Consider the following 121,093-nt stretch of genomic DNA (forward strand, 5'->3'; position numbering starts at 1 on the left):
ACAACTTTGCTATACTGTTTGCGAATGTTCATTCGAACTATGATTTTAGGAAACACAGACTTGTTAAACTATGCTGATATCGACAGAAATTGCAACCATAGTTGGCTAACAATGCTTTTGGGAAACACTTAAACAATGCTTGGGAACCAATGCTTTTGGGAAACCCATTTATTTTCTGTCTCTATGAAGACTCTCCTTCTGAAAAGAACAATATGCTCTAATTGTTCTGCTGGACCAGTGTGTAGTGATTGATTGGTTGGCTGGACCAGTGTTTAGTGAGTGTGTAGTGATTGATTGGTTGGCTGGACCAGTGTGTTGTGATTGGTTGGTTGGCTGGCCAGTGTGTTGTGATTGGTCGACACCCCTTACCATAATCGCAAGTTTCAATACGCTACTAACCCAACTCAACCTGGCCTTGCCCCAATTTTTGTTTTTGCCTTGGGCAGAAATTATTTAAATGAGGAATAATGTGACTTGTGTTCCTGGAAGAAATCTCATGACTAAAATCGAGGCGTTTCAGGGAGTTCAGAAACAGTGCTTACAGACATAAAGAATAACTCCCTCTGGATTAACTTTGTGCTTTGTAATTTTGCAGACCTTTTTAATGCTCAAACAACAACATTACACACTAAAGAAGGTAAAAATGTAAAAAAGTATAATAGGTCCTCTTCTATGCTGATAATATAATTTGCACTGAAAAAAAATGATGTCAGACTTTTGAGCCCCACTGTTTCTGTATCTGGGAAAAAAAAGCTTTAGTTAGTAACATTGCAAACCATTGATTCCCTCTTTGATTTCCAATTTCTGTAGCTTGCACCTCACCAAAGATTTCTCACTTTCGTGCTTTAACACAATCTCACTCCAATACACTATCCCTTAAAGGGATAGTTCACCCAAAAATTTAAATTCTGTCATTAATTACTCAGCCTCATGTTGTTCCAAACCCGTAAAACCTTCGTTCATCTTCAGAACACAAATGAAGATCTTTTTGATGAAATCTGAGAGCTTTCTGTCCCTCCATTGACAGAAACGTCATTGCAACTTTCAAGGCCCAGAAAGGTAGCAAAAACGTTGTTAAAATAGTCCATGTAACTACAGTGGTTCAACCTTAATATTATGAAGCAACAAGAAAACTTTTTGTGCAAAAAATCCCCCCAAATAACGACATTATTACGACATTACTAACGAAACAGTGTAAACAGTGCAGCGCTTCTGGGTTCTACGTAAGAACGTAGGCTCACTATTGGCAGATGCTGGTCATGTGTGTGATGCTGGCCAATAATGAGCTGCCCTTCTGACATAGAACCCAGAAGCGCTGCACTGTTTAAGCCCAATTTATACTTCTGCGTCGAACTAACGCCGTAACTACGTCGTAGGCAGTGCGTAGCGCGCGTACCCTTCGGCGTACCCTGACGTGCACCTCTCCAAAAGCGTAGGTCCGACGTAGGTCCGACGCAGAAGTATAAATCAGCCTTTACACTACGTCAACAGCGTAGGAAAATGACATGGAAGAGAAGAGATTGTTGAATAAAATCAACAATTGTGTTTGCGCACAAAAAGTATTCTCATTGCTTCATAAGTTTAAGGTTGAACCCCTGTAGTTGCATGGAATATTTTAACAAAGTTTTTACTACCTTTCTGGGCCTTGAAAATTGTAATGACGTTGCTCTCAATGGAGGAACAGAAAGCTCAGATTTCATCAAAAATATCTTCACTTGTGTTTGGAAGATGTACGGTCTTACGGGTTTGGAACAACATGAGGGTGAGTAATTAATTACAGAATTTTTATTTTTTTGTGAACTAACCCTTTAAGTATTTAAAGGCCTATCCTGCTGCTCTTTTATGCCTACACCTCAGTAGATTGTACATGTTCAACTTTGAAACTTTGTATTGCTCCACTTATGTTATTGTCTCCTTAAGAATTGCTTATTGCAGCTTTCCTTATTTGTAAAAAGGTCTACCAAATGAATAAATGTTACAGTACTCACTTTTTAAAATGCATGCATACATCCTTAATTAGGTCATAAAACAACAATTAAAATGGATTGTTACGACCCTGGAACCTGATTGGTCAATACAGCATTTTAGCAGTGCTAAAATATACACAGACATAACATTAAACTGCAATATAAAAGCAATAGGCACTTTAGGCTGTGTTTTGTTGTGGATATAGTCACAGCTAAAAGGTTTACAGGCCTATGCTGTGCATTTATTGCAAAGTTAAAAATACATAATGAATAGGAATGTAAAGATCGGAAAAACAAATTTAAAAAGTCAGTAAGCTAGATTTGCATTGTGGTTTAAAGAAAAAAAGTTTATAACTTAACATAAGGGCAAAATAATAATATAATCTAAACATCACAATTATATACAATCATAATAATGTATAATAATAAATATTATTATACAATACCATAATTGTATAAAAGAAAGAAAGAAATGCAGCATTTTCCAATATTAAATGTGTAACTCATCAGAAAAATATGTGCTGGGCAAAACAGCAGGTGGACATTTTTCAGGGCTTGAAAAAATGAGAATCTGAGCAGGTGCTGCTCTTATAAAAAGATAATTTCAACATTATTTATGCTCCTTCTAAGTGAAACGGTTCATTTGATGCAGCAGACGGCAAATTTAAAATCCATAAGAGAACTGAGATGAGCCATGTGAATTTTAAAAGGTTTGTGGTCACTCACAGTAGCACTTTTTGTCTGATAATTTGCATGGTAAGAGCATGTGCACCAGAATCCAGCTTTGTATTCATGAGACCACATACTCATAAATCAAAGCCCCAAGAATGCTCTGATGTAGAGGTTCTTTTGTTCATTCTTTTTTGTTGTTGCCTGAAGTCCTTCAATCATTTCAATCACCTTCTCTGCACTGAAGCACTCTATTTTTAAAGTCCTGCAGACGTTCACTGGCTATTGCCTCCCGCAGCGCTTTGAAAAAGCCTAGGTAATGTGCCATGTTGTGCAGCATGAGTAAAACACCACCAAGCAGCTCGTTGGTCACCAGTAAATGATGAACATATGCTCTCATGTGCTTTTTACAGCAGTAGCAGCCACAGCCCTCCACAAGTGGGCGGAAATCATCTTGATACCTGAAAGTCAAACACAGAGTTATGGAGCTAATTTTCACACTAGGAATCTGCATGTTTAGGGATTTTAAAGGGTACAATTTTTTTAAGGACAAATCTGCAATAATAAAAAAAAAGTTTTATAAGGCAGTGTTGAAAAATCCTTTTGTTTAATATCCTTCATCACTCCTTTGACCAATAATGTGATCTGACTCTAGTGATAGTAGTAATATTATGGAAATACCCTCAGAAGTGAGAATGAATTACTGACATATAAAATGCATTAATCCTCATATACAAGCTGAGGAGATTCAGATCATGAAAGATGTGAAAAAGCATTAGTAGCCTCATCTGTATGAGGGGTGAAAGAGTATGTCCTTGTCTCTCTTCACACACACGCACCTTTTATCTTTGAGGTTCATTTCAAAAGGCGTCATATTTTTATCTCCATTTCCATTCAGCTTCTTGACAGCAGGCATCTCTCCATTGAGTTCCAGCACTGGGTCAAACATGTACACATGATTAAACATTCATCACAAGGCAAAACCCATTACATGGGGTACATACCCATTATACATTTCATGACCAGATAATGAAAGTGGTGCATTTTTCACATCTAGTGTGTACATGACAAGGAAATTTTGGTAGTCTAAAGGCAGTGGCGTTTCTATTAAAAGAACACCAGGTCTCTTTCACTAAAATTGCATGGATAATATGCATTTAAATGCACAAGAGCACATTTTCTTACTATTTTATTGTTTACATGTATAATGAAATATTTATTATGAAAATCTCCAATAAAATATTTTAACATCTTTATAAGGCCACCCAGAATAGTTTCAGTTGTTCCTATATTTTTGGGTAAATTAAGAATTCATTTTAGTATGAAAGATTAATCATGATTTGTTCTTGAAAACATTTGTGCCGATTTCACGCACAAATTTGTGCATATGGATGGTTAGTGAATTAAAGATTGCAGTTCTAGTGAAAAATAATAAATAAATAGAAAATATATATTTTTTAACAATATAATAAAATAATATTATAGATTACATCATCATGAAATCACCATGAAATTAAAATGAACAATTATTTTTTTAAATGGAATATTGCAGTATTTATAATAAATTATTTATTTGTGCACATAATATTGTTTTTAAATCATGTGCCCTCCAAATCTTTCATCAAAATAAGTTTCCCTTTTTCTTGCAGCGACATCTCTTCTCTGATGACGCGTTTACAGGTGCGAAGACGGGACAACCTGTCACTTACATGATATCACAGAAATACTAAACCACAATCATCCAATCAATTTCCTTTTCAAAACAAAATCAAGTCTGTCCCGCTCCTCCTTTTTTCTTGTTCGAGAAGTCGTTTCACTCGGATATGTCACTCAATAGGGAATAAAAGACTAATTGCAACTTCTGTTTCATGACTACTTCTAAAAAAAAAAAATCTTACAGCATATCTAAAGCCATATGGCTACAGTCATGTGATCTCAACATGGCAGCCTCCATAAGGCCCCATGTTTTTAATAGGCTATTAAAATGACCAGAATGTCCATTTATTTAACCATAAGATTTAAACATTTTTCAGAAGTACTATAGTGCAACTAAAATTACTGACTGCACATTTAATTGTATACAATCATAGATGCCTTTTATATTCTATGAACAAATAAAATAATTCAAAATTTGCATAAAATATGTACAGTGATGTAGACGCAAAAAAATTACTTGGAGCATGACGAAGAGAAACCGGTAAAAAGAGAAGAAAATAAGGGAGTAAAGACACATGAGAGAGAAAGAAGAGAGCTGTAGAGAGGGTGTGAAAGACAAGAACGCTGTGGATTAAAATTTGTGACCTGCAGTGACAGGAGGTGGCAGGTCAGGGTGAAGTTATGGACAGTCCCCCTGCAGAGCTCTCTAATTGGCTGAGAGGATATTTCTTTCTTCCCTCTGCAAGTGCCTGTCCTGAACTCTATTACCATCCTAACACATCGATTAGCTTCTTCTTAGAACAGACTGCTGCACACCTAACAGCCCAAATCAATTATTTATGCCCTATAGTGAATTTTTTATGTCTCTTTATGTGATCCAGTTACTTGAAGATGCACACTTGCATTGCAGTTCTCACAGAATATGCTTTTAAAAGTAAAAAAGCAACACCAAATTGTGAGAAACCATCATAAGGTTTGACTTCATACAGTGAAGGCTTGACTCCTGCTGAAAGTGAAGATGGCAAGACGGATTCCCAGGGCTCCGGTTCTGTTATAAACGTGCCAATTATTTAATTTGACTGGGGCCTGAACAAACACACTCTCTCTTGAAGACTTTATTCACTTAACTCAAACTTAATTATCTGAAACAGCTTGCAGAAGCACAGCTCCACTTCCACCAAGCCATACTGTGAAAAACAGCCTCACATGCAGCTCATAGTTCCTGCTTACACCAATCTGGTAGCAAACACTTGAAATATGACTTTATGCATTTATATTATTGTGCTAAACGGCTTGTTTATATCGCAAGATGAATCTGAACCAGTCTTCTCTTAAAATTAAAGTTTCAGTGTTAAAATACTTTCTATTATAGCAGTTTAATATGACATACAAAGGCAAAATGCAATAACTATGGCAATGTTGAAACTGGAAAATGCTATAAAATTTTGATTGATTTATTATCAATTTCAATGTTCTCTACTACACAGAAGCTGTTTAACCCTTTAAAGCCTGACATTTAAATAGTCAGAAAATGGAACAGTTTATTGAACCTTTAGACCAAAAAAAATAAAATAATAATAAATAGTTTTGCATGCGTTTTTTGAAAAGTGTAATTTTTGATAGATCAGGCTTTTATGGCTCACTGTATGATACAGTGAGAATATAGATCTCATACTCGAGGATGAAATAACACATTTTTTCAGGCCCAAACTATATGCAATTTGGTGCAGTTGTTGACATTTAAATGGAAAAAATGTAAGATGAAGTTGCTTCAATCCTGTAAGTGTTCATCTTGAAATATTACTAACAACATAAAAGTTATATTATTACGCTTAGTTTATAAAAAAAACACTATATATTCCCCATCAAAAAGAAACATGTACAAAAACCTGAAGGTGTTTGTAAAAACCTTTTTTTTTATTATACTAAAAAGGCTTTCTACCTAAAAAAGTATAAACTACCAATCAGATGCCAGTAGGCATGTAATAGATTATGTAAAACAGGTCTTTCATCAAAATTTTGATCATGGTGATAATTTAGAGGCCCTAGAAATGTGTGTATCATCTATGATACAGTAGGCTTTACAGGGTTAAGAAAGTGTAGGAAGCCTGTAATATCTTTTGAATAGTGTAACTATGGGCTTCTGCACACCTGTAGGAGCTGATGTACCTGCCGTCTCCGGGTCGGGATCAAAGGTGTAGTCGAAGGAGAGCGCGCAACCCCGCTCTGTCACCTGGAAGGGGAAGAAGCTCTCAAACAGGTCGACTCCTGCTTCAGCACAGCTGATGACCTCATCAGGACGGCCAATCCCCAACACCAACCTAAAATAAATGGCAAAACTTTTTTTCAGGCTTAAATACAATATATCAGTCAAATCAGTTTTTTGCCTTGATGGGAGTTATTATTAATAAAAGGTTAAATATAAATGTTACTTAAAGGTCATAGTTGACTCTGCATGTTAAGCTAAGATAGGAAAAGGTATTTAAACATTGAATAAATTACACACTTCAGAAGTAACACATAATTCTAAAGCTTTGTATCTCACACTTTGGATCTTTCCATTGGTTAGTGAACACGTTTCTCAGTGTTCCTCAGAAAGACAGATTATAGTAATAAATCAAAGCCAAGTTCAGCCCAGGGTAAATCATTAAGTATTAATACAAAACATAAAGGTTCAACAGAGATCCAAAAGCTATCTCATAAATGCATAGAAAGACTCATGGAGTGAGATAAACTCGAATTGGGTTATTGTTTAATTTGGCAGTTTGGATAGTTGAAACAAATGAGGACCACAAGCACATCTACAAAAAACAAAAAGACAATTACATGTTTGGGGTCAGTTATTTTTTAACTTTTTGCTTTTGAAAGAAGTCTCTTAAATTCATCAAGGCTTCATTTATTTGATCAAAAATACAGTAATATTGTGAAATGTGCAGTTTAATATTTATTTTTGTGTGCACACACATACATACATATATATATATATATATACACAAATATATATAACAGCATATAAACTGCAGCACAGAAACAACTTGTCCTGCTCTAAATCTAAATTATGTATTCTGTCCTCCAGCATTTGTGCCTCACAACCTTCTCCAGCTCCAGTTATTTGTGACCTGAGATACACCCAAGGGAAATGTCGGTTTCTAACAAGACTGTAAAGCCCAGTGGGAAGCAGCCCTCTTAAGACCCCGGTGAGTTCAAGGACACTTCCAGATCCACACTCCTTTACTTCCTGTCATTGTCTTGCTGTTTCTGTGTGATTCTGTAACCTCTCAGTCAGTCTCCAAGAGAGGGAGATCAGAGAAATCAATCATTACAACACTAGGAATTTAAGATTGAAGTTTCTTCCTGAACCATTTCTAACCCTAGAACTTCCATCTCTCCAAAATGGATAAGGTGTTTGCTATGGGCTCCTGGTGGGATGGAGTGAAGCTATGGCTGCTGAGAATCAAGGTGCATAATCAGAGAATGATAAGATGGGGATGATTTATCCTCTCAATCTCCAACTGAAGAAATGTCTGAGCCCGTGAGGCAGAAATTTAAATAGACTCCTTTTTTACCTGGGTTTTTCTTGGGGAAGTTCTGCAGATGTCGCTCTAATCAGCTGAGCCCTCACATCCTGGTCCATGGCAGCAGAATGAAATCCATCCAGTACAAACCCGCCCACAGGACGCTTGGCAGTCTCTCGTGCCGACCGGAGCCTCTCTTCCATAATGTCTCCACCCTCCACAACCCCAAATATCTCTGCCCGTTTTAATTCCTGTGGACAAAGACAGTCAGTTTGCAAATAGTTTATATTTTAGTTTTATTATAGTTTCATTAATTAGCTTTCTTTTAATTTTTAGTTATGGTCATTTCAGTTTACTTTTTAGTCATTTCGTTATGTGCTTTTGTCATTTTATTAGTTTTTTTAATACTGCTATTTAGGTTTAACTTATTCTTTATTTTATTACACATTTAGTCTTTACATTTTTATTCATTTCTAGTTAACAATTTTAGTGCTTCAACAAACTTATTTCAGTTTATTTCCAAGGCAGCATTTCTAATCTTTGTGTAATTTTTCAACAATTACATTTTTATTTCAGCTTCATTTTAATTAACGGAAATGTCTTTAATTTATTATTATATAATTTATATACTGTATATACATACACACACAAGCATATAATAATAAAATATGATATAATAAAATGTATACATGTACATCCTTACTTTTTTACTTTCCACAACATACTAAAGCGATTTAGACGAACCATGAACTCCAAATAATAAGAAAATTTTATATATATATATAAAATATAAATTTTGTATACATATATATTATTATTTTTTATGTAATAAAATGACAATGCATGTTATTGCAAGGCCATTTAGACTAACATTGACCCTAAAATGGAGTTTCCCACAATTGTGTGCCACATTTGGAATGTAAAATCAGATTTAAAATCATTTTGTAAAGTTTCTCTTGTCTGACTTTATTCTGTGGTTCTCTTTGAAACACTAAAGTTGAGAAGTATAGAATAAGACCGATGTGGCATTTGCCAGTTTCATTTCATTCAAATGTATACTGCAGTCACTGACAGGTATTCAGAACTCAGTCTGTGTTTTGTGTACTGACCTGTAATTTCTGGTGCAACACCAGACATTCATCCAGATGGGCCAGAGTCCTGTCCACTGCTTTACGGACTCTCTTGCGAGAAGTATTGGCCTGCCAGGTCTCTCCGTCCGCCATGCTCTGATAGCAGTCCGGCTGAATAGCTGCCTGAATCGCCATGAACCGATCCGTCGTCAGCTCTATCCTTCCACCGCTGCCCCACACCGACACTGTCTGTTAAATCACAAACAAACCATTAAATCCCTGACAATTAACAATAAAGGGATGGCATAGCTTTAGAGGTCACAAAAGCTCCCTCTCTAAGCCAAAATGGAGCAGTTGATAACCAATTACATTTGACTGAATCGCCCTTTTAGACTATTTGTAATGATTTAATGGAATTTTAGTCCATCTCATTGACAAAAGAGTTTGAAAACAATCATTCGACATAGTTCTCTAACCTTGTTGGTGACGTGACCGGCAGGGCTGGTATTAGCAGAATCATGCAGAGAGCTGAAAAGCACAGTATCATGAAGACCTGCGTAAGAAAATCACGTCAGAGTAATAGCAGATCAGATGTCTATTGTAACCAGCACAACTCGAGAAACTACTTCTAATCAAAACAGATGGCATGCATCTAAAACGTTTCAACAGAAGTTTCAAAGACTGCAATCTCAAAGATATAAATAGTGTCAACCCACAACATATGACGAACTGCAAAATACACTTTTGTTATTCATCCATCTAAATCCTCAGAAGTGATTGACTGCATGAGAACAGTCCAATGCAATCAGGCAGAACACTTGTTCATTTTGGCAACACTGTTTACTGGCGAAATAAACAACCAAGAGCTCAACTCATTATTCTGAAGATATAAAAATGCATTCATATGGAGATTAGGACAAATTGGGGCAAAAGTGTACATTTGCAGAACTTGTACAAACTAATTACCAAATGTAGATAAGGTGAACGTCCACATGAAGGAAATGAACATGAGGAGGAATCTAAATTCGGTGGTACTGTGTGGAAATGATGGAGGTGAACTTTGGGGACCAACATCATCATGTACACCAATTTTCTTTTTGTAATTATCCAAATGGAGCACTTGCAGCCGTCCTCAAGTCACCCTTTGAAATGTCTTCACGGTCACACATCTTAATATTGTGAACACAATTACCTTTCTCATTTCTGGATGGATTGCAGAAGGCAGTGACTGAAACAGTGCCCTTCTTTTCGTTACGGTTGCAAAATGAAAACTGAAAACTAATTTTTCAAAAATGCGAAATGGTATGCAACCAAGCATGAATGTATAATTATTTCTAAATAGTCACTTTGTTGTCAGTGAGAGGAAGAGAATCTGAAAACATGCCTTCAGAACTAAAAAAATACGACAACACACTGGAAATTTTTATTTGGTAGAAAGCTAAAAGAATATTAAAACAAAAACAATTTGATTTTATATTTATTTTATTTTATTATACAATGACTTGAATAATAGAAAAAAGGTGTAATTTCTGGATCACTAATGGCACCGAATGGAATTGCAATCTGTTGGAGCAATAGATGTGTGCTTAAAGCTTATTTTTGCAATATTGCTATATATTGTGCTGAAATTACACATTTCACCTTCAAGAGGAATTCAACCATAACTCTACCTCTAGTACTGTAGGTAAAAGAGATATAATTGAATAAAATCTTTTTGTATAAAGTCTTTAGTCGCCATTAAAAGAAGTTGTTATAATTTTTTCTTCCCTATTGGGACGTGAAATGGCTTCTCAAACTAGAAAAAAATGTAGGGTGAGACTTAGTTTTGTCCATTGGGAATTGGTTGGATTGTTGATGTTTGCTTTTGCTGTGATGTCATGTGAGTGACATGTTGTCCAGTCCTCTTTGACTTTTCAATGATCTTGAACAAACTTTCTAAAGAGACAGTATAGGTGCTTCTCAATCAGAAGGCTGCGTCCTAGTAAGGCTGCATAACTCAGCTGTCACATCATTAAGCTCTGTCAAAGTACTTCTTAATTTAAAAGATCCTTTGAAGGCAGTCTTCACTTCGCATCCTTCATCCGGCCTGTTTTGAAAGATGCATCAAGCGTATCCTTTGCATCCTCCAATCACCCACAATCCTTTGCACACATTCACAAAAAAGAACTAGGAGAAAATTAAGCTTGTCCAATTTCACTACGTAATGCAAGACAAAAAAAGGATTTTGGAGATAAAAGGCATCACATTTTCTTTTGTTGTAAATTAATCACATAATGCTAAACTGTGCGCACTGTAAACCACTGGGAGACCACAGAGGATTGTCATTACCAGTACTACATTAACAGAAAAGTTTTTAATATAAAGTATTTTGTTCAAATTATAATTTTTATAGTATTTTTGTGTCGTGACAGTGAGGGCAGAAACATATGTGACAAATGCTATGCACACACTTAATAGACAGTTGAATGTTGAGGAAGACTCTAGACTACGAGCCTCAGAAGGACCAGACTAGGAAGAACGTCGGCTCACTAGGATGCAGCCTTCCGTCTGGGAAGCACCTAATGATTCTTGAGTAGAATATGCAATGCCATTTTTCTCAATTGCAGTTGTTAGACCCACTTGAATTTTGTAATTTGAAATATGCCATCTTTGGTATGGGACCACAAATGATTTCATTTCAGTCAATCGCCTGAGCTGTAAATGCCATGTGACTATTCGCTTTAAAACCACAGGAAAATTATGTTGACAACAGTGGCTGATGGCACCACAAGAGCCCCAAACTATTTAGTAGAAAAACTATCTTCAGTTAAAGGGGTGGTTGATTATGATTTCACTTTTCTAACTTTAGTTAGTGTGTAATGTTGCTCTTTACGCATAAACAACATCGACAAAGTTACGATGCTTAAAGTAAAAAAAATTGCTTTTTAAGGACTACAACAAACGGCTGTTAGGGACTACAAGACATTCCTCCCGGGTTAGTGACATCACAAACCCTAAAATGTACATAATTTTAATTTACCCCACCTCCCGGGAACGCGATTTATAGATTATCATGACAGATGAGGCTAATCAATGACAAGATGATAACTACACATAAGCTACATAAATTGCATCAACTAACCATTCAGAAATGTTGTCTGCATGTTGTCACTTCTTCTTGAGTCTCTCCATCTTTGTCTGACTCAAGTTTGAACATAAAACGCTAAAGGTTTTTGAAGTTTTCAGTGCATGTCTGTGTGAGTGCAAGCTGTTGTAGCTCCGCCCTCTGTACCGGGAGCAGCAGCTCATTTGCATTTAAAAGGACACACAAAACTACGTGTTTTTGCTCACCCTGAAAAAGTGACAATTTTAACATTCTATATAAAAATAGCTGTGGGTTATTTTGAGCTAAAACTTCACATATACACGGAGGCTTATTTTACATCTTGTGAGAAGGGCATTATAGCACCCCTTTAAAAAAGGCGACAGGAAAGATAAGTCTATTTCACACTTCAAGGGGCCATTAAAAAAAAAACTCAGCTATCTGTACTTATAATGAAATATTAGTAATACATATGTTGCTTAGTGTTGTGATTGTTTATTTTATATACACACGTAGCAGGTTTTAATGGCCATCAAGGTAAGAAGACGCTTTTAGAACCAGATGGCCATCAGGAAATAAAAGAGCCAAGATAAAGCAACCAAACATTGATCCCTTGGTACACTTACCTTTTAATTGTTAAGTTTAAAGAAAGACATTATGAATGGTGCCAGCACAAGCTGAGATATTATTACAGCCACACTAACCTATGGAAGCTGGTTTCCACCACAGAAAAAAAAGTAAAGATAACTGAGACTTTTTAATCTAAAAATTCAGATTTTTTTTCTCACAATACTGAGTTTACATCTCACAATTACAAAAAAAGTCAGAATTGCAACTACTAGTAATTACTACTTGCAATTACCAGTTACAAGGTAAGAATTGCGACAAGCCCAAATTGTGAGATATAAACTTGCAATTGTGAGAAAAAAGTAAATTGTCAGATAAAAAGTCACAATTACCTTTTTTTTTTATTATGTGGCGGAAACAAGCTTCCATACAACCTACCATCTTTTAAACTAAGAAAAAAGCAAGTAACAAAAAGTTTGTAAAAGAGTGAACTTCTAACCTGCAAACTTTCTGACACCCTCTTTGAATTCCTCCAGAACCTCTTGGTGCTCTGCACTGAAAAAGAAAAATTTCAGAGAACAAATCACAGTTTCAGTGTGAAAAATATTTGCAGAACTTAAAGGGAGACTCTTCCATATAGCTATTTAACAATAATATTTATTTTATATTATACATATTATATTTTATATATAATATATTATATTATGCTTTTAGAAACTCAAGGTCACTTTACAGATGACATGAAAAAAAATCATTACTCTCATACTTCCATCCACTATGAAGATTCAAGATTTCACAACATCAAATGTTGTGAACCGAACCCAGATCTGTCAGCAAAATATGCCATATTTCAGACCGACATGTTTAGCTTAAAAGTAAACTATTTGTCAAATATTTAGTGAATCCCTGACCCTGAATGTATAACTACAATCTTACAAGCTATCCACAGACACTTGTGTGACTGAAGGCAGGTCTCTTAAAGTGTGTAAGGTGTCCTGGGTCAGATGGGGAACAGTTGCACAGCGAGTGTACAGGAGACAGCCGGGCAACTCTAGCGAGTGCTGCCCTGATTTTCCTAATCCTGTCAAAAACCCCAAGCGGCATCCCTGTACCACTCGTGACAGTTCCAGTTTCATCCCACTTGTGGAGCTGTAGCTTCCTAATGTGAAGGTATGTCAGATCTAAAGAGAGAGGAAATTACAGCTCGTTACCTGCAGAAACAATAGGTTCATCCTCCTTATTTTCCAGAGGTATAACGTTACAGTGCTTGATATGCAAATATGAGTAAAATATATTAGACATTATTGTCTAGTTTTCATACTTGAATGTAATTTCCAATATAAATGTAAGCAAGTTGACAACACAGCTAGCACAGTACGCCGTGACAACTTGATATAATTAAATACAAAAAATGTCATATGCGACAATACATAAAACGTTGTAACATGCTCTCAAGCTTACCTATTTGCTCTTAGCTGTGTTTCAGAAAAAGCAGGACATGTGAGGACTTCAAGTCGCAGAAATATTTCGTAGCGCTTTGACTTGCGTCTCATATTTACGACGTCATAACATTTGTACAGCACAGAGCTGTTCATTTGATTTTGATTTTTATACATATGACTGCATTATTCGATGGGTAATTTATTTAATGCAATTTAATTATTTAATCATAAGCCAAGTGAGCTTGTAAAACAGAACGCATTTAGATCAGGGTTATTATAGTAAACTGATATTTAACTAAAAACTCAAATTAAAATTACAACCATAAAAAAAACATTTATTGAAAGCAAACGTTAACTTAATGAAATTAAATTAAATTAGCTACAGTGGCCAAGGCAACTTTTTCATTTAACTTGATGTACTAGAATAACTAAAGTTGAACTAAAATTAATAAAAACTATATAGACATTAAAAAATGTCACAAAAACACACAACAAAATTACTAAGTTTTTTTCTTAAAGTAAAGAGAGTTAAAAATAAAAAAAATATTTCAAAATATAAACTATTATTGTGGACTTTTAAGTAGCTTAATTTATTGCTATGTTGTTTTTATAAATAATAAAATTGTACTTGTCATATATAAAAAGATGAAGATGAACTTGTTTAAACACGATATTTATCTGGCCATAGTTGCTTAGTTGGGTCTGATAACAGACGTAACAACTGTCTCCATGGTTTCAAAGTAGACGCTTCAGTCCTCATCAGCTCTTTTTGGGATAAGTAGTTCTTTTTAGGTACCAACTCATGCTACGTCACTTTGCGCAAACTACAAATCCCACAATTCCATTGCTGTGTGAAAAGTTTCTCGCTGAAGTACATGATTGTTTTGATGAAGCTAAATTTTGAATAACCATACTGTAAATTGCTACTTTATATACTTTGCAAACATGTTATAAAATATATTATATTATTTTACAATCCAAACGCATGCCCATGTACGTAAAGAACCATGGCTCTCAGACCGGATATTTTTCGTTGGAAAACAACAAAGACTAAAACAACAGCAGGCAGTAATAAGGCGAGTAAAAAAAATGTTTCCTCTTTGCTCACACAGTTCTTCACACTTTTTAGTAGTGTTTCCCTTTATACAATATTCAGCCAGAGGTATTAATCTAAATAAATCTCACACTCGGATTATCTTTGGTCATGCACATTGGTCATTAGTAATTAATTAATCCATTTGTAGCTCAGCAGAAGGATTTAGCTCAAATGTGCAATGCGAACCCCTTTAGGTCAATCCGCAATAGAGCCAGTTTAAGGTGAGACGCCATATTATTATTCAGGGATTAACGTTAGATGTGTGAGGCCAATGTAACAAAATATTCCATTTATGTCAACTTCAGGCATTATGAACCCCTTTTGGTTCAATGCTTATGATACATTATGATGACTCCGTCTATTTTGAATTGAAACAATGGTCATAGCTGGATTCATATTTTATATTGCAGGTGCAGCTGAATGAGAATGACATTCAACAGTGGGTGAAGGTACATTTCAATCATTTAAATATGTAATGCAGAAAATTAATGTGTATGTATGCCATCCCTTGTGAAAAAGAAGTGTTCTTGATTATATTGAATGTGTACTTGCATATAATCTAATATGAATGAAAATCACATAAAGGGATAGTTCACCCAAAAATAAAAATCCTGTCATCATTTACTCACCCTCGAGTTGTTTCAAACCTGTATGAGTTTCTTTCTTCTGCTGAACACAAAATAAGATATTTTGAAGAATGTCGGTAACCAACAGTTACCGGTACCCATTGACTTTCATAGTATGAAAAAACCCCACTATGGAAGTCAATGGCTATCATCAACTGTTTGGTTACCGACATTCTTCATAATATATTCTTTTGTGTTCAACAGAAGAAAGAAATTCATACAGGTTCGGAACAACTTAAAGGGTGAGTAAATTAGGACAGAACTATCCCTTTAAGTGTACTTAAAATTGCAATGTCATGGCTATGTTTCTTAATGTACCCAAATACACTTTAAAAAGCTGCCCTCCGTAATATTTTTGTTTCAATTGCAATTAACATTCCGAAAGTGTCAGAAAGCATCGAATTTAAATTGCCCTTAAGTATATTATTTTAAAGTAGGCATGAAACGTAAGTTGCAATAGTTATTTCGTCCCTATTGTGATGCATATCTGAGTGAAATGACTTCTCGAACTAGAAAAATGTAGAGCTGGACTTGATTTTGTAAATCAGGAATTGATTGGATCATTGTCATTTGCTATTGTTGTGATCTCATGATGCCGCTATCATACCAGTAAACACATCATCAGAGAAGAGATGTTTCTGCAAAATTATCTTAACTTATACTATAAGAATTATAGTATATGATTTCTGTAATAATTACTCTTTTTTTATGGTAATGTGTACTTCTTTTTCACAAGATATGCAGTGTCTGTGTTTATGTATATTGTAATTAAAACCTTTGTTGTATTCTCATTCTCCTCAGAGGGTGGAGATGGCTTCAGAGTTCGCTGTAGCTGAGGTGTTTTCCATGAAGAAACCACGTGGTGGTAAAAACTGTATGGCGCTGCAGAGCGTAGAACAACTACAGGATCATGATGATGCGTACAGCGAAGGTAGTCTTTAACTTATTCATAATATTCAGCACTTCATGCATATTCCGATTTTTTAAATCAGAATCACTGACATGTCCTCATTCTTGTTTTCCACAGCTCATTCCATTCTAAGTGAATGGATGAACCAGAAGTTACGTCTGGAGCTTGAAATGGATGATGACGAGGAGGAAGAGGAGATGAGTTCCAGTAAAAAGGATGATTCAAAATCCAAACAACTTGTTAAGATTGCACAGCCTAGTTATAATAACTTTGATGGTACAAATTAACAGCCTCGTTTTACTTGAAGTTTACCTTAAAGATCTAATGAAATCTAAACCAATGATATTTTAGTATTATTTATTTACTTTAAAAATTTGAATTGGCTTTTTTTCCCCCAGAAATTTTGTTAGGTCCTTTTGTTTTGTTTTATTTATATATATATATGTAATTCATTTTTATTAATTTTTTTTAACATTTCTAATTTCGTTTAAATTTTTTTGGGTTTAAGTTTTTCATCTAACATTTGTATTTTATATTAGCTTTATTTCAATTACAGAAACAGTTTTTTAATAGTTAATAATAATTCAATACTAAACTGGAGTTTCTCTTTTGTTTTTTAGACATGTACTTTCACCTAGCGCAGGAAGAGGACAACTCTGTAGTGCACAATTTCCTCCAGGACCTGATGGACACAGAGGTGTTGGACTTTGGAATAATGGAGAACCTCAAAGTAGACTCTGACCTGAGTAAGAAGAAGTGGAGGAACCCTAGCATCACTATGGAGGTACGTCACAAGCAGGTAAAGGAGAGCCGCATGCGCAGAGATGCAGAGCGTGACAAACTGCGTAAAGAGAAGGAAGTGCTAAAGGAGGTGCGAGAGGAAGCCTGGCAACTGGAACAGGAGAAGCAGAGAAAGAAGAGACAACAGGCACGCAGACAGGAAGAACTGATACAGCAGGAGATGATTCGCTTGCGCAGAGAGATGGAGGAAAAGAGGAGTGTGGAGCAGCTTGCACGAAACATGTACAACAATCACAAATGTATTTGGACACTCTAACCACCATTAAAAATGTATGAATGTCAACATTTCAAACAAAGTGAAATCTGCAAACAAATCTGAACGCTTTCTCAATAGCTTGCCAATAGCTCAATAGCTGAACGCTTTTCTCCCAATAAACAGATAACCAGACACCAACAAGAACAAAAAACAAAACAGACTCCTAATGTTACACAGCGTCTGATCAAAGGACCATGGGGCTTTGGGGCACAAATGTCCCACTATATCCATTGCAGTTGTTATATTATATATGCATGATTATTTAATGATTATTTCCTCATTTGAGGTTTTAGGACAAGACCGTTGGTGATCTGGAAGGATCTGGATGTACATTTAAGGAGAATAAATATCTATATTTCTCACTGCTTGGGGCGCCTTGGAATCTGAAGCTAACCAGAAAGAGTCTAAATACATTTTTTTAAATTTTAAATGCAGTATTATAATTTAAAACCTAACAAAATCTTTTGATGTTTTTTGAGTTTTGAAGAGTGTGTTTGTCCTTTTTTTGCATAAATGTCACTTGGTTTGATATTTTCTTGTTTAATGAAATGACATGAATACATTTTTAAGTGTCCAGATACTTTTTGGGGCCACTGTATATCATTTTCCAATTGAAATGCCATTTAAATTTTTGAAGAGATGATTGCATGACATTTTTATTTCAATCTTACACAGGGAGAGGGAAAAGCTTCAGAAACAAAGGGTCCCTGAGTGCTCTGTCATTTCAAAATGTCATAATTCTGCACAGAAGAAACAGAACAAAGACCTTCAACTTAAGCTGAAGAACCTGGAAGCCAAAGTTCACCTTCTCAATTTGCAGGTTAGAAGATATTAGTTTAATTATATTGTATGCAATGAACACTTATGTTTTTTGGGTAGTACTTTATTTTACAGCCCTATTCCACATGGACATACTATCTACTTATTATAGTAATTATAATAACTAGGTACTAACCCTGAACCTAACCTTAACCCATGTAGTTACCTTATATTGCCTACTACTTTCTAAGTACACTGTAAGTGCAAGTACTGGACTGTAAAATACAGTTTTTTGACTGGTTGCATATGTTTTAGTGCATGCACAGGCATTTTACGGCATGGTACTCTGTGATAATGGAGAGGAGGGTGCGCATGGGCAAGGCAGCGGCGCTTTGTGATTGGAGGAGGCAGCTGAGGGCGTGGCGGGCATGGCGGGCTCTTGTTTGGGCCAGAAGAGAGGAAAAAGAGGCTGCAAGGACTGAAGAAGAGCTGAGACAGGAGCACAGGCAGGAGAACCCAATTAATAAAAGCCTGTCATTTAGGGCTTGATAAACATTTGCAAGAAAAGCGATAGCTCTTTAACCAAATGATTAGACTAAAAGAGCATGCTAATTGCTTAATTAAAAATGTTAATTAAAAGCTTTCATTCATCTTGGCAACCTTGGCAGTCGGACTGGTTTTAAGTCATATCTGTCATTCCCACAGGCGCTGTCAGCAGGCGGTGGAGAGTGACCGCAGGAGGCTTTTGAGGCGCTGCCTCAGTGATTGGCTTGTGTGGTGTCAGGTAGAATGTCATCGCAAGGAGCTTCTCCGACAACAAGAAGAAACTCGATGTAAAATGGCTGCCTTAATCAGTGCGGCTGCTTCTGGGAAATTAGGGGCGGAAAAATCTCCACCAATTACCAATCCACCTGAAACACTCTGTCTTACAGAACACATCAGTCATCAGGTAAGGATATATACTTGAATTTTTTTTATTCTGATGAAAGTATTCCACAAACTCTCTTCATCCCACCACAGGAAGTGCCAGCAGCTCCAGAAAGCAGTTCACCCACTGCACAAGCCACTAAAAGCACTGTGCGTTCAGAGGCCCCGCCCACCCAAGCATGGCAGGTAACGCGACGTCATGCCGCTCTCTCATCGGCTGAGCTGCGACGGGCCCTTCGGGGGCAACAGCAGAAGACCACCCGGAGTGGAAGTGCAGAGCTTAGCGGAGGACAGATCAAACACGCCCATGTGGCCCTGCAGCAAACCGTAGCAGAGCAGAGGCGCCTTCTGAAAGAGCAACAGGAGCATATTCTGCATCTGCAAGAGAGACAGAACATTCTGGAACTGAAACACGATGCAGAGAAATCAGCACTGTTAGCAACAGGTCCTCCTGAAGCTATAAGCACATGCTGTCCACCTAAACCCAACACAAAGACTGCAAGAAGTACAGAAAAACCAAGGTACCCTCATATGTGTGGCATATTCCCAAAATCAAAAGAATTGTTTTTTATTATTATAATTTTATAATTTATATATTTTTTTATTTATTAAATTAAATAATAATTTACAATTAAAAATATTACTATTTTGTGCAATTACAATAATAATTTACAAATGTATGTTAAAATTTAATATATATTTAGTATATTTATGTAAAAAGATATTATTACATATAATACACTACCGTTTAATTGGTTGGGGTCAGTAAGATTTAAAAAAAGAAATGATTACTTTTATTCAGCAAGGACACATTAAATTAATCAAAAGTAACAGTAAATACTTTTATAATGTTACAAAAAAAATATTTTTGTATATAAAAAATAGTTCTTTTGAACTTTCTATTCACCAAATAATCCTTAAAAAAAAGTTTGTAACAGTTTCCACAAAAATATTAAGCAGCACATCTGTTTTCAACATTGATAATAATAAGAAATGTTTCTTGAGCTGCAAATCAAAATATTAGAGTGATTTCTGAAAGATCATGTGACACTGAAGACTGGAGTAATGATGCTGAAAATTCAGCTTTACCATCACAGGAATAAATGAGTAATAAGTTATTTTCAATTATAATTACATTTCACAATATTAGTGTTTTCACTGTATTTGTGTTTAAATAAATCAACATAAAAAAAACTCTATAACTATAACTGTAGTGAGTTGTATACAATTGAATTTATCATATTTATTGTAAAGTATTTATTTTTATTTATTACTTTGATGACAATTAGATTTTTCTTTTTTTTCTTCTATTTTACATTACAGTAGGATATTGGTGAATGTTGTTTAAATGTGCTTAACTGACATGAAAATAATGCTATAATGTCCAACAATCTCTAAAAGGTGCAGTAAGCGATTTCTGGTAAAAGCTGCTGATATTTAAAATCACCAAAACAAACGTGCCCCTAACCCCAAAGTATCGTACCCCTATCCTGATGCCTCTGCCCCCACATTCATGTACATGCTATGCCACACAGGCAACGACTATGGCGGAATCTGCTGTGCCTGCTAGCTGAGGGCATGATGTCATCAATAATTAAAAGCAATTTGTCTAACTATGATAATTCAGATCGAATGTCTTAATTGTTATTTAGCTCCACTACTCCTTCGATGGCAAAGTTATCCTTTCCATCCCAAAAAACAAACAGTTTTCATGAACAGCTCCCTACATAACACGATAGTCCAAGTAACAAATATATTACGAAATGTACAAGATTAAGGGTTTATAATGATCACAAAAGGTGAACTAAAAGAAAATCATATGTTAGGAATATGTTATCTCACTTTTCGTACACACTTTGGCAGCCGATGCTTAAAAATGGGCAGTGGAGGAGGTTTAGACGTTCCAGGCTTATAATAATAATTATGCAAATGAGCAAACAAGCAGAGATGACACACAAGTTTATTCAAGCAAAAGACAGCTTATCTTAGTTCTGTAAAACACATCAAAACTAATATTACTCACGTATCGAGAAGAAATAAAGCAACCTCTGTGTTCGTTTTTAGGCATTCACGCACCTTAAGGTCTCTCCAGCGCTGGAACGCTTCTCTGATATTAAAGGTGCAATAGGTGATTCTTTACAGAAACATTGGTTAAAAGTCTCCTCATATCCTGATAGCAATCACTGTGTTAAGCGGTTTAAATGTATTTTTTTGATTGGCTACAAGTGTGTTTTGGTGCTCGGTCCGATTCACTTTTTTTGCGTTTTTCAAAAATCGCTTACTGCACCTTTAAAATAGGTTTTATTTTTTTTTATTTTTTTTTGGGAGATTAATTATTTGCATGGAGAGGACAGAATAAATATACTGTTAGAAATCCACCTTAGGCACCAGAGTGGATCAGAATTTAATATTTGCTTATTTCAAGTGCTTCATGTAATCCCGCTAGATTTTCCCAAAGGGTCACTTCCCACTGCTGTTCTATCCGTGTGTGTGTGTGTGTGTGTGTGTGTGTGTGTGTGTGTGTGTGTGTGTGTGTGTGTGTGTGTGTGTGTGTGTGTGTGTGTGTGTGTGTGTGTGTGTGTGTGTGTGTGTGTGTGTGTGCGGGAGACAGAATGTTTGTTAGTCACAATTTAACAAAGATATTCATGCTCCTTACAATTTCAGAACAAAGAGTGCCTCTGGGGAAAATGCCAGCAGCCACACAGAGCAAAAATCATCTCTGCGTCGTTCAGCACTTCCCCATCCTACAGTACAAGGTCAGTCGGACACATACACAATCTAGCAGTTGGAAAAACTGGCACTATGGTGGTTCCAAGCAGGGAATAATAATTTCATGGCCATGCCCTAGATTTAAACACTCTGATGCTGAATGCACTGAATACAGATGCACATAATCGCTATACACTCATAATCCACTATGCAAGCCCAGAACAATACCAAAACCGCATCATACCTCTTCCATGTGTTAAACCTCAAATTTCATTGTTTTTGAACGCAAAGTCATATTTGTTCGTTAATCAGGGTTGTTTGAGAATCTGAGTGGGTTGGCGCACATGTCTGCGTATCTCAGCGGGAGGTTGTTAACAGCCCCCACAACTCAACGTTCTGCTGAGTAAAAGCCCCTATCGACTCATCTCACATTTATGATATTATTTATCAATCTCTGAGGCTAACTGTCGTGGCCTTGGCACAACAAGATGACCAATGAGATTTTTCTCACACTGAAAAACTGACAAGTTATTGTCCTGCTCAGGGGTGCGTTTCCCAAAAGTATCGTTAGACAAATATGGTTGCAAGTTCCATTGACAACGGTTCCAATGTTCCTCGGCAAACGCAAGGCCTTATATTCCAAACCCAGACTTTTGTACATGGTAATTGTTACCAATTACCATGTTCCACCTACTATACTTAAATTCATTTAAAACATTTTTTTTTTATAAATGACAAAAAATTTATAAGAAAAGCCCATTTTGTTGAGTAGACTATTTTGTAAGTTTCTCATTCTGGTGAACTTCACATTGGTGAGCTTGTATCTTCAAAACGGATATACTCCCGTAGAGGGGGGTAATTTCCCCCCCCATATTTTAACATTTTTGTCAATTTTGTTGGCATTTTTGCTTCAAGCCCTGGTTAATATCTGATTCTGGTTGCAATACGACTTGAGACACTAGAAATGCAAGTGAGATTTTGAGCAAAGTCGGTTGGCGTGACATGGAATACTGCCTTGAATACAAATGCAAGCAACACAAACAAACTTGTACCAAAGAACCATAAGATCAGAATAACATACTGCAGAACTTCAGTGACCCTTTAATCTCGCCCTTAACTGATGTCTCTGTCACCCCGCAACTCTGTCTCTCACCCTCCTTTTTTACGTTTCTTTCAGCCATGGAGGAACGAGCACGCCAGCGTGCCGAGCGCAGGAGAGAGATTGAGGAGCAGAGGAGGCAGAAGGAGGAGGAGAAACTGGTAAGACTTGCTTCTCTTGAAGTATGGAAATAAGTGTGTGTGTATGTGATGACACAAACCTCTCTTTTTTTGTTCTTTAGGCTCAAATGAAGGCAGCTGAGGAGGAAAGGCTCAGAGCTGAGGAAGAAGAGAAACAAAAGGATGTAGAGAGGAAGAAGGAAGAGAAAAGGCAGCAGAGGAAGGTCTGTGGCGAAACACATTATCATGGATTTATAGGCTTAACATAATTAGATTATGTTATTATTAATGGCGATTATTTAAATGGTAGCTGCACTGTATGTGTTGCGTACATGAGTGATACCTCAAATCTTGCGGCTTGTTAAGGAGAGGTGCATTTTCACTGTTCTGCAGGTAAATAACTGTAATTCAGCTCGTCCAGGTGATTTTCAGCTTTTAGGGATGATGGAATTGGTGAAAAATATCCCAAATCTAGGAACCAGAATACCAGTGTGCAACCAACCGGAACACCCTAGCAACTGATTAGAGTATGCAAAAAAACATTCAGAATAACTTAGCCACATTCAACATAGCCAACGAGTTTTACATAAGCAAGGGCATCTAGAAAATGTAAACAAAAATGTATATCTAATTTATTCATCATGTTTATGCACACAGCTTTTTAGTTTATTCGTTTTAAGGAGCCGTGTCTGTGTTTATGTGAACTTAGAAGGAGCTTGAGAAGCAGAAGAGAGCAGAATGGGAACAGGAACTGTCAAAGCGGGCGGCCGAGCACTACCTCAGAACCCTGTTACTGCACCGAGGCCTGGCACCATGGAAACTCCTGCTGGAGCAAAGCCATGTCAACACACAGGTCAGCGGTGCTGCAGACACACACACACACATTCATACCCTACAGTAACAATGCAGGCCATTCGCCTGCTTTTTAGACAGATACTCACACACTCAATTATTCATCCAAAGAGATATGGCCGCTCACACACAGACAGGAAGACCAGCTGTTACATTGCATTAACTCTTGGTCCATTCCCCAAATTTTAATGATGTTTACAGTATACTGTTGCGTTTCCACCTGGCTAACCACCTGTTTTCAAAATAAATGAACAGAGCGGATATCTGAGATGCAGGATGGAGCGACTGAGAGGGAGAGATTGACGAGGAAGGACACAGAGAGAGAAACAGATGACGGAATGGCTTTGAATTCAGAATTTGCATTGTTGTTTAGATATTGATCCACATCCACGAGAGCAGAAACCTCAAGGTCCAATTAGTTGCATGTGCCTCTATCTTTATAGTTCTCACAGGAAGTCAGCAGGGAAAGTTTGCGATCCATAGAAACCACGGGAGTGCATGAGATGACATTGTTAATTAAAGCTGGCAGTTATTTATGTTCGGGTGCTTTTGGCTTTTCGGTGTCCTCCAGAGAGCGGTGGATCATTACACTCAGGCTCTGCAGAGAAGCTGCTTCGGCTCTTGGCGGCAGTGTGTGGATGAAGCCAACGCAGAGAGAGAGGCCAGTGCCAACCAGCTGTATCACCGGATCCTGCTTCAGAGGGCCGTGGGGAGCTGGACAAGGGTAAAATATCACACACACGCATTACCTGTCAATGAATAGAAAAGATTCAGATTTTAAGACAGCCTAATTTGGAATAGCCACAGGGTGTGTTTTATCGACTTATAAATAAATAATTCAGTTAATTTATAATAAATATGTATTATTTATCCATTATTTTGATATTAATATTAGTTTTTTTAAACATTCTTATCAATTTATTATAAATACATTCATTTATTAATAACTCATAAATGTATTCATTCACTATTTTAATATATATAAATATTTATACATAAATGTGCATTTTATATAATAAATTAAACAATTTTTGAGGCATATTATAAATAAATTTGGTACAAAGTGCCACAAATTGTCTTATCTTATAACTTAATTAAAATGTTTATTTATTCATAATAAATTAAATACATATTTATTGTTTATTCATTTTTATATTATTTTTATATTCGTATTTATTTGTTAGTTTAGTCTTAAAAAGACAAGCATTTATTTATTTATAATAAATTCAATTAAAAATGCGACTTATTTTTTTTATAATAGCCAAAAAGTGTATTATCAACTTGTTATAAATATATTTATCATAAATTAAATAAATATTTATTTATTAATTTTAATATGAATATTTGTTTTTGTTGTAAATATATATATATATATATATATATATATATATAGATATTTCTTTATAAATTCTTTATATTGTATTATTTGTAATAAAGGAAATTAAAATTAATGAAATTAATACATTAGATTTTTTTAATGTACTATATTTAGTATCTTTAGATTTTCTGGAGAAATTATCACCAAAACTCACCACCAGGGACTTGCCATGTCGTTACAAATGTTTTCTGGGTGGTTTCTTACTGGTCCAAGCCAAAAGAGCTCACCGCATATTTATGTGCCTAAGTTTAATATTTAGGGTTAGTAATATTAATAAACCCCTATCCTTAAGTATGAGCAATTTTCTGCCTTTGATTTCAATACTTACCAGTTAAAAGATCTGCGCTGTATACTGGAAGCACGAGCCGAGCGGTTCCACAGGATACACACCCAGAGGAAGGCGTTCACGGCACTGCTAGATCACGCTACAGAAGAGCGAATAACAGCCTGGGACAATGAGCAGCGGGCAGAGGACCACAACAGCAGGTCTTTACCTCTTATTAGTGTGAATGTGACAGTTTTCTGCACCATAAGGTCAAATCTAAAGATGAACTTGTGTAGTTATAAAAGTTTGCTCTGACTTTGGTTCTCTGGGCTTTGTAGGAGGGCTGTCAAGAAGTATTTTGCTAGCTGGAGGCGTCTTCCTGTTGTCTTGTGGGAGGAGAAAGAAAGAGAGGCACGCAGAGATCAACTCAGACGTAAAGTCTCGGAGATTTTGCCTGACTTCCGCGCCTCCCCTATTGATTCCCTGTGGCGTTCCGTAAATCCTCTTTAACCAGCACACAGGCTGCAACTTCCAAGCTTTACATCACATCATTAAATGACATCTGCAGCTTGATGAGCCACCGTGATTAATCTTTTAAACTTGTTTATTTTTCCATGGAACAGTTTAATTGAACAACTTTAAGAATGAAATGCATTACATTATAAAACCGTCTCACATGAGACAAATAAACATCCGGATTTTGAATGGCTTCTTTGTCCGCTTCTGTGCTTAGAAGGCATTTAATGGAAGAAAACGAACTTTGATTCGAAAACACTGCAATGTAGCTGGATGGTAAGCAGCATAGATTTATCAATTGAAGCACATGAAAAGGACACACACATACACACGAACACAGAGAGAGAGAGAGACCCCTAACAACAAACATGAAGCTGAACATAAAACATTCATACTGAGATGACAGTTTTAAAGCTGTGTGATGTCTGGATATAGATTCATTGTTGCAACAATTCTGATGTCCCAGGCACTAAATGTTGGACATTGAATGTGCATTCACATAATGGAGTTAAGAGATCAAATATTAGACAGTACAATCCATAATTGATCCAACTAGCAGTGAATGCAAACCAGAAATGCATATTTGTGGTAACACTTCACAATAAGGTCTCATTTGTTAACATTAGTTAATGCATTAGCTAACATGAATTAACAATAAGCAATTTTTTACAGCATTTATTCATCTTTGTTAATAAAAATAAATTTGTTTACTCTTCATGCTAGTTCACAGTGCATTAATTAATGCTAACAGATCATTTTTATTATAAAATTGTATTAGTAAATGTTGAAATTAACATTAACAAATGAAACCTTATTGCAAAAACTAAATACAAATGCAAGTTTCAAATGGTTCCTTCTGAGTGAAATTACTAAAAAGAATTTGGATTTAAAAAATTACATTAAAAAAAGTATTTAAGGAGAACTTCACATAATATCTGTAATGTCAAGTCATGTGTAAACACCACCCACCGCAAATCATCTCCACGCCTGAGTAATGAAGCACTCCATACTGAATTACAAGAGTAGAGATGTATTATACTACAACACTGCCATCTACTGATCCACAACATTCACCTCACTCTTAATGAGACCTTGACCACGACGTTTTAAGCCATAAAACTGACTCTGGAATGGATGTTGAAGGCATTAAGTAGCACAACATTATACTTCACTGTAATATATGAGTGATAATTCACTTTAAAGACAGACACTTCCATCAGCAGACACTGCCAGTTTAATTTCTACACCAGATCTGATGGTTTAGGGTTTGACAGCTCTGAAGCCGTGCTCATGGTTAAAAATTCAGTCCAGTTACTACAGAAACCTCGGGAGTAGATGCCGGTGTCGACGACCAGACCCCAGAGATGTCTGCGACCGGTCTTCTCTCTCAGAGCCAGACGTGCCTCACGTTCGGTCACATTGAAGCTGACGTTGATGAGCTGTAAGATCAGCAGGTGCAGCAAACCTCCCGTCACAATACTGCTGTACCAGGCACAGGTGAAACACAGAGCAGAACTGACCAACAGAAAGACATGCAAACGGGTTGATTATTAACATGTTACATTATTAATACATTAAATACTAAATGCTGCTATAAACAGTCATTTTAAAGCTGTGAACTTGAAGAACAAAACTTAGTCACCATGTAATCAAAATCTTGTTTTTTTTATGGAATATTGCAGTATTATACATGATTTATCCATGCACAGATTGCACACTTTTTTTTTTTTTAAAGTCATGCGCCCTCATTATCTCCTCTGATGGCGTGTTTACTGGCGCGAGGGCGGGACAACCTGTCTTTTCTCCATTAATGATAACTTATAATAAATCTTAAAAGACAGATTGTTGTGAGCTACGAGATTGTTAATCAATGGTATTAGCTTCTGTTGAAGCCATCAGCCCATAATTTGTAGTTTGATAGTTTTTAATATGAATAATGTTGTGATTCATCTCGTTGCTGGTTGGGTTTGGTTCATGGAACCAAAAGTTAAATAAAATTACAGCTAAATAGAAACTAAATAAAAAATAATAATAAAAACTGAAATTTAAAAAAAGAAAATATAAAATAAAGCCAATTAATATATAATAATACCATAATAGTATATTTAAAGAAAATAGTAAAATAACACTGCAGCCCAGAACTTCTTGTTTTATGAATAGTATAATTTGGGAAAAACTAACTGTTTGTGTGAAAAATGGCAGGTGATGTTTGGGAAGGCCAGATTTTGGTTCTCTTAACCCTCAATGATTCTGCGAAACACTGATATGGTGCATTTGGAGCACTTTACACAAACAGAAAGGCAACAAAATTAAATATAGTATTTTAAAGTGACTTTCTAGAAAAGAAAATCATCTTTTTTCATGAATAACTAATGCACTGAAAGGAATTGAGGTGGTGAATAGAAAGGTTTATATAGCAGAAGTATTTGTGTGTTTTGTTGTTGAATCCACACCTGTACTGCTTGTAGACGTCAGGACAGTAGAGCAGTGCCGTCATCACACTCTGATGGGGACACACGCTTCGAAGAACCAAACTGATCCCGTACAGCGACGTCAGCAGAAAGAAAACAAGCATCAGAAGGAAACTGGGGTGATTGGCCTGTCCCACACAGCTGTTGATCCTACCACAAAAACAAAATGACCAACAAGACACCGAACTGAGACCTGGAGATTCATTTACACATATCAGTTACACAGAATAAGAAGGTGGCGAGGGTGAGATCAACTCACCGTCTCCTTTACACATATGTTTACATGAAGAACAAGATATTTTACAGGACACAAAAAAAACCTGATCGACTCGACAAGGAACACAGAAACATTTTAGAACACTAGAGGGGTAATAGGCAAACAAGACACACCTGGGAATGATCACAGGACTAATCAACTAGAAGAACTACAAAAGGACTACGAAAAAGACACACAGGACAGGGAACAGGAATAGAACCATGTCAAATGCAAACTAGTCCAATAAACAAAGCACAAGAAACACAAAGCCAGGTAATGCATAACAATTTCTCAAAATTCTGGTGATGCTAATGTATACATTTTTATGACAAAAAAAATCAAGAGTATTAGATAGGCTTGACAAATATTGCATGAAAATGTACCATATTTTAGCAACATTAACTTTTTTGCATTGTGACATTATTTTCATGTGAAATGAAATTAAAATATTTTCAAAAATTCTTATTACATTTAAAATTTCTAATTATAAAACTATAAATTATAAAAATTATAATTATATTTGATGAATTGCAAAAACATTTTTTAAATTAAATGTAAAATAAAACGTATATTATATGTACACATACATTACAATCAGCATAAATTAAAGGCAGAAGCCAGTTTTATAAATACAAATAAAAGTAATTAAATTGCTAAATGTTTTAATGAAATTAAATTAAATGTACAAATTACTAAATAATGTACAATAATGAGAACTTGGGGAGAAAATGTTTTTAATTTTATGTTTGTTTAAAACATTATTATGACATTATTTTCATGTCAAATTAAATAAAAATATTCTCATATATCTCAAATTATAAAACTTTCATTCATTAGACATTTTTTTATAATTATATTTGATGACTTGCAAAAAAATTGCTAAAATAAAATGTATATTATATGTACACATACATTGCAATCAGTATAAATTAAAGCCAGTATTATAAATATAAATTAAATAAATATACACAAATTAAATTACAATATTTTTTTATTAAATGTACAAATTGCTAAATACTTTAAATAATATATCTATTTTTTTCAGGGTTTTTTTGTTGCAAAATTAGATCTTTTTCATGCTACAATAATGAGAACTTGGGGAGAAAGTGTGTTTAATTTTATGTTTGTGTTTAAAATAATTTAATGCAAAAAAAAAAATACAAATGATGCTATCACAGGCTTTATTTTCTTTATGCTTAGTTTTGTCTTTTGCATGAAATATGACCCAAACATTTTACCTGCAGATGAAATTTACCCAGATAATAATAACTAAGACCCTCTTGAATAAGGAACCCACCAGACACAGTGGTGGTCCAGACGCAGGATGCAGACTCCACAGATCCTGCAGTGTCCGGCTCTCGGGGGACGCACCACTTTGCATACTGTACACCAGTTCCTCCTCTGAACACTTTCCTGTGCTGTCCCAGATTCATCAGTTGGTTCAGGATGACCGGCGTGATTGGTTATCACCACCTGGTGCTGTTCTCCGTTTAGATAGGCAGCATCTACATCAGGTGGTGGTTTGTGATAGGTCACTGTACTATGAGTGTCAGATGGACAAGGCCTGACGTAGCCCGGCCCCCTCTTGGTGATTATGAGAGATATGACCGTAAGAGCAACACCTGCCGTAACAGCGCACAACTGAAGATGATTCACATCACCGTGAGGGACAACTTCGGTGATGAAGAGGTAGAACATGTAGAAGAGGGAGAAGAGGGCGAGACTGAGGAAGAATAAAGTGCGTCCTTTCTTTCGGTGAGTAAAGTAGTAGTACCAAATGACCATGATGGGAATTGCTGTTAGCACTACAATACCCAGCAGGTAGTGCAAAGCTGCAATGTGCAAAAAAACAGGAAGGAGAATAAGAGGAGGGATCAACGATAGATCAACTTGCTGGGCACCAGATATCCAGGGCACCCGCAGACGATCACTGATCGTGGCGACTACTCGAGACAGAGAGCCTGGATTTTGTGACTCCTTCTTCATCCATCTGGAAAATAAAATATTCTATCATATTCTTCATTTAACACATTTGACTATATTTAAAGGGATCGTTCACACAAAAATGAAAATTCTGTTAATTTTCATCATTTATTCACCCTCATGTCGTTCCAAACCTGACTTTCGTTCATCTTCGTAACAAAAGTTTACTTTTTTTTATGAAATCTGAGGGGGTTTCTTTCCCTCCATTGACAGCTACGCAACTACCACTTTGATGCTTCAAAAAGTAAAAGAGATAATGAAACTAATACATATGAATTGAGCGGTTTAGTCCAATGTTCGGAAAGTTCTGTCTGTAATATATATCATAAAATCTGTCCAATCAGGTTGTGACCGTATCCTTATTCCTTTTGTTTAGATCTGATGTTGAAAAATTACACTGTGAACGCTAAGCAAACCAGGTACATTTTCTTTTTAATTATAACAAGAGAAGCAAACTACAAGTGTGAACAGACCCCAAGTAGTAATCTATGAATCCAAAGTGCCATTTTAGTGGCCCCTCGCTCACCTGTCACAAGCCTCATCCAAATCCTCACAGTCACAGCAACATGCTGCCATGTGACTGCGCCCGCCATGGCGATCAATGTACTCACAACAGCACAGAGGATCATCCTGATCTAGTCTTCGACGGGATCTCTTCGTCATGACGTCAACTTAGAAAACCTAGGTGAGTGCAGGTATCATTCCTGTGAGGGAAGCAAATTTAAATTTAAGATCTCATGTCTCGATTTATTAGACTTAATTTCCACATGCTTTTATCCATAGCGAAATTCAGGTACAATGCATAAAAGATAGGCCCTTTCAATTGATCTCTTCATGCATTCACTAGGGATCGAACCAGGATCGAACCCATGACCATGTAGCCGCCTAACTCTACATACATACATACAGACGTAGGCTACATGCATAAATACACATACATACATTATGTAATATTTTTTTTAAATATTAAAAAAGATGCATACACATACAGAAAGAAAGAAAGTTTTGGCAGTACAATTTGAATATATTTTTAATATAAGCACATTTAATTAACAAATTTTTACGCGCAGGTTACAACACTGGAAAGTTCGTCGGATGTAAATCGATGGTGTTCTGATAAACGACACACTGGCCGTCTAGAACACGTCAAACAACAAAAGTATTCACTATACGTAAATAAACTAATAGGGACACAACGTCACCAAACGTAGCATGTGGCATGCGATGTTTCGTACTTACAGCACCAAACAATCATATTGTAGACGTAGTTCCTTTCGGAAGTGCTGTCAGTATGAGCGTCAGCTGTAGTCTCATTCTCGGTATCGGAACGTTCTAGTCTGTTTACCACTCTCCTTCATATGTGAACTCACAGAGTCTACGAGCAGCTGCACAAAAAACACTAAAGCAGCAACGAGTATAGAAGAAGTTCTTCTATACTCTTTGAAAGCAGTCAAATATACGAAGAGCACCAGGAAGTAGCGTTGCATACACAGCAACCGCGAACAGACAGCACGCGCTGTGTGTGTGTGTGTGTCGAATAGACTGTCTTTATCTTCCTGACGTCAGTGCAAACTTTTCATTTCCTTTTCAAAATACAAATGTTGAAATAGAGAATCGTTCTGTGGGCTATTAGCAAGACAATCTTTTGTTAAATGCCTCTCTCTTTATATATATATAATATATATATATTTTTTCATTGACAGAATATGTACGCCACGTGACGTCAGAGGACATCTGCACATTCGCAGTCTTTTAAAACACCAAGAAAGCTAGTTTTCTGTAATTTAATTAAGTACACATGAAATAAAACAAACTATAAATTAATTTAAAATGTAAATGCACACTATTTTGGGCATGTTGTCACAGCCTATGGAGTAATACAGCATCTGTTTAAAGGCACGGTTTTGATATGAAGTCATAATGTAATGTGATATTTGATGTTAGTAACAAGATCATAAAAAAGCTATTTTTTTATTTTTATTAAATCAATAAAATTTAAACTTCACAAATTGAACATATTAATTTTATTCATAAATAGTTTCAGAAGAAATGACTTAATATATGCTGAGAAAAAAATAGACATCTATACACATCCACCTGTTTTTCTGTTAAAGTTTGGAATGCTTGAGTATTACCACACAATTTTTTTATTTTCCCAAGTAAACATTTACATGAATGCTTCAAAAATTTATTTTAGAGACAATACAGTCCCTAAAAGCTGATGAACAAAAGTGGTATTTAAAGACGTGTAAACAATTTAAGTAAAACATCACTCATCATTTACAGTAAATGTCAGATTTTATCTTCTCCATATGAACCTGTACTGTAAGACATTATTAAAATCCTGATGAGCATTCAGAACTTCAAACATTCTACAATTTTAATATGCACAATCATTTGTCAGTGGTGATCCCTGCATTAATAATGTTTTAAGGTGCAATCATTTACAAATTCTTAGAGGTATCTAAAGACAAGAGCATTGTCTAAATCAAGACAAAAAACCTGGAACTGGAGGCAACGGGCCTGCATTGCCCCCTCCATAATCAAAATGAAGGACATGTGCAACTGCACTGAATCCATATTCATTATGTAATATGTACATATCCATATCCAATACATTATCTGAGAATTAAGGCTTTTGTTGTAGTTCAGAAAAGATGGACATCAAATTAGCATCCGGCAGATCAGAACATGATCATGAGAACCCTTTGTGTTTAAACCAGCTACATTGCTTTTACCTTCACTTCAGCAATATCAACTCTGAAGAATAAGCAAAAGACAGTCGCTTTTCTCCTACAGCTTCAAGTTCAAGTTAGCAAATTCAAGAGGAAACTCGCAAGATTTAGTGTGCTAGTGCGAAGATTCCATCCAAGACAAAAACTTTGACAATTAAAAAAAACATCCAACCACAACAAAAAAAGCCCAGAGAGATGATGAACATGACTACGAGTCTGCCCTGGGGTGACTAGCCCTATGGCAACACTCCTCAGCGAGGACAGGTCTTATGGGAAGAATGTGTTGTCAGGTCGCCAAACCCAATGCTATTTCTAAAGCTGAGAGGAGGATCTGTTGTAGACCTGAAAGTTCTGCTGAAGCACCATTAGAGAACTGCGTAGCTGTGAAGAAGGAAGCAGCAGAAATATAAATAAATTACAAAATAGACCTCTTAGCCAAAAGAGATGACATATGTAATGTAACCCCTTAATGTGGCAATAGTTTTGACTAACACCATAAGATCGACATTTCTGGTCAAGAACTGCCAAATTACAGTTTGTTTTGCATTTACATGTCATTGAAGGATGGGATTAATAAGAGACAGTATGGCACCCAAACATACTTGTTCAAGAAGGTTAATGGAGTCCTGCAGTACTGCTCTCAGTAGATGTACTTCCTCTCGATTTCTGTGTGGCACACCCTGTCTGGGCCCTAGGTCAGGTGACAAACTACATAAAAACAAGTTAGTAAGTCAATTTTGTTCATAAAAATGTACCAAAAACAAAATACAATGTCTTTTGAAGAGCCTTTACCTAGACACTACTCTCTCCTTCATTCTGTGCCTGGCGTTCAGATACATACGATGAGCGACATCTTCCATGGCCCAAAGTTTAAAGAACAGCCCCAAGTTCAGAACCACCAGCACTAAAAGTCTGAAAGGCAAAACAATGTCACATTCATAAGCACATTAAGTATTGGTCTCGTTTATAATTCTAAATGACCATGGTTGAAATTAATAGTCTTTCTTCCATGTTTCACACCGCAGATGTAAGCCGTGCATATTTATTTTGGAAACCATATTAACAGGTTACAGAATTCTCAGATTCTCTATTTTTCTATTTCTGAACTAAGTAGATAATGTATAATATATAATTGTATAGTATATAATCTTGAACAATATATACTAATGTAGTGATGCAATTTTTTTTAGACAATATATCAGATACACAGTGAAAGTTTCTGGAGTTTTGGGTTTCGAACAAACACTTTCTATTCATTAAATCTGACTGAATCTAGATCGTTTAAGCTGTTTATCAAGTTAAAGTTCTGTTCCATGTAGATTTTTCAACATTTAGGTGTAAATGTGGTCCTTTTCAAGTTTTTAATAACACTCAATAGGCAAATTCTAATAGCCCGTTAAGGATTTGAGATTGTTATTAAAGAAAAACTGTAGTTACATAGTAATGTTTTGTAGCTCTGTTACACAGCAGAAACACTGTTAGTGTCAGCTCTAAATCCCAAAGCATACCTTTCTTTCCACATATGTAAGTTGTACGCATAGCCTTTCACAGGTGGTCCACAAAAAAGGCAAACAATTATTAATTTTTTTCTTTAACTACCTTGTGAAATGATGGCTCTGTAGCACTGTTGACATCATGTGGACAAACTAATTAGTGCAAAAGAATCAATGCACGTGTGCGTTTAGAAAAATCAAACTGCGCATGTACAGAATACTCTAATGATACGAAATTTGTGTCATGCACACAGTACACGAACCCTAGCATACGCGTAAAAACGGCTTAATCTTACACTGCTTATGTATGAGGTGTGAAACAGGCCTTAGAGTAAATGAAGCCTTACATTAAGCTCATCATAATTACAATTGAAGTGATGTTCCATCTGTGTGGTGTGTTCTTTATGTCCATGGCACCTATAATGTAAAATGCAATGCAAACAGAATTGTTTTAAGTCTAAAACACAATATATTCATGTTTGCTTGAATATAAAAAAAGCATGGACCACCAAATAAGCACATCTGATTAGTATGAGTATCTGTTTCTAGGGTTTATCAGTATTTTATCGCCAGTAGCAGAGATTTTGGATTCAGATATTAAAAAAAAAATAAGATCAACATATTTATACCCATGGTGCCGCCTCTTTGCTGATCGGAGTCTGCGCTGTACTGCTTCCCCGGCTTCATGTGTTCCTGTAGGGTGCGACTGTAGGTTCTTCGCCTCCTGCGCAAACCACTCGTCATACCAGCATCTCCGCTTCCTTGAGTCAACTCTGCCTCCTCTTCAAGCAGCTCTGCCTCTGGGATGTGCATTGTGAGGTGAAGATCATTGTAATTGCATTATATGCAATATATGCTGCTAATAGTCCTCCCAAGACACTCGGAGCAAGTCACTAATGTTCATTACTCATTTGATTCCCTAATCCAACATCCCATGGAACAGAAGCTATTAGCCAGCTTTCTTTTCCCAGTCGATAAAAAAATATTGTGCAGTCTGCGGTTCTGCTCACTTTAATTAATCTACAGAAGTTTTGGAGCCATTATTTTGTGCCAAGCATTTTATATGCCCTTCTGTTTTGATTTGTTCAGCAGTGGAGAACACTGGCACTGACTTTACAGACTGGAGCACTATGAAGAAGTCTTATTTTAGTATCATGAGATACTATTATAGTTTCTATTCATATTCTGAATTTGATTTTATTTGTAAATTTTCACTTATATTTTAATTTTGTTGTATGCTTTTGTCATAATTATTATTTTTTTTTTTTTTACTGCTTCATAAAATAACTTAAGTTAACATTTATTTCAAGTAACAAATGTGTTTTTATGGTTTTAGTTTTATTCTATATATTACTATAATAGTCCTGCTATGAAGTGAAACAAGAAACAATTATATATAGTTTTAATTTAGTAATATAGTTTGAAATTTTTGTGACAGTAGGAAACTGTTTCGAACCACATTTTTGAGACTGTACACTGCAGTTTTAAGGATACTCAGCCATGGGTTTGTCTTAAAGCATATTGAAAACACCACATGGACATATAAAGAATAATAAAAGCTTGGTTTTCGATAGATTTTTTCAAAGAGGTAAAATAGAGTGTTAAGGGGAGTTAAAAAAAATCATTATACTAACCAAGATGTCTAAAGTAGTCTTCAAGGCCACTCCAGGAGTTTTTGGTGATAAAGGATTTAACAAGACCCCAGGGCTGCTTTTTATATTTGACATCAGTGTAAATCCTGAACAGAGAGAGATCACGAGTTCAATTATTTACTAAATGGGTCTCACATCAAGAGATTTCAGTGCCATAGTCAAAACGAAAGAGGTTAGACACACAGATATTAAGACCAGCTCACCTGAGTCTGCACTTGTGCTTGGAGTTACGGATGATACAGTAGCGATTCTGAGTGTAGAAGTAGTCATGATAAGGGACATCATGTGTGTAGACCTCTGCATCTATCATGTAGTATTGACCCTCTCGTGACTCTTTATAAAGTGTCTAGAATGCACAGAAATCAGAAAATATTCAATATACACAGAGGCTGCATTCACACAGCAGCACAATACAGCTGAATTGCTAAATATGGTTCTGTTCATTCATACACTGTTTAGTACGGTCAGAAACAAAATATCTCTTTTAAATTTTGGATAAAGTGATCCTTAAATATTTATGACTTGCAAATAAATATATTTCCAAGTATAAAAATTAAATATTTAAAGTCACCTGTATGTCTAAGTCTATATTTACTAGTACTATCTGTCACCATGTTTACATTCATTGTATGAATGTAGTCATAGGCCAGTCACCATTATTGCTAATAAAACCTTATTTTGATTATTCAATCTAATTGACTGCATCGACTTTAAAGTGCAATCAACTCAGTCACAATTAGATCAAATAATTGTAATTACGGTCATTTTCTTATAAATGTTAAAAATACAATCTAACCAAAAACCTGTCTATTGCCTAATTAACTGTCTTACAGAAAACAGAACTGTAGTTATATACTTTGTCATTATTCTATGCGTCACAGATCAAGAGCTGAAAACTCTTTGCAGTGGAAATGGCACTGGCAAACTACTCTCGTTTTAGGTTGAAAAAACTGACAAAGCAGCAAACACAACTAACTTGGAAGTGGCGGTTTGTCAGATTTACAAGATTAAAGTGGAAGTGACAGATGCTAAGATCACAAAAAATAATCAAAGGAACCATAACCCCTCAGAACTTGACAACCACAGCTCCTTCCTGCCATCCATGTCTAAATATAAATGTGGCATAACCAAATACTGCACGTTAACTGATAGAGCAACCAAAGAAATGCAGCCTTTCAATAAGGTTGTAAAACCGTTTTTAATATGCGTTTGACCCCAAACCGGTCACTTTTGAGGCTCCTGTGTAGGAAGTAAATAGTGGTGCAGCTCACTAGGTTTTGTAACAGAGTCATACAGTGGCGAATCTAACCTGGTTCTCTGTGGCAGTGGAGAACTTTCCGACAAGGGGGTTAGAAATAGTGATGGTGTATTTCAAAGTCCTTTTCTTACCGCCAGAGGCCTCCCTTTGCCAAGAGGTAGAGCTTGAACCTGTCGGGCAATATGCTTTTTTTACTATAAACAGTATGCCAAAACAATATGTGCAAAATCCATTGTTTGTTATCATTACAGGTGCACTATGCAGGATTTATAGACTCGTACAAAAATAATGCCTCTCAATCATTACTTATGGCCCCCTAGAAATGTGTGGTGCTTGTATCTATAGAGGCAATGCCCTGTGCCTACATTTTCATATTTTCTTCTTGACCTGCTGTGCTCAGGACGTTTCTGGGCTGCAACCTTTGGCCAGTGGGTGTGTAGCCCTAACTAATAACGTTCTGCAGAGCAAGTGAGGGCGGCACTGTATCATCTGTGTCTAAAGCTCGGGAGGTTCTGTTAAGTTGTCGTGTCTCAACCCAAAAACAGTTCCTTAATGTTGCTACTGACTTATTGACTACTATCTGTAACTTGACAGATTACTAGGCATTGTAATTAAATTGTGATTACATGCAATTAATGTTTATTAGCGAGCTAGCAAACTACAGCCAGTTATCTAACTAAGCATAAATGTTCTTTCATATAATACAGAAAAATAGATGCTATTAATGCACGATGATAAGCACAATAATTGAAAAAAATATTTGCAAAATAGCTCATCACTCATTTTCCTGCTGGTAGTTTCTGGAGTCAGTTGGGCAGCATGTGCAACTGATATTAGGGGACAGGGCTTGCGCTTTTGAGAGGCCAAGTGTGAATGTTGTGTTTACCAACAGTAATTGAAAATCCTGCAGAGTGCACTTTTAACTAATACTAAAACCATTAAAAATTGTTTTGGTAACTGAAATAAAAAACATACATAAATATTAGTTTCAAAATAAACTTAGAGATTATAAAAGCACATAACAAAACTACTAAAATGTAAACTAAATTTAAAACGAAGTACCTGTGATCTTCCTGACATCCATAAACCTCCGCATGAAACTAGAATCGGAGAAAAGCAGGTCAAACATCTTTTCAGCACTGATGTGAAAGACCCGGTTCACATACAGCCTTCCCGAAGACACAGTCTCACATTCTTCCACTACAAGAAATCAATATTGATGTAAACAAAAATGCATCAACACAGCCATTGATTGAGAAACAGGCAACATACATACTCATCTCACCCTCCTCCAGGCTGTCAGATCTGCTGTTATCAGAGAGCTGGTCTTCATTGGCATTTAGATCCAGAGAGAGAGAGGAGCGTTTAGACACTCGTTCAGACCCCGAGCGGTTTAATGACAGATTTGGACTGCGCTGATGGGACGGGGTACTGAGAGAGTCATCCTATTGAGGGTTTAACACAAATATCAACAACTATACATGAGCTCTACTTTACAGACTTTGCTATAAAATCTACTTTTCTTTCTTTAAAATAAATAAACTGAATGGTGACTACATAGATTTATATTCAACAATTAACAAGTTGACCATAGGGTTGGGTAATATATTTAATATTGACAATATATTCACAAGACTTTTCTGGCAATATAAAATTAAACAACATCAAGAATATCAATTATTTTATTGTCTTTTATTATGATATATTTTAAGATTTTAGGTTTCTTAAAGTCTGTTTAATTACACAAATTTACACTAAAAAGCATGAGCATGTTATGAGTTGGTAAGTTCAATCAATTTCAATGAATTAATGCAAAATGCCTGTTTAACTCAATTGGTTCAAAACTCATTGATTCTTTGTTGTGTGTGTGTGTATATTTTTTAAATCCCTTAGATGTACTAAAACTTTCTTCTTTTTTAAATGTTCTAAAATTCTTATTCAATATTCTTTTCTTGTGTTCATGCTTCTTTGTGGAAACATGCTTTGATTATTTTAAACCAAATTTCTGTATTTTACAATATTTTAAATCAGTTAAACTTTTTGGTTGAAGAAAAAAAAAACACTATTACGCCATTCCAGAGAAAATCAAAGTATTATATATATGTATGTATATAGATAAAACCCCAGCCATCTGGGTCATTAGACAAAGCATTTTAGGAAGAATCCATCTGCCAAGGGAACTATATTTATAGACGTACCCCTCCATTTGCTGATAGCATGCTTTGCAGTCCAACTGAAGACTGTGTGTCATCTCCCTGTGGTGTGGTGGCCTCATAAGAATTCATCTCCGCTTGGGGAAGACGAAGCGACGTGGGCCTTTCTGGCCTCCCGGTGTAATCTTCTCCACGCATATTCAGACTGCAACAGAGAGATGGGACCTGAAACCCAAGTAACTGATCTCTCATTTGTCCAAACAGCTGATGACATGTGTAGATGTGAATGGGTGTGTGTAGTTAACCTGGGCAGGGTAGGTGTGACAGTATCTACTGATCTTTGAAAGCTTTCCATTTCATCATGACTCAATCCTAAATCGTTGCCATAATGCTGCTTTATCATCTGCAACAGCTCCAACTTGGTCAGTTTCTGCAAGAGAGGAAAGTTACATTGAGCAACATACACTTACTTGTTTCCGTCCCTCCTATGAGCACTTTTTGTCTTATAAAAACTGAACTTAAGCATTTCTATTCAAGTTCCTGTGCTGATATTAATCTAAACCAGTACATAAAACAGCCCTAACCTGCTCCACACCTCACTGACCAAAGATCAAATCTGTTGGGCAAATGACAAGCAACAGTAACATGAAAGGTAAAGATTTATGAAGAATATTCCATGATAATTTATGGTTTCGCAGTAGCAACGATAAGTTTGCAATCCGAAAACTACGGTTACCATAGAAATAAGGCGTAGAGACGTTTCAGCGACACATGTAAATAGACAGACAGTATGAGCGGACAAAAGCAAGAGTTTGTTCGACAAACAGCAACCGGGAAACTTCAACAAAAGCAATATGAAAAAGATATTCATTTAAAAATTCTTCAATTCTCAGCCACGTCGTGTGAAAAAAGTTTCCAAATAAGCGCAACGAAATTCAAAACAATGTTTGGGCCGTATGGCACGGACACATTCACACAACAAACAGAAGAGAAAACATTTACATAAATACAAAACAAAAAGCCACCACCTATTTAGAATTACATCAAATATTCAAAGAAACAGCTAAAACTATAATATGTTCTTAATCATACGGTCAGTAAAGCTGAACGCCAGTAACCTCTGCACTTCCAGCGAAAGACTCATGCTGAAATCAGGAAGCCACGAAAGTTGACAACTGCGCCGCCTAGTGGTGAGCTATTCATTGACTTTAGCAGTAGGCCTATATCTGGTATTAGTCGTTTATCTCCTTACTAATTTTCCTCGAGTCATTTCAGCACTGTAATTCCGCATGTATGAGAGGCAGCATTTTCTCTGTGCAATGTTTTCAGATGAAGAAAGTCACGCCTCAATGGAGGTCAATGTTCAGGCTGCCTTGTCAAGTGTACCCTACTGGTTTAGGTTGTTTACACTGAAGCACATCCCTGAACATAGGTCCATAGGGTATTATTCTGTCTGTTTTCCTCACATGGTATTAATATGCCACATTATTAATCACCCTAGGCTACCTAACATAAATAAATAGTTTGTGTTGGCTATGAAGACTCACTGAACACTAAAATTGATAATGGAAGGGTTTTTAAGAATGTGTTCTTAATTTTGTGTTTCAGATCATATTTGAGAATAGACAAACATTGTTTTGTAGAGTAAAAACATACAGTAATTTACAACCAAGATTATATGCATATTTTAAGGAGTTATTAGCTAAATCATCTGTTACAACAAAACATTTTTGAACAGTGATAGTGAGGTTAAAAAGGGAAAGTATTGAAAAAAAAAGAAATTACCTTCTCCATAAGAATATTCTGCCAAAGCCGAAACATACTCTGGTAACTTTTCTCCCTTGCTGGGAATGAGCTGAAGAACAGCTGTGGAAAATTCCAAAATAAATGTTTTCGTCTTCATAAACACAACAAAATTAAGAATTAAAAAAATTGATCGTTAGACTTCACCTTTTCCGAATTAGTACTGATCTGGATAGCATTTGGTATCCATTTCGCTGTCTTCTCTCTTGACATTGAGGTGACATCCTTCATATTTACCATGATCTAAGTCAAAATCAGGTTTATTGTCATTTTTTGCAGAGCAATGGAATCTATAAAAGAAATTCCTAATAAAGCATCTCAGATATGCTCACTATATGTATAAAGGTAATGGCATGATAATAATGAATAGATTGACAAAGTCTTATTGCACAACTCACTTTTGTACCACGAAAGACATGACTGTAGAAACAAAAACAATTCTCTGTAAGGTAGATGCGGCCTTGTAACAAGATATCCTTCTGGAGAGCACAGGTGTAGTCTAGGAAAAAGATGGATCATTCAAACAACATCTAATATGGTTATACAAATATTGAATAAAACAAACATTTTGAGTTTTTTATAATTCAAAAAAAATTGTTTGTTTGTTTTCTCTCTGTCTCCCTCTTTCAGTCTTACCTGCAATTAGTTTCTCAGACTCAGGCACCTCTCTAAATAATTTCCGAAACTCGTCACTCCTCTGTTTATAACTACTGTAAAGCAATGCTTCAGGTGACTGAGGTGCTGCTATGCCCTGCCCAATGACTTCCAGACCCTGTGAGGTAAAATCACAGCAAGTAAATAAATAAAAATAATAATATTGTAATATTATAATATAATATTTGTGAATCTGTGAAATACATACTGTAAAAGCAGCAATAGCTTACTAATATCTCACAACATTTAGCAATCAATGCCAGTTGCGTAATCTCATCATGATACAGTGTCTGTAATCTTTTGCAGGACAAAGTACAGCTCACTGTATAATTCTGCTTAAGATCATATCTATAAATTGAAGTTAATACAGTGTTGCCATGGGACTTCTACCAATGTAATCTGTATAAGTAAAAGCAGCATGTTCAATCTCACCTCTTTCTCTTCGGTCCATCTGACTTCCCCAGACTGACTGTTGTCCTGTGTGAGCTCATTGCCCATCTCTTGTTTTGGTATTTCGGTCATGCCTTTCGCCTGGTGAAGTAAACTTGAAGGTAATGATGTTTTAACAAACCACTTTTTGAATAATAATGGTCCGATTGATCTACCAGCTTTTAGTAAAACCAATAAGCACACAAAAGTATTTTATTTGAATCTGCATTATAAATGATTTAATTATTTAAAGCTTCATTCAGAAAAACAAAACAGACTATTGTGTGAAAAAGTTTTCTTTTTTAGACATTATACACTGTAAATAAATAAATAAATAAAAAGTTGCTGCCTTAAATTTTTAAGTACAATCAACTTGCATTACATTAAACTGATTGAAAATGAGTTGAATCTTGTATAACGTATTTCAAAAAAGTTGAAAATTGCTTAACCTGTTTTGAAGAGTAAAAGCAATGTAAAAACATTTTTCATACCTTATTGATCATATAACTTTTTACAGTATTCAGTCTTAAAAATAAAGGTTTCAAAAGGAGGTTTTTGCCACAAGGAAGATCCATTTTAAGTTCCCCAACGAAACTTTAAGTGAACAGTTCTTAAAATAACCATTTTTCTTAGGACATTTCAATAATGTGAATCTTTTTTCTATAAATAACCTTTTGTGCATGGGGTTCCATGGATGTTAAATGTTCTTGGAACCATTGATGCCATTAAAGAACATTTATTTTTAAAAGTGTTGACAGAAACATTGCAGAACATTGAATGTATAAATAAAAGACTTCAGAGGCTTGTTCTCATAGACAAAATACATACCTGAGAAGGTTGTGTTCAGTATTAGTCCTGGTTACATCCAGGTGTAAGAGTGTTACCATAAGCTTCAACCGTCGCCGATATTCCAAAAATGCTCATAAACTTCCGACAGCAGTGTGTCGTGGCGCTGCGGTCTTGTTGTCTGTCTCGTTGTTAAGACCGATCTACTCACACCTGGCAACCTGTACAGTCAGATTCTATTCTACCAGCTCATGAAGCAACATTCGACGATGAGAACAAGCACACTTTTGTATTTGCATATTTTATGACATAGGATACTCCTTTGTTGTTGTTGTTGTGAAGTCAAATACTAGGAAAGTTTAAATGAAGTATAACGATTAAACTGGGACTCTATAAAAAAAGGAGTTGACAAAACATTACATTTAAAATTAGGCTATATTTTATTTATTTACAGATTAATAAAAGTTTAAATGTAGCCAATCATTTGTATTAGTCTTTATTACTTTAGGCTATTTGCAGTGTCTGTTCAGTTTAAAATGCATATTTAAGTAGCCTATATGTTTCTGTTTGAATCCTATATTACAACTAGCAATTTTGACCGCACTGTTTGGTAGTATCATGTTCGATAATCAAGTTGAAATGACAGCAAATGGCGTGACATATTATCATGGTTATGATATGGATGTAATATAACATAATGTGGTGTAACGTTTTATAGCGGTTTTGCAACGGTTGAACAGTTTTATTTTAGGCAACAATTTTTCATTAAAAGACCAAATATTATAGAATTTTTTTTAATTAAGTGTTTATGATGTTGAGGCACTTTGGACATCTTTATTAATAAGGTTAGATTTACCTATGGCATTTGACATAAGCGCTAAAAAGATAGTAAAGTCAAACCTAATCATAGACAAGTTAGTTATGGCTTTTTATGTTACACGTGGAGATAAGACTGGAAGATAGAAAGTGATAGAAATGTATCGACAAGAACTCAGGGCAGGCCACATTTAATTTGTAAGATTTTTAAGTAAATGCAGTAAGACCAGTTATTCAAAATTACATCACGCTGAAGCACATATCCTAAAGTAAATATGGCATAGTAAAAGAAGGCACCTCTGCTTAAACATGATATTTAACCTTAGAGAACATACCAAACTTGAAGGGTAAGAAAGTGCGATTGTAACATTTCCATGAATACTGCTGGCCCATCAAGTATTTGGATGTATTGTATAGTTCTAATCTTAAGTAATGGCTACATTTGTAATCTACACATTAAAAATGGGAGTTTTTAGGAGCAAATGGTTTCTTTTACCCTATAGAATGGAGAATGATAGGCCTATGGCATTTAATTTCACAAATTATGAAAATGTGAAGTGCATTGTTCTTGGCGGTGACTTTCACAAAGCTAGAAATACTTGAGGAACTACTCCCTACAGAGTGATGCAAACACAACACCACCCAATTTATTTTTAAAGTACTATTTACACAGTACATAATTCAAAACATGTAAAATGATGACTGCCTAAAAACCTTCCATGAGTAAGACAAGGGGGATAGTGGCAAGGAATATATTTTCACATATTCCATTTTCAGAGATTATCACTTGTAGCCATGATCTTCATTAAAAGAAACTGCAAGCATTCTATTTGAACATGCAGGACCCAAAAACGCAGCCAGAAATACTGCAATTCACAATACTTGTAAATTCATGAATATTTATTTAATTTTTCAGGACTTAAACACATTTTCATGTGAGCAATGAAGAGGAAGTGTACTGAATCCTCCAAAAAATATACAGGACAATACTGCAATAAACAGCCATACCAAATTTTGTAAACCATTAAAACTGTAAATACACCAGCTTTAAATATATCGAACCTCTGAAGTCATGTCTTTCAATCTTCTGTACAGATAAAAATAGAACAATAATTACATCAAATTATTTTATAACATCTATATCTATTGAGAGGATGATAAAAAATAAAGAAGAACTAGGGCAGAGCAGAAGACTTAAAGAGGAAAATACAGATTGCACATATACACAAATGCACACACATACACAAAGGTATTTGGCGGTACCTCAAGAACACTGGAGCATCTATAACACCACAAGATGAATGTAAAGCAGTGGAATGTATTAGACAGAGAAAAGGGACACTGACAATGGGTGTGTTGTGCATATGGGGTGGGGGGATTGGTGGTTTCTGCTGCCCTGCCCTGAGAATGATGGCTAAGACAAGACTCTTTTTTTTTATTCTTCCAGTGTACGGAAGGAGTTCTGCATGTCTTCATGGAGTTGGCCGTAATCAGCTTTGATCTTCTCCTCACCCTCTTTCACAGGGTCCTGAAATGCAGTTACAGACTTTAAAAAACATCTTGAAAATGGAATATGACGACAATGTTTTTAACTAAAATAAAAAAATTAAAAAAATAGAAAGAAAAAGTCCATTTAAATTGAGTCTTGTTTTTTTGTTTTATTTATAATTACAATTATTCAAGAATGAAATTTAAAGGTGAAGGTAATTTCAATGTTACTAAATGGAACCGAAAAAAATTACTCTTTCATAGTGGTCTCTCTAACAGTCCAAACCAATGAATGGTTTACTTATAGTTGAAAGCACGTTAACCTCGGATAGCAGAAAGTATTTTCAAATAATTGTAAAATTTTAAAAATATTTTTAAACTTATTTTTAAAAAAAAAAAATCTTTTCATATTTTAAAACTGTATTTTAAAATAAATAATTTCAGCTTTAAAAAAAAAAACACGAACAGATAATATTCAACCTCTGGCATGCAATATGATTAAATTGCACTGTTTGGCTTGTTCCTGATACTTGTGAATAATCAGCATAAAAGAGGAACCAAACTATTGACAAACCAAGATAACGGAGGTTCTAATAAATCAAGTGGCACAGACTATTTGGATACAATTAAGGCGTGACTAATGTCATCTGGGAAAGCTAAAAAACAATTAGTGTTTACATTATGTACCTTAAATTTCATGGCACTGATCCTGTAGAGAATTTCTCCCATGTGCTCCCGGATCATGGACCAGGTGATCTTATTGTCGCTCTGTGCAGTGGTCTCTACGGCATGACGTGCCATATCATAGAACGCAATCATGTTGGACAAGATACCTACTGTCTTATAGAACGGACAGAACCTGAAAATGAAATTGAATGTTTTAGTTCAACACTATCAACATTAACCCGAATGCGACACAGCTAAATAATCATCAGCTTATACACATCATAAGCATGTGTTCACTACCTGTCATAAGGTGTGTATCCATTTTGCTGTAGGAAATCATCCTTGATCAATTTGGCAACTTCCAGTGTGATCTTATCAGTTTCAGCCAATGATGCCTATAGTATAAATAACGTGTTGACTGACTGAATAATAATAATAATAAAAATACTACATAATAATACTACAAAATCAATTAAGTATAAGCAATGTGTACAAACAGTAAACACACATGAACCCACAAACTCACCTTCCCAACAAGCTGCACGATCTCAGCCAAGTCCTCCTCTTCCTGCAGGATCTCTTTGGCTTTGGTACGCAGTGGCACAAATTCAGGGAAGTGCTTGTCGTAGTACTCATCCAGAGCTCTTGTGTACTTGCTGTAACTAATGAGCCAGTTCACAGAAGGGAAGTGCTTTCTCTGAGCCAGCTTTTTATCCAGACCCCAAAACACCTGAAAGACAGAATAAGAAATAATATGAACTTTGAAACTGTTTACCTCTAGAAGAAAAAACGTGTTTTTTTTTTTCACCATAAGCAAGTATTAAGACAGCAATGAGAAGAAAATCTAGAATCTTCACTTACTTGTACAATACCAAGCGTAGCAGAAGTCACAGGATCTGAGAAATCTCCACCAGGGGGAGACACACTGCAATTAAAAACAAAAGATGGCACACATTAAAGGTACAATATGTAAGATGTTTGTGATAAAATATCCAAAAATCACTTGCACAGTGTGATATATGTCCTGCTGTTGTGTACTTACAATATCCCAAAAGTTTTTAATTTCAGAGAAACTCTTATTTCAAATAATGGCTCGTCCCTGGTCATTGTTGCCTGTCAATGACGTAATATCCGCGTTGTCCCTGGTTTCCTCACGTACTGCCATAGTAATCATGGCGACAGACGTGGACAACTGCGTTACATCTAGCGGCACGCTCACACTGTTGTTGTTTCGTTCAAACATTATGGACGAAGGCCAGCAGACTTTGGGACAAAAGGAGAACTAAAACGAGGATCAATATCAGCGCAGCGTTTTTTTAGAGATGCCGAGAGCTCTGCGTCTGCGACTAACTTCGACCTGACAGAGACGCCACTCTTGCATGTACTTTACAGGTGAGCAAATGTACATAAAACTAATCAATGTTATATAGCTCAACATGATGTTAGAATATGATCAGTAGGTTATTCTAATGTTAATCTAGCTTAGTGCTACTCTCATACAGCCAACAAACTAACACATAGAATAACATTATAACTTTCAAAACACTCAAATGCAGTTTAGTGTGATAGTGTAGACCAAGTGAAACAGCGCTGCGTTACCTCACAAGTTTCATTCGTCTAATAAACTGACCTGTGTGAGTCAGTGTCGGATGTTGGTTTTTCAAAGAGTTCCCCTCTTTGAAAGACCAACATTTTCGGCCTATGTCATAAAAATTGTTCATTTATTTACACTTAAATATATATATATATATTTAAGTATAAATAAATGAACAATTTTTATGACATAGGCCGAAAATGTTGGTATATATATATATATATATACATACTGTATGAAATGAATGAATGAACAAACGATCTAAAAAAAAGATATTAAACTCGACGGAGGAAATGTGGGAATTAGGTTAAACTAAAACAAGGATTGAGGTGTATAATTTTGTGAAATGTATGATGAAAAACGGCTAGCAATTTTGCCAACCAAATACCAAGAAATAGGTTGCAGCAGTTTGTCTTTCGACTACACTAGCAAAATCCGCGATGGGACAGAGCTCGAATAGCTTCAGCGACTTTTTATAGTACAAAATCACGGTCAATCAAAAGGAGATGCAGTCTTTCGATAGACCCTCCTATCATCATGCAGAAGCCCGGCGTCCAGCCCCATCGCAGCATTTATCCAATGACCGTCTAGTTTCGAAGCACTGAAAAAAACTGTTCAAAGCAGCCCCATTGAAGTCAATGGAGGCTAGGCTTCAACAGGAAAATGCACTGTGACGCTACGGGAATGTATGAGAAGGAAATCGAGTCAGCCGACCTGTTGTATGTAGCTGATTCTGAACGAACTCGTCTTCGAGATGAACGTGTTCTAACGCATTTTTAGTCAATAAAATGTTAACACAATAGTACATATTTGACCATTAATTTTTTGACATTGCAGGGGAAGCCAAGCTTCCCTAGCAGTTTAAAAAAAATCCCCACTGGTGCGAGTAGTAATTCTGCACTTGAAATGTCATTATTCCTTTATATCTGCAGGACTCGCGTGTGACGCTGATATCTGTCTCTTATTAGCAATCGCGACCTGTTTCATACCACAGTCATGTTAAAAACATCAATGTATTCACTCATCCATAAACATTATTAGATCCATCAGCATGACGACAAGTTCCATAATTCGGCTTATGCATCATCAACCTACGCCTTTGTTATTGTAAGAGGTTAGCGACCCCTAATGGTGAAAAAAATTACATATTGTAGCTTTAAAAGTAACAACAACAATAACCATATATTGTAAGATTTGTTAAAAATATATATATCAAATATAAAAGAAAAAGAAAAACTTTACCAAAGTAAAAAAGCAAATGAAGAAGAAAAAGCATGGAATCAAGTACTTACGCTCCCACAATGCTCACACTGCCCTCTCTCTCTGGGTTACCAAGACATTTAACTCGGCCAGCGCGCTCATAAAATGAGGCCAGACGTGCTCCGAGATAGGCAGGATAACCGCTATCTGTGAATGAGAGCACACACAAACACAAATTTAGTTTATAATATATAATATTTTCCGTGGTGGCTGAGATGGTCACAGCACACATACCAGCAGGCATCTCAGCCAGACGACCAGAGATCTCCCTCAGAGCCTCTGCCCATCGAGAGGTGGAGTCAGCCATCATGCTCACATTGTATCCCATGTCTCTGAAATACTCAGACAGCGTGATTCCTAGAAGGAATAAACACCCATAAATAATGAGAACACAGCCCCTACATTTAAAGTGCTTATATCAAATATTCTACAAACCTGTGTAAATAGAAGCTTCTCTGGCAGCCACGGGCATGTTGGATGTGTTGGCAACCAAACCCGTTCTCTTCATGATGCTCTCCACCTTACCATCCACCTCCATGGTCAGCTATAGGACAAGAGAACTGTCAATCACCCTAGTGAACCTTCTATTTCAGTTCATGTGCTGTTGGTTCAATAATAACTGATGCTACTCACCTCAGGGAAATCTCGGAGTACTTCAGACATTTCGTTACCGCGCTCTCCACAGCCCACGTAGATGATGACATCACTGTTGGAGTACTTAGACAGGGACTGAGAGATCACGGTTTTACCACAACCGAAAGCACCAGGGATGGCTGTGGTTCCTCCCTGCACACATCTGTCGAATCAAAACAGGGAAAACTAAAAGATCTGTTGAACCAAAACTTCTACTGTACTTAATTATTTAAACCAATTATTTAACCACTCCCATTTCTGTTGATTGATATTTATGAAGTCTTTCACTATTGTAAAAGAAATAATAATTTGCGGGAAATTTTGCTAGATCTATGATTTGTCATTTGAAAATGGAGTCTATTATTTATTTATTTTTATTATTGAATTATTTTATACAACATGACTCACGGAAAAAGGGCGTCCAGTACTCGCTGACCAGTCAGCAGAGGGTGATTTGCAGGAAGCTTCTCAGTGACAGGCCGGACCTGACGCACGGGCCACACTTGCACCATGGTGAACTTCTCTTTCACTCCCTCAAACTCCAACTCCAACACCACATCCTGACAAACACACACGCACACTGATTTCCATATCCAAATAATTAACATTTTACTGTTCTTCGAAAATTTAACCTGTTACTAGGCTCACCGAGACATCATAGTTTCCAGGTGGAGCCACATACGAGACAGTTCCTCTGCTTTTTGGCGGTAACATTATTTTGTGTTTAATAAGAGAGTTTTCAAACACAGTTCCATAGATGTCACCTCCTGTGATGTGACTGCCAACCTGTGATGGACACAGAAACAGCTAAAAATCACTCAAACGTTTGATATGATTGATCACCTGACAGCACCTGTTGGAGCACTTTTAAGGTGGTCATATCATATATTTTCTTTGAGGTCCACTAATAATGTTAGTAAAGTATATTTGTTTTTCATATTTCACATCATAATATTGTGATGCCTCCATAATTCAGTTCCTTAACTTAAAACTAAAACTAATCATTCACTTACACGCAAGCTCTTGACTGGAGTGAATTCCCATTTCAGATCACGGTTAAGGGCACCAATGTTGACTCCTCTGGGAATGTAGATACTTTGAGTGAGGTCATTGATGTCTTTGAGGGGACGCTGAATACCATCAAAGATTGAACCCATGATTCCTGGTCCTAACTCCACAGAGAGAGGTTTCCCTGTGCGCAGGACAGGGTCACCAACGGAAACACCAGCTGATGAAAGCTCAGGAAAACAACAAAACTATTTAATAGATTCTACACACCGCATAACAGAAGCCGTAGAAAGTGTGTCCTTTATTAAAGGTAAGAATAGGATACATGTCTCTTCATAGACCTGGATGGTGGCCATGTCACCCTCCAGCCTGATGATCTCTCCCACAAGCTCACAGTGACCCACTCGCACCAGCTCGTACATGGCAGCTCCCGCCATACTGGAGGCCGTCACCACTACAACACAATTAGAGAGTCAGTAACAATAAATGGAACCTTCAAAATTACTTATGGACAGTTAACAATAATACAAAATAAAATACAATAAAATAAAGCATCAAAAGCTCTGTTTAGTCGTGACATAATAATACAAATAAAACTAAATAAAATAATAAAATAAAATTTAAGACATCTGAATTTCTACTAACCAGGTCCAGATACACCATGCACATATCCAAATTGTCCCTCCTGCTCCTCATCTTGGATCCTGGGCAGCTTGGAGAAATCCATTTTGAGTGTGTCTAACACAAAATAAAGTAAAAAAATTTAAATAAAAAAAAATACAATATATATTTTTTTTAAATCAGTGTAATTATAGAGATTACTATCTGGATTATTTATTTCTTAACTTTTTCTGTCATCTTTTTACATATTTATATCATAAAAAATTGCAGTATGTTATCCTGTGTAAAAAGCCTAATTATATTTATAAGCAACATTTATATAGGCATACTGTGAGACAAAACATGGAACAACGTCACATGACCAAGGGCACATGACACTGACTGTAAAAGAAACTATGTGAGGAAGTGGGGAAAATAGACAGTTGAGCAAATCTGGAAAAGTAGTGTTTTGTAGTGGCATTTTTTGACAAACTGAACACATCCTTTTTAATTTGATAACTACAACTAACCGACCCAAATGGTCTATAAAAATAATGCATTACACGGACACATTTATTCATAAAAATAACCATCTATTCCTGTTATTAAACGCCTCAAGAGGAACCAGTCGAACTTCAAGGTTTTGTGAATTTATAATCACATGATGCTCCTATGACATCTGGGATTATTTGGGACGAATGATCCATTTAGTATGAAGTATGTTCTCCACAGCATTAACAACATGAGCCCAACATTGAGGGCAACAACTATAAATTTGAGCAACAATCCTGCATAATAAATAGGATAAAAAACATACAGAGCCGACTTTTGAAATCATGAAATAATAGAATAGTAATAGTAAAGTACTGTCAGTACAAAAAAAGGAAAATTCCTTAAGGACATGTGGTCTGCAAACATAGAAAGCTGTTGTTGACTGAAGAGAGAGAGAACAGCAGACAGTGGTTGTCTCATAGTGGACAAAAACAAAAAATCTCTGCAGAGATAAACATTTGAAGATTAAACATTAACATATTAATATTTAATAAACATTTGAATGCTTGTAGCTGTTTATTTTGCAATGGAGATTGAGCTGCGAAGAGATGCTGCATGATCACATGATCACGATGCTGCTGATATGATATGACCTTTGCTGAAAATCTAAGTCATTTTTTTTCTCTCCCAAAGCGCTACAAAATCTTGATATTCGGAAACCCGTGAGGAAATCTATCCAGATGATATATTGAATGCCACACAATTTGTTTAGCATTCAAGTGGGATATTCCCAGTCTTGCAGGGGAAAACATGTCACGAGAGATGATATGCGGGCAGAAGCGAAGCGAACAGTGATTCAGCGACACAGTGTAACGTTACACAACAGCACAATAAACTGTTAAATAATGGTTATTAAAGAATAAATAAACTACAAAGAAAATCTAAGAAAAAAAATATTATAATCATATTTGCAGCTTGATTAACCTGATAAGTACGGTATAATGCGGTCACAGCACTAAAAAATATATATGATAATAATTTCCAAAAATACCTCAGATAATGAGACGGTCCTATGTCCAGATCCTTTGGCGAAAGATGAGACGAGAGAAACGAGAAAAGTCAGCTGACTTCATTCAGTTGAGAGCTGACGTCACGGCCCGTTCTCCCTCTGCAGAGTGAAGAGTCTTTGCTTTAAACTTCATATCGCCCCCTACTGTATTCGCCGCTGCTTTCTATTGTTCTCTGGGTCACAAATATACATCATTTTATTTCTGAAGGATATCTTTATTTTTAAACAAAACGGTTTATCCTATTAGTAAATTTATCCGTTTTCTCACTGTTTTCTTTAGACTATGCAAGAAATCAGAAACTAACACTATAGTATTCAAGCAAAATGTTAAATCTTTTCAGGGATAATTTTTCTTGGCACAAATCTTTACTTGAAACATAGGGTTCTCGCTCTGATTGTCCAAAAGGTTTTTTGTAACTTTTCTTTATCATATAGACACATTCTTCTTGGGTTTTATATCAAAGACAAGAATCTAATTAATGCACGTTTTTGTATAAACCTTCTTTTATATATTGGAAAGTTTCATATACATAAATGTAAATATATGAAAAGTAAACCCCACTTCAGCTTTTTCAAAGAAGATTTGAAGATGTATTTAAATACAATTTCAACTTCTGTTAACAAGAAAGCAATGAAAACATCCAGAATTTGTGCCATGTTTAATATTCTCCATTAATGCTTTTTTCTTTTTCTTTTTGTGCCCTCTTCTCTTAATTTTTTTTCCTTTTTTTCTCTCCTTTAAATTTCTTTCACATTTCCTCTCCTAATGTATTCTGAACTATAATTTCTGTTTTGTTTTGAAAGATTGTTTATATTTCTTATATGTATCGACTTGTTCTGTTGGTTAATATTGCAATACAAAAATTAAAAAAAACAAAAACAAAAAAAATAACATAGGGATCTCAACTCTGGCACTCAAGGTCCACTTTTCTGTAGATTTTTGCTCTAACACTAATCATACACATTGTAGATTAACCTACTTACATACTGTAATCCATTACTGAATACAAATTAGCCTATACATGATGAAATTATAGTAATACAGTAATCTATTAAATTACACATTTTAGGTATAATCTGGTCACGTAAATCATAATGATTGTGGGGTTTTGTGCAACTATGCAGTTAATGCAGTATCATAACACACAAAAACAGATCTCCTTCTCTGTGGATTTTATTTTAAGGGATCACAAGGCTAAAAAAATCTAAGCTAATTGCTGAACATCCAAACAGTAAGTCAAAGTAATTCAACTAAATTTACTGCAACACTTAAGTATTACTTAAATATGAATGCTATTATGAGGTATTTGGTACTTAATAGTCTCACATTATCGCTATTATGTTCGTCTTATGTGAAATCTGGTTGTTAATAGGCTATATAGAGTGCGTTACGAAGGTATTTACCCTTTCAATTTTTCCCCCAAATTTGATGTTGCAGCCTTTTGCTAAACTGCTTTAAATTTCCCTTTTCCACATACATCTACACTAAGGACAAACATCACTGCAACACCCAAACTCCATCGGTGACAGAATAGAGAAAAAAAAAATTGGGAGCCAGTCGCACACTACTAGATTTGTTTTTGACAAAAACTGTTTTTTCATGCATCTGTCAATTTTGAGATTTTGGGCTGTGTTTTTTTTTTCAGACTAGTGGAAAGAAAATATATAAAATACCCTTTTAAGTGTTTCTTTTATAGCACTTTATCTATTTGCGACTGTAGATTTTAATTACAGTAGGCTACATAATAGGCTATTTAAAAGGTTATTTTGTCCTGCACTGAGAAAATCTCCACTTCAACAGCACTTACATGCCAGACTTCACAGTTCAATTCCTATATTCTGAAGGTTTTTACAGAGTTTGTACAGTTCATATATAATTTGCCTTATTTTATACATTTTATTCTTAAAAAAAATGGTGAAAGTAAAAAAAAAAGTCTGGCTGTTGACAGTATTTTAAGTGATAAAAAGAGATCCAAAATCGCCTCTCTAAAAACCTTTGACTCTAATGACTCAATTTTTGTTCTAGAAATGTATGTAAATTAGTGCATATTTAATTAGATAAGGCATAATTTGCATATTCAAACATAACATTAAAAAAAAAGGTGTAATACAATTTTTTTTCGATTCTTAATGTAATGTAGGCTATCAACTGGGGAAGTATATATCTATTAGTTATTTATTTTATTTTTTTACCATATTCACCCGGGGTGTCTTTTTATTTTGTCGATACATTATTTTATTTGGATTAAAATAATAGGGCGGGACTTGTATTTTCAGGGCACAAAATTACCTAAACGTAATTTCCCGTTTTTCTGTTTCCTGTCGCTTGTTGTCAGTGGTGAAGGTTGACAGCAGCAGCCTCCCAGAACTGGCGTTGCCAAATCCTCTGTTTCGACTAGTTAAATTACTGATGTGAGATCGTAAGTGAATTTACAAGGATTAAACGCGTTCTCATATCTACATTACATTAACTGTTACGTTACAATAAATTAGGAATATTTCAAAACAACTATAAAATCTTTTAATTTGGTCCTTATCCTGACTTTAGTTGTTTGCGGCGATTTAATCGCAAATATCTGGCAACCCTCGGCCACAGCACAGAGGCAAATGCGGACTGCTTAGCTAGTGTGCTAGCAGCATACATGTGGAGGGGATCACATCCCAAACTCTGCCCAAATTCCCCTTTAGACTGCCAAATACCGCCAACTGACCCTGTATCCCTCACAACAAACGTATTTTCGTCAACATGAAAGGGTGAGTAAACAGCTAAGAAGAGTCTATTCATTTCAAGTAAAGTTTTCCCCTCTATTCTCTCTTTTTTCCAGTAGGGGGGCAGTGGAGTTGGTCTAATGCTAGCTGCTAGCTCTGCGCGCTTAATGTGGAGAAGAAATATTTGCGCCGCATTTTCACACCCTGCCTTTAGTCATTGCCTTACCCTTTTCACCAGTTGTCCGAGAACGCCTTAAAAACCCCTCACATAATCTAGCGTCAGATTTATCAAAATGCCAGTACAATTGGCACGAGTTAAGTCCGTGCCAAACTGGATCGTGTGTCGAATCTAAATCCGAAAATGTTGAGTCAGTCTTCAAGTTGCTATCTTGGTTAGCCAGCCACGCTTATATTCCTCTGAAATAAGCTCTCATGGATCCTGAGGCCATTAGTTTGACATTAAAACTTGTTGTCATGTTGATTTCTTTCATATATGTGAATATTTTGATGTAGAAATTGAGAGATGTGACACACGTGATGGAGTGAGCTTAGCCACATAGCATATCCTCTTTGAAAATAGCAGAACACGTTTAGAGGGTTTTAAGACACTTAATGAAGGCTGTTACTTTAAGTTTGGTGGATGTTATAATTGTAATAAATATATAATGTTGCGTCACGATAGTTTTACTGAAGTGATGCTTTGATCATGTATAAAGAAAAATTGTGACATTGCCTTTCTAATTCTCTTAAAATACTTTACATTTTAAGTGTCATATTTCTATACATTTTTACATGCACTTCTTCAATACAGTGGTACCCAGCCGTGTTCTTGGAGGGCCTCCAATGGTAACTTGCACACATATCTGACACACCCATTACAGGTCTCTGCTACGGAGCCAATGAGAATCAGGTGTGTTTGATTTGAAAAACATCCCAAATTGTGTATTTTTAAGGGAGCCTCCAGGAACAAGGTTGACCATAGCTATAACAGTCCCCGATTATGTTTAGAAGGTGGTTTGATAGTGTTTGAATGAACTGTCATTCTTGCTTTATGACAAAATGGGAGACTTTATCTACACTCAAGCTTGGAATTTGAAACCAGTGCACTTTGATGTGATGTTTGGGAATTACAAAGTTTTTTTGTGATAGTAATGACCATCCACCAGTATGAGGTGACAAGAGAAAACATGGACACTAAATATAGGCATATTTAGTATATCCATGTTTTTCTCCTGTCACCTCATACTGGTCGTTCAAGTGGCAGCGGTAAGCATGTGACCAGCAGCTGTTGTGTTGGTGCTGGTCTTCAGCATGATGCCTTCCTATAAATACCTGCTTTATACACTGCTGGTTTACAGTGATCATGCATTGACCCAATACATTTTTGGTCAGACTTTAGTTAAGGGTCCAATTCTCACAATTAACTAACTATTAAAGGAATAGTCCACTTAAATTTAAATTTTGTCATCTTTACTCACCCTCAAGTTGTTTCAAACCTGCTGAACACAAAAGAAGATATTTTGAAGAATGTCGGTAACCATACAGTTGATGTACCCCATTGACTTCCATAGTATTTTTTTTTTCCTACTATGGAAGTCAATGGGGTACATCAACTGTCTGATTACTCACATACTTCAAAATATCTTCTTTTGTTTTCAGCAGGTTTGAAACAACTTGATGGTGATTAATGATGAAAAAATTTTCATTTTTAAGTGAACTATTCCTTTAACTATGACTTTTGCCTCAATAAACTCCTAATTACTTCTTGTTAATAGTAAGGTAGTTAAGTTTAGGTATATGGTAGAATTAAGGGATGTAGAAAAGTCATGCAGATTAAGGCATTAATATGTGCTTTATAAGTACTAATGAACAGCTAATATGCATGCTAATAAACAACTAGCTCATAGTGAGCATTGGACCCTAAACTAAAGTGTTACCCGTTTTTTTAGTGGGTGCACTGTTTGGATGGCACCAAATAAATAAAAAAGTAAAAAGAGACACACTGATACTAAGGATGCTTTCACACTGGCAGTTTAGTTCAAAACGGTTCACATGAAAAATCGGTGACAGCTTGTGGTTGTGCTGGAACTTTGGCGCGATTTGCATGAATGTGAAAGCAATTCGGACACGGCTGAGCATTGGTTTAGGAAGTTATTCTATACTGTTTTTAAAAAAAAAATATTCGGCATAAATTATAGATAAAACGCTAAGTAAAACAAATCAGTCACTTTAGGCATCACAACATGATAAAGTATGCAACGTGCATATTCATATTTTGAGATCTGTTGAAGATTTAACACTATTATTGGTGTTATCGGCTTTTAACCCTATTATCGGCTGAGCCAGGAGTTCTTTCTGTGTGTAGTTATGTTCTCCACGTGTCAGTGTGGGTTTCCTCCGGGTGCTTCAGTTTCCCGCACACTGTCCAATGACATGCATGTTATGTGGATTGGATATGTTAAATTGACCGTATGAGCGTGTGTGAGTGTGTCCCTGGGTTGCATCAGGAAGGACATCCGGCGTAAAACTTCAAAACCAAATTCAATGTGTGTTTGTGCGTGCATGCGCGGATAATATCGATGAAGCAGACTTTGCAACTAAGTGGGATTAACAGTAGGGAAAAAAATATATTTGTGTTTTAAATTTAAGTGAGCGTTACATGACAGAAAAGAAAATCTTAATGTTCTCTAAAAATAGGGAAAATGTTATATATATATATATATATATATATATATATATATATATATATATTCAATATCAACTATTTTCTGCATTCCAAATAGTAAAGCTATAATACAGATATTTGTAGAGACTTAATGCCCTTCTGACATGTAGAGAGATGTTAGTTTTTTTTGTGTACAGCTAGTTGACCATTCTGCTTTTGTTCTAGTAGCCGGATCGAGTTGGGGGACGTTACACCCCACAACATTAAACAGTTGAAGCGTCTGAACCAAGTGATCTTCCCTGTCAGCTACAATGACAAGTTCTACAAAGATGTTCTTGAAGTAGGAGAGCTCGCCAAGCTAGGTAAGAAACAAAGCTTCTGTGACTTCCTAATGATGCTTTTGTCATATGTAAACTACCGTTCTAAAGGTTATGGTTTGTACGATTTTTTAATTTTTTTTTTTTTTTTAAGTTTCACAAAGTTTCTGCTCACCAAGGCTGTAATTATTTAGTCAAAATTAATTAAAACGGTAATATTGTGAAATATTATTACAATTTAAAATAACTATTTTCTATTTGAGTATATTTAAAATGAAATTTAGTCCTGTGATGTCAAAGCTCAATTTTCAGCATCATACTTCAGCTTTCAGTGTCACATGATCCTTCAGAAATCATTTTATTATGCTGATTTGGTACTCAAGAAACATTTCTGATTATTATCAATGTTGAAAACAGTTGCAGCTTAATATTTTTGTGGAAACTGTGACATTTAAATAAAAATAAAAGTTCAAATCAAAAGCATTTATATGAAATAGAAGATTTTTGTAACATTTATAAATGTCTTTACTGCCACTTTTGATCAATATAATGTATCCTTGCTGACTAAACTGATTAATTTCTAAAATCACATTGGCTTAAACTTTTAAACTGTATTGTAAATAGATTCCCGCTAACCATTTGAACCTTCTACAGCGTATTTCAACGACATCGCAGTTGGTGCCGTGTGCTGTAGAGTGGATCACTCTCAGAACCAGAAGCGACTCTACATCATGACACTGGGTTGTCTAGCACCTTACCGGAGACTTGGCATAGGTAAGATTCGTTTTCTGACCGTTTTTAGGTGCTTGTGTGTCCTCATTTATTTCAAAAGACATTGAGGATTCAGATTCCCTGCGATTGAATGCATGGTTGTATAATCAGATTATTGTCTTTGACCGAATTTTGTTATTTGAACATTTTCCAGTTACTGATATGTATCTTGCCATGTTTGTTTGAAGGAACAAAAATGCTGAACCATGTGTTGAACATTTGTGAGAAGGATGGCACTTTTGACAACATTTACCTGTGAGTCTGAAAACGGTCTTGTGCTTTATTTGTTGTGAAAACATCCATCTGTGTCTCATTCATATAATGTTTAATGTTGATACTTGAGTAACTATGTAAAGTCTGCTGCAAAATGAATCACTGAATATTTAAAGAGTCTTATACATGGTAAAGTCACATGGTTTTGGTTTCTCTTTCATGTCTTCACAGTCATGTGCAGATCAGCAATGAGTCTGCAATTGACTTCTACCAGAAATTTGGCTTTGAGATCATTGAGACAAAAAAGAACTATTACAAGAGGATAGAGCCAGCAGATGCCCACGTTCTTCAGAAAAGCCTGCGCAGCCCATGTGCGCCCCCAGCAGGAGAGCTGCAGAAAGCCAACTAGGGGTCGAAGCACAACACCACATTGGTTTCTTCCCCAAATGGAACTGTAACAGATGCCCCAGGGTTGACACTCACCACTTTCTTCAGAGGACATTTTAGACAGAAAAAAATCAATGACATATTTACTGCATTTATTGTGCAAAAACTTTAGCCCCCCTTCAAAAAATCTTTTTGGTTTCATCATTTAGAGTTGAAATTACATGGAAGTTTCCAAGCAGAATTCATAAGTGCTCCAAAAAGCTGCTGACTACTTATTGATCTGACATGGTGAAGGTTGTTTTCAAAGCATACTGTTTGCATTTTTTTTTTTTGATTAGTTTAAGGTAAGGGGACATCGCTTTGCTTGGACAAAACAATAGAACAAAAGAGGTAAAGTCTTTTTAAAATATGACTCAATACGTCCCAGCTGGCAACCTTGGAGGGATTGTTTGAATCGTCTTAGGGGCACTTGGAATCCGCAGAACTCAATCACCCCGCCATCTGAGCCCTCGGACACACGGCAAGGGAATCTGCAGGTAGCTGAGACCTCCTGTTTCACCATACAGGCAATATGCAATGTTGGAGGGTTGCATGTGATGCAATGTCTCCTTGTGATGTCAGCCGCCTCAGTCTGTGTTGAGGCTAACCCAGTGAGGAAATGGAGCGTAGAGCCCCCTCGAACAAGAGAGTGGTACTGTTTTAGTATGGAGGAGGTTAAGGGGAGTAAACTCCACTTGTTTGTGAATGTTTTTTTTTCAGCCCATTATTTAATATCCCCATCTTTTTTCTTTCTTTTTTTAATTTGTGGATTGAGTCTGGGCTTTTTCTGGGGTTTACAGTAATGCTGCCAGTGAGATATTACAGCTTCAGATAGCAAGATATGGCTTTTTATGGGTCTTGACGGTTGAATTGTTTATGGTGGATGTGGTTCTCAAATAATTTTTAATCCACCAGGACTTAAGTTAGAGTTTAGTAGTAGTTGTTTTTTATTTGAAAGAAGTTTAATTATCCCCCACCCATTACCAGCCTGACTGTTTCTAAATTTAAATAGTAGATTCTCACTTGTTAACGCAGCAGAAATAAATCCTCCCACAATTGCTACAGTTACATTTCAGTGATGTTCACTGACCACCACATATTTCCCCTATACAATGTGGAAGTGTAAAAGGTTAGTTCTACAAGTTATTGTATAGGACTTACAGAACCAGATCCCAGGAAAAGCCTCGACTCAGTGCATGCCAAGGGAGACATGCCCTCTCCATTGTAGTAAAAGCATGTTTTTTGTTCCTCCTTTCTTTGGAAAATTTTATCTTTTTCTGGAGCTCTATATTGTATGACTTTTAAACCTCTAAATAAAAAAAATAATATTTGCATTATTTTTCGTTTTTCATTATTTTTGTGCCCAACTGGGTAAAACATTAATATTATTACGTATGGCAATATACTAGTAAAAAATACTTTTTTACTTTTATTTTTAGAATATCTTAAAAGCTTTTTCTAATTTTACATGGTTACAGAGTCCACAATACTGGGGCACAATAACAACAAACATTCACCTCTCCTGCGTTGTGTGCTTTTACCGATGACCTCATCAACAATAACGCCCCTTCAGCTCGGACTCGTGTTCTGATTGGATGCAATCTCATTCGTCTTTAGTGAGATTGGACAAAACGGAAATCCCGCCTCACTGTTTTGTGACTGGCAGTTTAATGCTAGGTCAGAGATGGAGTAAATTGGTTAGGATCAACAAAGTTTTGACGAGGATATCGTCAGCTCAAAGAATGGACAAGCAATCGGTAGGTCCTTGACAGGTGACAGAACTGCTGACATGTTGTGCTAAACAGATTAGTGATGCATTTAGTAATCGAAAACCATGGTGATGTTTTAGCTGTCGTGTTAGCTCAATGCCAGTTAACCACACAAGCTATCTTTGTACCTTAAGGGCATGCAAAAGGAGACACTTAAAAGAGTTGTACCGTAATGTGTGTAGCTATATTTTCATCAGTCTGTTTTTTATTTATTCAATCTATTCTAGCTTTGAGCTCAATACAGATTGTTTAGGTTTCAAAGCTAACAAGCTAAGTCTGTTAGCCAAGTGTTAAAGAGCTTCACATGCTCGTGGTGACAGGCGAGTCAAACTAGCTTTCTTGTACTATATTTACATGTATTAAAATTTAGATTTCATAAACAAGCTCAGTTGACTGCAATCTGTAGTTTATGTCTGTATTGCTAACCTCTGATCTCAGTCAGATTCCTCCTTTCTGATTTGATGACTTGCAAGTAAATACAATGTCCATTTCATGTAAATGCGTATAACCTTTCTACATATGTCAAAACTGTCAGTGAAACTCTGTACATATTATAGAGAACAAGAAGTTAATTAACAATGCCTCACAATCCTGTAATAGTGTTTGATGTAAAGTTGTCATATTTTTGTATTAAGAGCAATTATTTTCCCTCTTCTTTACTACAGTTTTTTATGGAGCATAGAGGTGCCTGGATCTATGGTCTTCAACATTGAGCTCACACATACATAGCTGCATGCTTAGTGCTGAAAGGTAATATTGCATTTACCTCCAACCACAGCATATCCCCATACATATTACACTATGAGTTGCATTCTTTTCAAATAAGTTTTTGTTAATCTGTTTTGGTATTAACAGGCTGTACAGTGTGCCAGGATGCCGGAGATAGTACAGAATCAAACAAATAACCCTAAACCGCCACGGTACTGATAAATTCCTGCTTAAAGAATATATTGAATGTCAAAGTTGTTCTGACTGAACCCAATTGTTCTTTCATTAAATTGATCATTTTTGGGCTATGTTTGTTTTATAGGTGACACTTTACAATAAAGTTCTATTTTATGTTTAAAATACTTTGATTAAATTATGAGTATGTATTTGCTAATTAATCAATTGTGTAATACAGTGTGATTTTTATTATTATTATTATTAGCTAGGTAGAAGTGTGCTAATGTGGACCGTTATTTCTTATTCACTTGAGTTCAAGTTGTATACCATTTATTAATTTTCTGTGAAATGTTAGGCGGAAGAAAAACAAGGAGATTCATAATGCAGGTGAGAAAGTTGTATTGTAAAAACAAAGTATAAGTGCGAGTAAATGTTTTCAATCTTTCTTTTTAGTATGTAATAAATATTTTTATAAGTAATATTTTTGAATGCTATTCCTTGTTTACCTTATACATCAGTGGAAAGACATCGTAAAGAGAAAATCAATGCTGGTATAAATCGGATTGGAGAGCTTTTGCCTTGCTCTCAGGCCTTGAAACAGGTAAATGCATGTAATAAAAGTATAAACTAAGCACAATTTTAAAAGATGTGTTTTATTATTGTTCTTGCAGAGTTCTCAGTCTAATAGTTTGCTTTTCCTTATAGAGTAAAAATATGATTCTGGGAGAGGCTTTTCGTTACATCACTGATCTAAAGCGACAAAGTGATGAAATGCTTCTTAATGGAGGAGACAAAGTGCAAGGTGAGCCATGATCACAAAATTTAATTGTATAACTTGTGTGAAATTACATATGATGAATTAACATTTTACTTATTCCTTATGGGACATGGTTTTATTAAGATAAGTGTTGAGTTAATTTCCTGCCAATGCATTCTTTGTAGGCTTTTGTGCAGTCATTCATTTTATCTATGTTAAATATGTCTCTGCAGCAGAGGAGATAAAGCGCTTACGGCACCAGGTGGAGGACCTACGCAAGGAAAGCGCTCATTATATTGAGCTCCTCAAAGCTAATGGCATCAATTTCCTTGATGACCCCACTATACACTGGAAAGGGAAGCAGCGTTGTGCAAAAGTAGCCAAAGTCACTCCGACGCACTTAATGTCAAAGGGAATAATCGTATACTCCAATGGCAACAACTCCTGTCCAACAAACAAAATCTCTATTCCACAAAATCCAGTTTCTCATCTTGATAAACAACCGGCAAATGCTGTAACAGTCCAACCATCATGTGATATTACATTAGGCACGGGCCAGACTGTTGGTATTATGAATGGAGCACCAGTCAACAAAGTTGTAGTCACTTCTGCATCTTCCCACATACCTGTAGCAACTATTATTCCTGCTGTATCCAAGTCATGTCTTACAGTTGTGGAACAATATTCTCCTCTGGCACCTACTACTCCATTAAACCCTCCTATGAATTATATTACTGTTCAAGGTTTATGTCCCCAGCCTGCTGTCAGCACACCACTCCCTCCACAACTTCAACCAGATAACCCAACCCCCAGTCTCACTTCTGCTACCTGTCAAGCCACGCCTCTCCGACTTCAGCATATGCTTAACCTATCTTCTCTGCCTCAAGTTGTGATCAGTAACTCAGTGGTTCCTGTTGCTGCTGCCCCCACCATGCTCTCACAGAATTCTGAAATCCAATCTGTTAGCACTATATTACCAGCAAGCTCTACCCTTCTTAGAACTAGTCCAACTAGTAGCACACAGACAACATGGACAACACTACAACTGGCAGGAAATACAGTGCAACCTGTCTCTCAGGCACTCATCACAGATGGTGCCAGCATTTCACATAACCCTCAGCAACTTTCTGTATGTTCAGTGGGGACAAAACACCTTGAGGTGCCCACTTCTATCCATTTGCAACCACAGGCTCCTGTTCAACTGCAAGCCCCAACTTCAACTTGCATTCCTGTTCAGCCATCTGGGCCAAGACCTCCTCAGATATATTCAGCGGTTGTGCCGTGCCCTCAGACAGCCATAGCACAACAATCATCAATTTTATCAGTGCCAAGCATTGTATCCCAAGCTATAGTGGTCCATCAGCCATCTCTTGAAACACAGACAAAACAGTTAACCCATTCACAATCATCTGTTCGAGTGCAACCTGCATTATTACCAAAACCTCAACTCAGCTCTACTCTAATGACCACCTGCAACCCCAACCTACAATCTAAAACTCCAGTTCAGCCTGGTCTGCCATGCCAGCCTCATTCTCAACCGACAGTGGTGCCCCAAGCCCAGTCTGCCGTTGTGCCTCAACTGCATCTCAGTGTGGTGCCTCAAGCTCAGCCAATCATAAATCCACCAACTCAGCCTGCAATTGTGCCTCAACCACAAGCTGCCACACTGCCAGTGTTACAGACGATGCAGTTATTGCAGGTGAATTCTGATGAAACACCAGTTGCTGTGACCTCCGCTCCTCCAAGTAACTCGCATGTTGTTATTCTGCAACAGGGAAGCTCATGTTCAGCACCACAAGTTCTCAGAGAAGATGTCACTAGTCAGACACCCTGCCAGCACATTGTCATAATTCAGACACCTTCTATGACTCCTGCACCACAGAGTCATCACACTGCCATTGTGTCAGCTGCAACCCCGACTTTATCCAGTCAAACGACCACTTTGAACCCTACCTGTACAGCTAGCATGCAGCCTGCTGGGACAAAGCAGTTGGTACATATTCTTCCACGTCCCTCAACCCAATTGCAAGCACAAGCACCTCAGACTATCACTGTGAATGGACAAGTGTATGTTTTGCAGCCTGCAAATTCACCAGATAAGGGAGACTCTCAGTCTGGACAAAGTGTAACTCAGATCCTTCAGCCCACCTGTGAGGAACCCACGGCCAATGTTGCTATGAATTGTTTAGGTGCTCTAACTAGTCTTAGTCAGAGCATTTCAAAGGTCTCAAGTCAAAGCAATGTGCAGATATACACCATTACTCCACCTTCCCTCAGTACTGTGCAACATCTTCCAACGTGTGGTTCAGAAGTCAGCACTCCTACTGAAACTTTTCTTTCTTCCTCTGTTCCTATACCATCAACTGCTGCTGGCAGTGGAGTTAAAATTCTGTCAAAGAAAGGTTGTGCGACCTCTGTAAATCAAACCAGACAAAATTCAGTCAGGAGAACCAGACTGGTTAAACGAAAGGAACCTAAACCTGGGCGAAGTTTGCGTAGAATTGCTGTCAAGAGTAAGGATTTTGTGGCAGATGATACTTGTTCTGAGTTATCCACTGCAACAACGGGTGATCATTCAGTAAATTATTCAAATAAAGATACGGTTAGTCATGATGTTAATACGCAGAGTACACCCGCCTCTAATGGTGTTATTTCAACATGCAGTAGCCCTGCAATCGTTAGTATCAGTTCCTCCAGTGAAAAATCAGCAGACAGTTCTGTCACGGCTTCAGTGAAGGGATCCATTGTCAAGTCCCCAGTTGCTGGTGGAGACATTTTAAAGACTAAAGCAAAATCTATGGATGATGTCAGCATGCATAACAATGTAACAGTTAGCAGTGTATGTTCAGTAAGTTCCACTCAGGGTAACGTGGTCGTTACTACAAATTGTGGCAGGTTGAGTAAAGAAATCTTTACTTCAGATATTGGTCCCCAGCTTAACTGTTCAGCGGTTAGTGCTGATCTCTTATCACAGTGTAGCTCTGTGGATACTGTTGTAACTATGTCGGTTGCACCATCAAAAGTTAATGTTAACTCTTCATGCAGTGCAACATTTTGTAGTGAAACTACTGGTCAGAACAAGGCGAGTAGCAGTAATGTTTGCACCAGTAACGAAGGCAGATTAATAGAATCAAGACCCAGTTTTACAGAGAGTTCCACTCTGCTGACCACTGTAACCTCTGTCCAAAACAATTCAAAAGTTAAATCTGTTCATTCGCACCCAGTACCAAGTCATATATCCACACTAAGTCAACCATTGGGCATCAGTACTAATTCAGTTGAGAGTGGGCCAAAAGTTTCCATCATGCCAAGTCAGGGCATTTCACAAACACAAGATAAGTTTGCTAGAAGAGAAGAGTTGACCGACTCTCCTCAAATTCAGGCATCATTTAGTGTACCCTCAACGTCAACTCCTGGCTCTAACACCTCTATATCCACTCAACCAGTTCAGCTTCCAGAAACTTCCAGGATTTCAGACCCTTTCAAGTCCTTAAAACGACCATCCTCAATGAATTTGTCAATGGCAACAAATAACCAAGGGAACTGTACAGACTTCAAGCTGCCTGAATCAAATATGAACACACAACCTGTCAAGGATGGACAGTCTGATGGCACCACAGAAAAGGCTGTGACAGAAGGTGCTTTTGCTCAGAAAGTTCATCCACAACAAGTATGTACATTGGAAAATGATTCTTTTGAACCTCCACTGGGAACTAATAGACAGACTGATTCCCCTCTCGCAGGAGGTTCAGGCGGGAGAGGGTTTTCTGTTGCATCGTTGCTTCCAGCAGGCCACAACATCAGTGCCTCTTCAAGTACATTTGGTGCATACACCTTCACTTCTGAGCAGGCAGAATTATTAGCAATGGCTGCAAGAGCCATATTTGAACAGGACAGTCCAGGCAAGAGGGCTACTGGATGCAGTGTTGACAACCCAACAAGTACTGCTGCTACAGGGTGGGACCTTCCAAAAATGCAGCCAACTCTTTCTAACAAGGAGATTGTGACTGACCAGCTGGTAAAACTGACAAAGCAGGCTGATTTACCCATGTCAAAACCTTCATCTCAGGTCTCTACTCGAGTTCCTCCAGGCGAGCCTTTAGCCAGTAGCACTGCTGGCATTAGACTTCCTCAGAGCATAGCTTACACACAGTCTCAGCCTAGTTCTGTCACTAGCCTTAATGTTAATAACCTCATCAGACCAAGCTCCAACCAACCTTATCCAGGATCGCCCAATCTTGCACAGCAGGTCTCTGCTTCCTCGTCTGGAGTTGCTGCTGTTATGGTGTCTCAGTCTTCCTCACAAGTTCCCCAAACCTGTTCTGGCCCTGCTCAGCCTAATGAATATGCACCTTTAAAGAATGCTCTGATGCGAACCCAAATTGGTGTTGGAATGGTTGAACGTCATCAGAAGGAAATGTCAAAACGGTCTGCCCGAGATGACCTTGTTCTTCCAAATAAGCGTTCAAAACCGTGCCCAGCAGGGAATGTTGCAAGAGTAGACATCAAGGCTACAGATCACGTGCAAATGATGATTAATCAGATGCCCTCAAGTACTTCTGCAGTTATGCCAAGGAATCACTCTGATGGTGTTGGGGCTCTGTTTTCTGGTAATACATTCATGAGCACTGTGCTCCGCCCTACAGAAGGACACTGTTCTATTCAGGTGCCTACACATGAACAAACTCAGCCAAGTGTGGTGCACCTGCAGCAAGGACACATGCAACATAATGCGCCACAGTCTGGCCAGAACTTGGGTGGAAACCCCTACCTCAAACATCAACAACAGCAAGAACAAAGACACCTTTACCAGCTTCAGCATCACCTAACACAAACAGAATCTCAGATCCATGGCATTCATCAGAGGAACCTGCTGCAAGACCAGCATGTGCAAAAAAAGAGAGGAGTGGTACGTGGTGGGCAGACAGGACCAAATATTGGTTTGCAGAAGCAACATCATTTGGAAAAGAGTGGCGTGCAGCATCAGCAACAACAGCCTCCTCAGCAACACCAACAGCAGCATCCACAACAATCCCAGCAGCATCAACAACAGCAGCACCATCAACAGCAGCAATCACAGCAACAGCAGCAAAAGGCACAACAGATTCAACAGCAGCAACAATCTCACCAACAACAGCAGCAGATGCCACCACAGAATTCACATTCACGTCATCAGCATCTTCAGCAGCAGATTCAGCGGCAGCACTTTGGGGCTAGACAGGACAAAAACTGTGAGGCTCAACAGGCAGGTCAGAGGGCACATCAAAACAATAATTTGGGTCAGCCAGAGCGTCCACCTGGACAGGATCATGGGGCTATGCAAAGACTAATGGGGTCTCGTTCAATGGAGCAGCAGTTGACCTCTCAGGCTAGCAATTCATCACGTCAGGAGCGCCACCGTCTCTCTAGTTACTCAGCAGAGGCTCTGATAGGGAAGACTCCTGCTACTGGTGAACAACGTATGGGTGTGCACCTGCAAGCACCTCGAAACAATGCACAGGACCAGTCAGAATTACGAGGCTATGTAGACTCGTCACGTAGTAAAGGTAACATTGCTCATAATTCTCAGAGTAGGCTACCACCTGATCATGCTAATACCACAGACACACAAAGAATACCAGATTGTGGACCTTTCAAGGCTTTGGTTAGTGGGCATCAGCTAAGTAACTTTGAAGTGCAAGTGTCTCGAAGTGGTGATATGTCCAGTAAGTCCGTACCTCAAATCCAGAGAGGTCCTCAGCAGCAAACAGGATTCAGAATGGGTGCAGGGCCTACAGGGGATGTGCGTTCACGTGGGACATATTCAGGTCCACATCCTGTTGCTCAAGGCGTGCACATTGGAGCAGGACTGACAAGAGAACAAGAGGGATGTCACCAGAGCTTTATGCAAAGTCTTTTGGCGCCTCATATTCCTGAACAAAATGTGCACCAAAGGGCAGCCCAGGGTTGTACCCCAGGGAGTATAGAATACAACTGTGTTCCTGGGACCTCTGCTGGAGAACTTCAGGCTAAATCCTCTAGTCCTAATTTGCACCCTGCACAGAAAGCTGCTCCCATACGTCTAGGGGACAACAACAAAGGCCATATTTCTCAGGTCAGTGCAAATTTGCATGGTCCACCTGTGAGAACAGGTCCACCCCATCCACCAACACCACACAGCAGTTCAGACACAGGACGCACTCAAGGCTCAACCAGGTCACTCTCTGTTAGTCAACGCCCCCATCATATTGGACCAGATCCACAAAGCACAAAGATTCGTCCAGGAGATCGACCCCGGTCAGGCAACTTGAGACCTGGAAATCCATTTGAACCAGAAAGCTCTTTGCCTCTTCCATCAGGTGGAGGAGTGATCCTTGGCCGTACACAAACAGGAAGTGAAGCTAGACGAAGTAGCATTGTGCGCTTCATGGCAGATAGTGCACAGGTCAGCAGTGACAACAGTTTGGTGTCTGATCGTTGTGCTGTGTCTGATCTCACCCAGAACTTTGGCTTTACTTTCATTGCTGAAGGAGGAATGAACCCACCACCTCCCATTAATGCCAATGCATCATTCATCCCACCGGTCACACAGCCCAGTGCCTCTCGTACCCCAGCCCTCCTTCCTGTGGAACCTCAGAACACGCTGCCTTCATTTTACCCCTCATATTCCCCTGCAGCTCATCCTAGCCTTCCAAGTGATATTCCTTTACAGTATTTCCCTAACCAGATGTTTACAAGTCCAAGCACTGACAAGAGCGGCAGTGCACCCCTGAACAATCGCTTCGGTTCTATTCTTTCTCCCCCTCGACCTGTGGGCTTTGCACAGGCCAGCTTCCCGCTTCTCACAGATATGCCAATGCAAATTACAAACTCTTCAGGCATCACACCTCATTTATCCAACTTCAATCTGACCTCTTTGTTCCCTGAAATTGCCACAGCAATGCCTCCGGATGGCTCCTCTATGCCAATGTCACCTTTATTGTCTCTTGCCAACACTACTTCCTCAGACTCAAATAAACAATCTAATCGCCCAGCCCACAACATCAGTCATATCCTGGGACATGATGGGACCTCTGCTGTTTAAGATTAGAAAAATTATAAACACTTTTGAGTATTTCTAAGAATTTTATTGCCCTCACCTTGCCATAGATTTTCTAGTGGATGGCCATGGTGTAAAGGCTTTTAATTCCTCAAAGAAAAATAAAGCGTGGAATATTCTCAGGTCCCAAGTCAGGATCACTCTGTGAGGAAAGTAAAATATTGCATTATGTCTGTTAGCCTTTAGTAGGTTTCCTTTGCTTGGGTTTTTTGCTGATAGTTTGGTCTGTCATGGTTCTACATGATGTATAACTTGTCTTTATTTTTTCTTAAGAACAGCTCCCATTGTTTAATAGAAAAAATCATAATGTGTCTCTAAGTTTTTACACTGTAGCAACAATAATAAAATGTTACAGCAAAAAAATATATAATTTTGCATTTAATGCTACAGTAGATATATTTGAGCTGTTTTGTAAAGTATCAGTTGTTTTTCAAATGTTTATAAATATTTTTCTTCTTTAAAATTCTTCTCCTGCAGAATATCATTCCAGAAGAATTTTTGCTTATTTATGAAAATGGATGTGTGGTCTGTAGATATTTGTAAAAATGAAAAGCTATTAAAGTTTCTATCTAAACTAAGAAGTTGAAAATGTTTTTTTTTTATTATTATTTGTGTGACTGACTCACTTGTGTCATTTTGATTTGGAGGTACTTTTTTCTCCCACATGTCTTGTTTTAACATGGTAAATCCACCAGATGTCAGTGCCTTTCAAAGATTGTGTCATATTGATTTTAGGCTCAAATAAATATTCCTTTGTGTCACTAGATTTAATCTGCTGCTTTTAAATGCTAATCCCTGTTCACAAAACAAAATAGTTTTCTGCACAGGCAACAATTTAAATGTGATTAAATTAAAATGTGTCAATTTTTTTAACTACATTCTTTGGCTCCAAAAAGGCACTGGACACTCACTTTATGCATTCAGTTAATACAATTAAATACACCAGTGGTTATTGTTCTCCTACTCCTGTTAATTTGAAGGGAGTATGACCTTGAGATCAGCTGATTACCTAAATGTTATATATCATGCAATTCAGACATTTTTAATTGTGGTTTAATGTGTCCAAAAGGTTTGGGGTGAATACTTCACATTTCCTTTCTAGCTTTTGGACTTGCCTTTGATATCTAGGAAAGAATTTACACTTTATCTCAAGCAATTTTTAAAAAATGATTCAGACCGTGTTGGTGCCCGAGATAGACAATAGACACGGATAAATATTTGTGTGCGGGTTATGTATATGTTGATCTACATATGTTATGATTAATGTTAGTTGCCCCTGACTCTAAAATATGCATATTGGCAAAACATTACATTAGAATTATAACCATAGAAAAACATGCATCTATTCTACACCATCCATGCTCAAACAGTATGCCTTCATATATGCCATCAGACGCACAAACATAAAAGATAAAAACGACAACAGGAAATATGATTTCTTTAACTTTATTTACAGGCAATAGTGCTCAATCCATGTAACCATGCAGCTACATTTCTAGAATATGTTAGAGATTGGTCGTTTCCTTCATGTTTATAACAGTGGGAAGAAGCTAATACTGATGCAGGAGAACTGCAGGTCTCCAAAAGTAAAAGTACAACTATACAAGCTGACTACATTAAACCAGTTTAGAATATAAAAAATCAGCATATTCCAGGTAGGCGTGTTTATTTTAAGAATGTCTCGCATCCAAGCTACTGAAAAAAAATAAATACCTACAATATGGTCTCCTTTTCATAGTCAATATTACTACACACAGAAAGCATATACTTTGCATATATTTGTTAACATTTTTGTTAATGATGAAAATAGATAAATCTTAGTAACATATGTACAAAGCTGTAACACACTGTAACTCCATTCAAAAACCCTTACTTACAACTAGGACGCATCTGGAACAAGTTACAATCAAAAAATTCTAAAACTGTTTATTTGTTGTGTATATTTGAGTGTTAAAACCTCACAGTAGCATCTACATGCCATAAAGCTATTAAATGTTTGTGGATACAACATATTGTGCATAAAATATGTATGCATATAAGGAGTACATGTACACATACACTATATTGCCAAAAGTTTTGGGATGTCTGCCTTTACATGCACATGAACTTTAATGACATCCTATTCTAAATTCGTAGGGTTTAATATGGAGTTGGCCCAGCCTTTGCAGCTATAACAGCTTCAACTCTTCTGGGAAGGCTTTCCTCAAGGTTTAGGATTGTTTATGGGAATTTTTGACCATTCTTCTGGAAGTACATTTGTGACAAGAAGGCCAGTCTCCGCTCTAATTCATCCCAAAGGTGTTCCATTGGGTTGAGGTCAGGACTCTGTGCAGGCCAGTCAAGTTCCTCCACACCAAACTCACTCATTCATGTCTTTATGGACCTTGCTTTGTGCACTGATGCGCAGTCATGTTGGAAAAAGAAAGGGCCAATCCCCAAACAGTTCCCACAAAGTTAAAATCATGAAATTGTCCAAAATGTCTTGGTATGCTGAAGCATTAAGAGTTCCTTTCACTGGAACTAAGGGGCAAAGTCAAACCCTGAACCCCCCCCCCCCCCCCCCCCCCCCACAAACTTTACACTTTGCACAATACAGTCAGGCAAGTACCGTTCTTCTGGTAACCGCCAAACCCGTCCATCGGATTGCCAGTCAGAGAAGCGTGATTCGTCACTCCAGAGAACACGTCTCCACTGCTCTCTGTCCAGTGGCGGCATGCTTTACACCACTGCATCCGACGCTTTGCATTGCACTTGATGTAATGCTTTGATGCAGCTGCTCGGAAATCCATTCCATGAGCTTTCTACGCACTGTTCTTGATCTTAATCTGAAGGCCACACAAAGTTTGGAGGTCTGTAGCTATTGACTGCAGAAAGTCATGAGCTCAGCATGAGTTTTGTGGCGGAGTTGCTATTGTTCCTAATTGCTTCCACTTTGTTATAATACCACTAACAGTTGACCGTGGACTACTTGTGAAAGGAAATTTCACAAATGGACTTATTGCACCAGTGGCAACGGTACCACGCTTGAATTCACTGAGCTCCTGAGAGAGACCCATTCTTTCACAAATTTTTGTAGAAGCAGTCTGCATGCCTAGGTGTTTGATTTTATACAACTGTGGCCATGGAAGTAACTAGAACACCTGAATTCAATGATTTGGAGGGGTGTCCCAATACTTCTGGCAATATAGTGTACATAGGCGTACAAATAATTTTAAAGTCAATTGTCCCAAAGCACTGCAAGTTACAACATTCTTAATGAATGGATCATTATCATAATGCCCTAAAAGCATTACATTTCCCACCAGCTGTACTTCAAACATCAATAGATGCTTGCCAGTGGAAAACCTGGAGCTTATTACTGATACTGTATGTATGATGTTGAGGTGTCAGGTTGTTCCTATCTCATATGAGGATCAATTATACAGCATACTTATAAAAACATCCTGGTGGTAACAGACAAACAAACCAAAAATATGTATAACATCTGATATAAACAGCCAATATATACATTCTTTAAAAAAATACTATGTACAAACACATAAATATATAAATATAGCATCTGTTATACAAAAATAAATATTTTCTTCCCCCCCCCCTTCACTTTTTTCCCCTAGTTTCATCCATCTTTTGAATCATCCCTGGTCCCTTGTTCCTCAAGCTGCTTCATGTTCTGTGTTGCTCCCATTTCCTGTTGCTCAGCACATAGGAACAACTGGATTGTGCCCACATCAACTGTTGTTAACAGGGGCAAGTCTGTGGGGAGAAATGCATTCAGATTACTCATCTACTCTCTAATAAAAAATATTAGGTGCATTTCGAATGCTAAATCTGATTATGTTTGACAATTTTCACCCCCTGCATAATTATCAATTATACGCGTTTAATTCAATAATTAATGTCAATTTTTCTATAACAATCTAAAAAGAAGAGAGGCGAACGGTTGTAGCTGCAGGGTGCACCGGGCCAGATAGTATTAATTCATGCACCTTAATTCATTTAGTCTCATTTTTAAATCGCAGTTATTTTTGACATTGCCTTTGTTGTAATACAAAATAACCAAACGCACCAGCAGTGACCTCCCCTTCCAAATATACTGCTTCAGTGAGGGAGTGATCGGCCTGCATGGAGTCAGGACTCTGAGATGGATGTGTAGGTCCCGATAAGCCGAGGATCTGCAAGGGGGAACCATCAGACACATAGCATCTCTCTTCAGGACAACGGGACACCCTAAAATTAAGAAAAAAAAGTTTAAGTTCAAATTTAATTTCTGTGTTTCCTTAACAAAATTACCATGAAACAGCATTCACAACCCATTTTGACTTCATAACGTGACAAACGATCAATATTCAATGATGAATAAAAATATAGGACACGACTTGATTTTATCTATTAGGAATTTGTCAGATCAAAAGCACGTATTTAGCTTTTTTATTGTACCTTTCCTTTAGTGTGTAATATAGCTGTTTATGTATGTAAATGATCTGTAAAGTTACAAAGCACACCAAAAGGAGTTCATCTCTCCAACAGAAAACACTTGCTGCCTCATTTGTAGTCTTGCCGAATTTGCTGTCACACATTTGCATACTGCCCGCCAACTTGCTGCTTTGGCCCGCCCTCAAAGAACAAGTTGTCTGATTTCGCATTGTCGCTTTGTCTCATTATCGGACTCTGATACAACAATACGGACGCCACGGTTACCATAGATATAATATGGTTTACAGCTACTCATGAAGTCTCAGGCGTTGAAACTCGATTATGGTAAGTGGTTGACCAATCACAACAGACTAGCCCAGTTGACCAATCAGAGCAAACTGGGCTTTTCGGAAAGATGGGTTTTAAAGAGATACGATCTAAAACAGAGAAATTCAGGCAGAGGGTTGAAAAAGGTTCTGCAGCAATGTACAGTATGAGACAAATTTTCTTTTAACCATTTCCTAGTTTCACAGACAGGGCTTAGATTGAGCCAGGATTAGGCCTTAGTTCAATTAGGACATTTAAGTAGGCTTCTGTGAAACGTATTAAAGCAGACCCCGAAAAATTAGATCATTACCTTTAAAAGAGCACAATATGGGCACTTTAAAGGAGTGAGTTCTATAATAAAAAGAAGCAATAGTACAATTCTTACCCGTTACAGTAATTGTGGATATGTGGTTGCTGATAGGGAAGTTTCTGAGGTAACAATGCATCACACTCCAACTCATTGTCAGCATCCTCCTACAAAAGAGACAAGAGATTGAACATCAACGCAATACTATACATTCCTTTGCTGGTCTAATACAGCAGGCCAAGACATTTATTACTGTGCTGAACATCACAAAACATTAAAGGTCAAAGTGAAAACTTACCCGGTGTTCAGGAAGGTGCTGTGTTGTGTATTTCCCATTGGGAGTGTATTCTCCCTTAGGAGCGTAGAGAGTGTGGGCAGATGTCAGGTGGGGGTCTACAGGACAAGGCCGACCTAGAGCCAATCCTTGCAGGGGTACCATGGTGTACTGGCATGGAGAAACTGTAGCTGCCAACGCTGGAAAACGCATGTCTAAAGTTTGTTCTGAAACAATGAGAAATACAAAATTCATCCAGGGTTCCTTATCTTAACATATCTTTGAATCACTAACGAATATCTTTGACTGTTTTAATGTTTCTAAAACAGTACTCACTTTGTTTGGCCCAGACTCTCCACAGACAGATTGGGATGAAGGCTACGATGATGAGAACGAATGCTCCGAGTACCACACCCACAATGAGGTAAGGCAGATCACCAGGCCGAGGAACAGGGTTTCCTGGATGGTCGGGTCTGGATGATGAGGTCTCTGGAGGTGTGGTCCTCTGGTGAAGGCGAGCTGTAAGGACACACAGATGTTCACACTTAAGATCTGTGTTGTCAGAAGAGATCTTTGTTCTAGAAAATGGCTGAGGTACGGTTTGGAATGTGCGTGTGAGGAAAAGGAAACGAACCTTTAGTTTCTAAAATGACGACATTTCCGAACTCGCTCTCACCCCCTTCGTTGAAACACTGCATCTTAATGTCATAAGCAGTCTCAGGCTGTAGGTCAGTAATGGAGTGCCAGTAGCGGTCACCTAAAAAGAGCGCCAGACCATTACATTTTATATTCCTTTCATATATAGTTGAGAAATTAAAAAATAAAGGAAGGACATTACTAACCTTCCACTATATCCTTTTTGTAGTCACTGTCATTGTCGCTATCGGTGGGTCGGTAGAAGATGTAGAAGCCATAAATGGGGGTGTTATTGACTGGTGTGTACTGCAGAGAGAAAATAAAGATTTATTTCAAGGTCTGATAATCTTGTGACAACAAACGGGTTGTATTTCTTGAATTTGACAATGTGAAAATGTTTAGTGAGGAAGTGCATACCGTCCATTTCAGGATGATTGTGGTCTCATTGATGGCTTCATTATAGGTTATGTAGGGTCCGTCGATGGGACGTCGGTTTGGGGGACCACTGCCCACCACTGTGTAGGCTTTAGAGGGAGCGCTTGCTGGACTCTCTCCCAACACGTTAACGGCCAAAACTCTGAACTTGTATGATGTTCCTGCGATGCAATGGAAAGAACAAGAAATAAGTCAACTGAAAGTGAATCTCAACAGGTTTTTAAGATCATGGGAAACATGAGTTTGGGCTAGTGTGGCAAACTAATTAGGAAAAGCTACTTGCCAATGTTTTTTTTTTATGTGCAACTAAAGTTTTGTTTAAAAAATTTGTTAAAGTGACAGTTCACCCAAAAATGAAAACTCTGTCATTAATTACCCTCGTATCGTTTCAAACCCGTAAGACTGTCGTTCATCTTTGGAATATAAATGAAGAGAAAAATCTGGGAAATTTGATTACGCAACTAACACTTTAATGCTTCAAAAATTCATAAAGAGATTGTAAAACTTATCCATATGAATTGAGCAGTTTTTAGTCCACATTTTCTGAAGAGACTCGATCGCTTGATATGATGAACAGATTGAATTTAGGCTTTTATTCACATTTAAACATTGATCAGCGAACAAGCTCAACTAAACCTGTTTGCGGGCAAGAACAAACCTCATGCCTGAGATTCCGTTTACCACAACTGATGTGTGAGTTGATGAATGTTTATATGTGAATAAAAGCCTAAATTCAAGCTGTTCATGATATAAAGTGATCGTGTCTCTTCAGAAAATTTGGATTAAACAGCTCAATTCATATTGATTATTTTTATGATCTCTTTATGAACATTTGGAAGCGCCAAAGTTATAGTTGTGTAATTGCCAACGGAGGGACAGAAAGCTCTTAGATTTCATCAAAAATATATTTTTTGGTTGAACTATCCCTTTAAAAAAATTGATTTTGTTACATTTAACTAACATTAAAAGTTAAACGAAAAGTTTTAATTTAAAATTAAATAAATTGATTTATCAACTTTTTTGTTATTAAACTATCTTTTAAAACAAATTACATAAACAATTTCAAATATGCAGATTTATTTGACAATTTTAAAGCAATATATTAGTTTTACACTCCTGATTCGCCATATTTTTGTCATACCATACTATCAGCATGATAGAACTTATGTGAAGATGATCTAAATCTAACCTTTCTCCAGGCCTGTTATCTCGACTGAGAGGCGAGAGGGAGGGATATTGTTTACAGCCACCTCCCACTCTCCACTGCCTTTCTTCAATTTCTTGTACTCCACACGGAATGACTGGATGGGGAATCCACGGTTCCCGCGAGGGATCCACGTCACATAAGCTGAGGTCTCGGTGGCCATGGAAACAGTGGGTCTGTCTGGAGCTTCTGGAGCTGAAAAAACAAAAAAAAGTTTTTTCTAATAAAATAAAAGTGATGTTAGCAAAATTACTAATCATAATATTATTAATCAGAACAATTAATGGCACATTTTTAGCTGTATTTAATGTTACAGTTCCTCAGTACTGCGGCCTTAAAGAACTTCAGCAAACTCATATTATAATCATTGGGGCAAACGTATACTCACGTGTGAGAAGAGGTGTCGCATCTGGTGTTTTTGGAGGCCCCACGGGTCCTCTTCGCCCTGCAGACCAAAATTAAAGAGACACTTTAATTCACCATTTCACTCTTTTTTTTCATACTACAACACAGATATTTAAAAAAAAAAAGTGTAATTTGTTACACAACTCTCTGAATAATTGATTCTGATTGGTCGATTATTCTGAGGCGAAGTATTTTAGTATAATGACCACTAAATTGTAAATGATTAATATAACTGACTTCCTTTGTAAATTGTGTAACTCACTACCTTTTCATAAAAAATAAATAAACAGTTTTATATATGCATATTTACTTGTCATTTTTAAAAGTGATTTATTAATTTTAAAGTTACATTTGCTTTTTTACATATCACTATCTCTTGATTATCTATCCTGATTGGACAATCGTGGCATTCTGCAGTGAAATATGATTACTAATTTTACTAAAGCACTACTTTAAACAAATTTAACAAACAGTTTTGAATATTCATATTTATTTGTAAATTTTAATAGCGATTATTTTACTGTTACATTTAATAGCATTTTTAAGCAATAAAAAGTTGAAATATGTCTCTTTGTTCAATCTGATTAAGTTATTTACATTTTATGTATTTTTCTTATAAATAAATATATAATTGCTCCTTTTCATACTAATATCTCTGGAATACTAAATTCTAAATTGGTCAATCATGGAAATAGTTGGTCAAATGAATTTCAAACCCATATTTCTTGCTAATTCATTTTGTTATAACTTAAGTAGACAAGTATTATGTGGGATAAAATGGGTCATTATAGAAAAATAAACCACTTCAAAAAGATGAAGAACCCTCCTCTAAACATTTGGGTCTTGACCTTGAGTTTTTTGGGGTCTTGACCTTGAGTTTATTTAACAATAGAAACACAAATTTTGATGTTTTGATTTTTATGTTGATGCAGAAAGGTAATCTTAAAGTAGCTGTATGGCTATACATTTGCCTGTTCTAAAAGTCATCATCGCGGGCTGCCCAAGTCCAGCGCAGTTCTTAGCGGACATCTCCACTTCATAGAGGCTGGCAGGCAGCAGTTTAGTAAGAGTCAGTTTGTGCTGAAAGCCTGAAATGGTGTTAGTGGTCCACTCTCCGGGAGATTCTCCAGCCTGCCAGACACAAAAAATACACACAATGAATCAGAGGAGTAGAATCACATGACAAACTTATTGTAGAGTGTAACGAGCCAGATCACATTGTACACATGAACTGGGCAGTGTTGTACCTTTCTGTACTTGACGACATACTCCAGCACAGGTGCTCCTCCGTCATGACGGGGTTTCCAGGTAAGTTCATAGTAGTCGGCCTTTCCTGTGCGTGGCTGACTCAGGATGACTGGAGCTTCGGCGGGAGAGACTCTGACCTCAGAGCAGTCGAAAGGCAGCACTGCACTGGTGGCCACAGGCTTCAAAGGTGGCTGCTCCCGCAGCACTTTATCTGGGCTCATCGGTCGAATCATGGGCAGCTTACCTGACCGTGAGGGCACTGAAATAAATAAAATTTAATTCATTCATTAATTAAAAATGGAAAACACAAACAAATACATGATATATATATATATATATATATATATATATAAAACAAAAATGGGTTATAAATTAATAAATTTAAATACAAATAAAGTAAATAAAACGGAATAAGTATTATTATTATCATTATTGTTATTCCCTTTTATTATTTATATTATGTTATTTAATGTCATTCTATTGAGGATTGTTCTATTCTATAATTCACTTTTATTTATTCATTATAGCATAATAAATATTAACTACAACTATTATTATTGATAATAAAAAGACATTTACATTTAAGCATTTAGCAGTTCTTTCTTTCCCTGAGAATCAAATATTATGATTAGCAATATCATTTTTAAGTATATAATAATATACTACGTTTTATCATTTTTAATAAAGCGTTTTATACCTGTTGGGACAGTTAGAAGTCTTGTGGCTGCCTGTGAGCTGCCCACACCATTCTCCGCCATGCACTGGTACATGCCATCGTCCTGCGGCCCGACTTGGAGAACGCGCAGCACCTGTGAGGTCATCCGATGGCGTGGTGACGGGCTCAGGGGCTGAGCGTTGTGGAGCCACACCACAGTGGGAGTGGGCTTGCCACTCACCTGACAGCTGAAACGCACCGTGTCGCCCCATGCAACGTCTTGCTGCTGCAGCTCGACACGCACCTGAGGAGGTTCTGAAAGACCAAAGAAGGGAATTTCAGAAAGATGTGTCAAAACATTCAAAAGTTTGAAAAGCATAAACCAACAAGCATTTGGATGGTTTAACAGCACAAAACATGAGTGCTGTTTGTCATGGCATGCTGCTGCAGAGGAGTCTGGGATAGACTGGGTTCTCTCACCCTCTCCAAAAACTTGATGGTTGGATGCTAGTGAATCAGCTCGAGCTCATTAGAGCAACAGCCAGAGCGGCTTAATTAATCACAGCTGCCGTGAGACGAGCCCACAAAAACAACCTCATCAATGTCTCAGAAACTCAATCCTTCACTCACACACACACACACACACACACACACACACACACACACACACACACACACACACACACAAATGTTTTTTTAAAGAACCATGAATTTTAACAATATACAGTTATTAGAGCAACTATACAATATTTTAAATGGATAGAATTTTTTTTAAAAAGACTTAAAAATAAAATGGTGCACTTTTGAAACTTTCTATTCATCAAATACTCCTGAAAAAAAGTATGATGGGCCATACAAAACTCTTCTCTCTTGAAATCCTACTCACCAAACACCTGCACGTCGTACAGCACCCTAGCAGACATCACAGAGTCAATGCCGTTATCAGCGTTACACATGTAAGTGCCGGAGTCGCTCTCGCTTGCTGCATCAATCAACAAGTTGCTCAGTAAGAAGCGGGTGTTGTTGAGATTTCGCAAGTCCAGACCGTCCTTAGCCCATGTGACCTGTGGAGTGGGAATACCGCTGGCCACACACTCAAGCACAAGTCGCTGGCCTTTGTTCACCATAATGGACCGAGATGCAGGTGGATAGATGATACGTGCGGCCTCAGATGTTGAACCTAGACAAGATAATACGTGTGACAAGGCATAAAATGAACACATTCTGTCAATTTTATGATCACTTGCGTCAAGGGATGTCACGATACCAAAATTCTAGTTGGTACCAATACCAATAATACCAATTTTTTTTGCGGTTTAATATTCACAGACACTAGTTTAATACATCGTGGTATATATTGGCTACAGTGATCTTAGTAAAAAAGTTACTATGCCCCGTGCTAAGATAAACACGGAAGCGACTGAAAGCAGCTATTAGTGGGTATCGAATATAGCCGGGACTCGGTACTACAGAAATGCTGGGATCGTCACATTTTCGAAATTTCAGTACCGATTCTTTTTTACAACACTACTTACGTCGAATTCGGAGACGATCGGTAGAGGTAGAGGTTTTAACTTCCTGGGTGACAGGGTTGTAAGCAGCACATATATAGGGACCCTCATCGTCCTGTGTAGCATTAGCTATTTGAAGGTTTCCTGATGGCATGATCAGGTAATTCCCTAGGACACAATCAAAGAACCAATGATTAAGCATCTTTAGGCCAGACTAGTATTTTTCAACAGAATCTAATTTAAGAATCTAGAACATTCCTTAAGGTCATTTCCTTAAACCTAAGCTGTGATCTTCACCATCATTAAACTGAATATTTGAACAGCTAGAGTAATTGCAAGAAAGACAATCATGCTAACAGGCAGCGCTTTGTTGAGTGGACAAGACCAGACAACAAGCAAAGGCTTGATGTCTCTCAACAAGACAAGAGCTGCCAAACACTCAAATACCAGAATCAGCTTGTGTGCATTTAAAAAAAAAGGAATAAATATTTGAAGCAAATCATATTTGACTTCAAGTGTGGCCCGTAACAGATCCAATGATGTAATAATTAATGACGATAACAGTGTGCTTAAATTTTAGCCATCAATCAGGAGAGAGAGAAGCATACTTACTACATAGTATACTACAGAGTTAAAATGTCTATGCAAAGCCACTAGCTACCGGAGTACTACTTAGCTCAATAGTACCTAGGTAGCAAGTTAGAAACATGCACAATTTTAAAACTTATTTGCTCAGCAAGATCAGTGGTTAAAATTAACGAGTAAACTGACTGCACAAAGACATTAATGGCCATTACATAAAATATTAAGCCATCTTTTACCCCCCTTAAAAGTGGGCCCACTAGTGGGTCACAGGACCCTTGGTTGAGAACCACTGGCATAGAATATGTTTGTAAAACGCACCTTTAGATGTCTCCAGCCACTCCTGTTTGACACTGTAGCGAACCTGAGCTTTAGGTTGACTCTCAGGCAGATGACACTCGATCACAGCTGTGTTCCCTTCATCCACCTCAATTTCCTGCTGGTCATCTGGCTCAAAATCTCGCAGTTCTGCACAGAAACAAACAAGAGTTATCATACAAAGTTTCTCAAACATATAGCATATTTAATAAAATAGGAAAAGCAATGGAAATCTCAAACGTCCAAATGCGGGTTTTGAGCGTTTCAAAGCTGAAAGCCTCTTTGTGTTCCATTCAGGAAACTGAGAAGCTTTAGAGTGCATATGCTTAGGACTTTTACTGGGATATCGAATGGGCAGACACCCAATAGCTCTGAAAAACAGAGACAGAAAGTCTAGCTTCCTTAAGCTCAAGTCAGCCCAGGCTAAAATGAGGTCAAAGGCTAAAGGTCACCCATCTCTTGAGTTTCAAGAGAGGAAAAGCAGTCTGGACTGCAATAAAACAGAATAACTCTGCCTAAGCGAGTCTGTTTATCATTCTGTGAAGGGAATATTTTCCAAAGGCAGACAGGGAAAATTGCTCAGCGCTGTCCTGAAAAACCCTGAACTTAATCAAATATCTCCCCGACTGTTCATTACTCTTCTCACAAATCAAATTGTTTCATTGTTCTCCAGAGTTTAGTTATATTCCTTGGCGTCTGAAATGTCTCCAAGTTATGTACAACAGAGCCAAAAGATCCGTGAGGTAAAGATTAAAAAAGCTCTTTGTCAAGTATTCCTGGAAGCAAAGACATACAATGATGGATGAGAAGACCACTTAAATAATCAACATCTGATAAACTCTCTAACACCAGCTGCATCTGTAATCTCAAAGTCATAATTGCCTGGTTTTTTGAAGTGAAATGGTTTTTGAAATAACTTTTTTGGGAGATGAGAATTACAGGATCCATTTGTTAAATCAATCAGGGTCTTTTTACAGCCCACCCCTGCCAGCATCCCGCACCGCCCCAAACCTCTCCTAAATTCCTCAGAGCACAGCTTTAACCCCTCCTCTGACTGACTCCTCCATTTACCACCTCCTCCTCAAAACATTCCTTCAGGTGTGTGAGGGGAAAAGGAGAGGAAAAAAGTGGGAGAAAACATTTAATTAACATCTTCTTAAGTTTAATGAAATAAATCTAAATAAGCCATTTACACTTAGGGTCAGTAAGTTTTTTAATACCTTTATTCAGCAAGGATGCTTTAAAATGATCAAAAGTGACTAAAGAAATTTACAATGTTACAAAAAAAATTATATATGTTATAGAACATCAGAAGACTTGGAATATAGCACATGAGTCAAATGGAATACTTTTATGTTGTTTTATGGTGAACGAATGATATAAATCGAAAAAACAGTGGCAGACTATAAGTAAAAACCGTGAAACACACGTTTATATCTTTCTATGTTTGTATTTATAAGAAAGGGAGGTAAAGGGTGAATATGTGATTTTTTTGCATACGTGCGGTACATTATATGTCTCCTGGAGGCATGGAGAGAATGGAATGCTGGGAGCTGTGCAGAATTAATAGTATTTATAAAATAGATCAGACGAGTTTCCAACTCCAATGCTTTCATAAGCAATGCTTTCATACATGCTGCACGGTTACTTAGCATTCATCATTTTTATGTCTGGGGCCGCAGAGCCTGTGGGTATGAGCGCTCATGTTTATATGACAATTAAAACTCATACTGCGATGATACAGTAACTATTGTGTGGAATATCACTGGCCAGACTACGCGTTGCCCTAAAAGATGATTAAAAAAAACAGGTTCGGCCAAGAGTTTATTGAGAATTTGTTACTCCATGTATTAAAAACATATGTGAAGAGGTGTGCTTTTTGTGTGAGCGAGAGAAAGAGGGGAAAAAAGGGAGAGAGAGTAAGTGCCGAAGGAATGTTTCTTGGCTCGAAGGACACGGGAGGCTCGCTTGTCTTTGGAGGAATTCAAGAGGAGAGTTTGAAATAATGCTCAGGCAGGCAACGGCCTCCCCGGTGGGAGACGCTCCAGACAGGATTCCTACAGAGACGGATACCAGGGAGAGCCAAGCTCTTTCAAAGAGCAAAAACAAATGGGCAGACCTTTGAAATATGGAGACATGAGACAACTTCAGGCTCACGATCACACGCAGCGCCCTCCCAGAAGAACCGTCCAACCCCTGGCAGACTAAGGGAGGAGGTCTTTATTAAATTAGAGTGAGGGGCCAACGTGGGATCATAAGAGACGAGGGGCCCCTGCTAAGAGCTTGCATCTGTAAAGCCCCTAGCTCTCGACTCCCAATTCATAGACCTTATCAATTACATCTCACACATGTATGAGAGTCAAAGTAAAACAAGGCTGAAAGTTAGAAAAAACAAATGAGCAGTGAGAGGACTGAAATCCAATGCACCATTAAATGCCATGAGTAGAAACGCAGATAGTTTGAGAGAGCAAAGTCAGGGGGGTGAATGATGTAAAGCATGCCTGCTTTGTGAGGTGAAAATGGTGTCAAGAATCTCATGTCGCGTCTCATCTTGACAGAATATCTTGCCTCGACTAGTCTGCCAAACCTGCGCTCCTCATACTATCACACAAACAAGCATGCATCCGCACACAGTTCTTTAGAATCTCGTGTGTGGCACATATTCACAAACTGAAAATAAGTGAATTTCTTTGTACAGCCAGTAAGATGTGCTCACTTCCATTTAGGTTCAAGACGTTCTTTGGGTCGTTCTTAAATCATGCTGGAGAACATGATCATCATTCATTCAATTTACTGCACCCTTGCTGAAAAGTATTTTGAACGGTAGTATGCATGCACAAACTCACATTCACCTCATTATACTAACAAAAATTTGCTCAATGTTTCTTTTTTTGTCTTTCTTTTTCTGTTTTGTCTCTGTGTAAGAAGACATACAGTAAGCAGTGGAGAGCAGGGAGGAGGCCCTTTCGCTAATGGGGCCCGTGGTTTCACCCGTACACACACGCATTATGGTGGGTCGCATTACACACCCCTTCCCGTGCTCCAACACTGACTTGCACACACACACGCACACACACACACACACACACTTGGCCTGGAACACAAAAAATTTCAAAGTTCATACCAAGTGACTGGCGCTTGCAAAAGTGTGTGTACTCACTAGCTGCAGTAACATTGGCTGGCACACTAGCGCAGGACCCGACGCTGGTGGTGGCCACACACTGGTATCTGCCTATGGTGAGGTTTGTAAGCGAAGGGATGTAGAGAGAACCGGGCCACACCAGCACTCCCAGTTCCTCGTTGCCCCCAGCTGGCAGCTCTCGACCGTTTAGACGCCAGCTGATGTTGGCATGGTTAGGCAGGGCGGTGCACCGCAGGGTCACGCTGCCCCCCAGTTTCTGTACCACAGAAAAAGGCTCCTCTGTGAAGACTGGGACATCATCTAGAAGAGAAAGTGGAACACAAGTATGGTGAATAAATATTTACATTTTACATTGCTAAATGTTTAAATATAGATGCTTTTATCCAAAGCAACTTACAAATGAAGAGAAAATAGAAACAATCAAAACAACAGTAGGCAACAATATGTAAATGCTTTAAAGTCCCAATTAGTCTAGCACAGTACACGTAGAACTACAAGGTGTGTTCACTAAAGTCTGAAGTAGTGAGTTAGAGGTATAGGGGTGCAGAGCTAGTGGTTGATCTGTAGGCAAACATCAATACCTACAGAACAAATATATCAGTTATAAAAAAAAGGACTATAATAGGTGCTGGATCTGAGTCCAGCTTGTTCCGGCTCAAATGAAGCTTTATGAAGTTTTAGTGGAGCAGAACCAAGGTGTCAGAAACCCACCTCTAACAGCAGCACTATCCTGCAGGCAGCACAGCAGAGCACCCAAGGCACACAGCACTCGAAACTTCCGCTTTCTTTCCCATGGTATCCAGTCCAATATCCCAGACATCTTCCATGCACTACCCCTGTGAGAGAGAACGAGAAAGAGGTTATCAGCTGAAAATTTTGTTGGTGTGACATTATATTGCGCATAAGGAGAATATAGTAGTGAGCCAACAACACATACACATTCATATAGTTAACAAAATAACAAAAGATTAAATTCAGAGCAAAATCCATTTAAGTCAAGAATGCTATGTATTACTTCAAATGGCCAATGCAATAAAAGTGAGCACTTTTAAGGGGAGCTCATTTGGAGCACTCTACATGAAGACACACACCAATTCAAATGTTGGGGGTCAGCAAGTTTTTTAAGGAAATTTGTATTTTTATTCAACAAGAACACATTAAAATGTTCAAATTGACAGTAAACATTTAAAATGCTACAAAAATGTATATTTCAAATAAATGTTATTCTTTAAAAAATTATAATATATATATGTATGTATGTATGTATGTATGTATGTATGCATGTATGTATGTATGTATGCATGTATGTATGTATATATATTATATGGTTTCCACAAAAATATTAAGTAGCACAACTGTTTTCAACATTGATAATAAAAAGAAATCTGTTGCCATTTCTTGAACAGCAAATCATCACAGTTATAATGAATTCTGAAGGATCATGTGACACTGAAGACTGGATTAATGATGCTGAAAAATCAGCTTTGCCATCACGGGAATAAACGGCATTAATATATATTTTATATATATAAAATATACATACATTTTGTTATATATATTTATTTAGCTAACAAAAGTTTCACTGGAAGTTTGTTGAAAGATTTCATTGGCTAAATGATTGATACCAAGCAGGTACACAACAGAACTTGACTATGGATAATAAATATGTGGACAACAAGGCAATGCTTCAATTGGCTATTTCAAATGATTTCATTGGCTAAATGTTTAGCAACTGACTGTACTTCCATCCCTCACAGTCAATGTCAGTGGTCAAAACAATCATCTGCACCTACAGGAGTAGTAATAGACTTAGTTGTAGTATTAATAGCAATGTCACAAGTTGTAGTATTACTAATCTTAGTTTGATAGTATCAGACATGGTAGTAAATCATTCATTTTAGATGTAACAAAAACAGCAGTGATATGAGCCAATCACTGACCTGACTAAAGCTGACGAATCGTGACAGAGCTTAAACTTAACATAGAGAACTTGACTAAGTGCTCACTTAATGTTGTAGAAACTAGTTGTTGGCCTGCTTGTCAGATGATTTTAGCTACACAGTGAGGTTCCCCGGTGTGCCTGGAATCAGCGTCATGCCCTTTCCACATCAGAGATGAAAAACAAACAGGCTAATGTTGTTTGGGACAGCAAAATCCATCAGCGTTTTAACACATACGGTAATTAAAATTATTAGTCCAACATTTCCAGATCAGTCAGACTAAATAACATCTCTCTGCAGCGTTATTCAGACAGCAATACTTGTTTATTTCTGGTGTTGGAAACGGAAAAACATTTATTTAGGGCCAACCCCAAAGTCTGTAAATGGCACACATTCTATTCGGTCAGCAGAGTTTGGCTAATAGCTAACGGCTATGTATCTACCAGCTCCAGGAAAACAACTCTGAATCCCAAGACGTAGACTTCATTTATTTTTGTAGAGTTTTTTCTTTTTTTTTCTAGAGTTGCGTCGTGTGGTACCCTCCCATGTTTGAGCTCTCAATCTTTCTCTAAGCTTTCATTAATCATTACTTACAATTGATGGGAGTAGAGTTGTGTGTGTGTTTGTGTATGTGAGAGAGAGAGGGAGAGATTTGCAGTCTGGGAGCAATGGACCACCCTCCTCCTCCTGACGGGAAGTTGTTAGTTTAACCTGACAGGAAAGAATTCGGGAAACTTGGCAATGAGAGCCGAGGGAGAGAAATGCTCCCTTTCCTGCTTTAACTGTTAATACACTAACCATTACTCTTTTTCTCCCTCTCCACTCGGTCTTTCTTTCTCGGTTTGCGTCTTTGTAGAGAACAAACCACACTACTCAATATTTCCAGAAAATACAAATGGTATCTCCCCCACCCCATTGTTCTTTGTGTGCAGGTCTTTTTCTTTTGAACCCGCCTGTATCGGTTACACCTGAGTGAGGGGGCTCAGATTTCCCCCTCTTCTTATCCGGGCACCCGTCTCAACAGTTCGACCTGCTGTATGTGGGTTCAAGCGGATATGTGCATTTCAGCATGAGTTCTGTGAGCTTGTAAGGAAAGATTGATTCAGGAGTAGCAGAACGCCATTTTTGCGCCCTTGAAGGCACAATGGGAAAGCTATTCATAGGTTCATTCCAACTGAAAGTGAGCAAGAGAATCCCTTAACAAAGTGCACTGCTTTAAATGTACAGACCGCCATCACGTTGAGAAAGTAATTTTGCGGTTAATGATCATATGATCCTGAGTGGTATTCATTTAAACCTTAAGACCTGACATAGAATCTTAAAACACACCGGAAGAGATTCCTTTTTTTTTACGTTTTTTTTTTTTTGTTGAGACGTTGCACAATTCTCACTTAAAGAGTACCTAGACATATATACATTGACAAACATACACACACACATACACATCACAGAACTGACTCAATTAGGCAAGACAACTCTGTTATCCAACTTGAAACTCTGGGCCATCCTTATTGATGAGCTCTACTGAATTGTGGAAATTAGACTAGATGTTTGCATCAAAAAAACACTACAACTACTCAGACTATCAGGCTCTTTGCAGCCAACAAAGCTGTGCTGTCAACAGGAACGGGACAGCTGCCCTATAAGTTTGGAAAAGCAGCAATAGTCTCTCCTTGGCCGTCAAGCCACCTGTCTCAGGCGTCAGAAGTTATCCCATTGAACACACTTGCTTTATTCAGACACACATGTGCAATCCACCTCATGTCATCGTCTTTGAGACAAACACTTCACATTCATATCAAGTTGCAACTGTAAGGGAAAATAATTTATAGCACTGCCATTTATTTTTTTAATTCTTCACCAAAGGGCACAGGGGCAGGGGGAATCAAATGATACAGTAAGTGAAAAATGTGATGCGGTATAAGTACGTGACCCTTTTAGAGAACCAAGATCGCATTGATCTGAGCATCTGGATTAGGGTTGTACAAAGGCATGTGCATTTAGACTGTTTATAGGAGAAAGAAAGAGAGACAAAAAGCATAATACTGAAGTGACTTCATAATGCCTCTTTGTCACTAAATGGAGTCCTTTCTTCTAGGGCCACTCTGGTCACTATTGTCCTCCAGCCTGTGTGAAATTCATTTTGACAACCCTACTAATTGGATAAAACTGCTCTCTGCCGGCTGTGGGGCTCCCTCATACCGTTCACATTCCATCTGCTTTCCACACAGAGGAAGGAGAGGAGAAGAGTAACGAGGAGGTGGGGTTTAGCTCCTTCTGAATATTTATCACCCCGCTCCCTTCACCCTATTTATGTCCTTCAGTCGTCGTCCCCCCCCCCCCGACCCATCCTCGATTCTCCAAACATCACAATACCCCCCCTTTAGATAAACACATGCGGTGTCAAGTGTGAGGAGTGCTGGGTTCAACTGCCCGCGCGGGCCCATGGCCCACAATGCCACAGCACATATCTACCATGCGGGAGGCCCGTTGCTCTGGGCGACGGTAACAGGCAGAACGCACCTTAATAGAGTGGAGAGTCATTGTAAAGCAGTGAGCCGGCGCACGGACAATAACCCCACGGCCCCCTGTGAAAGGAGAGACGTTTCTCAGAAGGGCCAGAGGAAGAGCTGATGGGGGCTGCTCAATGGACAAGTAAGGGCTGTAGTTTTGGGCTGGAGGGGGGTGGATAGTCAACAGTGGTTAGTGGATATGGGGGTGGGTGTAGAGGTGGGATCTAAGCTTTAGGGATCCAAATTAGAGAGTAGATGTCAACTGGTGATTGACCGAAGAGGAGGGAAATTGAGATGGTGGATAGTTGAAGTTTGCTGGCCATTTGGCTGAAGTAGCCAAAATGGAGAAAGTACAGTTCAGAAGGAGAGCACACTGAAATTATGGCTTCCCAACAGATTAACAACACACTTGCTAAAAATTAATCTTTCACTATTTTACACCCTTTTATATTCTAAGATTTATGCTCTGCATTGGCAGAAAATAGATATTTTTTCAATCAGAGGAACCACCATTTTGACCAAACTTCCACTGATGTACAAGAGTTCAAAAGTTTGGGGTCGGTACAATTTATTTAGTTTTGAACGTTTTTTCTGCTCATCAAGGCTGCATTAACTTGAACAAAAAATACAATAAAACGGTAATATTGTGAAATAAAGAACAGCATTTATTAAACTATAAAACATTATAAATGTCTTAACTGTCACTTTCGATCATAAAAGTTTGTTGCATAACCTTTGCTGAATAAAAGTGTTGATTTCTTTAAAAAAACAAAAACTTTTGAACGGTAGTGCAAGTAAATTTAAACATTGAAACAAATCTTAAAAAGACATGTTCCACATTGGTTTTCAGTAAATGAACAGAAGTAAGATTTTCATTTCTTTGAGTTAAACACCACAAACAGTACTATTTACCTACATATTTTTGATGACACTAAATCATTGTAAGAAATTAAAATGTAGTGCAGAATTTTCAGTAAAAATTCTATTATTGATTATGCAAACGAATAATTTAATAAGAGTTCTGAATTGATTCACTAAATCATTTGAACTGATTCACAGAATTGAATCAAATTTTTATCAAAATGACCTTAAGTTTAAATCAGGGACACAATTAAAAGACAAAGAAGGACTGTAAAACTAATCCAACAGCATGGTCTTTAGGAACTTAATAGCCAAATAAAATGTGCATTGAAATCATTGCAATATTTAGTGCTGATTCGCTGTATGCCGCCAGCAGATTCATCATGAATATCCTTAACTCTGGGCACAGTTCACCTGCTGCCAAAGCCATGACTTTACCTTCAGGGCTCTTCACCATCACTAATCTTCTGGAACATTCTCATGGCTCTCAGAACAGATTAACAGGTGTAAGCAAAGTAGAATCTTTTCCAGTACTGCCTAGACTCCCACAATACACCGGACAGACATCAGTCGTTCCCATGCCGGAAAATTAAACATCAAAAGCCACTAACAAGGCCAATACCCCCGCCATCACCGTACCCTTCAGTGTATTAATGAGTAACATCCACCCCTGCCCAAAAATACAATAATGAGACCCACTCAAGGGATTAACGAGCAAAAGATCGAGCCAAGTCCAGGGGCTCTAATCAATTAAGCACCCTGATATTTGCATAATTCATATAACAAGGCAGCATTAACTAGCACACGCTAATTATTGAGTTCAGGCACTAGGATGTGAGTAGGATGGTCACATGACTGCATACCTCCGTTTGGCCAGACGATGGGAACTGTCAGTTAGGATTAGACTGACTCTGTTTTCATGCTGCGCCCCACCAAGGCAGGTATTATAAGAGGTTCAGTTCACAAAAAAACCCATTTACAAAACTGCCTTGGAGATGCTTATTAGAAAATATTGTCAAGTCAGGCAATCAGTAAACAGGTTCAATGAACTTAGATCACTTCACACGCATCTTAATACAAATTGAAAAAAAGAGCGGTTGGCTCAAGAGAACAGTTGGTTTTAACAAAATAGCTTTCAATAACAGAAAAAAGAAAACTCATTGATGGACCTGGAATAAATGCACAATTATGTAATAAGGTGTCGGTTCATGTTTTTCTATCCCATTGGGGACTTTAACCTAAATGCACACTGACTCATGGGGACTTGTGTCACCGTGGGGATCTAATTTGATGTCCCCATGAGGAAACAAGCTTATAAATCATACCGAATACGTTTTTTTGAAAATGTAAAAAATGCAGAACGTTTTCTATGATGGGAAGGTTTAGGGGTAGCGTTAGTGAAGTGTAAGAGGATGGAATATACATTTTGTACAGTATAAAAACCATTAAGTCTATGTAGAGTCCCCACAAAGATAGTGTTTGTGTGTTGCTCTAATTTAAATAAATAATCACTTTCATAACCAATAGCTTAAATACAGACCAAACTACAACATGGCCAAAAACTTCACAGGGGAGGACAAATGTTCTGGCTCCACAAACGCTATATAAAGTTCTTCACAAAATACAGAACAGCTATTAATACAGAACATATTTTCTTGTAAAGTCAGACAAAGCTTATAGCCGTGCAGATAAGCGGTCTGAAGGAGAAGAGAGCAGAGAGGAGCATAGAGCAGCAGAGTGAGAGAGAGTGAGAGAGAGAGAGAGAGAGAGAGAGAGAGAGAGAGAGAGAGAGAGAGAGAGAGAGAGAGAGAGAGAGAGAGAGAGAGAGAAAGAGAGAGAGAAGAACGGAGGGGCCCCTGTTGCTCTGGCAGCTTTTCCATCATAGTGAATGGAACCAATTATAAATCTAAAGTAATTTCTCCACATTATTCAACAGGAACTCGGTGAGCTTAGACTGCCTGCGTGCTCGCCAGGAAGAGTTCAGAGCCAAAGATCGGGAAAAACAGGCAGATAAAAAAAGTAATAAAAATCAAATGTAAGAATATTGTTTATAAAGTACTTGTGCAATAATGCACTGTTGCTTGAGTGAATGGCTGTAAACAGCACTGATACAAGCAAAACAGCAAACAAAATAGGACATTTAAAGGTGAAAAGTGTTTAAAATGTCTTATTAAGGGTCAAAAGACTAGGTCTTTCAGAGCCATAGGTCTGGCTTTGGCAGAGGAAGCCCTTGTCAACTGTAAACACCTGCAACATCCATGACCACACAGTTTGCAGACACATCAAAAGAAACACCAACCACATAATAAACAAACCCTAAACTGCAAAACAATACAGTAGCCTCTGGCTTTTGAAAATGGTGTCCAAAAATCATGAAGACGAAGAAACAAATGCTTTTTTAAAAAACTCTTGTTGCAAAACAAAACTGCTGTGCTGATGGACATGTCACCGGCATCAGATACATAACTTTTCAAAAGTCTGGGGTTAGTAAAACGTTTAGAAATTAATACTTTTATTCAGCAATTCAGTTTTGCCACCACAATAATAAATGACATTTTAAAATATATTCAAAGACTAAACAGTTATTTTACTCTGTTTTAGGTCAAATAAACGCAGCCTTGGTCAGCATATGAAAGATATTACCGACCACTTTGAATTAATGTAGGCTATATTGCAGGGCAAAATCATAATGCACAAGTATACAGATCTAGTATTAAGGCCTCCCTATGTTTTACAGAGACAACTTTGCTTTGGTAATTTGAAAGTAAATTTTCAGATTAGCATTTTGCATCAAAAGTGATTTTGACTAATTTATAAGAATTATTCAGAACATGAAAGTTGCGTATAATCTATACTCGACATGTAATGAAGACAACTAATAGAGTCTGTGTGTGTGTGTGTTTCGGAGCATGTGTGTGACTGACAGTGAGCTATAGCTCTCAGAAGGCGAGTTATCGAGAGAGTGTGAACGGTCTAGTGAGAGTGTCTCCATTACTCCGTACTTGTCAAACGATCCTTAATCTTTGTACAAATATCAGCTTTACACACACTGAGCTGTTTGTCTGCAAACAGTCGCTGCTTACTTACCAGGGTCTGGAGTTTATCAATGATCTCACCGCCTTGCAACAGACACACTGACACAAACAGCAACGTGCCACTATGTTTGTGCATTTCCTTGATGTCAGAGACAACTCTGGTCAAACAAGCGCTTGACAGATACAGTTATCACAATGACTGGTGAAACGACAAGGTAACACATTAGCGAGATTTCAAAGGTTTTAGAGTAAAATTAAACACGACATGCTCGGGTTTTCCAAGAAAACATCAACCAAACATGATTAAGTGAGAAAGCCAACAAGCCACCAAGATGTCCAGGAGTTATCATGGGCCTAATGAAATGGAGAAAGCTGTGAAACTACATTACCTCAGCCAGGTGCAGTCTCAAAAGAGACTTTATACTTTTAGAGGCAATTATTCTTCACTGCGGGCTAAAAATTGCCTCTTGACAGCTGCCATACTTTTGAGCTTTGGATAATTCAAAGAGCATTTGGAAATAGCAAACTGACACCCTGTGCATTCCACTATGAGAAGATAATCCTGATTGGAGAGCATCTTTTACCCGCACACACACAAACCCACAGATTGTCGCCTTCGGGCTGTTATGACTGCATGAATATACCCGCTGAAACAGACATGAAAGCCGACCTGAAGGAGTTTTTTATTACGTAGCCTTCTTCTGCAAATTAACAGAAAAGTTACACCCTTTAAGCAAACAATAAGTCAGTCCAAAAACCTCTGAGGCAACAATAAACTTTCACGTCCAACAAGACTAATCAGCTCTCATTTGGTCATACACACCAGAAATCAGTTCATTATGCTGATGTCTACAGCCTCGTTGTCTATTTTTCTATGAAAACAAGACATATGTCACATCCCTGACATCTCTACCACGCTGATACCCAATCAGCCTCATCCCTCCCATCTTATATGCCTTTATCAAGCTTTCCAAATCCCCAGACGGGCCTCTCTGGCTCAGTTATGGGATACCTGTTACACTGAAAGAATGCGGAGCAGTGAGGGCATGTCATCTGAAATCTGTGCATCCATCTGTGCATAGCTAATAGGCCTTCCCAGCATTATAACCAAATAAGGTCAGAGGCACTATGAAAGCCAAAAAGATAATCAGACTGGAATCAATTATGGAACAACTTTGATCCGCCCGACCACCAATCATCTTGAGCAAAAACCAGCTACCACAGTTTTGCCTCAGACTGAATACTTGGGATCCGATTCCGAGCAGAGCGATCTGGCTCACAAGAATCTATCAACTAGATTGAAACAAACGCAAGGTCAGCCAGCATTCCTCTCAGTTGGCCAGCTTTCATTCTTTTTTCCAGAACAATGCAGCACCTGGGCTCAAACATTTTGAGGCGCTGATAAACTTCATTACCAGCATTGTAACAGTATAGTCTTGTTATGACTCTATGACAACCATGACGGACTGTATGAAGTATTCCACGACGCAGAAGAGGTGTGCACAACTAAATGAGAAATCAAACCTCTAGTGGTTCATCTCAATTAGGTTTGGTTTCATTCCCACATTAAAGCATACAATGAGCAAATTACATTTTATAGACCAACATTATAGTTTGTTATGGCCTATATTGATAATTTTCATAATAACCAAATAATTAGACTACTAGAATAAAACACAATATGCATTAGGAATATTTTGTTAATTATTATTTATGCATTACCATTTATTTATTATGTGCCTATTAAGTTGTTTTGCAATCTAAATGGTGGCAAATTTATTTTTGTACTAACAGTTAGCTATGTCTGAAAAATTGATAAGATTAAGAAGAAAATGTGTAAATTGTAACTGCTACAATACTGATTTATAATTGTATGCAAACAACTTTGATATATTTGACACAATCATCACCATTTGATTGTTTTTCCATAAAAAACATTTATTCTGAAAATAAGATATCCAGACGTCTAAATATTAAAAGAATAACAAAATATATAGAATACTAAACTTTGATTTATTTTTTTAGTGTAAAATTGAGCACCGTAATGTCAACTACTATACAGCTGAATAAGGCCTGTAAAACTATGCCAAAAGTTTTCATGTAACTTAGAGATGCTCTTACACATCATAATACTGACAATTACAGCAATAATACATCGATATAATCATACAATATGATCTCATAAATACAGAAAAATACAGAATTTTGCCTATGATTAGCATCGGGGAACAATGAACATTACACCCGCATCCAAAACCCATTTAACCAACTTTTTACTGAAATGCCGTCACAAATACGATTACTAAACCGTATTAATAAATAGCAAAAGTAAGCTCGAATATATTACAGCAATATGATAACAGTACGTCGAAACAAAATAGCTCTTTTGCTAACACCCGCATGCTTTTACAAAAAAAAAATATGTAAAATGCATCTTCTTGAGATTAACAACACGCGATAATTTCTATAGAGTGTTCGCAAAAGTACAAAATGTAGGACATTTTATGCAAAGTGAAGACAACTCGAGAAATCTATTAGAATAGCATGGTGGGGTTCCTAAAAACAAGAGATGTTTTGGGGGGAGGAGAGAGAGACTTACTAAAAACGTGCAGTAGTTTGCAGTTGAATCCACTAGTTTTTCGTTGGTCGACTTTTCCCAGCGTTTCTCGCTGTTTAATCCAAGGAAACTGCAATTCTTCTCCGCAAACCGCTAACGCTACTGCTTTAGTAATTTACTACTGCAGCAGCACCGACATTTTCTTCGGCTCCCCAACTTCTTGCATTGAAAGGACGTTTTTGGATGACTGAGTCCTGGAACAATTCTCCCTTTTGCGAGGAACTTTTCGGATCCTCCCACTTCCCGAGAAGGAGGAGGGATCAGAACAATAAAGATTCCTTCCCAAATCTCAGCGCAGTTCACGCTTGTCTCGCCTAAAGAAATACGCTTTAAAGCCTGAGTGGAACGTTCGTAACGAGAACTTTGCGTTATCTTGCGTGCGAAACCTAAACGTTCACAAAGTTACGTGCGCATGATAAGAAGCCCCTCCCCCTCCCCCGTTGCCTCTCTGTTCAACTTCTCTCTGATTTGGTATGCGCTCGTACCAGCAGGGCTCGCATTGACCCCCGTCTATTGAAGCGACAGTCCCGCAGGCGCAGCTGTGCAGTGTTGTGCGGGAAAGCCTTACCGTGAAACGTGAGGGCCCCCGCATGGGTCTCTCAGAGCCACTGGGTTCATTAATAACCGGCCATTCGGGCACACATCACAAGAGAACAGACGCGGTCGGTGGTAACTGCACTAAAAGACCTCCCACACTATTTACCTGAACGGGCATTTCATCATTGAAAACTATAGCAAACAGTTTTTATAGGCTAGTTATTTCTTAAAACTAAAATTATAAATAATTATTACAAATGTTAGGCTTATTATAATTATTAGTTTTTAAAATTACGACTATATATAGCCTCTTCTTACGGTAGCTGATATTCCTATAGTTATAGTTCTTATTAATGAGACACAAGCCTATCCCAAAGTAGCTTAAAATCACTTTACAACAATCAAGTTACAATAGCTTTTTTTCTAATAAAAAAAGCTTAAAATCACAGTTTAAAAAAAATGAATAGATAAAAAATTAAGTAAAAAGGCAATCTTTTTACATAGGTTACAACTATTCTTTTTATATATATATAGACTGAGCTTTAAACTATTCCACTATTGGAATAAGTAGCATCTAATGCATTATAATAGTTTCAATAAAACTGAAAAAGATACTTCTGTAGTTCACAGTAAAAAAAAAAGAAAAAAAGACATGATCAATTAGTCATGATAACATGATTTTACATTACTTTAACGCATCAAGTTAAGTTATACGAGATTCAACACATTTTTTAAATGACACACAGCCAAGTTGATTGTACCTAAAAATTAACAATTTTTTTTAAACACTGTACTTAATCTAGTCACAAGATACTACTAAGTAATTAAGTCTAATACTAAAATCCTTGTTTGCGTGTCACCTGTTGCTCCTCAGGTGAAAGTTGACGTGCATGAGCCTGTTATATGGCGATGTGTGTGGTTGGTCTTGCCTGTTTTTTTGCATGCCATGTCAGAGCCACATGTTTTTCTTTTTGGTTTGCTTGGCATGAGAGCTGGTGTTATAGCAGAGGATGAATTAGACTTGCATGCTTATTAGCTGTGCAGGCTCTCTGCCCATGTGGACACAGCTGCAGTTGACACACCAACAATCAGACCCTCTCCAATTTACACACACACACACACACTGCTGGCATGCACACATGCTGTAATTGATCCAGTAATTACAAGAACCTCAATACTGCTCATTGTTCATGTCATCAGTCTTAGTATGCAGGTGGGTCTAAACTGTTACCACTAATAATACAAAATTATTAAGGACCTATATGTAATATAATCTGCCTGTCTGCCATAACACACAGTTTTTAAATTCAAGTTACTGTGGTGACTGAGTTTCATTTATAGCCTCACAAGTCATCTCTTGATTAAAAATAATTGAAAATGTAGTATACAGATATGAGGAGTTGGATTGTAGACCAATGAGATGTCATAGTGGGTGGAGCTACTCACAATGACTGCAAAAAGTGAAATTAAGCAGTCAAAAGATGTGCTATAGTTCAAATTAATAGAACTAGAAACTCCAAGATGGGGTGATTAAAAATATATAGGATGAAGTGTCTGGCAAATGCATAAGTGTACACTGTTCCAAAGTTTTTGTGTTGTTTTTCTTCTTCAAATAAAGCAAAGACCAAATTGTATTTGTTTGTTTTTGCACCTGGCAATTAAATAACATAAGAAGACACTAGAAATTCAATGACATGATGATAAGAGACACTATGGAATCACACATCTAAACACATATGTTTGCAACGTAATTTGCATTGCACCTTTTACTACAGGTAAAATAAATATGCAAATTCAGTGAATGGCTTGTGTTCCCACCACAGCCTCAAAATTGTATTTTATTTTATTTTACTGGTTCCCTCTGAGAACATTCATATAATTTGAATATAGCAATCAAAAGTTCAAATGAATCCAATTATTATAGGCATCAGTACAGAATAGGGTGCAGTGATGAAAAGCTTGCTGTCCTGTTCTGCTAATTAGTTTTGTCTCAGGTAACTTTTAATATGAGATATCTGATGTCATATGTAATCTATGATAACGTAAAATGTTTGTTGTTTTTACATAAATGAATCCACAACTGAGGCAGCCATAAAAAAGGGATGGCTGTGGCTTGTCTTTTGTGGTTTTTTGTGAAGTTTATAGGTGATGTACACGGCTCGGCTCTCTGACGCTGGAGATGCGGATGTTTGGAAGTGTGTACGTTACACTGCAATTTATGGTTCACGTTCGGCATGTGCGGATTCATTTGGCACAGTCGCAGTGCAAATACATGTGGGTGCATCTGTGGTCTGAGGTTGTTTACACAGAGGATTACAACATTTGTATATATGCTGCTGTATACACAAATCCTATGTATTTATTAGTAAAATGCAATGTATTTATTATTCTCTTCTGTATTATATAAATTACATTAGCAAAGGGCTCATTTTAACATGGCTGCAATATTAAAAAAATTTTTTAAACACCTCTAAAAGGTTCCCCATGCCAGAGAGAGGTGCAGGGAGGATTTTAGGCTCCGGGTGCACTTTCCCTCCTTGTCCTGTGCACCATAGGCTGAATTAGGCACAGACAAAAGCCTTTGTGGCCCAGCCATGAAAGGGCCATTAACCATGCTGCTGTTTCAGAGGCCAAGCCTGCAGGGGAGCTGCCTCCCAGAATGCCTCTGGCCCAGCACGCATCATTCCCAGCATGCATTGCTCCCTCTCACCAAAACCTCCATCAACTTCACAGCTTCATAATAAAGACCAACAGATTGATGTGTAGATGATTGCAGTAATTATAGAGGATATGTTTAAAATAGCAGGGCTCTTGTGGCCTAAGGCTTTTCACACTTGTTGCTCAAAGAATTGATATGTAAGCCAGTTGTGTCTTATAAATGTGTGTGTGTGTGTGTGTGTGTGTGTGTGTGTGTCTTCTATTTGTAGTACTTGCAGTGTGGAAGGTCTGAAAGTGTTTAGCACCATTTGATTGTGTGTATTAGTGAAGTGTGCATGTGTGTGCACGTGTGCCTTTGAAGGAATGCTAAGAGTCTCAGGGTCTAACCTTATTACTCGACACGGGCGCCATGACAACGACCCCCGGGCACCGTGTCTACCGCTGACCTTAGCAGCTGTGTCACTTCCTCAGTGTGACAAAACTAAGAATGAGTCGCTGTCACTGCCTGCATTTAACGCTTAAACAACACTGTTTACTATAGTACACCACATTTAAACTCACAAGTCGACCTAAACATTTACTGAACGACTTAATCACTATTAATAATTAATCAAATAGTGCATTAATTAACAAAATAAACCATATCGAATAAACATTCATTCATGGCTAAACGCCACACTGCACTTAGAATAGTAAGTCTCATTCACTAACTGTGGATATGCACGAATTTATGCATGAAATCTGTGCGCTAATGTTTTTACAAACAAATTATGATTACATTTTGTATGCAAAAATTACTTTTTGGTGGCCTTATAAATGTGCTAAGATGAAATTTTATATGTAGATGTTTCATCCTAATACTATTTATTTCATCACATACTCTACCGATCAAACGTTTGGAAGTAATGGCTGCTGAAAATTCAGCTTTTCCATCACAGGAATACGTAAAATATATTCAAATAGAAAACAGTTGTTTTGAATTGTAATATTCCACAATATTACTGTTATTACTATTTTTCATTAAATAAATGCAGCCTTGGTGAGCATAAGAGACTTCTTTCAAAAAATATTCCAGTATTGTACAGTAAAAAGAGCATAAAAAAGTGCATTATCGCTCAAGCAGAACCCACACCTATTAGTCCAAATAGCTCAAATATATTGTATTACTAAAGCTTAGAAAGGTTAAGTAAACAAACAAATTGTGCAAATGTTCATGCCAACACATTACTAAAACATGTAAATCACAAACCTCGCAGCGAAACGTCACGAAGCCGCATTTCATACTGCTACATACACAGTATGGCCTGCACAAAGCTCTGTGATCCTGTGCCCTGGCCTCTGCGACTCTTCATTTCCTGCTGTATTATTGCTGTTATTATTTTTCTGGATTGGGAGAGTTTATGTGTGTGTGTGTGTGTGTGTGTGTGTGTGTGTGTGTGTGTGTGTGCGCGTGTGCGCGATATGCTTTTATTGTTATTATTCCTTGTGTCGTCAAAACTGGGGCGTGTGTTGCCTTGGCGCGGTTGGATTGGATCGGCCTGTTAACTCGCTCCAGATGCGGCTGACTGCAGTAATTGGACCTGGAGCCGTTCAAATCCTAGTGTCGCTCCACTAGCCTCAGAGCAGAGGAATGGGGGAAAGCATTTCAGAATGGCTGACCCGGTCTGCCCTGGACTTAACCTGGGCTAGTGACCTCTGGATTTTTTCATGGAAAGGTGGTATTTTCATTTGCAGCCTAGTTGCAAAAAAAATAATGATGTGGTTTTAGTTTTTTTATGTTGCGTTCATCAAGTGGTACTTATGTGTTATTGTGTCTCCTACTGTGTTTTTATGGGTTATTTTTATTATAAGCAACAAGGGCTTGATTTTTAGACCGAAATCGTTAAAAAAACACTTTGATATGTACTTCAGAGATTTTGAATTTTATTCTGCTAATGCAAACATTTAGAAGAACTATTAACTAAGTAAAAAATAGTTTTCAGTAATTGAAATAACGTTCAAATAAAATAAAAAATATATAAAATGTATAGATTATAAACAATAAAAAAACTGAAATAAGTTGAAGTTGAAGTACTTAAATGACTAAAACTAAAACTGAAATAACAAAATTGAAGCAAGCATATTTAAAAAAACACAAAATACTAATGAAAATAAAAGCACATAACAAAATTAGTCAAACTTAAATGAAAATTTAAATATAAAAGCTAAAAGCTATAAATTATATAATAGTATATAAACAATACTAAAATAACACTGGTTCATAAATACATTTAAAAAGAGATTTTTAAAAAATGTCACTGTTATTTTGGATCCAATTGACTTTTATTATGTAGACAAAATCAGAAACATTCTTTCACAGAAGAACAAAAGTCTTACAGTTTTGGAACAACATGAGGATGAGTAAATTATGAGTTTTTATTTTTTGTAAACTATCCCTCATAAAATGTTACATATAATATTCAATATTGCTGTTCAATCAAAAAGAATGATCTTTGAACAATAAATGATGGTGTTCAGTGTCAAGGGGCTGTGATAGGAGAATAATGTTTCGTCCGTGATGGAAGAAGTCTGGTTTCCAGGTTGGATGTCTGGAGAGGCCGCAGTCTGGAAGATTTAATGTGGACTGCAGAAGGTATTAGAGGGGAGTAAAGACGACATATGTTGGAGATTTAAGGTGTCTTTTACCCTTTTCCATTGACGCACCTGGTTTTATCATCCACATTCCCTGCCCTCCTACACAGAGCTCTCTATCTTGATTCCTGTCTCTCCTGTGCCGCCCCTCCCTGTCTTACCCTCACTCTTTCTCCATTCCTCCCCCCTTCACACTTCCTGGACCCGGGGCTTGCCAGACGTTCATAATTAACGAAGAAAACGATAGTCCCTATGGTCCTCTGGTTCTCCACTACACTGACGGTCCACTCCCAGTGTGTGTGTCCTCCTCTGTGAATAAATGTAGCCCTGTGTCTGTGTGTATGGTTGTGTACCTGAACAAGTGTGTGCGCAGACCTCTGTAAATCTACCTCTCCTCGTACGTGTGTGTACCTCTACTCTTGGACTAGGTTTCTTTTTTACTCAATGCCTCTTTATGTTCAGTGTCAGTAATGGAGCATGATCTCATCCACTACAAATAACAGGCTCGGAAAATGACTTCTCACAGAGCCTCACACACAACCTGGGAGCAATGGCTCACACGCAAGCAAAATTACCTTCTTGACAAAGCATTCAATCTAAGTGCCGGCCATATGCACCCAGGGAGCTCATAGACTGTTTATTTTACAAATGTGCGCACGATGCTTTAGCTTGTAACAGAATATGCACAAGTGAGTGTTTCAATGTTATTTTTTCAGGAATGGAGTTACAGTTTGTAGGTAATCTACATATTTAGAATCTGCTTTGAATATTTATGAATTGTGAATGTTCCTTTGTGTTGAGATATTTAAGTGTCTGCACGGAACTCTGTGAAATACCATCATAATAACATCTTGGCACGCCTTCCCGAGGCCCGGCATTGTAGAACAGTCTGACCATTCCAGAGAAACTTGACTGATAAGAGCCCCTCTGATCTCTATCTGTCACTCATAGCCAGAGGCAGGGTTACCGACAGAGTCACAATAGTAAATAAACAGATGGAACCCATTTCTCTTACATTCCCTGTTTTTGACTTTCGCTCTCTTTTTTCAGTGCACACACTAAAAGCCTTTTTGATGAACATACAGAGACTATTAGAGAAAGAAAGACTGGCTGAATAGCCTGAAACACTTCCTAGACAAACATTTTGACTGATTACATTGTCACCGGAATTATTTGTTTCTCATTAATTCTCTTAACTGGAGCCCACAGGGCTCAATCTTAGTACCAATTAAGTTTTGCTACCCGCACACCCCTTTTAGACCATTTCATAGATAATTACAATATCTTTGCTATCATTCTCACTGATTATGTTGACATTTACAAGGGTGGTCTTGGTGGATTTTTCCTTAATAAAGCTCTTAAAATAACACACATTTTATTATATTGCCAAATACCGCAGAACATAATGTTAAATAGCAGCATTAGCAGCGAGACATTCGCTCTTGTTAATTACTCCCTTTTAATGCTGGAATCATGAGTAATTAATAATTATTTTATTATGTTTATGAAATAAATATTTGGGGAAAAAATTAATCCATTGTTAAATTACGAGATATTCAATAATGAATACATTTAGAACAACTCTTGCAAAATGTGTTAAATGAGTTTTTGATGACTTTTCATTGTCCTTTCAAAGGCAGCATACATGTAGTCTTATAACCAAACAACAATACTGAACAAACAAAAAAGTTTGTGTGTTTGCTTCACTAAAAGTACCGCATCAGATGTTCATGAATCGGACTACCAGTATTGCAAAAGAATCGAATGCCAAAGTACATTGTAGAAACCATTGGCACCAACAGTCTATACAATCTACTTATGCTTACGATGCTTTTGGGAAACGCAGCTCTGGTTGCTCTGTATGGATTTGATTCACTAAAAAGAACTGGCTCACAAGAGTCATTGATTTGGGAATTGTCTGCACTGATTGAGCTGTATTTTTTAAGCCAATATTCCACATGTGAGAACCATTAATAGAACTAAGCAACATTCCTTAACATTCAAACCTATTTCATTAAAGTTTTATGGTGGTTATAATAAAAAACACATTTGTTAAAACATTGCCAGTCTTTGCTGATAAATCTGCACTAAACCAACTCAGTCACACAAGCATAAGAGGTTAAATTTAATATGAAATACCATTTGCAACACATTTTGTTGATTTTATGTTGACTTTAAATATTGATATGTGACACATTCATTTGCAAACTAATGTTCATACAACAGTTCTTCTTCATCTTGGCCACAGTTAGAGATAGAAAATAGAGAAAGAGAAAAAGAAAGAGAGAGATCACAGGAAGTGAGAAAAAGAGAGAGGGGTGTCTAATATGATGTAAACATTGATGTAAATATTGTGTTGTGCTCTAGTAAAAGCTCCTTCCTGAAGGCTAAGCAACAAACAACTCAACTGTTTATGTTCCTTTCAGACGGACGAGTTCTTATCAAATAAGCAGACAGAGTTACAATGCGCTGTCCAACAACAGGCTTCACACACGCTCTGGCTTTGTCCCAGACTCAGTGTCAGTGCTGTTCCCCAAAACCACATAGAAGCCATACAAATAAACACATGCACCTACAAACTACCAATTCTGGTACAATGGAGCCCAATACCAAATGCACATTTGCCAAGCATTGAGTCACTTACATTACTACAAACAGTTACTTAAATTAATGTTCTAAGTTATACTTCAATGTAAAAAAAAGAAAAAGGTAAAATATGATTATAAAATTGGATGTAAAATATGGAACTCTGGGAAATTAAGTGTTGTTGCGCCATGTATAAATAGAAACATTTTTATAGTTGGATTTTCAAACATTGATTATTAATATTGTGCAATATTTTTGGGTGACCCAATGTGTTGTACAGTCTAAAAAAGTCTTGGAAAATAGGGTCTAATGTGTTAATATAAAATTATTTTTCGAATTTGATTCTCGTACAGATGTTTTCACCATATTTTAAATTACCCATTGTATTGTGTTATGTTTTGTATTGTTAATGGAAATGTTCGTGAACTTCAGAATTTGAATTTCATTCCATTTCAATTCATCATCCTTAAATTCAAATTCAGTTCTGCAACCTGTTTTCTATCTCATTTCAAATACATTACATAATATTAATAATCAAAGTTTAAAAATGTATTGACATTTAATAGACTTTTAACAAATGAATGACATTTAATAAATAACTTACAGGAAACAATATTTGATATGTAGGAAACTTTAAATGTGGTTTAAATCTAAAGCTTACAGATAAATACCAGTCTAACATACAGTTATACTTTCACGTTATTAAAGTTAAACCTTTCTCAGTTTCTGCACAAATTAGTTGTCAACAAGTTATAGTTTATATAGCCTGTAGAACATTAGAACATTATTAGTTATGAATTAAACTGTAAAGAACCACACAACAAAAAACTTTTAATTAGTCCTCAGTTGATATGTACTAGTGTAATTCTTTAACCACTGAACTCTAAAAAATAATCATCGTCATGCAGTCCATATTTGTCTCCTAATTAAGGGACAAGGATTACTGAACACAGCGCTTAAAAATTACACAAACGACCCAGATCTTTGTAACTCAACCATCATGCCCTCACACACACTGTGGTTCATCAAACCCTCTCCCAAACACACACACACACACACACACACACACAATGTGGTGGATATGCGTCAGTGCTGTCACAGTGTGAGACATATCAGGCCTTTCCCATGTAACCACTGCAATCAGTGTAGAAATAACAGTATGATAAGGGATGAGAGCTTGGAGGAGGTATTTATGAGCCTATCAGGGGAGCTGCCTGGAGTTTGATCTATGGGCTACAAAGTTAAAAGGGAGAGTTTTAGACTCCTTTCCACAATTACTCCCCCATTTTCTTGTCTTTTTCTGATAGGGGTCCTAATCAGAAACACCTGGCGCAGTTTCCCTTCTTACAGGCTTGTAAAGGAACTCACACTTTTAGTCTCAATAAAGGAATAACTTGTTTAAATGTCTTCAATCCAACTTCAATCCAAAACAAACACATAAAAAGTAGTATTTTGCACAGATAATGCTGAAGTGTTATGTCCACAAAAAGAGGTTGGAGAGTACTATGTGCACCACTGAGTTTATTGAGACACAGACAAACAGAAGTGCTAATAAACAATATATTATACTGTTTCAGTTCGGTTAATGCCCTGAGCTGCCATATTGGATCATGAAGTCGGGTTGTTGCCGTTCCTCCGAGTTTCCCAGTTGAAACTCTGTGATTTTTGGCGTTCCATTAAAATCTCCTACTAGGAAACTAGAAATTTCCCATTAACAAAGGGCAAATGGAACGCACCATTTATTTTTCCCATAGAGATTTTTAAAAAGTATTCATTAAAAAAGTTCTAAGCGATGAACGAAGCCTACCACAAGCAAAACTGTATTTGAAAGTCTGACAAAAAGAAAAGGGTACAAGACGGTACACTTAAAGGCTTTAATGAGGGAAAGATCTGTATTTAAAGGTTTATAAGTTGTATTGCTAAAAATCTATTCTCCCATGGAGAAAATAAATATAATTTCCGGAACCCGACTGTTGTACTTCATATAAATGACTAGTGTCTAGTCTCATGTCTCGATTTTGTCTCACATAATAAAATCATTGCAATTTAAATATTTATTTCATGTTTATTTATTTGGTAACCAGCCATTAAATAAGTTAATGTATAGTCTTTATCATAAAATGTACCTCTACATATTACCCCCATCTAATATGTGTAGATGTGTGAATGCAAAGCAACAAGGCATTTTTAATCAAGGTTAAAAAGTGTATGTGTAGGTAAGAGGGGCCAGTACACGACATGTGTGTGTTTGTATAATCGTGTTCAGTGTGCGTTTGTGTATTAACATACACACACTAAGTTGTGAGAACAAATAAACACGCCGCAGCCATGGCTCACGTGGCTGTATTATCTCAGAAAAGACAAACTGTTTTTTTCCACTGTTTTGATTCATACTACAACTCACTATGACCCACCACAGCAACACCCCCCCCCCCCCCCCCCCCCCCCATCCAATCCACACATGGCTCCAATAAGAAAGTTATTTTTAGCAGTTTGCAATTTATTCCAGAATCTGATTATGGGTTTTGCATCTGATAGGCGCTCTGGATTTATTTGGATGGAACATGTATCCACAAACACAAAGCAACAACTTTATGGACTAACACTGTTTACTCAAACACCTCGTCATCCAAACTGGCCTTCTGTGAGCGTGTGTGGGTTTATGTGTGTACGCATGAGCATGCGTGTTGGTCGTGTTGCTTTTTTACAGTGGCAACGAGATTGCCGTCATGTCCACAACAACCCTGTGATTGCGAATGTTTCAAAATGGCGAGCGAGCAAGGCAAACATAGGCACTTTGTGGATACAGTGACTTTGAAGATAAAAAACCCTCACAAAAATAATGTGCGGTCTCTGGAAAGCCAAAAGAGAACCACACACTCACATACACACTGACTCAAACTCTCTCTCTCTCGTTCCCTCATTCTCTCCCACTCCTTTTTTTGTGTACTCTCAAGCGCGCGCGCACACACACACACACACACACACACACACACACACACACACACACACACACACACACACACACACACACACACACACACACACTCATTAATCTAGGCAGACTCAGGAAACCGCTCCACTGAGCTCAGTAGAGGCCCACAAATGGGGGGGTGGGGGGATCAAAGCCAAGACAAGAGCAGCAGACTCACTGAAAAGAAACAGCACAAGGAGAAAATGAGAAGAAAAGAAGGTTTGGAAAAGGAAGAAGAGAGAAAAGAAAATTTTCCTTTGCTCTTAGAATTGAACACAAGGAGAGAGGATCTTAACCATCAAAACTTAATGAACTAATGTAAGTGTGTGTTTTTACATCCATAAGGTATGAATGAAACGGAGGCGTGTGTGTGTGTGCTCTCCTATCATTGATGACCCTCTTGGAAATATGACTAAGCTCCATGTGTCTTCAATAAGTTTGGATTTGAACAAGACTGACTTTAGTTAAAAGCACACAAAAAACATGTACATCGAATATATATAGGTGCTGTCAAATCGATTAATTGTGATTAATCGCATCTAACTTAAAGTTTCTGTTAACATAATATATATGTGTGTATATATATATTATTATATTAATATATTATATTTGTGTGTGTGTCTGTGTATATATACATATACACACACGCACATATATATATATATATATATATATATATATATATGTTTGTATATATTCATACACACATAGACAGACATACATGTATGTATAATATATAAAATATATATGCACATATATTATGTAAACAAAAACTTTTATGTTAGATGCGATTGATCGCAATTAATCGATTGGACAGCACTAATATATATTATATATATGTTTGTGTGTGTGTGTGTGTGTCGCCTATATATGTCGTCACACACACACAAACATATATATGTTGCATATACAGGCTAAATATATAATATATATGTGTGTGCCTGAGTGTGTGTGTGTGTGTGTGTGTGTGTGTGTGTGTGTGTGGCCTATATATGTCGTCATACACACACACACACACACACACACACACACGTATATATGTTGCATATACAGGCTAAATATATAATATATATGTCTGTGTGTTTGTGTGTGAGCGCAAACACAAGCACACGTTTGCAAGTACATATTCATACACATCTCTTTTTCCCCTCTCCTTCCACCAGACACACACTCACAGACACACACCCTCTCCTGGGAGCCCTTCAAGGAGGGTCAACAGTCCTTAAGAAAATATTCCCCAAAGCTCTAATTAGAAAAACGATGGTGCTCGTTAATAGCGCCCCCCCCCCCCCTCCCACCACCCCTTTCCCCCGTCCAACCTGGAAAAAAAACACGCACACACACAAAACAAAACCCAGAAAAAATCCCGTGGAGAAGAAGGCATGCTGTTCCAATGACTGGGCCTGGGTCAGAACTCTAGTTACCTACCGCAGAACTACCCACCCGTTTCCCGCTCTCCCTCTCTCCTAATTTCTCTCACTCTCTCACTTTTAACACACAAATACACATACATTCTTTCTTAATCTTCTTCGCTTGTCTCCCTCTGTATTACCCTGTCTCTCTCGCTCTCTCTCACTCGACGTTTTAGTGCCCCCCTGGTAACCTGAGCCCTCGGGCCCAGGAGCTGCATATGTTCCTGCTTAAGAGGCTTGGGCCCAAAAGTGAAACTCAACCCGTGCTGCTATGCCTCCCATTTCTCAAGACTTCATTAAAAATGAGAATAGAAAATGCTGGCGTCTTTTTTCCTACTCCCCTTTTCTTTCCCCCTTGCTCACTCTGGGCCTAAAGAAGTTATAGAGCAAAAAAAAAAAAAATGAAGAAGAAAAAAAAAGGAGTCGAGAACCTAGCCAGGAGATTCTTGTGGCTTGTTTTATTTTCTTCCTGGTCTTGTGCCTGGATTCATTGGAAAACCGAGAGTGTATGATCACAGCCAGACTGAATCAGACTGTGTCAGCTTATCTGTGGAGAGATATCTCAATGAATTAACATAGCGAGTCACTCCTTCCTTTCGTCGAAACCAACGCCTCCTTCTAGTGCCGTACCCCATAACCCAACCAACCATTACTTTGCCACAGAGGCTCTCATTAAATGTATATATAGTTATAGTACCAGTGCCGGAGATAGTTCAAGCTGTTTTTCACACACACAAAAAAACGTGTAATACTCCGATATGGAGTAAGAACAGCCTTCGTTTGCTGAGGTGGATGAACTGTGCCCAGCAGGGATGTTTCCGATTTCCCACGAGTGGATAAACATAGTTGACGGAGTACAGAGTCAGAAACATTGTGGCTCAAACATGTGCATATGTACAGTACAGTACAGTCACAACTGGTCCCTTTCAGCACAAAGATGCTTTAAACAGATTACACTAAATTAACACCAATAATTATGTGTTTGAATGAGTTAGAGCTCAAACTTGGGCTATATCAGAGATGGTATAAGGACGTGACATAACATGTGTTGAAAAATGAAAGGAGAACAAAAATCACAATTCTCAACAAAACTGCTAAAAGAAAGGAAAGGACCCTGCCTTAAAAAAAAAGATTTTCATCATGTTGGAAAAGTCATTTGCAACCCATATGGAATTTTGTTTTCTGGCCTAATGTATTTCATATATGCTATGTTGAAAACAGTGTCTAGTACACAGCTTGGCTTTTTAAACTAAAATAAAACCTTTTAGTTTAAAGGATTAAACCTTCAAATACCGATATATATTACAAAAATACATTTCCAATCATGAGGGAATGCAGATTAAAAAATGTTTTAAATATATTTTGGACAATAAAAATATACATTACCATTCAAAAGTTTGGGGTCAGGAAGCTTTTTTTTCTTTTGAAAACTGATAAAAGTAACAAAGTCATTCTATTCAAAAGAATTTTGAAAGTCAAATCAGCATATTAACATCATATCTGAAGGATCATGTGACACTGAAGACTGGAGTAATGATGATGAAAATTCAGCTTTGCACCAAAGGGATAATTAAAAAAAAGTTTTTCTGTACATTTGATCAAATAAATCAAAGGAGCCTTGCTGAGCATAATACACACACACACACACACACACACACACACACACACATATATATATATATATATATATATATATATATATATATATATATATATATATATATATATATATATATATATACATACATATTTTTAAATGGGAGTATATCTAGAAAGAAAATATATTTATATATGTAAAAATGGCCGAAAAATAAGCAAGCGCAAGTGGAAATGTAGTCATGTCGAAAAGAGATGGGGACTAGGGGATAAACTAGGGGACTGACTAGTCCTTTAGCTATATGAGCCAAAATGGCTTTAATTCAGTGAGTGGATTTCCATGGTACTTCATGAAATCGCACCTCAATAGATCCAGAGCGGTCATCGAGCCTAACACTATCTGCATGTGTATCATTTTTTCTCACAGCCCACCCTCCGCCTGCTTCTCTGTGGTGATGGCTCATTAGAATGTCTCACTTAGGCTGACAGTGTTATTTCTGTGTTTGTAGGCGCTCATGAGAGCCTCTTTCTGTGGTGTTCGTCTTGTCGGCTGCATGAGGGAGCAAGAGAGAGATGGAAAGGGCGAGAGGAGTAGAGTGACTTTCCAGATGTGCTTTTATGGGCCTGTTAAGGCTGGGGTATAGGAGTTAGGGATTGGGGGTGTAGAGTCGGAGCCGATAAGGGAGTAGGAGCCAATTATGGTGCCATGTGTGTACATGTTTGTGTGTGTGTGTGTGTGTGAAGAGGTAGAACAGAAATTACTGGCATAACGCACTCCGTTTTATAGGTTCAGGTGTATGGAGCATCTGGAAGCAAAACTAGTAAAGAATGAGACATGCAAGCTCCTGCAAAGCTGTGCAATTGCCTTCATTAGTGGCACCTCAGATCCGTATGTGTGTATGGCTGATGGTTAATGTGACAATTGTGTTTTTAACCTTAATTGAACCAGCTTTAGTGAATTTACACAATTAAATTAAGTTTGTTTGACTATGACCAGGCCCACATGGAATCTGCACCCGGAAAGCCATTCCCAAAGTTCCACAAATTCCATTGCATGTTTGCTTATTAAATGTTTTGCTTTTCAGAAACCAATAAAAACTGAGTAATCTCAGCTCCTTTTGAAGCTGGAGTGTTTTTTCATTGTTTAAAAACTGTCTTTTATCATGTTATAAGTAAGCCATTAGGCTGATTTCCCAAAAATGTGAGAACTGTCACTGTGGTGTTATTAAAACATTACTCTATTTGTTTAAGCATCCAAGACAGATAGTCCTTCCCCAAACTCATGTCATTGGTTGAGCCAGAGGCCATCCGTCTGACAGCAAGTTGTCAGGTGGACTGGGATCTGGCTCAACCAATGACGTGAGTTTGGGGAAGGACTGTCTGTCTGGCCGACCAATGGCAGATAGAAGATTTGTTAAGGAAAACCTTTTGAAACAATCATTGTTTAAAAGTCCATTTCATGGTGCTAATGATACAGAAATTACACACTTCAGCTTCAAATTTATTTTAAACATTTAAATAAGTTCTGCATAATTTACACAGCTTTACCCCCCAAATCAGCAAAGAAAATGCAAATAAATGTAAGTTATTTTGTTTCCCCATGAATTGACAGACAGCTCTCCTGTCCCGATGAGAGAAATCAGGTGTAAGTGCAGAGGCGTTGTGTGCGCTGTATGTAAACATGATGGTTATTGTGATGTAGACTAAATGTGAACAGGCATTTACTCATCTCACTTGAACAAAGATACATTCAGAACTCAGAATATTACGCAAACCTACAATAATTAAATATGTTAAATTACACACTTTATGTATTTAATCTCACTTTATTAACCAATGTCTTTGCTTTTGACCTTAAACATTTTGTTGTTTTGTTTTTATTGCTAAATTAAGATTGTGGAACTTTCATCTCCTGCGTTCTATTCTTCTGCAATCCAGCCGAAGGCTTAATCATTTCACTTTTGGTGTGAAAGAGCCTTTACATTTGCCAAAAATAGAACTTTTGTTTATTTGTTATTAAAAATCAAACAAACAAGGCCAGCTCAGGTGAGAAAAAGTAACGCAAATGTAACCTAATTAGTACACAATTAGTTATTATTTAGGAAGTAACGCAATATTGTAATGTATTACTTTCAAAAGTAACTTTCCCCAACACTGACCATAAATGGGCATGAACGCATAATCGCATAAATCAATCACACCGTGTTAATGCGTGTCTGATCTTTAACAAACCTGCATATGTTTACCGTATGTGTGCAGGTACATTAATGTTTGATCTTCAGATCTGTGAGGGGGTATGAAATAGTGCTTTGGTCTGTGAAGAATTAGCTTTAGGCATCCATGAAAGAGCACGCACACATGGCAATAGACAAGCATTAAACAACCATGAGAATGTGCATCAGCGAGGCCTGCAGCTTGTTAGTTACGATCGTTAATAGTTGTTCGTTTTACAGGCAATGCCTTCAAAGCGTTGCCACGTCGATTTATCCAGATCTCAACTGCTCTCAGCTCCGACCGATGAGGAAGAGGAGAAAGATCAAGGAATTCCCCGCGAGCACATGCCACCTTCGGCCCTGACTTTGACACTGAGAAGTATGTGACCCTTTCCCTTTCTCCCCTAAACCCTGAGAGCCGGCTGAGTGTTGCATCAGAACCAGATGTGTCCCCATGAGTGTAAGTATGCGTCTGTGGATTAGACCGTTGGGCCGGTGGGGCCAGAGTGACCCCTCGTGACCTCAGAGCCTGCAGCCATGCCGACAGGAAGGGCTCGCAATTGGCTTCAGCTGTGACCCGCCTCCTCTTAGCTCATTAAGACAAACTGTTTTTAAAGTCTATATGGCTTACGCTATCATCAGCGCTAACACTCTGCAGCTGAGAGAGTCGGGGGTGGAAGGAGAGGACGAGAGAACTGAGGTAGTGAAAGGTGAGAAACAGCAGTGAAGAAAAAACTAAAAGTGTAAAGAAGGAAGAACTGCACTAAAGTAAAGAGAGGGAAATCTGTGTCAGTTCTCAATGTGCAATACTAGTAAATCTCAAACCTTAGTACTAAAAGTCTAACCTTATCTAGAGGGATATTAAAATAAATCATTTATTTATGGAGAGCAATATTACAATAATAGTTAAATGATCAGGATAGAAACATCAAAACTGTTTTTTTCCCAGTGCATTCTGGGTAACCACAAATGCCACAGTACGCTATTTGTAGGCTGCTTGGATTGTACACTGTTTATTGTGCATTTTCAAGTAAGCATCTGTAAATGCTTATTCGTGCAAAAGAAGAGGAGGACTTTGTGACTGTTCAGCTTTTCAAATTACAGTACATAAATATGAATAAAAATATTGTGAAATATTGTTACAATTTAAAACTGTTTTCTATTTGAATGTTTTAGTAAAATCAGGTCCAAAGCATGCACATCCACAGCATGTTGGTCAAAGTGGGTGCTCAACAAGGAAATTAATAAAAAAAGAAATCCTTCTAAAATGCTGGTTTGGTGATAAATCAATGCTGAAAACGGATGTCCTGCTTAATATTTTTGTGGAAACCTTGATAATGTTTTTCCAGGATTCTTTGATGAATAGAAAGTTCAAAAGAACACCATTTAAAAATTTTTTTTATTCTTTTGTAACATTAGAAATGTCTTCACTGTCACTTGGGATCAATATAATGCATCCTTGAATAAAAAATCTTACTGATTTCAAACTTTTGAATGGTAGTATATGTGTGTGTGTGTGTGTGTGTGTATACATACAGGTGAAACTCGAAAAATTTGAATATCATGCAAAAGTTTTGATGATTATGGCTTACAGCTTATGAAAACCCCAAATTCAAAATCTCAGAAAATTAGAATATTAGATGAAATCAATAAAAAAAAAAAGGATCTTAAATACAGAAAGGTTGGCCCTCTGAAAAGTATAATCATGCATATATATATATATAGTTATATACTGTATACTAAATATATTAGTTTCACCTTTTAATTTAAATTACTGAAATACACTAACTTTTGCACGATATTCAAATTTTTCTAGTTTCACCTGTATATAAACAGTGTTGGGGAAAGTAATTTTTAAAATGAATGTGTTACAATATTGCGTTACTTTTTGTGGAATATAATGTTTTGTTACTTGTGCATTACTTTTTCACACCTAGGCTGGGCTTGCTTGTTTGTTTTTTAATAACAATAACAAGAAAATGTTAAGGCCATTTTGCAACAAAAGTGAAATGAATAATGAGTAACTTTATTTAAAAATTTTTTTAAAAAGTAACTCAGATATTTCGTTGTAAATTCAAAAGTAATGCAATACTTAGTTGAAAAAAGTAATTGGATTACATAACTCATGTTACATGTTCCAGAGACTGGTTGTAAGGAATCAATGAGAGCGAGAATGTGTGTTTGGGTACATACTCCTGCCATCACTCCTTTTCTGCTCTGCCATCGCTGGTGTTTACCACAAGTTCTCTCTTTCATGCCTGTCCGTTCATTTTTCCATCCTTTCCACTCGTCCTTCTCTTTCTCTTTCATCCAGGATGAGAAGCAGCTCCCCTCTGAGCTTATAGAGTGTGCTTTTGGCAGTTGTGTCCAATTCCTGTATGCGGGTGTGTGCGTGTTTGTGAACGCAAAAAAGAAAAGGAGAAAAAGAGAGAAAGACAGAGTTCTGAGTAGAGGAGCCTGATGTGCTAGATTAATACTGGACGCTCGGAGGGGGGCTTCCCCCATTCATTACTGACTGATGCCCATACCAAATTGATTTATGGAAGCGGCCCTTAATCAATTAAGTGTGGAGAGAGAGAAAAGGGAGAAGAATGCAGGGAGAGGGCAATAAGAGAGCACAGAGAGGTAAGATAAAATAAGAGAGGTGAGGGAAAACGGGGCAGGGAGGTGTTGATGTAGTTTGCCCCTGGAGTGCACCATGGTGGGTGAACTAAGCGGTGTGGTTTAGCGCTTGTTAGCTACATTGTGCGGTTGCGATGTGTTGCTGTTTGTGAGGGGATGTTATTTTTTAGAGGAGGTTTGGAGTGTTGTGTTGAGTTTGCTCTATATAGTGGTTTGCAGTAACTGGCTATATAAACAGTTTTGAGGATTGCACGTATCATTCCTGAACTATGTGTTTGTGCGTCAAGTGCTCAAGGAAGCCAGTGTAGGGATGTCACAGGAAGCAATTGAAGCTACAGGTTTGAATGATGTATTTGATGAAGCTCTGTTTACAGTTCGACAATTTCACAATGTAAACTAAATTTTTACATCTTTTGAAGGAAATGCGAGTGACTCACCTGACAAAATTCGGGGGTGTTGAGGGTGTTTCTGTTGCTATGCTGTGTCCTTGAAAGTTGCTAGAGTGATCTGTGAGGTTACTGGCCTGAGTCAAAAGAGCTGATGATCCGATAGGGCACACATATGTGCTCTGTAGAGGGTAAAAAAATGTTGAAATGAAAAAAAGTTCAATTTTGAACTACAAGAGTAGCAAAACTGTATTGCAATGAAGAGTTATGAATGATTTGTAGCGCACTACTATCAGTGCTGGGTAGTAACTGATTACATGTAATCTGGATTACATGATCAGATTCCAAAGTACTTGTAATTAGATTGTTACGTTTTAAAATACTACAGACCACAGCTACCTTTTTATTGATTGATTACATATTCTTCTCAAAATGGCAGTACCCTACTACTTCTACTACCCTATACTTCCTTTTTTTATAAAAGTCTACTGCTTATATCTGTTGAGATGGTCTACCAGGTTTTGGAATTGCATACACAGATCAGCCACTAGTCATGTGACTATCACTGAAAACTGAGACGCACATACCATTTGATCACTGCATTTACAGAAATCACTTTGTGTTTCAAAAGGGTTTTCTCAACATTGCACATCTATGTAGCTCCTGATGAACAAATTCATTATTATTTATTTTAATTATCACTCATTGAGCATTTTAACCATGTTTTACTGTCTATGGAAGGATCGTGTCTTACAAACACATTCAAATGTACAAATTTATTCATTTCACTATTTACATGAATTAAGTAATTTCATATTTACATACGATGCAGGGATTCCCCAACATTTTTGTCAACTGAACCTCTTTGACGTAATACTTGAAGTAACCCCAGAGATTTAAAGTGAATAAGTTTAGACAATAATAAAATGAGGTCCATAATAATAATAATAATGACAAATAAATAAATAAATTTAAGTTCATGGTTCTCTAATGTCGGTTAATGGTCACATGACATGCATGTAAACAAATAATTTAAAATATTTTTTATTTGATCGTTTATTTTAAAATTATTTATTTTAATTTTACATTTTTATCATTTAATTACTTAAGAGCTTTTCATTAAACTCACAAACCCCCTGCAGTTCCATCACAAACTCCAGTTTGGGAAACCCTGATGTAATGTAATATTTAATGCACTTCGTGATGTTGATAAAAAAGAATGGAATTTTCTCTTTCTTTGTATTTTTATATCAATATGGTCCAAGGTTATACTATTCAATTAAATGTGATAGAATAAACGAGTTAGGTTAAAAGTAATCTAAAAGTAATCCAAAAGTAGTGTAAAAATATAATGGATTATATTACTAACTACAATTTTTGTCATGTAATTTGGAATCAGTAACCAACTACAATTTGTAAGTAATCTACCCAACACAGACTGCTATGTGGTCACTAGCTGTGATTCCCTTTGCCTCATGGGAATTTTCTGTGACATCAAACACCACATACAGAGATTTTCTTTAAAAATGTATGTATATTTCTATATTTACCATAATGGCCTCTTTGGAGCCAATGCATCGTTTTTTTATTTCTCTCATTTTTGACTTGGGTCCCTCATTCGATGTAAGGATTTTATTCATCTGTTTTATCGGTCACCGCGTGTGAAATCTTCAATCTAATCCCTTAGAAAAATAATCGCACACCACAAGTTGCAGGCTTTTAGTTATCTTTCATGTCTGTGATGCATGCGCATTACAAGTTAAATGCTAAAGTTGAATACTCAGAGTTATTCGTTTGTTCCAATCCCCCACCCTAAGTATGTTTAATTGTAATAGTGATGCCCACAATCAGAAGACTTTACAAAGCTCTTGTCAAGCTAGCTGTGTTTTGCATAATATGATATAGTTATAGGGTGTGTGTGTGTGTCCACATTTGTGTGACAGACAGAAGAGTGGAGTGTATGGAGTGTTTTAAAAAGCTCTTGTCATGCTGCTTCTATTGTCTGCTGGAGAGGGCAAGGGTGTGTGTGAGGAGGGGGCCGTTCACGCTGTGAGCCCGTTTCTCCGGCCTGTCAGAACTCCATCCGAGACTCAGCCGGAACTAATCAACTCCAATAGGCCTCCCCACTACCCACAATGCACCGTGCCTCACTGGGGGCCGGTCGGTGGGAACAGAAGGAATGAGCATTAAAACTCCTCCTTCCTCTCACACACTCCTGCTCTACACCCCCTTTTCGCTGGCCCGCACGGCACACAACACTCTCACTGTCTCTCAGTGCTATAATAATAAACACTTGCAATAATATTTTCACAGCAAGCAAAAGCCGGCCTCAGATCACAGCTCCGCACAGCTGCGGCGGACACTTGCCTGGACACACACGCAAATTCATACACTCCTCTCACACACACAATCAGATATGTGAGAGTAAACTGTACGACATATGCTTCTGGGTACAAACATTACACAATTCAAGCGTCTCTGTTTGGTTTATGATATCTATAATGCACAAGCTACAATACTGAAAATAATTTGTTTGTTCATGCATTAAGATGGTTTACAAGACTTATTATTACATACAAACTTTATACAACAGATTTTACAAGGCCACAGTTCACTTTGTGGCTTCTGATTGGTCAATACAGAGTATCTGTACTGCTAAAACTTTATATGTTTTATACAAACACCTTCAGGGCAGAACATTAAAGAGCATCTACACAAAACTGCACATGTAACAAACAAGAGGAAAAAGTACAATTATAAATAAACATGATTTTAATTATAATATCAAAATCAAAATCAGTACTACTGATAAACCCCAAAAATATAGCAACAAAACTATGACTTGTTGACCAAGTTCTGTAACATCAAGAACTATCTTCAGACGGAAAGATGCACTTAATTTGAATTTGATCAGAACTGTGAAACACTACTATTCAAAAGTAATTTTTTAAAAGAATTTTTTTTTTCAGCAAGGCTGCATTCAATTTCTCAAAAGTGACAGTAAAGACGTTCATAGTATTAAAAGATGTCTATTTCCAATATTAGGATTATTTCTGAAGGATCATATGACTGAAGACTGCAGTAATGATGCTGAAAATTCAGCTTTGCAATCACAGGAATAAATTATATTTTAAAATATATTAAAATATAATTTTTTTTATTTTAAATTGTAATAATTTTTCACAATATTACTGTTTTTTTTCTTGTGGTTTTATCATGTAAACGCAGCCTTGCTAAACATAAGAAACATCTATCAATAACATTTAAAATCTCAATGATTTCAAACTTTTGAATAGTAGTGTATAAAACAGTTAGCAAAATGCTGTTTAAAATTATAATAGATTAAATATGCAGAAACTTTCCAAAAGTATAATTTACATTTGGAACTGAAGACTGGAATTAAATGCAAACTCATGACTTTGACGTTGCTAGCGCCATTCTCTACTGTTTGAGATAAAGGAACGCTTATATCATACTAACTACACAAATACAAACGATAAAGATAATAAGGGAACTTATAAAACAAACTCCTCAAGGTGAGAGCATGGAAAAACGGAGCAAAATTCCCCTTATAAATCACATGCACAACGGTTTCCACCGCCCTCTTCTGGCGACTGACATTAACTATTAATATTCAGACTGTCACCATCATGATGGGAATAAAAGCATTGCCAGAAAGACATAGGGAAGTGAGAGTCGAAGAGATCAAATCAAATAAATTAAAATATCTCTATTAATTCTCACACAACACTCCACACAACACTTGATACATTATATCAAGTCTGAAAATGTTTAAATGTAATGTTTAGTTGTACACATTAGCATTACCATGAAATATGCTGATGTTGACAAATCAGGCAAATGTCAAAGACCTCCAAGCTCCAA

The 121,093-nt window shown here is 37.3% G+C and overlaps 8 protein-coding genes across 17 annotated transcripts; 3 read left to right on the forward strand and 5 right to left on the reverse strand.

Moving 5' to 3' along the window:
* Positions 1 to 2,720: 2,720 nt before the first annotated feature.
* qtrt2 (queuine tRNA-ribosyltransferase accessory subunit 2) lies at positions 2,721 to 14,069 on the reverse strand. Of its 3 annotated transcripts, none has more exons than XM_077244645.1 (9): positions 13,988 to 14,069; positions 13,463 to 13,707; positions 13,026 to 13,081; positions 9,354 to 9,430; positions 8,917 to 9,126; positions 7,859 to 8,058; positions 6,444 to 6,613; positions 3,476 to 3,572; positions 2,721 to 3,097 (listed from the first exon to the last, which is right to left on the reverse strand). In XM_077244645.1, the coding sequence occupies exons 2-9, from the start codon at positions 13,660 to 13,662 to the stop codon at positions 2,860 to 2,862; spliced, it is 1,248 nt and encodes a 415-aa protein (XP_077100760.1). In that variant the 5' UTR covers positions 13,663 to 13,707; positions 13,988 to 14,069; the 3' UTR covers positions 2,721 to 2,859. The 3 variants fall into 3 exon arrangements, with proteins under 3 accessions (XP_077100760.1, XP_077100762.1, XP_077100761.1); XM_077244647.1 differs by having other exon boundaries at positions 6,462 to 6,613; positions 13,988 to 14,068; XM_077244646.1 differs by lacking the exon at positions 13,988 to 14,069 and adding an exon at positions 13,848 to 13,938.
* Positions 14,070 to 14,803: 734 nt separating this feature from the next.
* Positions 14,804 to 27,159, forward strand: ccdc191 (coiled-coil domain containing 191). 2 transcript variants are annotated; one of them, XM_077244639.1, is made up of 16 exons: positions 14,804 to 15,044; positions 15,475 to 15,513; positions 16,492 to 16,621; positions 16,718 to 16,876; positions 17,221 to 17,623; positions 18,333 to 18,477; positions 18,732 to 18,922; positions 19,122 to 19,365; positions 19,437 to 19,864; positions 22,008 to 22,099; positions 23,230 to 23,312; positions 23,393 to 23,494; positions 23,980 to 24,123; positions 24,694 to 24,846; positions 25,832 to 25,986; positions 26,104 to 27,159. In XM_077244639.1, exons 1-16 carry the CDS (start codon positions 14,976 to 14,978, stop codon positions 26,273 to 26,275), a joined length of 2,709 nt encoding a protein of 902 aa, XP_077100754.1. In that variant the 5' UTR covers positions 14,804 to 14,975; the 3' UTR covers positions 26,276 to 27,159. The 2 variants fall into 2 exon arrangements, with proteins under 2 accessions (XP_077100754.1, XP_077100755.1); XM_077244640.1 differs by having other exon boundaries at positions 14,812 to 15,044; positions 23,983 to 24,123; positions 26,104 to 26,470.
* Positions 26,352 to 32,547, reverse strand: zdhhc23b (zDHHC palmitoyltransferase 23b). Of its 2 annotated transcripts, none has more exons than XM_077244644.1 (5): positions 32,231 to 32,547; positions 31,518 to 31,695; positions 30,306 to 30,998; positions 28,735 to 28,893; positions 26,352 to 27,796 (listed from the first exon to the last, which is right to left on the reverse strand). In XM_077244644.1, the coding sequence occupies exons 2-5, from the start codon at positions 31,652 to 31,654 to the stop codon at positions 27,523 to 27,525; spliced, it is 1,263 nt and encodes a 420-aa protein (XP_077100759.1). In that variant the 5' UTR covers positions 31,655 to 31,695; positions 32,231 to 32,547; the 3' UTR covers positions 26,352 to 27,522. The 2 variants fall into 2 exon arrangements, with proteins under 2 accessions (XP_077100759.1, XP_077100758.1); XM_077244643.1 differs by having other exon boundaries at positions 28,735 to 28,902; positions 32,231 to 32,545.
* A 453-nt stretch (positions 32,548 to 33,000) lies between these two features.
* gramd1c (GRAM domain containing 1c) lies at positions 33,001 to 44,231 on the reverse strand. 2 transcript variants are annotated; one of them, XM_077244629.1, is made up of 18 exons: positions 43,997 to 44,231; positions 43,172 to 43,270; positions 42,722 to 42,857; positions 42,484 to 42,584; positions 42,233 to 42,328; positions 42,068 to 42,148; positions 40,588 to 40,712; positions 40,328 to 40,487; positions 39,406 to 39,574; positions 39,192 to 39,329; positions 38,181 to 38,299; positions 37,075 to 37,217; positions 36,854 to 36,957; positions 35,849 to 36,019; positions 35,567 to 35,636; positions 34,519 to 34,638; positions 34,329 to 34,434; positions 33,001 to 34,107 (listed from the first exon to the last, which is right to left on the reverse strand). In XM_077244629.1, the coding sequence occupies exons 2-18, from the start codon at positions 43,259 to 43,261 to the stop codon at positions 34,039 to 34,041; spliced, it is 1,998 nt and encodes a 665-aa protein (XP_077100744.1). In that variant the 5' UTR covers positions 43,262 to 43,270; positions 43,997 to 44,231; the 3' UTR covers positions 33,001 to 34,038. The 2 variants fall into 2 exon arrangements, with proteins under 2 accessions (XP_077100744.1, XP_077100745.1); XM_077244630.1 differs by having other exon boundaries at positions 39,415 to 39,574; positions 43,997 to 44,197.
* Positions 44,232 to 45,655: 1,424 nt separating this feature from the next.
* On the reverse strand, positions 45,656 to 53,688 carry atp6v1ab (ATPase H+ transporting V1 subunit Ab). Of its 2 annotated transcripts, XM_077244632.1 has the most exons (15): positions 53,563 to 53,688; positions 52,065 to 52,157; positions 51,745 to 51,873; positions 51,425 to 51,639; positions 51,060 to 51,197; positions 50,820 to 50,971; positions 50,412 to 50,574; positions 50,214 to 50,322; positions 50,013 to 50,135; positions 49,811 to 49,925; positions 47,786 to 47,849; positions 47,451 to 47,654; positions 47,225 to 47,319; positions 46,946 to 47,117; positions 45,656 to 46,298 (listed from the first exon to the last, which is right to left on the reverse strand). In XM_077244632.1, exons 2-15 carry the CDS (start codon positions 52,144 to 52,146, stop codon positions 46,206 to 46,208), a joined length of 1,854 nt encoding a protein of 617 aa, XP_077100747.1. In that variant the 5' UTR covers positions 52,147 to 52,157; positions 53,563 to 53,688; the 3' UTR covers positions 45,656 to 46,205. The 2 variants fall into 2 exon arrangements, with proteins under 2 accessions (XP_077100747.1, XP_077100746.1); XM_077244631.1 differs by having other exon boundaries at positions 49,811 to 50,135; positions 53,563 to 53,671.
* Positions 53,689 to 55,901: 2,213 nt separating this feature from the next.
* On the forward strand, positions 55,902 to 62,018 carry naa50 (N-alpha-acetyltransferase 50, NatE catalytic subunit). Of its 3 annotated transcripts, none has more exons than XM_077244635.1 (6): positions 55,902 to 56,000; positions 56,129 to 56,334; positions 59,183 to 59,316; positions 59,926 to 60,045; positions 60,231 to 60,297; positions 60,487 to 62,018. In XM_077244635.1, exons 2-6 carry the CDS (start codon positions 56,327 to 56,329, stop codon positions 60,662 to 60,664), a joined length of 507 nt encoding a protein of 168 aa, XP_077100750.1. In that variant the 5' UTR covers positions 55,902 to 56,000; positions 56,129 to 56,326; the 3' UTR covers positions 60,665 to 62,018. The 3 variants fall into 3 exon arrangements, with proteins under 3 accessions (XP_077100750.1, XP_077100748.1, XP_077100749.1); XM_077244633.1 differs by having other exon boundaries at positions 55,903 to 56,000; positions 59,180 to 59,316; XM_077244634.1 differs by lacking the exon at positions 55,902 to 56,000 and having other exon boundaries at positions 56,056 to 56,334; positions 59,180 to 59,316.
* Positions 62,019 to 62,319: 301 nt separating this feature from the next.
* usf3 (upstream transcription factor family member 3) lies at positions 62,320 to 71,748 on the forward strand. The gene is made up of 7 exons (XM_077244636.1): positions 62,320 to 62,438; positions 63,116 to 63,200; positions 63,306 to 63,370; positions 63,691 to 63,722; positions 63,854 to 63,936; positions 64,041 to 64,137; positions 64,326 to 71,748. The coding sequence occupies exons 3-7, from the start codon at positions 63,324 to 63,326 to the stop codon at positions 71,153 to 71,155; spliced, it is 7,089 nt and encodes a 2,362-aa protein (XP_077100751.1). The 5' UTR covers positions 62,320 to 62,438; positions 63,116 to 63,200; positions 63,306 to 63,323; the 3' UTR covers positions 71,156 to 71,748.
* Positions 71,749 to 72,600: 852 nt separating this feature from the next.
* Positions 72,601 to 98,001, reverse strand: boc (BOC cell adhesion associated, oncogene regulated). 2 transcript variants are annotated; one of them, XM_077244638.1, is made up of 19 exons: positions 97,576 to 98,001; positions 87,339 to 87,463; positions 86,646 to 86,927; positions 83,489 to 83,635; positions 82,610 to 82,753; positions 81,961 to 82,254; positions 81,117 to 81,389; positions 80,419 to 80,678; positions 80,143 to 80,302; positions 79,155 to 79,211; positions 78,752 to 78,961; positions 77,545 to 77,723; positions 77,334 to 77,433; positions 77,126 to 77,248; positions 76,828 to 77,010; positions 76,516 to 76,718; positions 76,296 to 76,384; positions 75,237 to 75,397; positions 72,601 to 74,923 (listed from the first exon to the last, which is right to left on the reverse strand). In XM_077244638.1, exons 2-19 carry the CDS (start codon positions 87,445 to 87,447, stop codon positions 74,787 to 74,789), a joined length of 3,111 nt encoding a protein of 1,036 aa, XP_077100753.1. In that variant the 5' UTR covers positions 87,448 to 87,463; positions 97,576 to 98,001; the 3' UTR covers positions 72,601 to 74,786. The 2 variants fall into 2 exon arrangements, with proteins under 2 accessions (XP_077100753.1, XP_077100752.1); XM_077244637.1 differs by having other exon boundaries at positions 80,137 to 80,302; positions 97,576 to 97,827.
* Positions 98,002 to 121,093: the final 23,092 nt, after the last annotated feature.

The sequence above is a fragment of the Siphateles boraxobius genome, unplaced genomic scaffold, assembly GCF_051911475.1.
Source record: "Siphateles boraxobius isolate OS27281-9 unplaced genomic scaffold, OSU_SipBor_1 26, whole genome shotgun sequence".
Classification (NCBI taxonomy): Eukaryota; Metazoa; Chordata; class Actinopteri; order Cypriniformes; family Leuciscidae; genus Siphateles; species Siphateles boraxobius.

Bases quoted from the DNA above. Each gene is read 5' to 3' on its own strand.
- boc (XM_077244637.1), bottom strand. From the start codon at position 87,447: ATGTCTGGGATATTGGACTGGATACCATGGGAAAGAAAGCGGAAGTTT. The intron at 79,212-80,136 runs GTATAGCCATAC...TTTGGTCTGCAG, and splicing joins GACTTTTAGAACAGGCAAAT to GGCGAAGAGGACCCGTGGGG. The intron at 76,385-76,515 runs GTAAGTTTTCAC...TCTCTTTTGTAG, and splicing joins AGCACCTTCCTGAACACCGG to GAGGATGCTGACAATGAGTT.
- atp6v1ab (XM_077244631.1), bottom strand. From the start codon at position 52,146: ATGGATTTCTCCAAGCTGCCCAGGATCCAAGATGAGGAGCAGGAGGGA. The intron at 51,640-51,744 runs GTATCCTATTCT...AGCTTTCATCAG, and splicing joins CCAGGTCTATGAAGAGACAT to CTGGTGTTTCCGTTGGTGAC. The intron at 50,323-50,411 runs GTGAGTAGCATC...CTTGTCCTATAG, and splicing joins TACTCCGAGATTTCCCTGAG to CTGACCATGGAGGTGGATGG.
- qtrt2 (XM_077244645.1), bottom strand. From the start codon at position 13,662: ATGAAACTGGAACTGTCACGAGTGGTACAGGGATGCCGCTTGGGGTTT. The intron at 6,614-7,858 runs GTAAAAAAGGAG...CATTTATTTTAG, and splicing joins CTTCCCCAAGAAAAACCCAG to GTTGGTGTTGGGGATTGGCC. The intron at 3,098-3,475 runs GTGCGTGTGTGT...TTTGACTTTCAG, and splicing joins ATGAACCTCAAAGATAAAAG to GTATCAAGATGATTTCCGCC.
- zdhhc23b (XM_077244643.1), bottom strand. From the start codon at position 31,654: ATGACGAAGAGATCCCGTCGAAGACTAGATCAGGATGATCCTCTGTGC. The intron at 28,903-30,305 runs GTGGGTTCCTTA...TTTTTGTGGTAG, and splicing joins CTGGACCACCACTGTGTCTG to GATCAACAGCTGTGTGGGAC. The intron at 27,797-28,734 runs GTGTGGATTCAA...TCTGTTGGTCAG, and splicing joins GACGTCTACAAGCAGTACAG to TTCTGCTCTGTGTTTCACCT.
- ccdc191 (XM_077244639.1), top strand. From the start codon at position 14,976: ATGGCTCTCAGACCGGATATTTTTCGTTGGAAAACAACAAAGACTAAA. The intron at 16,622-16,717 runs GTAGTCTTTAAC...TGTTTTCCACAG, and splicing joins TGATGATGCGTACAGCGAAG to CTCATTCCATTCTAAGTGAA. The intron at 17,624-18,332 runs GTACAACAATCA...AATCTTACACAG, and splicing joins GAGCAGCTTGCACGAAACAT to GGAGAGGGAAAAGCTTCAGA.
- usf3 (XM_077244636.1), top strand. From the start codon at position 63,324: ATGCCGGAGATAGTACAGAATCAAACAAATAACCCTAAACCGCCACG. The intron at 63,723-63,853 runs GTGAGAAAGTTG...CTTATACATCAG, and splicing joins CAAGGAGATTCATAATGCAG to TGGAAAGACATCGTAAAGAG. The intron at 64,138-64,325 runs GTGAGCCATGAT...ATGTCTCTGCAG, and splicing joins TGGAGGAGACAAAGTGCAAG to CAGAGGAGATAAAGCGCTTA.
- gramd1c (XM_077244629.1), bottom strand. From the start codon at position 43,261: ATGACCGAAATACCAAAACAAGAGATGGGCAATGAGCTCACACAGGAC. The intron at 42,585-42,721 runs GTAAGACTGAAA...TCTTTTTCCTAG, and splicing joins GTCTGAGAAACTAATTGCAG to ACTACACCTGTGCTCTCCAG. The intron at 42,329-42,483 runs GTGAGTTGTGCA...ATTTTGACTTAG, and splicing joins ATGTCTTTCGTGGTACAAAA to ATCATGGTAAATATGAAGGA.
- naa50 (XM_077244633.1), top strand. The intron at 59,317-59,925 runs GTAAGAAACAAA...AACCTTCTACAG, and splicing joins AGGAGAGCTCGCCAAGCTAG to CGTATTTCAACGACATCGCA. The intron at 60,046-60,230 runs GTAAGATTCGTT...GTTTGTTTGAAG, and splicing joins TTACCGGAGACTTGGCATAG to GAACAAAAATGCTGAACCAT.